Source organism: Loxodonta africana, chromosome 1 (genome assembly GCF_030014295.1).
Source record: "Loxodonta africana isolate mLoxAfr1 chromosome 1, mLoxAfr1.hap2, whole genome shotgun sequence".
Lineage (NCBI taxonomy): Eukaryota > Metazoa > Chordata > Mammalia > Proboscidea > Elephantidae > Loxodonta > Loxodonta africana.
In genome coordinates this window covers 193,182,360-193,304,255 of record NC_087342.1, presented here as the reverse complement: position 1 = coordinate 193,304,255, position 121,896 = coordinate 193,182,360, and the positions used below count along the sequence as shown (strand labels likewise).

General features: G+C 38.4%; 1 protein-coding gene across 1 annotated transcript; it reads right to left on the bottom strand.

Annotated features, from left to right (window-relative positions):
• Window positions 1-1,610: 1,610 nt before the first annotated feature.
• On the bottom strand, window positions 1,611-98,459 carry RSPO3 (R-spondin 3). The gene is made up of 5 exons (XM_023558925.2): window positions 98,094-98,459; window positions 66,211-66,402; window positions 62,870-63,016; window positions 58,751-58,948; window positions 1,611-2,822 (listed from the first exon to the last, which is right to left on the bottom strand). Exons 1-5 carry the CDS (start codon window positions 98,188-98,190, stop codon window positions 2,629-2,631), a joined length of 828 nt encoding a protein of 275 aa, XP_023414693.2. The 5' UTR covers window positions 98,191-98,459; the 3' UTR covers window positions 1,611-2,628.
• Between the last annotated feature and the right edge of the window lie 23,437 nt (window positions 98,460-121,896).

Below are 121,896 nucleotides of genomic sequence, written 5' to 3'. Positions count from 1 at the left end.
TGATTTTGTCTTCATATTAAGCACCTACTAGCCCTGTTACCATAACCACTTACCAGCCCTTAGAGCAGAAAGTTAATGCTTCCTGTGACCAATGCACGAACTTTATCAGAAGTTGATCAAGAGTTTTAGTTCAAAGTCGAGAAGGCAGCTAGTTTGAAGATCATAATGAGTCTGTGTGCTTAAGGCTCTATTACAGGTGAACTGAGAATTGCAGTTAAAATTGATGATACCTTTGTCTTCAAATATATTTCACCTAATGTATGAAGCTTAATGTTAGTTTTCAGTTCATTTTTCTTTGTAGCAATTCTAGTTTTATTTAAATGTCGCTTCAAGGACGTAGTCCGCCATGGCCTGGAGGACAGCAAAACAAAAGCCTTGAATCAAAACACGTGGGAAGACATGATAATCATTTGCTACAATTGTGTCCTGGCTAACTAACCCTTTTTCCAACTCTGCCTAGGGACTCTGCCAGCAAGTGTACCTTGAATGAATGAAAACAAAGATAAAAAGATACACAAAAGTGATTTAGCTACTTATGCTTGACTAGATAGCACTGAAGACAAGGGTGGCATTTGAAACCATCCAAAGTCCTAAACCTTGATAATAAGATTGGCAGTTTGAATCCACCAGCCACTCCTTGGAAACCCTATGGGGCAGGTCAATGAGTATGGTTGTTGTTTTCTTAAATACAGTTCTGTGGAAAAGCTTTGTTTCTCCTTTGTAGCCTAAGTTTTAGTTGAAGATGGAGTCATTTCGTACATCGGGAATAGATTTAGTTAGTGGAAACACTTATCTCTTGGCAGACAAGAAAAGAAAACACCAAAGTAAGAAACAGGAATACATCATTCAAAAATTTTATATCTTGGAAGAAGAAAAGTGAAACAGAAAACCAATTAAGCCAAGCAGTCCACATGAGCAATACAGTTGGTAGAGAAAGGGTGCTCAGAGATAGGCAGCCAGAAGCCAGATCATTGCAAGCTCTTCAGAAAGCAGTGATCTTGAGAGGGCTAGGAAGAGTGGTGGACAGAGAAGCTGGGTGTCCTTTCATTACAACAGGAAGGTGAAGGTGAGGCATGAGATTCTGTGCCACACACTCAGAGATGCTTCCTCCTGGACTGAAAGGGCTGTGTCCTCTGTGAAACACTGGTGAGCTTTCAGCTAGGGTGACTTCAATCCCCCAGAGAGGTTCACAGACTGAGAAAATATGGAGAAGAAAAGGCCAAATGTTGAAGGTACAGGAGGAACCAGACATACAAGAAAAGGTGCTGATTTCTAAGCAATGAAAGAAGCACTGAAATTATTTCCTATCGCCTATCCATATATATATATATATATATATATATATATATATTTATGCAGATATAACTAGCATTTTTCTTGATGAAAATAAGAAAAATGTTGTTTAAATATCTCCTAATACCTTATAAATCAATCTCCGTTGACTCAGATAAGTGTGGATTCAAAAAGCAAACACGGACATGTAACGCATTCTCTGATTTAACAGAATTCTCTTTCCTGATTCATGAATCTCTTAGAGTAAGAATAACAATTTTTCCAATTGAAAAAAACAAAAAAGCACACAATAAAACAAAGTGAACAGAACTTTAAAAACTATCAACAAATATATTTATTGTGGTGGCTTTCCCCCCTACTAGATACACCTTGTTAGAAAGTAGTATCCCTTTTAGTTCCTGGTGGATCTTTAAGCAGGTAATGAAACTTTTTTTTCCTTCATCGAGAGAGAAAGAAAATACATGACTTGGCAAACATGTTCTACTCTCCTTACTCTAGTTTTTTGTTTTCTATGAAATCAGAATTTTCTTCTAGTAAGTATGATTTTGCTTTTGGGCGTATGTTAGAGGTACATGTTTACAGACATATAACCCAAGGAGTAGCAGAGGCTGAACCACATATTGCCAACATAGATTGGAGTCCTGTTCCAGGTAATCACATCCCTTCACAGTTTTGTAAAGCACAAAAATAATCTCCAACTCTATGGTTTCTTCCCTATTTTGCCTTTCTCCAATCCCATACAGTATATTCAACTCTGGTTCACGCTCTCGCAGGCACAGGATGAGGGCGATAGAACAATCTTAAAAGAGCTGTTTCTGTGATGATAAATCTTAGGATTCCAAATGCCAGGCCCTAATTCTGAGCACTCTCTAGACCTCCTGGACAAAACAAGACTGTCCTCTGAAAGATGTTTCTCTCCCCTGATCTCTTATGTGTCTTGAAGGGATACTGCCTCATTGCATTTGTAGAACTATCTTTTCCATCTTAAAACAATAGCTTGAAAATATTTTTATAGGGAAAAGATGTTGCTTCTCCAGTTGTCATCATTATGTTGTTACATCATATAGCCTATTGATAATTATATACAAAATTTCTTGTTTCTTAACAATGTGTAGAAGCATATAAGATAACCATTTGAAAGTATCCCTTCTTTGAACTTTTGGCTCTTTGTTGTTAACTACGCTTGTATGAAGAATATAGCAACTATGTGGAATGTTGTTTAGACTGAGCGGTAACTGATAACATCCACTTATGGTCCTAATGGCTAGAGCACCTGCCCTGGGCATCTGGTTGAGATAGCAGCATCATGAGTCTACAACAATCTCATGGGACCCTCTAGTGTACAGTGCTGACTGATACCGATTTCTGTTGTTTATCTTGGGCTTTTCGCTTCTTCTGCTGCTGTTTGTCCTTGTTTTCTTGTGGTTCTGGGGTTCCTCTGCTGGGTTCCAGACCTTTGTTTTCAGGTATTACTTCCTTACTTTCTTCTTTATTAAGTTTTTTTCTTTTCCTCTCCCTTCCTTTTTTTCCTGAAAAGAAAGCATACTCCTTTAAAAAATACATTCGATTATATTCTATTTGGTTTTTCTAAGTTTAAAAAAAAAGGGTTAAACTTCTCTAAGGTTGCATCCCACACCCATAGAAACCAAATATCTACTATTTAAATCATTTATTCATCTTCTCTTTATTAAGTTTTTACAATACTCCAAACAATTTGAATATGAAACATGTACAAAATATAATGAAGCAATTAATACATGATAGTTCTGAATACTAGAGAGTTCTATTCTTACAAGTTTAGAATTTATTTTATATGGTAGTTATTTATATATATTTAACAGAAAGTTTTGAACAGACTTATCATCTAAGGAATTTATTAATGTGTATATTTGATCTGGCCTCTATTTAAGGCATCATTTTGTATTCAATAATTTTCAACTGGAAGTAACATATTTGCAATCTGCTGCTATATCTGGATGCCATCTACAAGAACAGAATCGATTTGTATAACAAACATGGAAATAAAAGTTCATGCTGAATACCAGAATAAATATACTTTATTTTAGGACAAATGTTTTTATATTGAAATTTATGTACTTTGTATTTTCTTTGTATGCAGTGGTAGTGGTGATTATAACTTAATAATAGTCCTATTCTCATGGATTGGATTGTGTCCCCCCAAAAATATGTGTCAACTTGGTTAGGCCATGATTCCCAGCATTATGTGGTGTCCTCCGTTTTGTGATCGCAATTTTATGTTGAGAGGATTAGGGTCGGACTGTAACACCACCCTCACTCAGGTCACCCCCCCGATCCAAAGTAAAGGGAGTTTCCCCGGGGTGTGGCCTGCACCACCTTTTATCTCTTAAGAGATAAAAGGAAAGAGAAGCAAGCAGAGAGTTGGAGACCTCATACCACCAAGAAAGCAGCACCGGGAACAGAGTGCATCCTTTGGACACAGGGTCCCCTGTGCCTGAGAAGCTCCTCGACCAGGGAAGATTGAGGACAAGGACCTTCCTCCAGAGCCGACAGAAATAGAAAGCCTTCCCCTGGAGCTGGCGTCCTAAATTTGGACTTGTAGCCTACTAGATGTGAGAAAATAAGTTTCTCTTTGTTAAAGCCATCCCCTTGTGGTATTTCTGTTATGGCAGCACTAGATGACTAAGGAACCTATGGTATAAGCTAATACCACCACTCAGTCAGTTTGTTGTACTATGGTTGCTTGCGTGTTGCTATGATGCTGGAAGCTATGCCACAGGTACTTCATATACCAGAAGGGTCCCTCATAGTGGACAGGTTTCAGTGGAGCTTCCAGACTAAGACAGACTAGGGAGAAAGGCCTGGTGATCTACTTCTGAAAATCAGCCAATGAAATCTTATTGATCACAACAGAACACTGTCAGACTCACTTGCTTTGAACACGTCATCAGGAGAGATCAATTGTTAGAGGAGAACACCATGCATGGCAAAGTAGAGGGCCAACAAGGTCAAGGGAGACCCTTGTGAGATTGATTGACACAATAGCCAAAATGAGGGACTTGAACATACTGGTGATCATGAGGATGACTTGTGCTGTTGTCCATAAGGTTGCCATGTGTTGGAGTTGACTTGACAGCTTCTATCTGTCTGTCTGTCTATCTAGCTATCTATCAGGGCAGGGATTTTGTATTTCTATCTACCAAATGAACAGATCCTTACTGGATGTATACTGGATTCTATGGAGGCCCTGAATTTGAACTGGATTTGAAGCATAGATTTAATTCCGATTCACACTATGAGGCATTTTAAAAAGTGGAATGAATATCCTTTTAAAGATTTTTAGGTGGGGATTCATATTGCAAGGAATACTGGGGCCAGGGTGCAGAACTGAATTTCAGTCTGTTGGCAATAGAGAACTACTGAGAGTTTAGAGGAAGAGAACAATTTAATCAAAATGAATGTATCTGGTACTAAATTGGAAGTGCTATTTTTATTTTTTTCTAAATAATACATTAACTAGATATTTAGTCATGTAAACGTTTTACACATGAAATCTACAATGTAATTTTTGAGGGCATGGTTTTAGAAATATCCATCAATGCATATTTCCCTATGAGAAATTACTGATTTCAATCAAAATTATGGGAAATGAAAACTAGGAGCCAACTGTTCCCTGATGTGGGACAAAATTTGATAGCGTGTATTCCCACATACTGAGTCATATAATATTTGAAATTAGTCTCTGTCTACAATAAAGTCACTTTGGACAAAGTCTTTTGCAGAAATTATTTGCATGGGAGAACCAAAATATTTTCATGTCCTGAAACAGGCTGAAAATATTGAATTTAGTGGTTTGGCTTTCCTTTTCTTGATTCTGGTAACGGAATCCTTGGGAGCAGTATTATTAATACTACATAAATATATTAAGCCAATACAGTCTTTTTGGATTGATGATTTTATGCCACAGCTAGCTTTGTCATAAGACTACATTTACAAAACCTCCCAGTTGATTTATGAAAACTTGCCTTGTGCTCAACATAATACAGCTCCAAAATTCTGACCTCTTGAAAAACATTTAACAAAGTAGGGACCCAGACCAGGGACAGGGAAATATCAGTTACGAATACATAGAAGAGAACAAAAAATATTAAAGTTGACTATCATGCCTAGGAGCCCTGGTGGTGCAGTGGTTTAGAGTGGTTAACAACTTGGCTGCTAACCAAAAGGTCGGCAGTTCAAATCCACCAGCCGCTCCTTGGGGCAGCTCTACTCTGTCCTATAGGGTTGCTATGAGTCAGAGTGAACTCGAAGGAAACGAGTTTTGGGTTTATTATGCCTAAGGCTGAAGATTTGTGTACTGATCCACCAATTCCATTATTCTTTTCACATCAAAAAATATTTCTGAGTTGATATAGTTTTCTGCAAAAGGGATCCAGGCCTTTAAAAAAAATTGTTTTTTTCATTCTGGCTTTAGTGACCATGTATTTGAAGTGCTGACTTAAACTTGGAAAGTAAAAGGAGAAAAATGAAGAGTAAATTTACCTTCCTGAATAGATAGCATAATTTAATTTGTATTTAATAAAGCTACACATATTGAGAGAGAGAAATGCTGGTTTTCATGGTATGTGCTTGGTTTTCAGAGGGAGATGACTGCAAAGTTAGGTTACATAATATTTCCATTTTGAAGAGCATTTTGGAGGTATTTGAGTTCAGCTCTGAAAAACTGCCAATGAGAATCACTCCAAGGTTCCATAAAAACTACTGACACCAAACAAAATGTTGTGAATTTTATGGAAATCATCCAGAAGTTTAGTGTTTGACATTGTTCTCTTAATGAGGGTCCAACATCTTACAGCTGTGATCCCAACCATAGTGCTTTGGACACAGAAGAAATATATTGTTTCTTTCTTGGTTGCAGATTGATTTATATGTTTTTTAGCCATTTGTGACAACATACTCAACTTGCAGAGCATTTCTGTTTGTTAGCACCCTGACATGATTATTTCTTAAGACAGGCAGAAATATTTTTGGAGGTAGCTTGAAACTCAGTATTATAGCTTTATTATCCAAGGAATAACTATTTAGTCTGGGCAGTGAGTGAAAGGGGTGGCTCTAGTAAAGTAACAGGAAACTAGCACATTGTACGTTGTTGCTGCCATACAGAGAGCTATTGCACAATAGAGAGATGGGATTATTATTTTTTACGGGCCATGTGTTAGCGGTTAGAAACACTAACTACCCTTTTGCGTAAATAATATATTTTCCTCTTGTCCAAGAAACAAACTAGAAATGTAGAAGAGTGGCTGTAGTCCATTAAAAATCATGTGCAATTTGGGAAATGCTATAAGGTTTTCATTAAAAGGGGTTTCTTTTCTATTCTGGTGACTTTTCATTGATGTGGTCAGTAGTTACTTTTTCAACTTTTTTTCTTTTCAATTTTGCAAACTAAGCATTCTAGTTATCACAGTCTTACACAGAGGACTATGTTTTGTCATTCCTTTTATGTGTACGTTTGGCACAAACATGGAGCCCTGGTGGGGCAGTGGTTAAGAGCTTGATTGCTAACCAAAAAGTCAGCAGTTCAACTCCACCAGTCACTCCTTGGAAACCCTGTGGGGTAGTTCTACTCAGTCCTACAGGGTTGCTGTGAGTCAGAATCAACTCGACAGCAATGATTTTTTTCTTTTTTTTAAAGGATCCCCAGAGCCCTGGTGGCACAGTGGTTAGGAACTCAGCTTTAACCAAAAGGTTGGCAGTTTAAATCCACTAGCTGTTCCTTGGAAACCCTATGGGGCAGTTCTACTCTGTCCTGTAGGGTCTCTATGAATCTGAATCAACTCGACAGCAATGGGTTTGGTTTGGTTTTTGGCACAAGCATATGTGTGCCAGAACTGGGTTGTGGAGTGCTTCAAAGATTAAAAGAATGTTCACCTTCCCTTCATGTTCCAGCTATGAAGATGGTGTTTGGGTAGAAACCATCAAAGAGAAATTGCTATTAGCAATCAAGTATAATCTGAGCCCTTGCAGAGAAGCACTATGGTGAAATGTTTAAGAATATGGTCCTTAGAGTCAGGAGAATGCCATATTTATAATCTTGGTCTGACACAAACAAGTTATGTGACTTTTGGCTAGTTGTTGATATCACTCAGGCTTAATTGCCTGCTATGTAAAATATGGATAATAATTGCTACTTGCTAATTTTTGTGAAGATTAAAGGAAATGCTTGTAGAACATTTTGCACTGTGTCTGGCACATGCTAATCATGGAACAAATGAAAGCAAGTTTTATTAACTCATTATACAAACATGAATTAAGCCATTATTCCTTGCCAAAAAGAGTGCTAAAGCCTAGGGATACCAGTGACATATGGAGACAGACATGATAATTACAGTCACACACTAATGCTAAAATGGAGACATGCACAAGATCTGATTGGGAGCACAGCAGGGAAAGCATCGAACTTTGCTGATGGAGATTGAAAAAGGTTCCCCACAGGGAGTGATATTTGAGCTGAGGCTTAAAGAATGAGTAAGAATTGGCCAGGCTGATGAGGAAAGAAGGTTATGCTGAGCAGTGAACAATATGTCAATGGCATGAAGGCAGGCAGAAGGCATCCTTGGTTGGATCAGAGTTTATACATAGGATATTGCCCAGCAAAGCTGAAAAGGTATACGGGACTCAGTTGCTATGTTGGCACTTTATCCTGAGGACCAGTAGTACTGAAAACTGGAGAAGAGTAAGTATTAGAATCTGATAGCAGGACAGAGTTTGGATGAATAGTTTAGAAAAGGCCAATAGAATATTCTGATATATGACCTTCTTTCCTATTTCATAAACATTGCTGTAAGTAAAAGAATTCCTTAGAGGGAGTGTAGTCAATGGCTGGTATTTATTTTTGAGCCTTAACTTTAAAAAGGGTAGCTAAAATCTCTGTGCAGACCATATTGCCACATATTATTTAAAATTTTGTCGAAAACTAGTACGACATAATTGAACAGATTGACATTATCGAGATTCTGAAATTATTTCCTATTAACACGAATATATATAACCCTTTATATAAGCACTTTCTAGTGCCTTCTGCAGATCAGGCTCCCAAACATGAAACCAATTACTGTTGAGCCAATTCCAACCCGTGATGATCCCATGCATGTCAGAGTGGAGTTGTGCTCCATAGGGTTTTCAACGGATAATTTTTCAGAAGTAGATCACAAGGCCTTTCTTTTTGAGATGCCTCTGGGTGGACGCAACCACCAACCTTTCAGTTAGCAGCTGAGCTCCTTAATACTTTCTACCACCCAGGGACTCCTTCCCAAACATAGATGACTTTAAAAAATAGATTCCTAGGTCTCACCCTGGAGATTATGATTAGAAGATTTTATAAGGAGCCTTAATGGTAAAGTGGTTAAGAGCTTGGCTGCTAACCAAAAAGTGGGCAGTTCAAATCAACCAGCTGCTCCTTGGAAACCCAATGGGGAGTTCTTCTCTGTCCTAAAGGGTTGCTATGAGTTGGTATCAACTCAAGGGCGATGGGTTAGATCTTACAAAGAGCCCAGTAGTTATATAAGTTCAGCTCTAGGTTATTCTCCTGTGCAGCCACATTTATGAACCATTATTATTCAGATAGAACCTAATTTCCTTAAATATATATGAAAATTACTTTACTTCACATGGTTGTATATCTAATTTCTTTTGTTTTTACTAATGGATAGTGAATATGTTTATTTTACTCCAGTTTTCTGATAGGGTACATTTGGATTAGGCACCCAGATAGGAAATGAAAATGAGCTGCAGATTGTCTTTTCAGAATGTGTTCAGATTCAAATATGAACTAAAAAGAATAAACATGTAAAAAGAATTAAGAGAAGAAAATGACTCTGAATTATTGGTCCTCAGTCACATATTGTACAAAAGTTCCAAGTGAAAATATAAACTACTGAGCTTGTTCAATTACCCTTTTAAATGTAATCGGGTTATGATTAAAAGGTTACTTTTACTAGAACCACAAATCTAATTCATTTATTGAGAATTCCTCAAATTATAAATATCAGATCACAATTTCCTTGGAGGTTTAGAAATACAGGTACAGAGATCTTTTTAAAAGATCCACTTCTTAATTTGTGTGCCCCCCCAAAATCTATGTTGTAAATCCTAACCCAACTACTTATGGATGTAATCCCATTTGGGAATAGGGTTTTCTTTCTTATGTCAATGAGACCATATCAGTGTAGGATGTGTTTTAAGTCAATCACTTTTGAACCATAAATGAGCAGATCCGGCACAAAAGTAAGGAAGCACAGATGGAGAAAGAGATGCCAAGCCACATGAAGATCGCTAAGGAACCTAGGAACAGAAGCTAAAAAGACACAAGGACCTTCCCTCAGAGCCAGAAGAGAGAGAGAAAGGTTTCCCTAGAGCCGGTGCCCTGAATTCTGACTTCTAGCTTATTAAACCATAAGGAGACAAATTTCTGTTAAACACCCCCACCCGCCCCGCAAAAGCAACTTCTTTGTGATTTTCTTGCAAAGTTCCACTAGGGGGAGCCATTAAGCTTTAAATGGCTCCACTTCCTAAAACAAGCTGGGTTATAATTTTTCTCAAAAAGCTAAAAATTTATCCCACATTCTAGACTGAGGACTAAATATCACTGAATCTATGACTCAAGCCAACTTAATAAATATTCCATTAAAAAGAAAATTTGTTGGTAAGCCCTTTCTCTTTATTCGGCGTGGAATGAAATTCGATTAGAAGCCCAAGGCTTTATACCTTCAACACACACACACACACACACACACACACACACACACACACACACACACACACACACACACACACACACACACACACACACTATTAAAATGGGATTAATCAGATGATTCCTGAATCTAGAATTGAACCTGCGGACCTGATTTTTATGTATTTTGTTGTTGTCGTTTTGTATACAAAAAAAAAAAAAAAAAGTTGCTGTCCAGTGGTTTCCAGCTTACAGCGACCCTATAGGACAGAGTAGAGCTAACCCCATAGAGTTTCCAAGGAGCACTCGGTGGATTCAAACTGCAGACCTTTTGGTTAGTATCGGTAGCTCTTAACCACTACATCACCAGGGCTTCCTGTTGTTTTGCATAAGCCAAAAAACAAACAAACCCATTGCTGTAGAGTCGACTCGTAGTGACCCTCTAGGACAGAGTAGAACTGCCCCATAGGGTTTCCAAGGAGTGGCTGGTGGATTCCAACTGCAGACCTTTTGGTTAGCAGTCATAGAGCTTAACCACTGAGCCACCAGGGAAGGAAAAGCCCAACTTTTTGTTTTAGATAAGACTTCATTGTAGAAAATTTGCAAGGGAGGAGAAATTGCTACACTGTAACTTATTCAGCAATTATGATCTGTTGTGTAGATTCATATTTAAAGGCCTTTGCACTGTAGGCTATATAATCATTGGACAGCCAGACGAAGCAGTTAGGAACACAGCTGGAAGTCAACAGTGCCAAATTTCCTTCTCAGCTATATTGTTACCAAGCGGAATTGACTTGAAAAATGTATTCAAACCCTTTGTCTTTTCTTGTTTTAATGAAATAGAGATGCATATTCCTTCTGCTATTGTTTTAACCTAGAAATTCATAACACATACAGTGAAAATACGAAAGAATAGAGATGATTGAAGTGTAAAGCTACTTAAATACCTACTCTGCAGTTTCTTGGGGAATAAGCTCTCTTGTTTTTCTATTCAAATATGCTTTTGATTAATTATTCACAGAAAAATAATTTGACTTATATCATTATTTACTAAATGTTAATTTCTGATACCACTTTGTGACGAACTGTTTTTAAAAATATAGTTGTATTCACTAAAAGATACTAAGATTAAAGTAGCATTTTGCCACCAATTGAAAAGGGCTAATTAAAGAGATGCCATCTATGTGCATCATGTTTCATTGGGAATTCAGAAACAAAAGTGTCTTGACTGTAAGAGCCTGAGTGTAAATTTTGAGATGGAAGTGAATAATAAAACCCAAGCTTCTGAACATGGCACTCAGTGTCCTCTGTGACCTGGCCCTGCTTACTTCTCACCCACATCCCTGACCTCCCACTTCTCTTCCTAGTTACGCCTCCATTCTTCGCAGCACAGCACACAATGTTTACTGACCCCATATTGGATACGTCTACTTAGAATGCAGTCTCTGGTATTGCCTGCTCTAACTCAGTATTTAATTCTCTACCCACAAGCCACCCCTCAGGGATACCTTCATGGTTTTTTTTAACTCTTTTCTTGGCTAGATTCTTTATGTTTCTTCTCTCCGTGCCCCTTAGCACCCAAGTAGAAACCTACTGCAATAACCAACATGAAGATGAGTCATGATAATTGTTTTTGAAAATAGTAAGAGTAATGATAACTAAAACTGAGCACTTCTATGTACCATCTATGTACAGGCACCATGTCTATAAAAAGAAACAAAAACAAACCGGTTGCCACTGGGTGGATTCCAACTCTTGGTGACCCCGTGTGTTTCAGAGTAGAACTGCACTCCATAGGATTGTCAATGGCTGACATCTTTGGAAATAGATCACCAGGTCTTTCTTCTGAGGTGCCTCTGGGTGGACTGGAACCACCAACCTTGGGTTAGCAGCTCAGTGTTTAACCATTGGTGCCACCCAGGGACTAGACCATGTCTACAAGTTCTATCATAGCCCCATTTTGACACATGAAGAAAATGAGAGCTCTTAACCACTGCACTTCTCTGCCTCCATATTGTATCTCAACAGAACACAACGTGACATGTGTTCTTGTTTTATTTCACACTTAAGCTACTGATAGAAAAATCAAGGCAAGGAAAGTGTCCAGGTGTGGACTAACTTTTGAAAAAAGAAAGGGTTTATAGAAGTGAAAGCTTAGAATATATTTACTAGGCACCAAATTGCTTATTCAAAACTTGGAATTAACAGCACTTTGGACCAGATATTTTGTGTTAGCACCATTCGGTTACCTCGTTTTCTGTTCTTTTTTATTAATGTAAGTCCATTTATTTCCTAGTATTTCCACTCTGCCCCCCTCCCCCACCCTCATTGTATAACCCATAGCCGTCAAGTCAGTTTCAACTGACAGTGACCAACTGAAGATTCAGGATTTTAAATTTTGAATTTTGGCTTTATGTCCTAACAGAAATTTATATGACCTTTTACCCAAGGCCACTTCATTCAATCTCATTGCTTTTTTTGTCCCAAATTCCAGGCTTGATTCCTTGCATTTAAAAGAGACATTAACAGGAGTCCAGAAAAGACTGTTAATGATATTGAATACTGAACACTGAGGACATCCTCCTGTTGTAAATCATCAGAATTAAAAGACCAGTTATAAGTGCAAATGGAAGAAAGCCCTCAACGATTTAACTATTTGCAGTATTTACAATTTATTACTCATTATAAAAGTAAGGAGTATTCTGTATTTTATTTTATAATATTTTACAAACATAGCAGGATGATAAAATTTACATCAGATGAATATTATACATTTATAATTACTTTAAATGAGCTTATTTTTCTTGAATCAACTATCATTTAATTAAAAGTTAATTTGAAATAATAATTGCAGTGTTTTTCTTTTTTTTGTTCTTTTTTTTGTGAAAAAGCTTTTAACTTGACTTTGAAATCCTACTCACCATATTAAGGTGGATCACAGAACTCTTAGAAACTAAACCAGAATTATTAATTTACACGTTGAAAATTTCTTGATCTAATCATGCTTGCATATTATGTTTTAAACTAAATTTCAAGTCTTAAACAATTTTATCTATTGGATAAAAACCAAAACCAAATCCAGTGCCGTCGAGCCGATTCCGACTCATAGCGACCCTATAGGACAGAGTAGAGCTGGCCCATAGAGTTTCCAAGGAGCGCCTGGTGGATTCGAACTGCTGACCCTTTGGTTAGCAGCCGTAGCACTTAACCACTACGCCACCAGGGTTTCCATCTATTGGGTAGGCATGTAAATTTATTGTGATTTTTCATTTGATGTAAAAGAGTGTGTTGATAGACTTCATGTATTAAATCTAGTAAAACTATGCTCATGGACTTTTACAATGAAATTCCTGACTAGCTTATGAAATGAAGATTATTGCCCCCTTAAGGAAAAAAATTGGTTCTGCATATTTTCATAGTTTTAGATACTATTTATGAACTCGTTGTTGTTGTCAGGTGCTGTCAAGTTCATTCCGACTCATAGCGACCCTATGTACAACAGAACGAAAACACTGCCTGGTCCTGCACCATCCTCACAATTGTTGCTATACTTGAGCCCATTGTTGCAGCCTCTGTGTCAATCCGTCTCATTGAGGGTCTTCCTTTTTTCCCTGACCTTCTACATTACCAAGCATGATGTCCTTCTCCAGGGAATGATCCTTTCTGATAACATGTCCAAAGCATGTGAGACACAGTCTTGCCAACTTTGCTTCTAAGCAGCATTCTGGTTCTATTTCCTCCAAGATAGATTTATTTGTTCTTTTGGTAGTCCATGGTATATTCAATACCCTTCTCCAATACCACAATTCAAATGCATCAATTCTTCTTTGGTCTTCCTTATTCATTGTCCAGCTTTCACATACATATGAAGCAATTGAAAACATCATGGTTTGGGTCAGGCATGCCTTAGTCCTCAAGGTGACATCTTTGCTTTTCAATACTTTAAAGAGGTCTTTTGCAGCAGACTTTCCCAATGCAATGCATCTTTTGGTTTCTTGACTGCTCCTTTCATGGCTGTTGATTGTGGATCCAAATAAAATGAAATCCTTGACAACCTCAATCTTTTCTCCATTTATCATGATGTTGCTTATTGGTCCAGTTGTAAGGATTTTTGTTTCCTTTATGTTCAGGTGTAATCCATACTGAAGGCTGTGGTCTTTGATCTTCATCAGTAAGTGCTTCAAGTCCTGTTCACTTTCAGCAAGTAAGGTTGTGTTGTCTGCATAATGCAGGTTGTTAATGTTCTCCTTCATTTGTGTTGTCTGCATAATGCAGGTTGTTAATGTTCTTAAGATAGGCCAGCTTCTCAGATTATTTGCTCAGTGTACAGATTGAATAGCTATGGTGAAAGGATACAACCCTGACCCACACCTTTCCTGACCACACAGTTGAATGCCTTAACATAGTCAATAAAACACAGGTAAACATTTTTCTGGTATTCTCTGCTTTCAGCCAGGATCCATCTGACGTCAGCAATGATATCCCTAGTTTCACATCCTCTTCTGAATCCGGTCCGAATTTCTGGCAGTTTCTTGTTGATATACTGCTGCAGCCACTTTTGAATGATCTTCAGCAAAATTTTGCTTGCATGTGATATTAATGATATTGTTTAATAATTTTAGCATTTTTTTGGATCACCTTTCTTGGGAACAGGCATAAATATGGATCTCTTCCAGTCGGTTGGCCAGGTAGCTCTCTTCAAAATTTCTTGGCATAGACAAGTGAGCACTTCTGGCATGGTATCTATTTGTTGAAACATCTCAGTTGGTATCCCTTCAATTCTCGGAGACTTGTTTTCCGCCAATGACTTCAGTGCAGCTTGGACTTCTTCCTTCAGTACCATCAGTTCCTGAACATGAACCAATTCTTTTTGGTAGAGTGACTCTGTATTTCTTCCATCTTCTTCTGATGCTTCTTTCTTTGTTTAGTATTTTCCTGGTAGAATCCTTCAGTATTACAACTCGAGGCTTGAATTTTTTACCAGTTCTTTCAGCTTGAGAAGTGCCAAGAGTGTTCTTCCCTTTTGGTTTTCTATCCCCAGGTCTTTGCACATGTCATCATAAAACTTTATGATGTTGTTGTCGTCTCAAACTGCCCTTTGAAATCTTCTGTTCAGCACTTTTACTTCATTTTTTCCTTTTGCTTTAGCTACTCGACGTTCAAGAGCAAGTTTCAGAGTCTCTTCTGACATCCATTTAGGTCTTTTCTTTCCCTTCTGTCTTTTTAATAACCTCTTGCTTTCATCATGTATGATGTCCCTGATGTCATTCTACAACTCATCTGGTCTTTAGTCATTAGTGTTCAATGCGTCAAATCTATTCTTGAGATGGTCTCTAAATTCAGGTGGGTCATACTTTGGCTCTTGTGGACTTGTTCTAATTTTCTTCAGTTTCAATCTGAACTTGCATATGAGTAATTGATAATGTGATCTGCAGTTGGCCCCTGGCCTTGTTCTAACTGATGATATTAAGTTTTTCCATCATCTCTTTCCAAATATGTAGTCATATTGATTCCTGTGTATTCCATCTGGCGAGGTCCATGTGTATAGATGTTGGTGAAAAATGGTATTTTTAATGAAGAAGTCGTTGGTCTTGCAAAATTCAATCATGTGATCTCTGGTATCATTTCTATCACCAAGGCCATATTTTCCAACTACTGATTCTTCTTCTTTGTTTCCAACTTTTGCATTCCAACCACTAGTAATTATTAGTGCATCCTGATTGCATGTTTGATCAATTTCAGACTGTAGAAGTTTGTAAAAATCTTCAATTTCTTCATCTTTGGCCCTAGTGGTTGGTGTGTCAATTTGACTAATACTCATATTAACTTCTCTTCCTTGTAGGTATATGGATATTATCCTATCACTGACAGCGTTGTACTTCAGGATAGATCTTGAAATGTTCTTTTTGATGATGAATTCAACGCCATTCCTCTTCAAGCTGTCATTCCCAGCATAGTAGACCATGTGATTATCTGATTCAAAATGACCAATACCAGTCCATTTCAGCTCACTAATGCCTAGAATATTGATCTTTATGCATTCCTTTTCATTTTTGGCAATTTCCAATTTTCCTAGTTCATACTTCATGTATTTCAGGTTTTGATTATTAATGGATGTTTGGAGCTGTTTCTTCTCATTTTGAGTTGTGCCACATCAGCAAATGAAGGTCCTGAAAGCTTGACTCCATCTACATCATTAAGGTCAACTCTACTTTGAGGAAGCAGCTCTTCCCCAGTCATATTTTAAGTGCCTTCCAAACTGAAGGGCTATCTTCTGGCACTATATTAGACAATGTAGCTATTCATAAGGTTTTCCCTGGCTAATTCTTTTTAGAAGTAGACTGCTAGGTCCTTCTTCCTAGTCTGCCTTAGTCTGGAAGCTCAGCTGATACCTGTCCGCCATGGGTGACCCTGTTGGTATTTGAATACCAGTGGCATAGCTTCGAGCATCGCAGCAACACACAAGTCCCCCCAGTAAGATAAACCAACAGAAGTGTGGGAGTTATGAGCTCATAATAATTCATTTTTATGTTGCTCATCTTCAAATATTTACAGACAGAGGTATGGCTGATTTCAAGGAGCTGTGGTGATGCAATGGTCACGTGACTGGTTGCTAACCAAAAGGCTTGCAGTTCAAACCCACCCAGCAGTTCCACCAAAGAAAAGACCTGGCAATCTGCTCTGCTAAGGATTATGGCCTAGAAAACCCTACAGAGCAGTTCTACTCTATCACATGGGGTGCTATGAGTTGAAATCAACTAGATAGCACCTAACAACAACAACATGGCTGGTCTTCAGTTTCAAGAACCATTGGAGCTTGCCTAGTAGAACATCAAGTGTTAGACCCAAAATTTTCAGTTTAGACCAAAGTATTAACGGCTATCTCAAAAATGAATGGATTTATTCATCTTTCTTTGTAACACTCATACTCCACTCCTGCCACCACCCCACCTACTCCATGCTGCTGCTTTAGACCACCATCTTATATCTCAAGATAGTGAAAATGTGGGATTCTAAAGGAGCCCTGGTGGTGCAGTGGTTAAGAACTCTGCAGCTAATTGAAAGGTAGGCAGTTGGAACTCACCAGCCTCTCTTAGGGTTATAGATGTGGCTGCTTCCATAAAGATTTACAGCCTTGGAAGCCCTACAGGGCAGATCTACTCTGTCCTATAGAGTCACTATAAATAAGAGTCGACTTGACAGCAACAGGTTTTTTTGTTTTTTTTTTTTTTTGTGGTTATGGAATGTTATTTAAGTATTTCTTTCATACCATCCTTAAAAAAAGGCATTTCAGCAATGTAAATATAAAAAGCAGTGCCTCTTAGAAAATTCCTATCATACCCATTATTGCTAGACTTAATGTATATAAATAACACCATATATAAATTTTTCTGTAAAATTCTTTTTAAACCATAATACAAATTACCATTCAGCCCAGTCTATTGAGTGGTTCCTTTAAGAAGCCTGCAAAAATTATTTCTTTACTATTTGATTAAATTAACTCATCTTTTAAACTTTTCACATTCTTTGTGATAGATTAGTTTGCCTGATTTTTTGTCCATATAAATTTTAATGTAACAACAAAAAAAATATTGCTAATAAATAAGTTGAAAACACTGCCTATAGTACAGATTGCTTTGAAAATCTGAATCTTAAAAGGGTATTTTCCTTAGAATTTTTTTCTCTTGTTCTCATTGTTTCTGAGTTGATTATCATGCTTTCCCTGCCCCAATAACACATATTCACATAACACAACAATGAACACTTATATTTGTTGAGTTATCTAATATCTCACGTAGAAACCAGAACTTAATTGCATCAATATTTGATTCCAAAAGTTAATATTTTTTTTAATTCCTTATATATTTTTCTCCATGAGGAAGCACAATGACAGCAACTAATCATGTAGCGTTTAGACTAAAACTGGTATTTGTGTTTTCCCCATTTTCCTTAGTTAGGTGTGTAGGCTCACGGTTCAGTCTTTCATCCTTGAAATACATGTTATGGAATCTGTTTATATGCCAAATGCCTCATTTTTTTTTTTTTTTAAAAGACAATCGCTAAGCCAAGAACACTGTCTTCATCTTTGATGAAATATAGCTTTCCAATTAACAGGAAAATCCTTCATTTCAAAAAGCTGAACAGAACGCTACTTGAAAATTCATTCCAGCTGGTTAAATTGAAGAATTGAAAGAATTCCAAAGAAAGAATATTCTCTGGGCATTTATCATTTGATTTTCATTTGGATAAATTTTCCATTTACTCCAAGAACTTGTCTCAGGATTTTGTTCTTCTGAGACAGAAAAAGAAGTGTTGATAGCCATGTTTGACTGTGTTGTACTTCCTCCCTCACCCAAATTGTCTACTTGGTTCTGTTGACAAGAGTGGATGGCCTCATACTTGCTGACACATTTGCATGATTGATTATACAAGAAATGCTGATATTATTCTACTGTCTTTCATTATTTTATGCACTAGTTGACCCTGCTGTCTAATTCTCATTCTATCACAGCCCAGTATGTCTTTTCTGTGAAGCTATTTATTGTTCTAACCAAAAAAAAACACACCAAACCCATTGCCATCAAGTCAATTCCAACTCAGGACAGAGTAGAACTGCCACGTAGAGTTTCCAAGGAGCACCTGGTGGATTTGAACTGCTGACCTTCTGGTTAGTAGCCATGCCTCTTAACTGCTACGCCACCAGGGTTTTATTGTTCTATAGGGGAGAAAATGTAACTTTAATCTGGAATTACATCACAAGTGGGGAAAACAACTAACAAGTATCTTATTTAGTGTGCACTATTCCATGGTATTTTAGCTAAAGATATCACTCACTTTTATAATTTAATATAGTTATTTCTAGCCATTTCTTGTCTCTATCTGTCAAGCTAATTTTTTCATGTAACTTCACCTATATTCTTAAATGTTTTCACTTTGCTTCAGCATTTTTTTTCTTTCTTTTTTGTTTACTGCAGACCCTGTTTCAAACTGCTGATTTCTTAACTGATTTGGAAAACAGAAAACCACACTTAGTCTCTTCTAAATTAAAATCTGTAATACATTTATTTTATTCATAATGTAAATAAGATCATAGAGGCATATTTCACCTTTGGAAGAAAGTGAATCTTTTTCTTCTTTTTAAATAAGGAAATCTTTTTTCTTAATTTGTTTTTATAATATCTGGTAGGAGGTGAAGAGGTACAAATCTTTTCCACAACCTGTTGTTGTTGTTAGTTTGCTGTCAAGTTGATTCCAACTCATGGCGACTCAATGTGTGCGGAGTAGAGCTGCTCCATAGGGTTTTCAAGGCCGTGACCTTTCAGAAGCAGATCACCAGGCCTGTCTTCTGAGGCACCTCTGGGTGGGTTTGAACTGCCTACCTTTCAGTGAGTAGTCTAGGCTTAACCATTTGTACCACTCTGGTACCCAAATTAATCTGTTTTAAGTATTTTTTCTCCCACTCTATTTGTTGGTGCAAATAGTTGTTATTAATTACAAAGTCTTTCCACTTGCATTTCCACAACCAGCAAGATATTTCCTTATAATTACTTCCTCAAGAGTGACTGCATATACCTGAGTGGAATACAACTATTTCATACTTTAAAATATTTTGGAAGTTGAGTGTTCACTAAACTAGAAATATCCACTCTGTAATCAGCCCAGGCTGTTAAACTTTACTTCATTTCCTTTTAAAGCTTTTTACTTTATTCTATCATTGAACTGATGTGTGTTATGGCGGGGGAGCTGCGTTGGGAAAGTAGAGAGACACATGTGCAACAAATGGTATGTATATAGAGACATATATATCTACATATTTATATACAGGTCCCTCCCTGCACAGATGGAAAAGCTCTCTTTTTCTGGTGGATTTTAAAATGTTAATTCAAAGACAGAAAGTCTGCTTTCGAATTTAATTTTCAATGGTCAGAAATGAGATCTATCCTCTTACAAGAGCTCTTCAGAAATCCAAACCTTCAAATTAAGAGACTTCTCCAAGTAGTATGCCTTTTAACTTTTTCTTACAAAACGTACTTTCCACGTGTTAAATTATCACACCTATGCCCTCTGCTCTTTTTCTTCACAAACGTTCAAAATGTTGTGGAGAAAACTGAATATGGTTGTCTATTAACCACCTATTTATTGCAGAAGAGAGCAAAGAATTAGTTTCATTTCTTTCATACTTATCCTTTTATATGTGGACATCATCTCCCAACACTGATATTAGTAGTCAAATTTGTCTTCTCTTTCTTTGTTACTAACTAGTTCTTTTCCTTTGATCATTTCACTTGGGCCCTGTTAGAGACTGAATTGCATCCCCCTCAAAATATGTGTTGTAAGTCCCAACCCCTATAACGCGCCTTGGTAGCGAAATGGTTAAGTACTTGGCTGCTAGCTGAAAGGTTGGTAGTTCAAACCTACCCAGTGGCTCTGCTGCAGAAAGACCTGGTGATCTGTTCCCATAAAGATTACAGCTTAGAAAACCCTACAGGGCACTTCTTGTGGATGTAATCCTATTTGGGAATAGGACTTTCTTTGTTAGATTAATGAGACCATATCTGTAGGGTGTGTTGTAAACCAATCACCTTTGAGATATAAAAAGAGCAGATAGGTACAGAGAAGGAAGCACAAACTGAGGAAGATTGATGCTACCTGAAGATAGATCTCCTAGGACCTCAGCAACAGAAACTTTTTAGTTGAGACAAGTACCTTCCCTGAGAGGTGACAGAAAGAGAAGCCCTTCCTCTAGAGCCGATGCCCTGAATTTGGACTTCTCGCCTTCTAACCACAGGAAAATACATTTCTGTTTGTTAAAGCTACCCACTTGTGGTATTTCTCATATAATAGCACTAAGAAACTAAGACAGGTCTCAAAGTGCATCACAATATGTATCTACTGAATTTTGAACTATATTTCTAGGCCCTTCCGTAAATTGTCAAGGTGATATTGAATTATGTTCCTATTTTTCAGAATATTAATAGAAGAGCTAACAGTAATGACTAAAAATATGATGAAATTATTGTTTATTGAAACTTGACCTTAATTTAGATCCAGCATATAAAAAAAAAAAAAAATTTTTTTTTTTTTTATAAAAATATTGAAAAAGGATGAATTATTCACAGGACAGTTTATATTGGGGTGTACAGTATAGGATGGATTCTACCAGTGGGCTTCTGATTTGATTGTATAATTTTGTATGCCAGCAATACCTCTGAGGTCCACATATCTGGCATAGTGGTAAGCACTACCACTGCTCCAAAGACTACGGGTGCTTTACCTCCCTCTGTGGGAAGAACTGGCATACATATCTACTCAATAAATATTTGCTGGATAAATTAAAAGATGAATAATGTGCCCTTTTCTTGATTTCATGGCCACTACTCAATACTCAATTTGAGGGAGAGTTGGAGAAGAACAGGCACACAGAGAGATGCTTTTGGTAATACTTTCACATAAGCAAGCAAGCTGTGATTACTGAGTATTCCAAACAACTTGTGTTAATGAGCCCCATTTATTAGTATAGAGTCCTCAGTCAGCCACTTCTGTCCCAATTTTGTCCTCAAGTAGCTACATTATGGTCTTAGGGAAATTATTGTGACGCTCTAGCAGATATCTTTGGGACCAAGCCAGCAATGAACAACTAGAACATTCCCTAAGCCTATTTCAAGAAGCGATCTCAGAAATTCTAGGTTGCAAGAGAGAGGTTACAAAGGATTCCACTTTCTTCTATTTTGAGAAGGAGTTTAAATTCTACAGTTTTAGAGATTTGAAGGCTTTAAATTTTCCCTGAGGTTGGAGGTGTTGATCAAGGTCAATCTCCCAGCCCAAAGCTGGGAAAAGTGGCCTAACAAAATGTTCCGGAGACTGTTTTAGAAGGAAAGAGTTGGTCAGGGAGAGGGACGGAAGGGGGAAAGGGAGTCCTGGATAAGTGTGAAAACTCAAAAGACGTCAAAACGATCTTTACTTAAACTATCTGTTACAGCACGCATGAATGATGCTTTATTTGGTGGAGTTAGTTGCAAATGCAGTCTTCTTTTAAAATCATGAAATATGGCCTGGCCCATCTTGCACCAATCTTGGGGTTTTTGTATGTTCTTTTGAAGTAGTACTACACTATCTCAGAGGCCTGACTTCCCCTTGAATTTTCAATAACTGTGGCTTTTGTCTTAATCCATTGAATTTTGCTTTCAGTGGAATACCACCAAAACTGAAGAATCATTGGCTAGTATGATGAAACTTCCAATTTAAGAGGGTGTAACAAAGGCAGCAGACGGCATGTGTAAGACAATTAATGGTGGAGAGAAAGTGCTAGGAGAGACTTAAGCAAATGAGCTGAAAATTAAAGAAAATGTGACAATTCCTGAGGGAATGGACTGTTTTACTCAATATCCAGGAAAATGAATATTTATTGCTTAACTGTAGTGTTTAGGAATCAAATAAAATGATCCTGAGAATAAGAAGGCCTACTGAAACAGGCAAAAAAAGTTCAAAAGGGAAAAATAGCTTTTGATAACCCACATTTTTGGTTTTTTATTTTCTGAGCAAAGTGAACATTCTCCCTGTGTGCCTGAAGACCCTGGGAAGGTAGACAGGGGGATACGTGGTGCATGATTGTAAATAAGCTCCTCTCTACCTCCAGGGAATTTTTAGGCAAGTGGGTAGTGGTCAGGAGGTGATTAAAAATATTGGAGAGTAAAAATATTTAAAGAAGGCAGAAGTAAGATTGGCAAATCTGTCCTTCTGCTATGTTGGGATTGGGGGGATAGGAGAAAGAATTGTTTCTCTTCCATTATACCTCAGCTACCCTTAATCAAGGGCATTATTGGGCCCTGCAAACTCTGCAGAGACTGTGAGGAATCAAGCATAAAGTGTCTCTAGGGTAGTTTTCCCTGCATTTGGACAGGTCTGGATGTAGGTGTGTGAATCTGCCCCAACAAACAGAAAATGATACCAATAATTTCTAAAAAGCAGCAAATATTTCAGAAATCACTAGAATAAACTAATAGACAATTTTCACTACCACTTATTAGAGCTGATAAGTGGTTGTATTCTGTATCAAGGCATGTTAACATATTTAACATTTCTGATTTACATGGATTTATATATTAACATATTTTACCATACTAATTAAATAGTCTAAGAATCATTCCTTGCCTACATGCCTCCTTCAAGGTACATTTCAAAGGCTGCTTTCTCCATGAAGTCTTCCCTGGTCATTCTCCAGCAGGTGAGGAAAGATACAGAGAAGTGTAGATGCTATGACCCACACAGAAAGTAATGAAAGAATTGGGCAGACCTAGCTGAATCTGTATATACCCACTCCTCACTTACTGACATGGTTAGGTTTGAAATACCAGGTCATTATGTGAAAATTGGCCTTATGTGAAAATGGAAGATGGCCACATCCAATTACAAAACAGAAGATGACTACATCATTACACACTGCCAAATGACATCGTTACATAACTGCCAAACCTCTGAGAATCATGGCTCAGCCAAGTTGACACATAGCCTTAATCATCACAGCCAGCATTACTCTGGCTTCACACCTAGGTGTTTGTTGCTGCCAGACTTATGTTGTTAATATGCAAAATAGTCAGATAGTAGATTTTTTACTATTGTCCTAAATGCAATATATCGGAAAATGAGATAGTCAATAAGTGAGGAGTACAGGTACGATTTCTTATGGAGAAAATCATCACTGTGAGGGTACACGTCACAAAAAAGAACAATGCTAGTTAATGTTTTTCCTCAGAAGTCAGAAAGATCTTAGTCTGATTCTCTGCCAAACCATGTACTCATTTTCTATTTAAACTCTGAAGACTGAGTTTTTAAAAATATGTGCTTAAAAATCACACATAGCATTAAATTGAATTTTAAAAACGTAAAAATGGTATAAGAAAATACACATTTTAGATTTGGCTCTGTTCCTTATCAGCAATGTGACCCTAAGTGAAGCACTTTGTGTGTTTCAGTTGCCTCATTTATAAAATGGGACCAAAAATTCCTGTTATTCTCACTATTGGAGAAGGCGTGAGGAAAACATTTTAAATAAGTACCTAGAAAACGGAATTATGAAATTTTAATGCCTAAAACAATATAATAAAAATATGGTATCTATGAAAATATAAAACAACCATGTGAATCTAGTCCACATTGAAAATAGAACACCCTTAAACTGGTCAGGGTAAAAGTTTCAGGGACACTAAATTCCTTTACGACTTGGTGAAAGTCTTTCACCCGCTCAAGTCTATTTGCCTTAGTAAAATTACAAAACATTTTACCTCTTACATATCTCTCAAATGGGTCAGCCTCCATCATTTTGTATTTTTTTTTAAATTGGCTCATTTTTTTTGTTTTGTTTTGTTTCCAGGCATTTTCCACCTTGATGTCAGGTTACCTTCCTATATCCCAGAGGACTGGTCACTTATTTCTGTTGGTATCTTGTTTTTAAATATCCCAAGTGCTTTGTCAGGGGTTGAATTATGAACCCCGCAAAATGCTTGTATTAACTTGGTTAGGCCATGTGTGATTGTCCTCCATTTTGTGATTTTCCTGTGTGTAATAAATAATCTTTGCCTGTGGTTAAAGGTTTAGGGTGGGATGTAACATGCTTGTTCAGGTCACCTCCCTGATCCAATGTAAAGGGAGTTTGCCTGGGGTGTGGCCTGTACCACCTTTTATCTCTCAAGGAATAAAAGGAAAGGGAAGCTAGCGGAGAGTGGGGACCTCATACCACCAAGAAACCAGTGCCGGGAGCAGAGCGCATCCTTTGGACCTGAGGTTCCCGTGCTGAGATGCTCCGAGGCCAAGGGAAGACTGATGCTTCACAAGCACCTTCCTCCAGAGCTGACAGAGAGAGAACACCTTCCTCTGGATCTGACACCCTCAATTTAGACTTGTAATCTACTAGACCATGAGAGAATAAATTTCTCTTTGTTAAAACCATCCACTTGTGGGTAATTCTGTTGTAGCAGCACTAGATGACTAAGACAGCCTGTACTCTCAAAGTTCTTAGCGTGGCTTAAAGAGCCCTTTAGAATCTGACTCCAACCTATTTGATAGAGCATTATCTCTTCCCCTAATTTGCCTTTGCTTCAGCCATACTACACGTCTCACTATAATTTGATCACATCATGCTCTTCCTTGCTTTTGTGCTTTTCTGGATGCTGCTCTGCAACGGAAAGCTTCTTCTCCCTTCTACAGCTGGAAAAATTCTACTTGGCCTTCAAGAACCAATAACAATTTAACTCCTTTGTTTCCAGAGCACCAGGTGCATCTGTGTGTTTTGCCGGTATTTGTTTATGATCAAGTCTCCCGTGAAATTATGAACTTTAAATGAGTCTCACACATATTTGTATGTTTTCTTTGTTATTTTCACATCTAACATCTAGCAGGGTTCTGGGCTTATAGTAGTTACTTAATACACAAGAGCTGAATGAAAGAGTGAATAGATAGACTCTTCAGCACCAGAATTGTGGGAAGCAAGGTGAGTGGCAATACCACAGTGCTCAAACAATAAAACAGTTTAATGGCAATTTTACTCATAAAAACTAGTATTCTAGCTCTATTTCACTTTACTTGACTTACTTTTCCTTTGTCATGACTATATTGATTTGGAAGTTTCTTTTTGCTGTTCTTAGAAAAGGAATCTTTGCTTTTGGACATGATGTAATTTAGTAAATAAAATTGTTCTATATGATGTACCCACTGCCCGTCTGTTAATTTGTCATACTGTGGTGACTTGTGTGTTGCTATGATGCTGGAAGCTATGCCACTGGTATTTCAAATACCAGCAGGGTCACCTATGATGGACAAGTTTCAGCAGAACTTCCAGACTAAGACAGACTAAGAAGAAAGGCCTGAGATCTACTTCCAAAACATAGCCAATGAACATCCTGTGGATGCCAGAATATTGTCCAAGACTTTGGGTGTGTCATCTGGAGGGACTGATCACTGGAGAAGGACATGATATTTGCTAAAGTGGAGGGCCAGCAAAGGCAAGGAAACCCTCAATGAGACGGATTAATACCATGGCCACAACGATAGACTCAAACATACCAATGATTGTGAAGATGGCACAGGACCCAGTAACATTTTGTTCTGTTATACATGGGGTCACCATGAATCAGAACTAACCCCATGGCAACGAACAACAACAATGAAGTATGTTATTGGGAGCAGTGAGGACATAGGGCTTACTCACAGTACTATTGTATCCAGCTTCCAATTTCTAGGCCTCAGTTTATCCTCTGATTAATATGCACAACACAAACATATATGAGTTAGGGATCATAGATTTAGTCACATTTTTCTACACCATGTTTATGGGGATTAAATTTCCTTTTGAAATCAGTGAAAAATAGAGGGGAAACACACACAGAGTAATGAAAAAACTGGGCAGACCTAGCTGAATTTCTGTATAATTTCTCATAGACAAAATTATCATCCAGAGGGTCCACTTCACAAAAATAAGCAATGCCAGTTAATGTTTGCCCTTGGCTTGGTGACCATTAAACTATTGTTTTGTGTGCTGTTGAGTCGATTCCAACTCATAGCAACTGTATAGGACAGAACAGAATTGCCTCATAGGGTTTCCAAGGCTGTAATTTTTACCCAAGCAGATTGCCACATCTTTCTCCCTTGGGATGGCTGGTGGGCTCCAACTGCCAATCTTTAGGTTAGCAGCCAAACACTTAACCGTGGCACCACCAGGGCTCCCTGACCATTAGCCTAGGGCCCATTAAGTGAATATTATTTTCATGGTGACCCTTCAAATTTTCAAAAGCATGACCCATTTTTCTGGAACAGCTCTGTGGTAGGCAGAATAATAGCCCTTCAAAGATGTCCATGTCCTAATCCCTGGAATTTGTGAATATGTTATTTAGATAGCAAAGGAGAATCAAGGTCGCTAATCAGCTGACCTTGAAATGGAGAGATTTTCCAGGATTATCCAAAGTAGGTCCAATCTAATCACATGAGTCCTTAAAAGTGAAACAAGAAGCAGAAGAGAAGGCCAGAGAGATACTATGTGAAAAGGATTCAACCTGCTGTTTCTGGCTTTGTAGACAGAGAAAGGAGGCCATAAGCCAAGGAATGTGGGTGGCCTCTAGAAGCCAGAAAAGGCAAGGCAACAGACTTTTCCTGAGAGTCTCCAGAAAGGAACACATCCTTGCTGACACCTTGGTTTTAATCTGGTGAGTCCTGTGTTGGGTTTCTGACCTACAGAGCTGTAAGGTAATAAATTGCTGTTGTTTAAGCTAAGTTTTTGATATTTTGTTATGACAAAAATAGAAAATGAATACAGCCCAAACTTTGTAATGATTTTCTCATATTTCAGTTCATGAACATATGCCAAAAACAGTTTTAAGGGCCACTACTCCATTATCCAAATGCTCCAGGGTAATCTGAGATCATCTTTGTCATGAACAGCTCTTAACTGTCTACAGAGACTGTTGGAATTTAAGCACCCTGATTTTCTTCCTGGAAACTTTGTCCCAGGAAATTTGGAGAAGTTGAATTGATTGATGTGTAAACGATAAATCAAAGGCATCTCAGTGTCAGAAAGAAACCACATCGTAATTTTTTATTAAAAGTTCATGTCTCTACCACCACTCCAAAACTTCTGAGAACCAAACATTTGTTTTTCGTAAAAATGATCTGATTATTTATTAGCTGAATTGTGAGACAAGGTATTGTAGAATGCCTGGGTCATCCCCACTTTATTTTTACATATATATGGTGGGTATATTTTCAGTGTCAATTTGTGAACGAGAATTCCTATTAAACAGAAGTTCATCTGGATTATATCATCTGCAAGACCAGCTTTAAGACAAATGAAAGAAGGTGAAAACAGATTCTTTAGGGATGAAATTATGTCTCCCTCCACCAGCTCACACCAACGTAGTTACAGAACTTTGCAGAATTTATTTCAATGTTTTTGCTACTCTCAGTGTTCATTGTTTCAGTTTTTCCTATCAGAACCTCCTGAGGTCAGGAAGTTTTGCCCTTTTCAGAGACTTCGTTCAGCTGCTGGAGGTTTCTGAGCTAACCAGAAATCAAAACGTGATGCTGCCTTATGTCAGAACTGCATGTTTAGTCTGCTTTCCTCGAAATAATCAAGAAAAGTTATATGTGAAAAGACACAGATGCTCCCCTTTCTCAGTGATATTTTCATACTTTTAAAGTGCAATATGAAAAAAACTTATTTGAAATCTACAACCATCTGTGTATTGTATACCTATATATTCGATCAATTTCATTTATAAAGGTTCTCTGGAAAATGCATAAGATAGGTATATTTTTTAACCGTGTAATACAAGGCAATAAAAGTTCTATCATGTTTGCTTTTTCATGTAGCCGAGCATCTTGTTCTTTGAAAATTCACAGGACATTGATATTCTACTACTTTATTCTGACTTACAACTGAGCAGGACGAATATTTCTGTTTCTCAGACTCCTAATCATTTTAGGAAGATCTTTGAAGAGGTACCTGAAAACAAGATGTCCCACATTTCATCTTTTTACTGTTTTTTTATTTTTATGACTATATGAAAATATATGGCCCAGATTAAAACTGTTTTAAACCATATATTCTGTTATGAGTTTACTAACTGAGAAACTTGTGTATATAATTTAAAGAATCTCAGAGGCTTCTGTGATATTATTAGTTGTTATCTAGCCCAAATTATGTACAATGTTTGTCCTTGTCAACTAGAACACATAAACTACTGTTTTAAAAATATGTTGATTTCTGGCAGTGAAATGCAATTGGTCACTATTTCAGTATTTGGATTCAAGATAACTAGTAAAGACTCTCTCATAGGATGCACAGCCCTAGAAAGGGCAGCAAAGGAAGTGCCTATTAATGTTCAATTAATTCCAGGTCATTTTGCACTTAATTTTTATTTCAGAAATGAGCCATAGAAAGACTGTGTCCCAGAGATTATAAGAGACTAATACTAATGTGATAAAAGTTGTTTTGTCATTCTATTTTTAAAACAACAACAATGCCAACAAATAACAAAAACAAAACTTTAAGACCACTATTTGGCTCTCTTTCACTTCCTTTTCTGGACAGCATTACAATTGACTATTGAGGAAAAAACAAACAAAAATTGAAAAAAAGTTTGACTTCTTGTAATTCCTTTCTCCTTTGTCTTTCATCTCTTTTACTCAAGTTATAAAAGCAGAGAAAGCAAATGCAAATCTTTTCAATTTACCTTTTTAAAAGCTTTATTGTTCTTTTTACACCATTTATATTTCATCCTTTTCTTATTGTTCTTTACTATAGTTTCTGACATGCTATGTTCATGCCTTGTCACTAATTCTAACAGAATATAGAATTCAGTTCTTGTGACCAGCACTTATTCCTGGCATGGAACATCTAGTGCCAACCTCGAAATAATTCCAATTATATTTGCATCCACATCCTTACTGATAGGGTACTACCCTCTGCTGTCTCAGGGGCAAACACGCAGCCCCCGCCTGCTGTACGGTCAGCTGGGTTTAGGAAGGAGGTCAAACTTTACAGTCAACAGCTACCAGCTGAATGTACATCTTCCGCAGAACTGAGATATGTATTTGTAATCCATGAGTGTTTGGTACAATTCGGTAGCTTGAAAGGCTGCGACTTCACATTTGTGATTTTTCAGCAGATTTTAGACTCAATGGCGTATTCCCAAGAATTGGGTAACATGTTATAGTTTTTGATGATTTGTTGGTTATTTGTTATTCTTTTAAATTCCCAAGGAATGAGCAAACTATCCAGTGGGAACACTGACGTGAGCAATAGCCATAACAATCGCATTCGTGGGCCATCAGCTGTGCACTTCACATTAAAAACCCTAAGGGCAGGCCAGTCTTGGGTCAGAATTCTCCCCAGTTACAGAAAGGCCTTACCATTGAGGAAGGAGCAAATTCAAAGAAATTCTTGGCTTAAAATATAAGGTTTGAGAATCTCGGTATAGTGGGAGCAGGAAAGACACTGTTTATCAGAAATAACAATTTGCTGCTACAGGGAATCATACGGATCATCAAGGGTATAATAATTCAGCTACAAGAACGATGGCCAAATATTTTCCTCTGTATTTAGCCACAGGTGTTACCTGAGCTAAATGAAGATGAGGTTTTTATTTGAAATTAAATAAATACACAAACCCTGGAGTAGAAGATTCTTCTTTAAAATCTGCTGTAAGCTTTTTCAATGTCCAAATGCTGGATTATCATAACTTCATCCTAAATTACTTTCTGTTGACTCCTAAGACCGAGTGCCTTTTTTTTTTCTTCTTAGACATTAAAACACACTGTGCTCTTTTAAAAGCTTATTCTTTACATTTGTTTGACCATTGCAATAATAGTCATGAAAAACAGCTGAGCTAAACAAGTAGGGTTTTAAGACCCAATAAGCTGATAATTTCAGGCCTATTCACAAAAAAGGAAAGAGCGAGTTTCCCGATGTTGGAGGTTCCAACCCCTTTTGTTACAGGCTTGTACTTCGGCTTACTTTCTCTGATTAGTCATTGCTTGAACTCCCACTCTGAGATTAATTGCATGACCTTTGGAGAAGAATGATCTTCCACTTAATCTTAGGCAATGCAATCTGGACAGCCTCAGGTTTGGTGAGGCTCATCTTGGGTGGTTTTCATTTGTTTTAAGAACATTAAAGTATCTCATAAATCTATATTTATTATATTGGTGAGTAATCCACTATAATTAAGTATGAAATGCTGAAGACAATGTTAAGGTAACGCTGGGCTCACAAACCTCTTTTTATGGTGGTTTCCTGGCTGCAAAAATACTCTGGAATTTGCTTTTGTCTTTATTTATGTCTGGATCTGTTTAACATTATAGAGCATCCAGCAGCATATCATTTTCAGATGGGCACTTTGTAAGCATTTTAAAATAACGATGATGTTTTTTGATGATAGATGCACAATGCTTGTAAGAAAACAACTTCAGATAAATATTTCAGAGAAAATGACGAGTGATACCCTCATTCAATACAATGTATTCCCCCAACAGTATTAGAAAATTGTAATACTAAAATTTAAGTATTTAAAATTAAAGACAAAACTTAATAAAAAGTATTAAGACTGTTTAGCCAGTCTTTAAGAATATCCAGATTTGATACTGGAGCAATTCTCACTAGTTTTCAGGCTGAGACCAGACTGGAAATGCAGAAATCAGCTTAGGTAATAAAGAAATAAGCTTAAATTCATGAATTCTGAATTTATGATTTAGAAGCGATTGTGATAAATGTGCTAAAACTGACCTTTGCAATATTATCAGGGAGAAAAAAGATTTGTTAAACACATTCATATTGAAATAGACCTCTTTTAGATAGATATTTAAATTATCAAAAAGTATAATGTTTTCCAGCACTTTTTACTCATTTAAGAAAAAAAAAAATCTATGTTATCAGGAAATATTATTTGATAACTGAAATAGCCACGCAACCAATTTCCACATAGTAGTGATATATTAACCAAATGCGGCTGAAGAAGGCAACAAAATTGTATGTCTCTCAAACATATCCTGTAATTCAAAAATCTTCCCTAATTCAGACTAGCAAAGTTTTTGCTTCTTTAGATTTTCTGGGTTTTCAATATTGTGCAAGATGTATGACTCCCTCCAATCCCCCAACAAAACAAAAACTAAATAATGTGTTTTGGGATTTTATCTTCAATAAAGGAACTCTATTTTCTCAGGTAAACAAAAGAACAAAGCAAACAAAAATGATCATAATAGAAGATACAACAAAGGGACAAATACTAGGAAAAAAAAAACTCACAGAAATCAATAAATAACTTACTCTGGGAGAATGTACGTGTCTGGGGGTGAATGAATTGTAGAAGGTAAAAAGAACAAGGTGAACATTAAGCGCTTTGGAGAAGCTGGGAGAAATCACTTCTCTTTGCACTGAAATGCACTATAAAATCTAGTCACTAAGAAGTTTTAAAATCAAATAAATGTTAATGCATCTGTGCCTAAAGTTAGAGATATAAACGGAGGAAGTCTAAGAATTCCTCACTCATCGGATTTCCATGACTAGTTCGAAGATTTAAGACAAAGCTGCTTGAGGGTAGAAATCTTCTCCATAAACCTAAACACTGTTTCTGTCAGACAGCCCTGAAAACTGACATAGGAAAACTCTACTGAGTATGTCAAATGGAAATCTACTGGATGGCAGAGAATAAATACAAATAGACCATAATAGAGACTTTGTCTTTTAAAAAATTGGTTGGTGACTATATTTCCAGTTCTCTGACTCCATACATATTATTTTTAATTGCTGTGTAGTACACACAAACTTTGAGGAAAATGGACTAGGTCCATTCTAATGGCTCTAGAGAATGCAGTACTAGTGAGGTGAACCTGAAAAGCTGTGGCTCTTATCTTCCCGTAGGACAGCAACAAAATAAAATCTAGGGTAGAAGCAGTTTCATAATGTATCTGTTACCCTGATTTCTTAATATCTCATGTTTCTGTTGCTCTCTTCATACCGCTTGCCCTTTTGCAGATGGAGGCATAGCCACTATTTCAAAATTATACTAAATGAAGTGTTTATATAAAAAAAAAAAAAATAGGCAATGCCAAAATGGTAACCACAAATTTGTTCTTATTTCCATTAGGCCCATCCTTGAATTTGCAAGTCTTTAATTAATTATGTTGCAAGTGCTTTAGAAGGCTTAATAGGCCTCTAGTAGGTTTTTACCACATCTTGATACTGAAAATCTGTATATAATTTAAAGGAAACATATCCATGTGTTTCTGCCTAACTTGCCATTAAGCTTATTTTGTAAGCTCAATTTCATGTCTAAAAAGTATTTAAAAGCCTCTTTAAAATTTTAAGTCTTTGCCAAGAACAAGGTATCACAAACACACACGCCATTAGAAATGGACTGGTCTTCGACAATCCACACTAAAGGCTGTGAACAGATATTGAATAATACCATTAAAGGGAATAAATGCTTCCATCTTTTTCCAAGCAAATAGCTTGATGCCTTCTGTTTGCCTACAAGTATGAGCATGCTGTACAATTATAATGCCAGAATAAAACCATTATCCTGTTAAGAACCACTCTCCCATATTTCCAAAGTTAAACTTTGATATTCTAGGGGAAATTCTGTGTCATGGCCTTAGCCTCAGTCTCCCGTGCCTTCAGCAGATGTCTACAGCAACCGAGAGCAGCATGTGATTTTTCCATACAGCCGCCATGCTTTCCCAAAGAACAAACCAAGAGTCATGCTGCGTCTGCTTTATTTGCACGCGCACACTGTGTTCTCTCTTGGAACTCCACCCACTTACAGCTTGCTTCAGGCTTGGAAGCCTCCTGGGGTGGAAACTGCTCATGTCTGGCATATCCACTGATTCACACAACACTTAGAAGACCATATATGTTTTGTAAACTGAATTGAAAATCCACAGCTTTCAAATATGTTTCTTAGTGAATTTTATTTTGTCTTCAAAGTTATTTTATAGTAGTTGGATGGGGTATTAATTTCTACAACCTTTATTAGAATTCATATTTAAACGTAAACAGCCCAAAGGTCAGACTCTATTGACTGACATTATGTCTGTTTAGAGAGCTCAATACTTGCTAAGCATAACCATTTACAGCATTTGAATATGACATTGCCAGTTTGTGAAACCATTTGACTTTAAAACATCAGTGTGATTTGAGGTAAAAGGGGAATCATTGGCCAATTTGTTTATTATGTTCAAGTTTGTTCTTTGAACTGAACAGAATGGTTGTAAAACAGAAGCAAAGACTTAGTGGATTTGGGGGTAGAAATAGAAAGTTTCCAATTCTAACAGCAACAAAAAGGACAATAATGATAAAGAAATAATGGCTAATGCCAACCCACATTTGTGGTGGGCATGATTAGAAAAAGGCAGCCAAACAGAAATAAATGGTTATTCTGAAGACATAGCAAAAGTACTGAAACAAACACCATGGGAAGAACATTGGATTAACAGTTAAAAGGTTCAGGTTCTAGTACTGAGTCACTTAACTAGCTAACACCTCAAAATAGTTATATACTCTTCCTTGAATTTGCTTTGACCTTGGAGTCAGCCTGGGTTTGAATTCTGTGTCTGCCACTTTCCATGTGTGATTTTAAGCAAACCACTCACAACCAGAGCCTCAATTTCCTTACTGTTAAAATGGGGTTGATAACAATAACGCATAAATGCCAGGAATATTTATAGGGGTGAATGAGATAATTATGTAAAACTGCAAATATTTAAACAAATTGCACCCCCGTTGGAAAGAATTGATGTCAACAAATATGGCAATTGCATTTGAATAGGACATACAATCTAAGCAAATTATTTCCCTGCCTTTGGCTTTTTGTAGGATGATTTTGAATCTATGTGTAACTCCCCTGGAAAACCATTTTTACTTCCTCTGGAATAACTGGAAACCTCACCTTTAATCATCTTACCAGTTATCAGAATTCTATAACCAGGTAACTGAACTACCCTGTCCTAACACTTTAATGTCCAGAGGTGAATAAATCCCTGTGAGTTGTTATATTCTTCAGTGGGGCTTCATGGAACACTGGAATTTTAAACCAGCTCAGCTTTTGGATATTATTATTTTAATTTCTAGTTTTAAAAGCAGCACATGTTAAGCAGTTTGGTCATAGCCTGTAAGATCAAAAGATAAGAATATATATACATGTATATATATGTATATAAATATATATATATAATGATTCATAAGCCTCTTTTCCAGAGAAACGTAGACTTATAAAACAGACATTGTAGTTTAAAGGTATTCAGTTTTAAGGCAATCCAATTTTTAATATAATGAATTAAAAATATGTCTATATTTCCTATGGAATTTTGGGTGCTGGCAGTTAGAAGATTCAGTAGTTTTATTCCTTTTTTTTTTTTTTTCCTTTTCATTATTCCAATGCATATATTCAAGTCCTTCAGGTCTTAAATGAACTTTGTTTTTTTTGAATTTAGCATCGTGCACACATTTTTAGTTAAGCAATAAACATCTGTCATCTGTCATTCATTAATATTAATTATAAATAGTCAGTGGCTCATGGAATCCAAGTACAACAGCTGAGATTTTTCTAGATTTGACCTTCTTAGAGTTTATATAAAAAGTGTTCAGTGTAGTTCTTCTAAGCTCCTAGCCAATTTAAGGCTGTTCTGCAACCTAGTATTTTAGATTATGCATTTAGCAATCAAAAAGGGAGGGATAAATGGTAGAAATCCTGAAAAGTGCATTTTATCAGATGATTAGATGGAATAAACAACCTGAAGAGGTATTGTTCAAAATGATATGTTAAATATTACAATAAATTAAAGGTTATATGTATAGTATGGAAACCCAGGTGGCATAGTGGTTAAGTGCTATCGCTGCTAACCAAAAGGTTGGCAGTTCGAATCTGCCAGGCGCTCCTTGGAAACTCTATGGGGCAGTTCTACTCTGTCCTATAGGGTCGCTAAGAGTTGGAATTGATTCGACGGCAGTGGGTTATGTATAGTATGTGTTAGGTACGTTACAAAATTTCATTGTGTTCCATACTGCTTTGCTGCTTCAGACAACAAATGTGGAAGGGTCAATTCCATAAATGAATATAAGTACATAGAAATGTGAGAAGAAAACCAAGAAACACACAAGCCCGGCGTCTTAATGTATCCCAAGAGAGCTACTGTTCACAGCTACTCATTTCTCTCCACTCTATAACAACATGCTATCACTGTGGCATAATGCACACTAAGACCTCTGGCACGGCCTCTGCATAATGACTGGCTGCGTGGTAGTGGTGGCGGGGAGATGCACCAATATATTTTTCCCTTCTGAGAGTCATGCAACTTTCCTAAGAAAAAATATGTCCTTTTCTATACCAAAGTGCTCATAGCAATGCCCAGTTCACATTTTAGTGTGAATATTACCAAAAGACATAAAGAGGCCTCAGAAATCATCTTGTTTAATGGTTTTCACATACAGGACTACTGCACAGCCCTTACTTCAATACAACTATTTCTATTTTATATATTTTATTTATTGGTTTCTGTACAAGATTTCAATTAGGCAAAGGGTTCTGTTACTAAAGCTAGTTTTAAAACCACTTTTCCAACCCAATTTTCTCATCTTATCACTATCTGCAGATAACCAAGCAATGTACTACCAGGAACAAAGCAAGTCCCAGGAAAATGCCAATTAAAAGCCACCTATAGGGTTGCTGGAGCCCTGGTGGTGCAGTGGTTAAGAACTCAGCTGCTAACCAAAAGCTCAGCAGTTCGAATCCACCAGCCACTCCTTAGAAACCCTATGAGGCAGTTCTACTCTGTTCTAAAGGGTCACTATGAATTGGAATTGACTGGGCAGCAACAGGTTCAACGGCTTTCCGCCTATAAGATACCTCAAGCCTGTCTCTTCATTACTTTCCTTTTCTGTTTGGTCCCACCTTTTTTGGTACCTGCTTCCCGTGAGCATTGTCTTAGCCTCATGTCCAAATCTGCCTTCCCAAATATCTGCTCCCAACCCATGCCAGGAAATGAAAGCAAAGGGAGACTGCCTGCTTTCACTGTAGCAGCTGCTGGTAGATCACATAGGTGGCTCCTTTTGCTACTTAAAAATATGGCTGATGAAAAGTGACTTCAAAAAGAGAAAGCAGGTTAAGTTAATATAACGATATATTATCAAACGTCTGGATAACTCCACAAACTGGATTAATAACATCGACACAGTTGTTAATAGAAAGCAATAAAACAATATTATAGAGGGTATGCGTCCATAAAGCAGCGTGATAAGCTGGAAATGCTACAGGATTCTCATTCCTCTTTTGACATTAACTAGCCTTGTGATAAGGTCACTTAGGCAAACTCACTCAATTTGTTTAGGTCTTAGTGTCATTCATTACAAAAAAGACTGATTAACCATACATCCACAAGGTCCCTTTTGACTGTCATATTCTGATGTTTCATATGTTGTTGTTACTGTACAAGAAAAGGAAATCTTCTGGAATAAGATTAATTCTAATACGTATGCCCTCTTAATTACATCAGCAGTGGACAAAGTGGGTTCATAGGGGATCTAAGTGAAAGGTTAGCAATTCAAACCCATCCAGAGGTACCTCAAAAGAAAGGCCTAGTGATCTGTTTTGAAAAGGTCACAGTCTTGAAAACCCTGGGGAGCTATGGAGCAGTTCTACTCTGCACACACGGGGTTGCCATGAGTTGGAATTCACTCGATGGCAACTGTTGGCTTTTTTTTTTTTTTTTGTGGTTAGGGCAAGATAGTTTATGTATATATATATATATATACACACACACATATATATCATCATAAAATTTTTTATGTGCACTCAAGTACATTCACACTAGTGTGTCCTGCACTATGTTCAGCACACAACTGTCACCCCTAAATGTTTATAGAATGAACACTTACACATACAAGATTACAGTATTTAACATATTTTTAAATAATCGGCAACCCAGGAGGAAAAGTTTTGATTACTTAAAAGATAGGCAAAACCCACTATAAACATAGTCAAATAAATTACAGAATAAGAAAAATATTTTCTATACACATGACAAAAGTTTAGTATCACTACCATACGAAGTGTTCCTACAAATGATTCAGAAAAGAAAAATTTATAAAAAATTAGTAAAAACTTTGAATAGGCATCTTATGGAAATCCAAATAGCCAATAAACATGAGGTTAGTTTTATTGAGAGTTGTATAAATGCCAATAATAAAAACGATAAGATATCACTTGTTAATTCACCACATTGGCCAAATTTAAAAAGACAAGGATATGAAGAAACATGCATTTCTGGTATACTGCATGTGTGAACTGTTAAAACCTTTTTGAAAAGTAATCTCATAGAATACATTAATGTTTAAAACGTGCACATACTTTGATTTATCCATCCAATGTTTGGGTCTCCATTTTAAATTAAATCTCATAGTTATTAAATGCTTCCTATGTGCCAGGCTCAAGTCTAAGAGTTTTATACATACTCATGGACTCCTCAAGACATAACTCCTCACTGCAGTTCTGTAAGGTAGTTCCTGCTATTATCCTCATTTTTATAGATGAGGAAACTGGGGTATACAAATGCTAAGTAGTTTGCTTAAAGTCATAGAGCTAGGAAAAAGCTCAACTGAAATTTGAAAACAGGTGAAAACACATTAAAAAAAAATAAAAAATGTGTTTTCAGAGCCTGTGTTCTAAATGGAAACCCTGGTGGTGTAGTTGTTAAGTGCAACAGCTGCTAACCAAAGGGTTGGCAGTTCGAATCCACCAGGCACTCCTTGGAAACTCTATGGGGCAGTTCTACTCTGTCCTGTAGGGTCGCTATGAGTCAGAATCGACTCGACAGCACTGGGTTTGGTTTGATTTTTGGTTTGGTGTTCTAAATACTATGATGTATCACCCTTTTTCTACCTCTGATACAAAGTGAGAGCATCAGTTTACTATCATTCAGAGATTTTTTTCTCTTTGCTCTCCTAGTGAAAGCAAAAACTGGAAAACAATTTTACTCTCCATCAATAATGGAATGATTGAATAAATTATATTTTATTCACAGAATGTAACATTTTGCAGCTATTAAAAGACTGACTTGGAAAGATGTCCATAATATGAAAGCTAAAAATGGCACAGAAACACACATAAGCTATTGGGCCATCAAAACCAAAAAAGTCAAATTTACTGCTGTGGAGTCAATTCTGACTCATAGCGACCCAATAGGACAGAGTAGAACTGCCCCATAGGATTTCCTAGGCTGCAGATCCTTATAGAAGCTGACTGCCACATCTTTAACCCATGGAGTGGCTGCCGGGTTCTAACCACCAATCTTGGTTTGCAGTTGAACACTTAATTACTGCACCACCAGGGTTTATTGGGCCACTTAGATGCACAATTTTGTCCAACTTTCTCTACAGACAGAGAAAGAATAGGCGAAATACTTTCTGAAAAGAAAATATTCATTCTATATGTGAATATTTGTTTACATATACGCATATTTCCACAGGCATAAGAAAAAATAAATAAGGGTATTTACCACACTTTTAACATTGTTTTTCTCACTGAACTGAGGGAGAGTGAGAGTATTAGTTTCTTTTATATATCTTTTAAGTTTTTACATGTATACTCTTATTGATATTAAAAAATATACTTTTTGGAAAGTTAAAGGAACAAACAACAAACCCAGAGTTGAACTGAAATGGTTCTGATTTTCAAATTATTTTGTTTGTTAGGCTGATATTGGAAATATAAAAAAATAATATTTTGAAGATTTTGGAAAACTGAAAAGAAACCGATTATATGAGGAGGTAATTATTTCAAAATTAAGGAAACCTGCAGGGGTAGGAGAAAAGGATGATAAAGAAGATACCAAACAGGAGAAGGGGCACTAAGGGTATACATCATTGTAGGAAGCTAAATGGTGGAGGGAGAGAAATTAAAAATAAAAACTCCCTTCTCTTACACATTTCAAAAAAAACTTGACAGACTGGGCAAATGTGAATGTACCGCAGGTCTGCTCGTGAGATACTTTAGTAAACTCTATGGAGTAAACAGATCAAATTTTAATAATAAAATCTCTTTATTAATGGTTGAATTATTGGTTGGTTGAAGGCTAGATAAGCATCATCAAATGCTTACAGTGTGTATCCATTAATCTGAGTAATATTTCACTAATCATATATCCATATTCAAAAAATAATTAGTTATCTAATTGTTGTTGTTGTTGGGTGTCTTCAAGTCAGTTCTAACTTATAGTGACCGTACCTACAACAGAAGGAAACACTGCCCAGTCCTGTGCCGTCCTCACTATCATTGCTATGTTCGAGCCCATCGTTGTAGTCACTGTGTCAATCCATCTCATTGAGGGTCTTCCTCTTTTTTCCTGACCCTGTACTTTACCAAGCATGACGTCCTTCTCTAGGGAGTGGTCCCTTCTGATAACATGTCCAAAGTACATGAGATGAAATCTCGCCATCTTCGCTTCCAAGGAGCATTCTGGCTGTACTTCTTCCAAGACAGATTTGTTCACTCTGGCAGTCCACAGTATATTCAATATTCTTTGCCAGCACCATAATTCAAATGCATCTGTTCTTCTTCGGTTTCTCTTTTTCATTGTTCAGCTTTCACATGCATATGAGGCAACTGAAAATACCATGGCTTGGTTCAGGTGCATTTTAGTCCTCAGAGGGACATCTTTGCTTTTTAACATTTGAAAGAGGTATTTTGCAGCAGATTTGCCAAATGTCACGCATCATTTCAATTCTTGACTGCTGCTTCCATGAGCGTTGATTGTGGATCCAGGTAGGTAAAACGTATTCCTTGGCAACTTCAATATTTTCTCTGTTTATCAAGATGTTGCTTATTGGCCCAGTTGTGAGGATTTTTGTTTTCTTTATGTTAAGGTATAATCCATACTGAAGGCTGTGGTGTTTGATCTTCAGCAGTAAGTGCTCCAAGTCCTCTTCAGCAATCAAGGTTGTGTCATCTGTATATCAAAGGTTGTTAACGAGTCTGTCTCCAATCCTGATGCTCCATTCCTCTTCTTATAGCCCAGCTTCTCGGATTATTTGCTCAACATACAGACTGAATAAGTATGGTGAAAGGATACAACCCTGACGCACACATTTCATGAGTTTAAACTATGCAGTATCCCCTAGTTCTGTTTCAACAACTGCCTCTTGGTCTGTGTAAGTTCTGAATTAGCACAATTAAGTGTTCTGGAAGGCCATTCTCAGAAATGCTATCCATAATTTGTTATGCCCCACACAGTCAAATGCCTTTGCATAGTCAATAAAACACAGGTAAACATGTTTTTGGTATTAACTGCTTTCAGCAAAGATCCATCTGACATCAGCAGTGATATCCCTCGTTTCACATCCTCTTTGAAATCTCGCTTGAATTTCTGGCAGTTCCCCGTCAAGGTACAGCTGCAACCATTTTGAATTATCTTCAGCAAAATTTACTTACATGTGATATTAATGATATTGTTTGATACTTCCCACACTCTGTTGGATCATTTTTCCTTGGAATGGGCACAAGTATGGCTCTCTTCCAATCAGTTGGCCAGGTAGCTGTCTTCCAAATTTTTTGTCATAGACGGAGTGAGTGCTTCCAGCTCTGCATCCGTTTGTTGAAATATCTCAGTAGGTATTCCGTCAATTCCTGGATCCTTGTTTTTAGCCAATGTCTTCAATGCAGCTTGGACTTCTTTCAATACTATCAATTCTTGATCGTACACTACCTCCTGAAATGGTTGAATGTCGACTAATTCTTTTTGGTACAGTGACTGTGTGTATTCCTTCCATCTGCTTTTGATGCTTCCTGCATTGTTCAGTATTTTGCCCATAGATTCCTTCAATATTGGAACTTGAGGCTTGAATTTTTTCTTCAGTTCTTTCAGATTGAGAAATGGCAAACGTGTTCTTCCCTTTTAGTTTTCTAATCCCAGCCCTTTGCATATTTCATCATAATACTTTACTTTGTCTTCTTGAGCTGCCTTTTAAAATTTTCTGGTCAGTTCTTTTACTTTGTCATTTCTTCCTTTGCTTTAGCTACTCTACGTTCAAGAGCAAGTTTCTCAGACTATCTTCTGACATCCATTTTGGTCTTTCACTTCTGTCTTTTTAATGACCTTTTGCTTTTTTCATGTATTCCACAACTTGTCTGGCCTTTGGTCATTAATGTTCAAAGCTTCAGATCTGTTTTCAAGATAGTCTCTAAATTTAGCTCGGATATATACAAAGGTCATGCTTTGGCTCTATGGATTTGTTTTAGTTTTCTTCAGCTTCAACTTGACCTTGCATAGGAGCAATGGTGGTCTGTTCTGCAGTTGCCCCTGGCCTTGTTCTGACTGATGACATTGAGCGTCTCCATCATCTCTTTCTACAGATTTAGTCGATTTGATTCCTGTGTATGCTGTTGTCGTTAGGTGCAGTCGAGTCAGTTCTGATGCACAGTGACCCTATGCACAACAGAACGAAACAGTGCCCGGTCCTGCGCCATCCCTACAATCGTTGTTATGCTTGAGCTCATTGTTGCAGCCACTGTGTCAATTCATCTTGTTGAGGGTCTTCCTCTTTTCCGCTGACCCTCTACTCCGCCAAGCATGATGTCCTTCTCCAGGGACTGATCCCTCCTGACCACATGTCCAAAGTATGTAAGATGCAGTCTCGCCATCCTTGCCTCTAAGGAGCATTCTGGTTGTACTTCTTCTAAGACAGATTTGTTCGTTCTTTTGGCAGTCCATGGTATATTCAATATTCTTCACCAACACCACAATTCAAGGGCATGAATTCTTCTTCTGTTTTCCTTATTCATTGTCCAGCTTTCACATGCATATGATGTGATTGAAAATACCATGACTTGGGTCAGGTGCACCTTAGTCTTCAAGGTGACACCTTTGCTCTTCAACACTTTGAAGAGGTCCTTTGCAGCAGATTTACCCAATGCAATGCATCTTTTGATTTCTTGACATGACTGTTGATTGTGGATCCAAGTAAAACAAAATCTTTGACAACTTCAATCTTTTTTCCGTTTATCGTGACATTGCTTATTGGTCCAGTTGTGAGGATTTTTTTTTTTTTTAATGTTGAGGTGCAATTCATACTGAAGGCTGTGGTCTTTGATCTTCATTAGTAAGTGCTTCAAGTCCTTTTCACTTTCAGCAAGCAAGGTTGTGTCATCTGCATAACAGAGGTTGTTAAGTCTTCCTCCATATAGTCCAGCTTCTTGTATTATTTGCTCAGCATACAGATTGAATAGGTATGGTGAAAGAATACAACCCTGGCGTGTACCTTTCCTGACTTTAAACCATGCAGTATCCTCTTCTTCTGTCTGAACTGCCTCTTGATCTATGTAAAGGTTCCTCATGAGCACAATTAAATGTTCTGGAATTCCCACTCTTCACAGTGTTATCCATAATTTGTTACGATCCACACAGTCAAATGCCTTTGCATAGTCAATAAAACACAGGTAAACATCCTTCTGGTATTCTCTGTTTCCAGCCAGGATCCATCTGACATCAGCAATGATATCCTTGGTTCCACGTCCTCTTCTGAAACCGGCCTGAATTTCTGGCAGTTCCCTGTCAACATACTGCTCCAGCCATTTTGAATGATCATCAGCAGAATTTTGCTTGCGTGTGATATTAATGATATTGTTCTATAATTTCCACATTCAGTTGGATCACCTTTCTTGGGAAGAGGCATAAATATGGATCTCTTCCAGTCAGTTGGCCAGGAAGCTGTCTTCCATATTTCTTGGCATAGACGAGTGAGCTCCAGTGCTGCATCCATTTGTCAAAACATCTAAATTGATATTCCATCAGTTCCTGGAGCCTTGTTTTTTGCCAATGCCTTCAGAGCAGCTTGGACTTCTTCCTTCAGTACCATTGGTTCCTGATCATATGCTATCTCTTGAAATGGTTGAACATCGACTAATTCTTTCTCCTGTGTAAGCTACTGTTTATGTTGTTGAAAAAAGGTATTTCCAATGAATAGGTCATTAGTTTTGGAAAATTCTATCATGCAATTTCTGGGATCATTTCTATCACCAAGGTCATATTTTCCAGCTACCGATCCTTCTTCATTTCCTACTTTCACATTCTAATCATGAGTAATTGTCAATGCATCTTGATTGCATGTTTGATCAATTTCAGATTGCAGTAGTTGATAAAAATCTTCAATTTCTTGATCTTTGGCATTAGCGTTTGGTGTGTAAATTTGAATAATAGTAATATCCTTGTAAGTGTATGGATATTATCCTATCACTGACAATATTGTACTTCAGGATAGATCTTGAAATGCTCTTTTTGACAATGAATGAGACGCCATTCCAGTTCAATTTGTCTTTCCTGGCATTGCAGACCATATGATTATCTGATTCAAAATGGCCAATACCAGTCCATTTCAGCTCACTAATGCCTTAGATATGTACCTTGAAGCATTCCATTTCATATTTACACAACTTCCGGTTTTCCCAGTTTCATACTTTATACATTCTGCTTTCTGATTATTGGATGTTTGCAGCTGTTTCTTCTCATTTTGAGTTGTGCTGCATTAGCAAAAGAAGGTCCAGAAAGCTTTACTTCATCCATGTCATTTAGGTCGTCTCTACTTTGAGGAGGCAGCTGTTCCCCAGTTGTCTTATGAGTGCCTTCCAACCTGAGTGGTTCATCTTCCAGCAGTGTATCAGGCAATGTTCCCTTGCCATTCATAAGGTTTTCGCTGGCCAATATTTTTAGAAGTATATCTCCAGGTTCTTCTTCTTAGTCTGTCTTAGTCCGGAAGCTCTGCTGAAACCTGTTCACCATGGGTGATTCTGCTAGTATTTGAAGTACTGGTGGCATAGCTTCCAGCACTTCTTTAAAGTGTTGAAAAGCAAATGCTCTTTAGAAGCAAGGATGGTGAGACTGTGTCTTACATACTTTGGACATGTTGTTAGGAGGGATCAGTCCTTGGAGAAGGACATCATGCTTGGTAAAGCACAGGGTCAGAGGAGAAGAGGAAGACCCTCAACAAGGTGGACTGACACAGTGGCTGCAACAATGGACTCAAGCCTAACAACAACTGTAAGGATGGCACAGGACTGGGCAGTATTTTGTTCTGTTGTGCATAGGGTCACTATGAGTTGGAACTGACTCGACGGCACCTAACAACAACAACAACAAGATTCCAGCATCACAGCAATATGAAAGCCACCACAGTAGACAAACTGACTACTGAGTAGTGGGTTATCTAATTAGCTGTCTACTAATTACATTATAGGAGTCCCTGAGTGGCACAAAGTTTTAAGCACTTAACTACTAACTGAAAGGTCGGTAGTTCAAACTCACGTATAGGTAGGTGCCTCAGAAGAAAGGCCTGGTGATCTGCATCTGAAACCTCACAGACTTGAAACCCCTATGGACTGCAGTTTTACTCTGCAATACATGGGGCCACCATTAGTTGGAATTGACTCAAGAGCTACTGATTTGTTTTTTACTTCTTTTGGCTTAATTACTTTATGGAAAACTAGTTTTTTTTTTTTTTTTTTCAACTAGGACAATGATTCCCCCTCATAGGTTAATAAGACATTATCTGCTGATTTTATGCATGCATACATTTTCATATCTGTTTTATTTTTAGAATTAGCAATTATTGCTATTTCCCAAATGTGAGTTCAGTATCTTATTTCCTTGCCTAAAATGTGAAACTTTTCAAAAAAAATCAGTGAAAGGTAAGTAGAATTATGCTTCCAGATATTAGAGTTCATGTAATGCAAAAGCAATAGGGATAGCTCAGTTTAAAACGGACATACTTTGCACTGAGATATAAAATGCAGTTGGACTCTACTCAGAAACTCTTCCCTAAATCTGATCCTTTGCAAAAATAGGAAAAGCAGGCTTTTCCAGCAGAAACAACAAATGAACAAAACCACGCTTTATAAGGCAGATTTCTCAATTATGGCAGCCTGGGCTCACAGAAGCTAGAGTTATGACCTGCTGGTGTATACACAGCATAAACACAAGAGTTCAGTAATTGGGTTTAGTTAATTTGAAAGTTTCAGTGGCCTGGTGCATAACCAAGCAAAAGGTCATTACCCACACTGGTGCATTTCACACAGAACACTCAGCAGCCAGAAATGGACGTGGACATGTCTTTACTTAAGACTGCACAAATCAATCCTGGAAACCATTCTTATGAGTAGTGGATTCTTTTTCCATTAATTTCAAAGCCAGTTTACGCACATAAAAACATCTCTAAAAAATCCAGATAAACCAAACAAAAGTTAGGTACGTTAGAATATTGCTAGGATTATGTTATACATGCCTGTCCAGTCTAAACTAGATGGAAAAAAATTTTTTGGTTACTTTCCCTCACTTGGAGTCCCGGTGGCACTGTGGTTAAGTGTTTAGCTGTTAACCAAAAGGTTGACAGTTCGAATCCACCAGCTGTTCCATGGAAACCCTATGGGGCAGTTCTACTCTGTCCTTTAGGGTCACTATGAGTCAGAATCGACAAGCTGGCAATGGGTTTTATTTTCTTTTTCCCTAACTTAATTTTTTTTTTCACAAATATTGTAGAGGAACTATCTTGGAGAACAGATACTTTCAGACTTGGTAAATTCTAAGAACAACTTTTTTTTGAGGGGGGCTATGTACCTCTGTGTTTTTGTCAGCCTAAGCACCCTTATTTCTAAGTAGAACCACCATTCAAAATGGCCCTCTTGTTCCTTGGCTTCAATGGTGGGCACGTGACTTATGCATAGCAGTCATAGTCCCTCAATTCCGCTGCCATGGTGAATGGTTCAAGGGGTGGATATGTGATGCAGGCAGGGCCAGTTTGAGTTCTTTCCTGAGGCTGGATGAATAGATATTGAAAGAGAGAAAGCCTATTCTTGGTACGCTCCCATTCATGATGATAAAAATGATACAGTTTAATGTAAATGGGTTTCGTTTTAATGATGTCACAGAACTTAATTGTAATCTGGTTGTATTTGCTTTGATCTCAACTCTTGAGAGGCCTAAGGACAACATATCTAGTCCTTTCTGTTAGTCTATAACAATCTACAAAATTAGTCTGTAATGCTTCTATGAAAAAGCTGCTGGAGTAGATAAAAAGAGATGATAATGACCTATGGAAAGAATAATACTTTTGTGCCTTCAAATATGGGATGTTTTCTGTGCCAAAGTGGGCTCAGCGACATAAGCAGTTTCAAGAAGTAACGGTATTAGGGTGGTGGGAAGGAGGACAGGAGCATGAAAGCAGAAAGTATTTTTCTGTTGGAGAAATGTTTGCTTTGTAATTAGCAAAGGACAACAAGGCCCTTTTGGAAACTATATTTGGGGGTCCAGAATTTAAATTTATGCTGATGCTCTCAGAGTTTCTCTCTAGGGAACCCTCTTAATTGGCAGGGATCTCAGTTGGCTAGGACAGGTTACAAATGGGGCCAAAGTCGTACAGTCATTTCTCCCAAGGGCCAGTTAACTAAGCTCTGTTCCAGAGCCACAAGCTGTATCTTTAACCCCATTTAGTCATCTTACAAACACATACTAGCACTTCAAAATGGTAGAGAAAAGGAAAAAAAAAAAAAAACCCATTGTTGTTGAGTCGATTTCGACTGGCAGCGACCCTACAGGGCAGAGTAGAACTGTCCCATAGGGATTCCAAGGAGCAGCTCGTGGATTCGAACTACTGACCTTTTGGTTAGCAGCCGAGTTCTTAACTACTGTGCCACCAGGGCTCGATATGTATATATATAGCCTTGAGACCAACAAAAAATAGGCAGAGATATTTTATCTTTGTCAGTGTAAATAAATATCTTTGTAAATGTTGTTAATGAACTCTAATGAAGGCTGCAGACACTGATGGAACAAGTCACAGAGATGAAAACTGTCAAAACAGGTATATGCTACAGTTGAGCTGATCATTGATGGTCATAACCTGTGGACCCACATAAACCATGATGCTGATATCTAGAATATAAGATCCATGGTGGCAGGAACTTTTGTCTCTCTTGTTCACTGATGTAGCCCCAGTACCTAAGAGTGCCTGACACACCAAAACCAAACTGAACCTGTTGCTGTTGAGTCATTCCAACTCATAGCGACCCTATAGGACAGGGTAGAACTGCCCCATAGGGTTTCCAAGGAGCACCCAGTGGATTCAAACTCCCGACCTTTTAGTTAGCAGCCGTGCTCTTAACCACTGTGCCACCAAACTTCACCTGACATACAGTTAGTGCTTATTAAGTATTTGCTAAGTGTATGAATTTATCTTAGTCTGGCCTCTTATTTATTCTTTGTATTCTGCTCTTTATAAATTGGAATGTATAATACAGATGATTTCCTATATGACATAACATCTCCTGTATCAACCATTTGACTGTGTTTTTACAAAGGAAGAGACACTATCTTAGAAAGCAAGAGATTGTTGAATGAATGAGTAATCAGACTCTTCAAATTGCAAACAAAAGAAAGACCTCTGCGGTAGATTACAAAAATGGTTATAATTTTCCACTCCTCACTGTAAATCGATGCTCCCTTGCAAAGTAACTGTGGCTTCTCCCAACAAGAGGTGAAATCTATTTCTTCAACTCTTGAATCAGGTCTGGCCTTGTGACTTGCATAGGTTAAAAGAATGTGGGGAAAGTGAAATTGTGCCAGTTCTGTGCCTAGCCTCAATAGGAATTTCTTCTCCTCTCCCTCTTGGAACACTGTAGACTCTTAGCCAAAGTGATGATAATAGAAAAACAGCAGATTCCCCAGTTCCTCAGCCAGCCAACCACATGAGGAGCCTAGCCAAGGTCAGAATTGCCAGGTGGATCTCAGTCCAAACTGCCCACCCACAGAGTGTTAAACAAATGGTTGTTATCTTAAGCTTTTATGTTTTAGAATTATTTGTTATGCAGCAAAAACTAACTAAAACAATTTCACTTTCATGCACAGGGTCTAAACAATGGCAAAATCACTGTATATTTTGTGTACTACAGCTATCACTCTGTTCAATAACCTGATCACTGTGAATCATGTTACACACACCAATGGGTAAAAGAACATTAAACAAAACAAAAAGCCCTGGCTGTTGAGTCAATTTGACTCATAGCGACCCTTATAGGACAGAGTAGAACTGCCCCATAGGGCTTCCAAGGAGTGGCTGGTGGATTTGAACTGCTGACCTTTTGGTTAGCAGCCAAACACTTAACTACTGTGCCACCAGGCCCTGCTCCCCCAACTAAAAAAAAAAAAAAAAAGCATTAGGTGTTGCTAAACATGACAAAAAAGAAATCTTAGAAATATAGACACTTTCAAGGGTGATATATCGGTTGTCTTATAATGGGGACGCTGAGGTACACAGCAACATAGCAGAGAAGCCATTGCAGAAAGGAAGGGAATGCACAGATCATAGTAACATTTAAGTATTTCTTTGAATATACATGTAACCACCGTGAATGATGTCCCCAAAATCTCAGGGAATATGCAATAATAGAATGATATGAACTCGATCTTAATTTTAAAGAGATAATCACTGTTGGTTGAGTCGTAAAGAATAGTATAGTACCCAGGACTGCAAGTATGAAAGAAAAAGGCTTCACATATTCTGCAGAGATTTTTCTTCAACCTTGAGAAGTTACAAACGTACAACAGAGAAGTAAAATGTGTTAGGGGTAAGAAATTTAATGTCATTTCACTTTTTCTGCATCTATTCAAGTGCTGACTGTGGTCCTCCTTCATTATTATATAGAGGAGTCACCTGTATATATTAACGATCTTGGTGTGTGTGTATGGTCGTCAATCCACAAACCTGGGCAACAGAGAATCCTTGCAAAGGCCCTGTCATTGCCATGTCAACTCCAGAGGAAACAATGAGAAGCTGGGGCCTGTCTCTGAAGTTATATGAATAATAAATTCTGACACATGTCCACTGAGTTTGCAAGCTGATTCGATTGCTTCAAGAATTAAATTGGAGTTGGTGGGAAAGCAACAAAATGAAGGAAGAGTTGAGTAACATAGCCAAGAAGAAAAACACAATCAAGACAAGGAATAGGTCATGAATGAACACGACTAGAAAACATCTGAAGACGAAACATGTTTTTATGAGGCCTTTAGAGATTAGTGATGCCTAAAACCAAGCCCACTGCTGTCAAGTTAATTCCAGCTCGTAGCGATTTTATAGGGCAGAGTAAACTGTCCCATAGGGTTTTCAAGGCTGTAAATCCTTACAGAACCAGACTGCAACATCTTTCTCCCACGTAGTGGCTGGTGGTTTGAACCGCTGACCTTTCAGTTAGCAGCTGAGTGCCTAACCAGGGCTCCAGTAGTGGTACCTACACCCTTTCAAAAGTCCTGGTGGGACAATGTTTAAGTGCTTGGCCGCTAACTGAAAGATTGACAGTTTGAACCAATCCAGTGACTGCGGGAGAAAGACCTGGTGATCTGCTGCTATAAAAATAACAGCCTAGAAAATTCCATGGAGCAGTTCTACCCTGTCACATGGGGTCGCCATAAGTCAAAATCTACTCGATGGCACCTAACAACAACATAAGACCCTTTCAAAGGAAATAGTACACTTGAATCATTATTACAAGTCTAATATTTAAAACAGGAGTGGCATATACAAACTGTAATCTTTCAATCAGTAACAGTTTATACCATAAATTGATTCTATTATTCACAAATTTAGAGAGACAAAATTCTGAAGTATTTGGTTGAACCATACGAAACTGTAAATATTCAACCATTTGCAACCATTTGCATATGAAATGGAAATTTCATATGGTTCACGAGCAATTAAAAAAAAGCAAAACTAGTTGCTGTTGAGTGGATTCCAACTCCTCCATAAACAGATAGTTAAGAGAGTATTAAAAAACAAAACAAAACAAAACATGGCTTCTTATTGTTGTTGGTTGGTGCCATCGAGTGGGTTCTGACTCATAGCAACCCTATGTACAACCAGACCAGACAAAACACTGCCCAGTCCTGCACCATCCTCACAATCATTGCTATGTTTGAGCCCATTGTTGCAGCCATTAAGTCAATCCATCTCACTGACAGTCTTCCTCTTTTCCACTGACCCTCTACTTTACCAAGCATGATGTCCTTCTCCAGGGTCTGTCCCTCCAGATAACATGTCCAAAATATGAGAGAAAATGTCTGGCCATCCTCGCTCCAAGGAACAGTCTGGCTCTGTTCTTTCAAGACAGACTTGTTCATTCTTCTGGCAGTCCGTTCAATATTCTTCACCCACACCATAATTCAAAGACATCAATTCTTCTTTGGTCTTCCCTGTTCATTGTCCAACTTTCAGGTGCACATAAGGCAATTGAAAACACCATGGCTTGGGTCAGGTGCACTTTAGTCCTCAAAGTGTTATCTTTGCTTTTCAACACTTTAACGAGGTCTTTTGCTGCACATTTGCCTAATGCAATCAATGTGCCATTTGATTTTTAGACAGCTGCTCCCATGGATGTTGATTGTGGATCAAAGTAAAATGAAATCCTTGGCAACTTCAATCTTTTCTGTTTATCATGATGTTGCTTATTGGTCCAGTTGTGAGGATTTTTGTTTTATGCTGAGGTGTAATCTATACTGAAGGCTGCAGTCTTTGATCTTCACCAGTAAGTGCTTCAAGTCCTTTTCTCTTTCAGCAAGCAAAGTTGTGTCACCTGCATATTGTAGGTTGCTAATGAGTCTTCCTCCAATCCTGACGCCCCGTTCTTCTTCATATAGTCCAGCTTCTTGGATTATTTGCTCAGCATATGTATTGAATAAGTAAAGTGAAAGGATAGAACCCTGAAGCACACCTTCCCTGATTTTGAACCACACAGTACCCCCTTGTTCTGTTCCAATGACTGCCTCTTGATCTACGTACAGGTTCCGCATGAGCACAATTCAGTGTTCTGGAATTCTCACCCTCTGCAATGCTAGCCATAATTTGTTATGATCCACACAGTCGAATGCCTTTTCATAGTCAATAAAACACAGGTAAACACCTTTCTGGTATTCTCTGCTTTCAAACAAGATCCATCTGACTTACCGATGATATCCCTCATTTCACATGCTTTACTGAATCCAGCTTGAATTTCTGTAAGTTCCCTGTTGATGTACTACTGTAACTATTTTTGAATTATCTTCAGGAAAACTTTACTTATGTGTAATATTAGTAATTTTGTTTAATAATTTCTGCATTCTGTTGTATCACCTTTCTTTGGAATGGGCACAAATATGGATCTCTCTAAGTCAGTTGGCCAGGTAACTGTCTTCCAAATTTCTTGGCATAGATGAGTGAGCACCTCCAACCACAAAATTAATCTTGGTGTAGAGAAAAAAGTCAAATAGTGATTAAACACCTGGCAGGCCTTACCACTGAGGACGTTAAATGAAAAATTGGGCTGTGGTTTTAAAAGAAAGTATGTACATTTATGTCCCTGGTTGTACAAATGGTTTGCACCGGACTACTAAAAGGTGGCAATTCCAACTCACCCAGTAGCATGGTGGAGGAATGGCCCGGTGATCTGCTTCCACAAAGATTACAGCAAAGAAAATCCTATGGAGCAGTTCTACTCTGACATACATTGGGTAGCCATAAATTGGAATCAGCTTGATGCCAATGGGTTTGGGTTTTTTGAATATACATCTATAATAAGAAATGCCTCTCTTAGAGCAAGGGGTGCTGTATACTACAATGGACTACTTTTCTTAGAGGTTTTAAATATGGCTGAATATTTTTGTGTACCACAGGATATTTTAAATTAAAAGAATATTATTTTTTAGTAAAATTGATTGAGTAGCAAAATTTCCACCCTTGTTCCACCATTTGGTCCTTATTACCAAAGTTTCCCACCATAGCCAGGTTATTAGTGGCAGCAACTGATCCTCCCCAGAATCTTAATAAGCATCTCATTTGGGTAGGGATGACTAGGCCACCAAAAGGGATAACTAAGGGAGATTAATGAGTTTATACTAGGGTTTCTTATCCTTAACATTATTAACACATCATTCTTGTTGTCTGGGGCTGTAGTAAGGAGCCCTGGTGATGCAGTGGTTAAGAACTTGGCTGCTAACTGAAAGGTCGGCAGTTTGAACCCATCAGACACTCTGGGGGAGAAAGATGTGGCAATCTGCTTCAGTAAAGATTTACAGGCTTGGAAACCCTATGGAGCAGTTCTACTCTGTCCTACAGGGTTGCTATGAGTTGGAATCAACTTCACAACAATGGGTTTGGTTTGGTTTTGGGTTTGGGAATGTCCTATGCATTACAGGATGTTGAGCAGAATCCCCTGGCTTCTATCCACTAGATTCCAGTAGCACCATGTCTCCCCAAGTCATGATGACAATAAAAAATGTCCCCTGAGGGCTGCAAAATTCTCCCCAAATGAGAACCACAGTCTCTGGCTCCACTCTCATTTCAGTTCTGTACTTTGTTGATTTTTCTCTGACTTATGTTGAAGGGTGTCTGTGTAGGGATAGAGCAGAAAGCTCCCAGCATCCAGTGCTTAAAAAGGTTGAGTGTTTGTAGGCCAGCTGGCCTTCTTCCATGAGGTGAAGGTGAGGAGAGGATATAATGCAAATATTCTAAGCCAGTTGGCATCCTACAATTTTGAGCAAATGGATCCATCTATTTGGATTTTGATGAACTGTTTTGAGAATCCTGGCTAAACGTCTTGCTTTGAAATTGAATGAATATTTAACATAAATGCTTCCTATAAAAAAATTCAACTACATAGCACTGGAGTAGTTATAAAAAATTTTTGAAGTAAACTTTTTTTTTTTTTTAAGGGACAGAGGAGCAAACCTAAGAATAGAGCAGATTTATTGTCATTATTTTTTAGTTTGATTTATTAAAATTGATTGTACTATAATTTTAAATATAGTACTCATGATAAACATAATGCATAAGTATAAAACCGGTATTTGAGGGTACAATTAATAACAATTTATAAGTTAACTTTGCATAAGTTCCTTTATGTAAAGGTTAGTAGACTTTTACTTTAATTTTGGCAAAGCATATAAACTGACCTACAATCTATTCAAATCAATGCAATAATGTAACAATTCACACTTGTTTCTTCCCTGGAAACATTCCTGGACATTTTGGCTTTTTTTATTGTAATGAATTCTTTCTGTCCTTCTTTGCTAGACTGGATGTTAGATCTTCTTTACTTCAGGAAATTAGACCTGCCCCCATTTTTTCTATGACTCAGTTCTCTCTTCTTTCGATCCCAAGAACATATCTGTGAGGAAAAATTTTAACTTTACCCAAAGGATTTGGGCTTTGTCCTTGGTTCCTGAGAGATAAGCTCTAAAACCTTGGAGTTTCCCCCAATGACTGAAGTGTCTTTGATGAGGATTCAAGACCACACCTAAAGGTTTTGGGTCATGTTGAGTGGTTGTTGACTATGCCAGAAAGACCCACAGTGCCATGCAACATTGATCTCGTGATATGGACCTCCTGATATTGACCTTGTGATATCACATGGCCTCAGGGGAATGGGGCTAGAGTTTGATTTATATGAGACCCCCTAGTAAAAGCTCTGGACAATGAATTTCCAAGGGATTCCTGGTTGGTGAAAGAAATCTGTCCTCGGGAAGGTAACGCGGCATGGCTTCTTTGGGACATGGAAGCTCCCTCCCAGACCTCACCCTATGAGTCTCTTCTTTGTGCTAATCCTAATTCGTATTCTTTATAATGAAGCTGTAATTGTAAGTATAGTACTTTTCCATGAGTTCTGTTAGTCGTTCTGGCAAAGTATCAAACCTGTGGAGGAAGTAGGAGCCGGCATGTTAGGAGAGGGTAAAGGGAAGGGAATCCCTGTATTTGTAGACAGCAGATCAGAAGTGAAGGTGTTGTGTGAACTCCCAAAGTTGCAGCTGGCATCAGTCTGGAGGACTGTGTCCTTTAACTTGCGAGGTTGCCCAGCCAGGGTGGTTATTGTCAGACAAAGAAGTGCTACATGTACAGAGGTGTCAGTACAGAAGTGGAACAGTTGGGTGGTGTCTTAAGCTGGGTTCTCTAGAGACACAAAACCAGTAAAGCCTGTAATATCTATATAGAAAGATTTATATCAAGGAAGTGGCTCACACAGTTGTAGAAGCTGGAACATCCCAAATCCATGGGTCAGGCTGAAGACTTTTCCTGATTCACGAAGCTGCATGGGTTGGCGAACCCAAGATCAGCAGGTCAGACAGCAGTGTTCTTGTTCAAAGGCTGCAAAAATCGATGAATCCCAAGATCGGCAGGCAAGATGGCAGATAAGCTGCAAGCTCAAATCCCAAGAATTGCAGATCAGGTGAACTGAAGCCAGCTGCAGGATCCAGAGTAAGCAAAAGCCCGCAAGACTTATCAGAGAGTCCACCTATATTGGATGCAGGCCACATCCCAAGGACGCTCCTTTTCAACTGACTGGCTACTCACAGCAGATCCCAACATGGAGGTGATCACATTATATATATCAAATCTCATCATGGAACTGATCACATCATCATACGACTGACAAACTACATCCTAACTGCCAAACCACTGAGAATCATGGCTCAGCCAAGTTGACACACAACCTTAACGATCACAGGAGTCGAACTGAATTGAATGTATTTGGTTGATCTTTACAATGACCTACCTGTAATTAATGAGTATCTTCTTAATGCATTTAGCCACAGAGTGAAATTCTTCATTCTTTGTGAATTGCCTGAAAACTCACCTATGGGAATTTCTCTTCAGTTAATCAGAGGAATTTACAAATGAATGAGAAACATGTTTGGTGACTTTCTTTCCTCACCAAAAAAATACCCTTTTGCATCAAATCAGAAACACATATATCTCCCTGTCCTGTTTTACTTCCTCTTATTTAAGATGGTTACACTCAGTACATCAAAACAATCAAAAATATATATCGACAATCATTGAAAGTGCACTTTCTCTTTCCTTACTCCTATTTTAATATGCTGTCTTAATGTATAGACTAGTCTAGATGTTAGGCTTTATAATATCTTAAGATATATGTTATTTATCTTGATATTTCAAATTGAGATAGGCTCAAACTAGAAGTAATTGTAATAAGGGGAGGATAACCCAGTAAGCAAGGTAAGCATAGGCTTGCTTGTGCTTACTTACTATTCTGTAGTGAACAATTTCACATTTTTCATCATATCAAAGATTCTGGGTCTAGGTATGGCTGGCATCTGTCTCTCTCCCAACCCCATAGTACCTTCCTGCAGAATCAAAGCCTCTTTTCAAATTTATAGTCCCTGACAGGCGGATGACCCAGTAAGCAAGGTAAGCACAGGTTACTTGTGCTTACTTACTAATTTCATACGTGAAATTGTTCACTACAGATGATCTGGTAAGCAAGGTAAGCGCTGTGCTTACCTTGCCTATTGGATAATTTCCCCCCGGCTTGGGGTAATTTTCGTATTATAATGTGATGTTTGGTTTAGTGAGGTGTCCAGAGGTCATAATTACATTCTATTTGGTTTCTTCATGTTCGAATAGGAGCTTTGATAAGTGACTGTTAGGAGCATTTAAGGAAAATGTTAAGATACAGAAGTGGGGAATGAAGGCAAAAGTAACTTCCTTCCTACCTTACATTTCTGGACTATTTGAGAAAAATTTTTGGCATATAAAAAGATGAATGAAGATTAAATAAAAGTGGAGCTAAATCTGGAATTTAATTAGGCACGTGACCCACATTCTCTTTTCAGTACTCTTTGTATGATCAAATTTGAAAAAGAATGCACACTTGAATTTTTCTAGATGTATAAAGTTTTGTTTGCAAATGTACAATGTCACTGTATTCTACTGAAAGCGGACAGGAAAGACCAGAAAGAAATCTTACACAAAGTCACAGGTTACTATTTTAAACCTGTGGCATTATTTATCTTATCAGTTACTAGTTATACCCACTGCCATCAAGTCAATGCCAACTCATAGTGACCCTATAGGACAGAGTAGAACTGCCCCATAGAGTTTCAAGGAGCACCAGGTGGTTTCAAACTGCCAACCTCTTGGTTAGCAGCCATAGCACTTTAACCACTACGCCACCGGGGTTTCCTTACTAGTTATAAGAACTGACATTTCCAATGTTATTATTTAAGTCAAGTGTTGGCAAAAAAATATTAAAAGACCACATTCTCAAATAAAAGAAGTACAACATAATTAGTATTATAATTTAAGTTTTCTACTGGGTGAGCTTTTTTGCACTTATGTTAAAAGCAAAATGTGCCGAATACTAATTAGTAATTTAGAATATTTGTGGAAAGAATAAAATGAGCAAAGACCACCTGTAAGTCATTAAATTTCAAGAAAATTTAGTAAACATAAGTAAATGTACAACTATGGGACATACCAACAAGCAGAGTGATGAAATATTTGATTTCCAAATCCAACTTTTAAAATCTAAGATGTTTTAAATTAATTGGTAACAAATGCCAGAAAGACCTTTTTCACTAGCCAACTTTCATTCCTTAAACTAAGTTTTAATCAAAACCTCTTACAAATTTACAAAAGCTTGAAGTTCTCTTTAAAATGACCTTTGCCTTCAAGAATTTCATCACATTAACTACTTGGTTATTAATGGCAACAACAGGCTCTATATATTCTGGAGATGGACAATTTTCTTGGTAGAGTGAAAGAACACTTTTCAAAGTACTGGTGAACCAAATTATTTCTTGTACAAGCAGTGTTTGAATTTGCACAGTACCATCTTCTGAGTTCCCATTGAACTTTATTCACATGTCTATAATCTCCATTACTATGTGATATTGTGATTATCTGTTTAAACATCTCAAACCTCCACTGGACTCTGAGTGTACCTTCACGGTAGAAGAGTACAGTACACCCACTCCTCACCGTATCGACTTGGTTAGGTTCCAAAGACCAGGTTATTATACAAAAATTGGCATTATGAGAAAAGGGAGGATGATCATATCAGATCACGAAATGGAGGATGACTACATCATTACATAACTGCAAAATTACATTATTACATAGCTGCCAAACCACTGAGAATCACAGCCCACCCAAGGTGACAAATAACCTTAACCACCACAGCCAGCACTACTCTCGCCTTGCTCCCTGGTGTTCATTACTGCCAGACGTACATCGTAAATTTGCAAAATAGTAGAATAGTAGATTTTATCACTATTGTCATAAATGCGAAATACTGAATAACAAGATAGTCGATAAGTGAGGACTAGCTGTATTCAGTTCTGAATCCCCAAGGTTTAGCACTGTGTGTGGCATAAAATAAGAGCTCATTAAAACTGTGCTAAATGAATGAATAAGTTAAGCAATTTCAACTACTCTTATTTCAAGTTGCAATTAATTGAGAAGATAATTTATAGCCTCACCAGACAACTACCAATAGTTATATAAAGCTGCAAATATATTTGTAGGCAGTGATGCTGAGGACAGTAATGTGAAAGATATAAAAATGATATTTCAATGGTCAACAACCGTGGTTCTTCTAAATGGAAATTTAATAACCCTTGGGCATCATAACCCAACCCAACATAAAAAACCCAACATAGGAAATGGTATATTTCCCCTTGGCGATCTTAAGACTTAAGAACCAGGCTCTGACACAGAATTATTTAATTTTGATCTAAAAGATTCTATAATCTGGTATGCAAATATAAATTGTAATACATTTTTTGTATTTTAAAATATTTTTTATAATTAAAAAATCTGAGTGTAGAATGTCATTAATGGCTGTAGTATATTCACAAAAAATATGCCCTTGTTCATTTATTTCAAACATAAAGCCAGTATTAAAAATATCTGTCCATTTAAGTATTTTAAAAACCCTATATAATCTGTGAAATATATTTAGCTAAGAAGTTTGCAATTTAATTGCCCTGTTTTGGTTTGTAGGTAAGAAGGAAAGGAGTAAATAGATGGCTGATGTCTCTTCACCGTGGACTTGTACCAAATGGCATTGGGTCTTGAGTTTTTGAGGCTTCCCCCAAAGTTTTCTAGGCACTAGGAAGGTGGATGTTGGGAAAGATAATAGTCCAAATGCCTATTATACAGTTCTGATTGTTAGAATTCAATTAACACTCTTTGTAGTAGTCTAAAGTTCTGAGATCAGGTTATATTTTTTAAAACTGCAGTGTCTATAGTCTTTAATTTACAGCTGGCATAGTCTTTGTTCAGTATATATTGTAGGGTTTTAGACATGAATGATAATGTTAAATGTCTCCCAAGAAATAAAGTGAATTTATGCATCAAATTATGAAGATTCATGCAAGCACATTTTGTTAATATGGCTGTACCTCTTTCTCCCTTTTGACACTTCTTTCTCTGCACTGTACACTTTCTTGTCTCACTGGTGGGTGGACACAGGTTACCCTTTGCTGAAGGATGCTGTACTATTTCTCGGGCTCGTGTCTCAGTCCCTCTTTTGAAGCCACATGTTTTTCCTTTCTTCATGCATGGACTCCAAGGACTCCATTCACTGGCCTCACAGTGCACTGAAATGGCAGAAACCACTTTCACTATTGTTAAATAAAGAAAACGTTTGCTTCCATCAATACTTAACCAAATTTGAACAGAAATCCTGCAGACCAAAGTTGGGCAAGATGACTTAAAGATAAAACAAAGAGAAAGAGAAAGGCAAGAATAGAATGTTTTCAGTGTTTTAGTACCACACTATCAGGTAGACTCATCCTTGCATTGGGCTTACTTTTTACTCTAGATTGAGTTAGCCCCGTCACTAAAGTAATTACTCACAATTGGCCAGTGCTTTACCATTTCCAGAGCATTTTGCAGCTACAACTACTGATTGATCCTAACAAGAATTTGTTTGGAAGATGAACTAGCTGTTATTAGGTGCTACAGAACTGATTCTCAAACTTTAACATGCATCGGAATCACCTGGAGGACTTGTGAAAACACAGAGTGCTGGGCTCCACACCCAGAGTTTCAGATTCAGTGGTCTGATGGGGTTTGGAATTTGCACTTCTAACAATCCAGGTGATGCTGATTTGTGGATACTGGGAACACATTGAGGAAACCCTGGTGGCATAGCGGTTAAGTGCTATGGCTGCAAACCAAGAGGTCAGCAGTTTGAACCCACCAGGAGCTCCTTGGAAACTCTATAGTGCAGTTTTACTCTGTCCTACTATGAGTCGGAATCAACTCAACGGCAGTGGGTTTGGTTTTGGTTTGGGAACACATTTTGAGAGCCTCTGTGCTAGAGAACGGTTGAGTAAGAAACCAAATCCAGGTCTTTGCCTTATAATTCACAGCCTTTTCTATTTTCTACTTCGTGTGCTGTTGGACACTTAAATATCGTCATTTGTTACTAGATGTGATTTAGGCATATCAGCATGTATTTTAGGTAAAGTCTGGGTTGATTTTAGCTGATATGCTGCTTTTGGAGTTAACTTGACAGAGTGATTTCTAAGATTAACTTTTCCAGAAGACTTTTTTTTTTTTTTTTGAAGATTAGTTTCCTTCTTCTGTATGTATTAGTCCTTCTTTTCAATAATCGTTTCATAGCAGGTGATTTTTGCCCTTCTACAAAAGAGAAATACTGTAGAATTAACCTACAATGTTAATGTCCAAAAACTATTTCTGGAAATAAATGAAAGCTTTAGAAAAAATGCTGAAGATAACAACAACAACAACAAAAAGGTGATTTATATTATATTCAGGTCATTAAATGAACAATGCAGAGACTGGGACACTAGTTGGTTAAGAGATAGTTAAGAAAAACAGATTTACTCAACTTCTCTATTTCTTTTATCATCTGTATTAAGAACAGTCTTAACAATTCAGCTATTTACTAATGGAACGAGTGTCTCAAAAAAGCGATGGGATCCCTATCCCTGGAAGCAGTCATGCAGTGGTTAATCATTAGTCTGGGATACTGCAAAAGGGATTCCTGAATTGGGAGGAACATTGAACACAATGTTACACCACCATTACTCTTTGCTTTAATCCTTGTTGACGGACTGCATGGCTCCACAGGGAACATAGCCAGGGCATGTCATTTGTGACTCAGTGTTTAGAGCTGTACGTCTTCCCTCTGTCACTACCTGAACAAGGCAAACTTTTCAGGAGGAGCACTGAGATGACAGGACAGTGCAGAAAGGTAGGAAATTTAAAGTACAAAGTGGAAGGGATATGCTCTTCTATAAAATTGGACATTTCTGGTTAAGTTGACCTGTAAACCATGGGGAGTGATATATTGTGGCATACATTGTTCATCCTACCTCTGTATCAGGGGAATATTTTCTCTGTTTATGATCTTTCCTCACAATTTAAAATCTGGGTAGGAAACAACAGATATAGTACAAATTTTAGCAAAGTGAGAAAAAGATTCTTCAGCCTTTTAGATGAGCACTGGGGAGCTGGAGTCAAGGTACTAATTACAGTACTGACAATAACTGTCCTTGTGGTCATCATTTCAGCTCTCTGGGTTCTAATTTCTGCATTTGTTAAGGGAACAGGCATTGCTATTCCTTTGTTATAATGAAGCAGGTCATAATTTTCCCTGAAATACTGTGGCAAGGCCATAGGTATAGCAAGTGTAGGGCCTGTAGTCTAGACACCACATAATAGAAGACATCTACATGAAGAAAGCAATAAGAGCTGGCTCTGAACAAAAATTGCTAATGTGTGGTACTACTGTGGCCTCAGTCATCTTGAGGCAGGTTCTGTAAATGGCATGTAGAGTGCTAACCCCTGTTCTAATATACGTACACTTCCAAAATTTAATTGTGTTAAGAAACAGTCTTTGTCTCGACAATAGTATAAATTACCAGTAAACTTAAAAGGCTAATCTAACAGTTGTTGTTGTTAGCTGCTGTCTAGTTGGCCCCTGACTCATGTCCACACCATGTACAATGGGACTGGACTATTATGATCCATAGGGTTTTTATTGGATAATTTTTCAGAAGTAGATCACCAAGACTTTCCTCTGAAATCTAACAGTACCAAGTGCTAAATGCAATTTCTGATAAAATAAAAAGCATTAATGTATGCCATGGATTGATTTGTGCCCCCCCAAAATATGTGTTGACTTGGTTGGGCCATGATTCCCACTCTCATGTGGTTGTCCTCCATTTTGTGATTGTAATTTTATGTTAAAGAGGATTAGGGTGGGATTGTAACACACTAAGGTCACATCCTTGATCCAGTGGGCAAGGAGTTTCCCTGGGGTGTGACCTGCACCACCTTTTATCTTACGAGAGATAAAAGGAAAAGGAAGCAAGCAGAGAGGCGGACCTCATACCACCAAGAAAGCAGTGCTGGCAGCAGAGTGTGTCCTTTGGACCTGGGGTCCCTGTGTGGAGAAGCTCCTAGTCCAGGGGAAGATTGATGAGAAGGCCAACACAGAGAGAAAGCCTTCCCCTGGAGCTGAAGTCCTGAATTTGGACTTTTAGCCTACTAGGACTGCGAGGAATAAAGTTCTCTTTGCTAAAGCTATCCACTTGTGGTATTTCTGTTATAGCAGCACTAGGTGACCAAGACAAAGCATTTCAGATAAAACACCTTTCAAGGGCTGAATGCTACACCTTAAACAACTAAGAAAATATAAACATGTGTCCTTTTTCCTGGGCAGAGAAATAGCACAAACTTTCTGCAACTCATCCTGAATTTCTGTTTTTGAATATTCCACAGAATTGCTTCCTATTTTTTCCCACTGTTTGGAACTTATTACTGCTAATCATTAAAAAAAAAAAAAAATCATTAGCCCTTAAAAAAAAAAAAAAAAGACAAATTTTTTAAGACCTATTAAAAGACAAACTCAAAGTGCTTTCTCATGTACATTTTCCCTATTTCTAAGTTATTTTTCTTGACTAAAGAAAAAAGACATAACCATGATAAGCCATGTGCTGTTTCAGGATTGTTGTTTTCCAGATGCTTCTGAAATTATTTTTAAAATATCTATTTATTTCATTCTACTGAGCATTAACGGGATGTATCACAGAATATGTTTTTCCCCCTTGGAAAAAAACTTTGGTCACTGGTCAAGATTAAACCTCAGTGTTTGTGATAAAACTCTTGCCCTAAGGTAGAGATTTGGTTATGATCAAGTATAAAAGATAAATATATAAACAGAAAGGAAATAAACTGTCTAAGTAAAACTTCATGAAATAATGATATAAAATAAATCTGTAATGATCTAAATAGTTGAAACAATTATCATAGCCCCCTAGAAATAATGTAGTGTCCACTGGATTTGAATTGCACTGTGATATATGGTGGGTAAGGTGATGGGGACACCATTAAGATGATATCTTCGTAAAGAAGGATGGGGAGGGCCTTTTAGAGAAGGGTCCTCAGGTTCTTGTGAAATAGGACTTGGAGAGGCACCCTCGTGGAGACTGAATTACTATCTGAGGTGTTTATCATCCATCCTAAATCTCAGAGTTCTTCCTCACCAATACTGACGCACTCCATGGTGTGGTTGTTGGCTTCCAACCCTTCCGGGCAATTGTCAAGGCACTTTCCAAGGTGTAAGTAAAATCCACTTTTACACTTTGTGCAGAAATTTTTGTTGAAACAGGTATCACAGTCAGCTTTGCATTCTAAAAGAGAAGGAACAAAGGGAACTATGTTTCCATTACCTTCATTTAACTATTGCTGGTCTACTTTTGCAGGTTTCCAACACTGACATTTGCAACTTCTGTGTTAAACAATTTGGGTTAAAAATTATTTTACTAAACTGAATTAAGGATTCCTCCACAGTTATTCAGTTGATATACATCAGTCAATGATTCCAAAAGCACTGGACTGGTTGTGTTCTTTTTTGGTTTTGTTCTTTTTGGTAATAAGTTTGGTAATTAGTCTACTGTCAAGAAGGTTTATAGGACCAAGTATCTATTTACACTAGTGGATAATGAAAATGTTTTATAATTTTAATAACAGGTACTGGGATATTGCCATTGTGCTGTTCTTAAGATTTATTTGTTCATTCAACAAATATTTGGTGGCCCACTATGTGCTAGGCGCTATTTTAGGCATTGGGTTGACAGCAATATAAAAGAGGATATGGTCTAGACTTCACAAAGCTTACATTGTAGGACGAGAGACACAATAAATAATAACTATAGTTGACCCTTATACGGTGTTTACTATAAGTTAGGCACTGCTACAAGTGTTTTACTTTGTAATTTAAACCTTACAATAGTTCAATGAGGTAGTCTCTATTATTATTCTCATTTTATAGATAAGGTAACTGAGGCTCAGAAAGGTTATGCAAACTAGCCTAAGATCATATACCAGATTATATTTGAAACCAGGAGGTCTAGTTCAGGGTGATAAGTACTGTACTCTGGGGAAGAGGAGGTCAGGGTAGGTAGGAAAGAGACATGGAGAATGACTGATAAGGTGAAGAGGTTGACTGTTTTGGATAAGATGGTCAGGGAATGTCTCTCTGAGGAGGTGGCATATGAGCAGAATACTGAATGAAATGAGAGATCCAGTTATGGAAAGGTGTGGAGAGAAATCTTTCCAAACAACCAGAACAGCAAGTGTGAAACAATAAGTGTGGAACAGTAACTGCAAAGTCTTGAGATTGAAAAAAATCTTTTAAGAAGACTAGTGCAGCTGTTGCAAAGCAGATGATGACAAGTTACAGGAGATGAGTTTGGACAGGTAGGCAGGGTCATATACAGTGTTTGGATAGAGGAGCGATGTTTTAATTTACAGCTTTGAAAGGTGAGTGCAGTGTGGAGAAAAGGCTTTCAGGGTCCAGGTGAGAGGTGATATGAGGGTGCTTAGACTAGGGTGGAAACCCTGGTAGTGTAGTGGTTAAGTACTACAGCTGCTACCCAGTAGATGGGCAGTTTGAATCTACCAGGTGCTCCTTGGAAACTCTGGGGCAGTTCTACTCTGTCCTATCAGATTGCTATGAGTTGGTGTCAACACAACCGCAATGGGTTTGGTTTTTTTGGATAGACTAGGGTGGAAACTGGGGACTTGTTAAAATTGGTTGTCAAACAACAAAACTGATGGATTGAATACGGGGTGTGAGAACAAGAAAAGGATAGGTTACTTTTAGGTTTTTCACTTGAAAACTGAGAAAATATTGGTGTCATCTCCTGAGATAGGGAAAACAGTTGAATGTACAACCTGATTTAAAAATACAAGGTAACATGAAGCCTTTGGTGCTTATATGACTAAACAACATGCTGTATACTTTGTAATCAATATATCTCATTCATAAAAATAATTTATAATTAAATGTTATATGAGAATAAAATATATTTCCTTTTTATCTTATTTGGCTGATGATTCTATTTTTCTGTGCCAAATAAACATACTTGCATTTTATCTTCTATGAGGACAAAATCCAAATCAGAATGGGGCATATTTTAGAAAGTGGGCTAATAAAATTTAATAAAAATAAAAATCTTCTCCTTGTTTCAGTGTGCTTATTCCAATCTCTGTTTCTGTGTCATATTATGAACAAATATGGCCTTATTTTATCTTTAAAACACTAAAATTTAGACTCCATAATGCACCGGTCTAGATGAATTTGTAGGAAATAAAGGAAAAATGATTGCACACTAGATTTCTCTAGGTGCTTAATATCTTTTTCCAAAAGAAGAGTTGGAAATACTCAACAAGAAATGCTGTCACTCTACAAACTCTTATTTTGTGAGATATTTTAGACTGTAATCAGAGAAATTAAACTAGAAAAATTGAAGTAAAAACATTTTACTTTACTTCATTTGATTACTTTAAACTTTGAAATGCAATTATTAAGAATAAAATTTATTTTCTATTTGTGATAATCATATTCATTTACATATTAATATTGTCTCTTATAATTGAATGTTTTTTCCTCCAAAGATCTGGAATCAAGGCATGAAAATGCTAATACTTTTATTTGTAAACATGCTCCAAAAACCATTTACCTGAAAAATCGCAAAAGAATGGACTCTAAAATCTGGCTGTCAGTTTAAGATCAAACGAAAAATGTATCTCAAATATATAAATTTTTGGTCTGGGGAAATTTTAAAATTTCAATAAAGTCTGAAAGTTAATGGACAGTATTTTATTTAAGATTGAAAATTTAGGAATTTCAGAAATGTGGAGATAATTCTCTTTCTATCTCATTATTTTTATCATTTAAATTTTTAATAGGGCAGCTAATGGGGCACTTCTTACTCTCCATTCCTGTTGTAAGTGGTGATATTCAGTGTCGCATGAGAGAACTCTCATTCTGGAGATGACGAAATGAAGAGCATAGTTTATCTACTCTGTGAGAATAAGAGACTCACTGGGAAGTGTCATAGGCTCTCTATACATAAGTTATCTCTGGTCTATATATTACCAAACTAAGAAGAAAATATCTGTCACTTATTTGAATTAAGGACTGTTGTTAAGGAGAAACAAATGGAGTCATTTATTTATTGATAAATAAACACTTCAGTTGCTATACCGAAATCCTTCTTAAAGCCAAAATGGCTGAAATTATTCTTCAAGTCTTCAAGTACTTGGGTTGTTGAGATGGTAACGAGAACGAAGATGAGATTGCCACTTGCAGTACTTTTCTGTAGATTAGCTGAGTAATAAAATCATGTTCTTAGCTTTTGATTTTACAATAAAAAAAAAAGTTAGGTTTTTTTTTTTTTTTTAATGGCACAATATTCCTGCCCTGAGAGCTTTCTAAGGATCATTTAACAAAAATATCAGATAAACAATATGTTAGGGCCCTTCTAACATGGAAAAGTTCACAAGGATGAGATAAAACCAGTTTTGTGTAGGCACTTACTTGTACACTTATTTATATCTGGATATCGAGTTCCATAATATCCACTTGGGCATGAAGAGAGACACACTCCAATCTGCTTCATGCCAATTCTTTCCAGAACAAAAAATAGTCTGGGCTTACATGACAAACATCCATTGTAATCTGAACATGTTGCACAGCCTCCTTGGCAGCCTTGACTGACGTTAGGATGCACTGGGGAGACAAATGTAAAAAGACACGAACAAAGTGAAATCATAGATATAGACATGAAATAGCATTCTTTGGGCAGGATACATTTTTCTTTCATTAGCTTTCAATTTAGTGGTAATGGGCAGAAGAGGTGGGATTTTTTCCACCTCTCTATTCTCTGATGCGGTATTTCTTTTTAATACATGTATTGTTTTTAATTTTGAAACTCTTAAAATTTGAGCTTTTGAAAAAGAATAAATTCCTCAAACTACTTATAGATTATATCACACATACACACATATATATATTATCACTAACTCTATGGGGCAGTTCTAGCCTGTCCTATAGTGTTGTTATGAGTTGGCATCATCATTGAACCAGCACCCTGGGAGATTGTGGACTGGGTAATTTTGTGCTCATTTAATTAATACACATTAGTTTATTAGTTTTGTTCTTTATTTATATGGTGGGTGATAAGCACATGTCTCTACTTTCTTAAGCAAAGATGACAATGCGCATCAGGATTTAACTTGAACAAGGAAACTAAATTCTGGGATAAATTTTTTTCAATTATGGTCTATTAGAAAACACAATTTTATTCTGATTCAGTGCAAACTGATCCTTGGTGTAGGTGTTCTGTCCCAACTAATACTTTCCTGAAATATTCCTTTTCACATAAGTTTAATATTTATCAATTAAAATCTTATGTAGTAGTGAAAATTTGATATTTATCTTATCAGTATTTCCATGTGGGTCATATGTGAATGCTTATAATGACTTATGTTCAATATCTATCTTATACTTTTTGTACCGTCATCTTTCACTTGCTTGGCTGAAAGGTGTACTTCAGCTCACCCTGAGGACTACTGCTACTCCTATTCCCAAGAATTTCAAGTTTCCAAGAGTCACTGATATATTACGTGTGACTGTTCACTAGTAAGTCTGGACAAATAAACACAAACATTTGGGAGACTTATGTTTAATTGGTATCTTCACAACATTAAACCTGCTTAAGACCATTAAAAACATTAGCTAGTCATTATTGTCCTGTGTGTGAGCTGGTGGAGAATTTCCGATAAGCTGCATCTCTCATGCAGCTGGTGTTCGGGATGATTTCTTCCCCTAATGCACTCTCTATACAAACACGGTATTAATAGCTTCATTGTTCTTTCAGGAATCCATAAGGGAAGCATCATGACCCTTTGAGAAACAAAGGTTGAGGCACAGGAGTCTGAAAGCATCCTAGAGTATTTCTGTTTTATTAGCAGCGGAATGGATAGCCTCTCAAGGACTTCATCATTATTAAACCTGTCTACACAGGGATATTTGGTTATTACCAAGTTCTTCACCACAAAAATAAATCCCACCAAGTTTAGTTAGAAGGGGCATCCACAACCTTACCACAGGGGTGCGCGGGTTAGCTAGAAAGAGGTCATTCGGTTGACCAGCGTCCTCTGCCTGGAGGAAACCATCCCTGAATCAGCCACAGGAACCACAAGCAGCTCATTCTCATTCCAAGACATTTTGTAAATAAACTGAGGAAATATGTGAGGGAAGGGAAGCCTGTTTTTCCTGTACATGCTCCTCTGTGGGGCGGGGTGGTCACATAAAGTGGCACAGGAGGTTTAGACATTATAGGACCTGGGGGACTTGCAAGTAAAAACTGCTTTCCAAGTAACAAGGTCATTTTTCATGCCAGTAAGTCAGTATTGGTGACTTACAGAAAATGTATGCATATTTTAAGTGGGAAAATATCCTAAAAATGAAAGGGAAAAGACAGCACATATGTTTAGAAACTAACCCATTTCAAGAAGTCAGAGGTGTAGGTAACAACCCATAAGAAAAATTTTTGTAAGAATTGTCTATTGAAAAGTAGACCTCGATTTGAAAGCAAATCGCTCTAAACTCAGGGTACTACTAAGTGAGTCTGAGTTTAAGGAAGATGAATCAGGCTGGTCCATATCCAATCTACCCCTATTTCTAAAATGTGGCTGCCAAAAGGAAACACAATTTTAATTTTAACCACCCTAAAAGTTTTGTCAAATATGATATGACTTCAAATCGAGCAGTTATGAAAATAAACATGATTCATGTTCAGAGCCTCAAGACCTGGCATATCTTAAACTAAATTTCATTTAAAAACTGGGTTTTGGATATTTGGAAACTTCTCTAGGAGAGAGTTCTGTATGGCTCCCACAATCAGTAATTGCTTTTGCTGAATTTATGAGATGTAACAATGTTTTTTTTTTAACAATGTGCCTTGCTCAATTCCCTCTTCCTCTAAAATTTTTACGAATAAAACGTAGCAAGTCAACTCACACATTTTGCTATGTTCATTCTTTTTTGCTTATTTATTTTTTCTCATTTTGTCTTATTATGAAAAGTTTTTGTAAAAAAATTTGATTTTTGAAAAAACTAGGAAGCCATTATTGTCTTAACTTGTAATGAATATTTATTTGGTATTTTTTCCTTTAATTAAGGAATTTTGAATTTGGATTTTTGAATTTGGACAAGTAGTGAGTTTTGATCAAGAGTTAGACCTTAGATCTTCAGTATCTGGTACAGGTCGTGTTTTATATAAGCAAACTTTAGATGTGTAACAGGGATAGGTATGAGAAGAAAAATGGATAGAATTCATGGTAACTTTAAATTGGGAACTTCTGATTACAAATGTATCACGTGAACACAAAAAAATAGTGTGTTTTCCCCTAAAATTGATAGAGAAGGACCTTTTCTTGTTTATGAAGGTTAAGTATATAAAAAGAATATATATTAATGCATACCTTAAACCAATTTGCTATGTCTGACTGTCGACACTACCTGAATGTCTTCTACCTCTCTAGCTATTAAACAAGCCTTCCTACTCTCTCTCTGTTTGATAACTTTTAACTTACAATACATAACTGATACAACAGTTTTTAAGGTATTATTGTTGTGAGAGCTAATTCAACTTCATTGGGTACAAATGACAACAAACTTTGCTTTTATAAGATTAATGCTATGCTGTGGAAATTAAGGGAAATTGGAACTGTGAGGGTCAGATTATATGATTTTAGACTTGTTTTATGTTTGAGTAGTGTAAAGACTGCTTTCTCGAATGCTGTATCAGGATCAGTCAAATTACACAGTCAGTATTACACAACTAGATACAAATTTCCCACACTTCATCTTAAGGCAAGAGCTTTTACTTTTTATGTGGAAACCGCAGAAAACTTTGGTCTGGATTGACTGTCACAACTCTTTCAGCTCTAAAATCTTATGCTTCTACGACAGAAAATAGAATGTTAGTTTGTCATGATTCTTTCTTCCATTCTAATATTCACACTTCATTTTGCATTTCTGAATCATTTTTTCTAAACAATTCTTTTCTACTATCATTTTATAGGAGTCATGGAAATAGGGATGGTGGCGGGGAGATAGAGGAGGCTTCATAGAGTAGCTAACATTTGAATTGAATCTTAGAAAATGAGCTGCAGTTTATTAATACATAGTGGTCATGGTAGGACTAGTGGAGCGAACACCACCAAGTACCCAAATTAAGAAAGAGATTTTCATGAATTCTATGTAACTGGTGCATAAACCCATTGCTCTCGAGTTGATTCCAGCTAATAGCGATCCTATAAACCAAAAACAAACTCGATGCCATCGAGTCAATTCCAACTCATAGTGACCCTATAGGACAGAGCAGATCTGCCCCATAGGGTTTCCAAGGTTGTATCTTTATGAAAGTAGACTGCCACATCTTTCTCCCTCAGAGGTGCTGGTGAGTTTGAACTGCCAACCTTTTGGTTTGCTGCTGAGCACTTAACCACTGCACTACCAGGGCTCTGACTGGTGCATAAGTAGTGGTTAATGGAGGTATGAAGAATGCCAAGAAGATTGGGAGCATAAGGATAGTCTAGGTTACAGAACTTTTTGTGTGCTGTGCCAAGGAAATTGTTCTGTAGAAATGGGGGGAGCAGATTCAATCTGGGAAGTAACATGGTCAGATCTGTATTAGAAAGGTAATTTCCATGGCAGCAGTGCAGATATGGAAAATAGAAGAGGCTAATGCAGTTGTCAAGGAAAGAGACTGATGATGGGTTAATTTATGGCAGAGGCAGTATGATGTGGTGAGGAAGGGATGCATGCTCAAGGGCTATTTAGGACATGGCATTAATCAAATGTGATGAACAACGCAATGTGGAGTGAGCAAGAAAGATGATTTCGGGGGTTATTTCTAGTTCCAGCACTCAATATAGAGGGTAGGAGTTCCAGGGGAAGGAAAAGATGATAGTTGAAGAGCAGGGCAAGGTGTCTAGAATAAAGAGATCTTTAATTTGGCAAAATATCTAGGAAGTGATGTTTAGTTTCTAGAACTGAAGACTGGCACAGGGGCTGGAGATGTACAGGTAAGTCTCTGGTGACGGCTACTTAATTACAGAAGATAACTTGAAGGGAGAAGGTGTTGAGGAATGCCAGAAAAGAGAAACGTAGTTCAAAATAAGGTATATTTGGCAAGAGACAAGATGTTTATCAGGTGAGTTTAATAATAATTTGTATTTCTACACCATTTTGATTTCCAATGTATGTATTTAATATAATGCTAAATTAACTGTGGTAACTGCCCTATGAAAAAAGGGTAAAGGCTACCATAATTATTTATTTTGAAGCCCCAAACTAAGACTCGATGAAATACTGTAACCTACTGTACAAGTAGTGAGTTTTGATCAAGAGTTAGACCTTAGATCTTCAGTATCTGGTACAGGTCGTGTTTTATATAAGCAAACTTTAGATGTGTAACAGGGATAGGTATGAGAAGAAAAATGGATAGAATTCATGGTAACTTTAAATTGGGAACTTCTGATTACAAATGTATCACGTGAACACAAAAAAATAGTGTGTTTTCCCCTAAAATTGATAGAGAAGGACCTTTTCTTGTTTATGAAGGTTAAGTATATAAAAAGAATATATATTAATGCATACCTTAAACCAATTTGCTATGTCTGACTGTCGACACTACCTGAATGTCTTCTACCTCTCTAGCTATTAAACAAGCCTTCCTACTCTCTCTCTGTTTGATAACTTTTAACTTACAATACATAACTGATACAACAGTTTTTAAGGTATTATTGTTGTGAGAGCTAATTCAACTTCTTTGATAAACCAGCCAGAACACAGTTTTGAAAAATAACCCGTTTCTGTCTATTTGATTCCAACTCATGGTGACCCCATGGGCTGTAGAGTAGAACTGAGCTCCATAGGTTTTTCGAGACTTTTACCTTTCGGAAGCAGATCGCCAAGTAAGATAGCATTTGGCAAATACAAAACCTTCGGCCATTCATGTTTACGGCATACCAAATTGATTGCAGTATTGGAACCCAAGTTCTGTTTCTGTAACAACTTAACTGCAAGGTTCAAAGATTTGCTTTAATTTAATCTTCTTTTAAAACTCAACTGCAAATGTACTATATCTATTGTAAGTTGCTATGTGGAAGGAATCCATTATTGCATGCTTCCAATTACCTCTGAGGATCATTTATTTGTGGTTAAAGGGTTTCCAGAAATATAAGATGTAACAGACCGTAGGTTTAGAAAATAGGTTTGACTAAGTTAAAAGTTAAGTATCAAATATATACAGCTACTTCATAATTATATAATTTAGATAATTAAAAATCAATGAATTCACATATTCAATAAAAATTATTTTCAACTAAAGAAATATATACAGATTCTCCCTAAGGTATTATTGTCTTCACAACATTTACTTCCTAATCTATGCAGTGGCCTTAAGAGACAGGGTAGAGAGAAGAATGGAATTCCAAAATCAAAGTTATTTTTAAATCTGTCTTTTCCCCCCACACCCTCTGCTTTTATAAGGATATTTACACTGATTATAAACATCTTGAGGGCAGGGATCTAATTGGGTTTGAACATTTCTTCATCCCACCCCCCACACAGGGCAGGTATTATGGGTTGAACTGTATCCCCAAAAAGATTTATTCAAGACTTATCCTGTACCTATGCATGCAAGCTTATTTGCAAACAGTCTTTGTAGATGTAATCAAGATAAAATGAGGTCATACTGGATTGGGGTGAGCCCTACTACAAAGCCTGGGGAAATCTAGACACAGAGAGATATACAGGGGAGAAGGTCATGTGAAGATGGAGGCAGAGGTTGGAGTTATGTAGCCCCAAGCCAAGGGACATCAAGGATTGCTGGCAACCACCAGAAACTAGGAAGAGGAAAGGCCGGTTTCTTTCCTAGAGGTTTCAGAGGAAGTATGGCCCTGCTGAAACTTCGATTACAGACTTCTAGCCGCCAGAACTGCCCTAGGAACTAATCTATCCAGCTACTTATTGAATAGTTGCTCAATAAAGAGTTAATTTCGGATGAATGAACCAGTACCAGTTACCATTCAGTTGATGCCGACTCAAGGCAACCCTCTGTATGTTAAAGTAGAACTGTGCTCCATAGGGAAACCCTGGTGGTATAGTGGTTAAGTGCTACAGCTGTTAACCAAAAGGTCAGCAGTTTGAAACCACCAGGTGCTCCTTGGAAACTCTATGGGACAATTCTACTCTGTCCTATAGGGTCACTATGAATTGGAATCGACTCGACGGCAGTGGGTTTTTTTGGTTTGGGGTGCTTCATAGGGTTTTTCAATGCCTGATTTTTCAGAAGTTGTTTATCAAGCCTTTCTTCAGAGGTGACTTTGGGTGGACTCAAACCTCCAACCTTTCAGTTAGCAGCTGAGAATGCTAACCGTTTGCACCACCCAGGAACTCCACTGAATGAATAAAGACAGTAAATATAAAAGAAATTCTATTTATTTGTGTTTTTTAAAGATAATATAGGTATTAAAGTAGTAAACATTTAACATAAAGTGGCTATAATAATTGCTTTTAATTGGGCTGTGCCTGTATCTGGTAAAGAAATCAAGTTCCAAATCACATACACTTTGAGGATGCTTAAATTATGAAAAATTAATCATTCGAAATAAAATTATGAAAGCTGTTTACTTCAGTAATCTATTCATCTGTAGAAAACAGGCTGGTTTCTTGCCTAAGACAATTTTCTACTGTACCTTGGGATTTCATTGTTACAGAATCACATTTGGAGTAATGTTACGGTCACTGAATATTAAGAGATTTTATGGTTTCTCTGGAATATGTGGCATGCTCACTTTAAGAAAAAAAAATTTGTGTTAAAATTTGAATTAGGTGGTAGTCTCCCTCAAATTCTGTTGAGTTGACCCAAGAAAATATTGAGTCAATATTTCTTATTTGTTCGTAAGTTAAAACTTCCAAGTTATAAAAGCAGAACTGACACTGGCTAGGTTGCCACAGCTATTTGGGTAATTTTGGGGAGTCAGGTATAGAAAGAAAAATATGTACAAAAGCTTTTTTGAATGAACAGGATTACTTTTTTTTTAATTGTAGTTTAATGAAGGTTTACAGAACAAATTAGTTTCACATTAAACAACTAGTACACATATTGTTTTATGACATTGGTTAACAACCCCACGACATATCAACACTCTCCCTTCTCAACCTTGGATTCCCTATTGCCAGCTTTCCTGTTCCCTCCTGCCTTCTAGTCCTTGCCCCTAGGCTGGTGTGCCCCTTCAGTCTTGTTTTGTTTTATAGGCCTACTCAATCTTTGGCTGAAGGGTGAACCTCAGAAGTGACTTCATTACTGAGCTGAAAGGGTATCCAAGGGCCATACTCCCAGGGTTTCTCCATTCTCCATCAAGCCAGCAAGTCTGGTCTTTCTTTTTGAGTTAGGATTTTGTTCTACATTTTTCTCCAACTCTGTCCGGGACCCTCTATTGTGATTGCTGTCAGAGCAGTCAGTGGTGGCAGCCGGGTACCATCTAGTTTTACTGGACTCAGTCTGGAGGAAGCCATGGAAGATGTGGTCCATTAGTCCTTAGGACTAATTTTCCCTCATATTTTTAGTTTTCTTCACTTTTCCTTGCTCTCCAAGGGGTGAGACCAGTGGGGAATCCCAGATGCCCACTCACAGGCTTTCAAAACCCCAGACGCTACTCATCAAAGTAGAATGTAGAACATTTTCTTTATAAACTATGTTATGCCAACTGAGCTAGATTGAACATTACCAACTGAGATATAACACCTATTTACATTCTCAAAAAATGATAATCCAGGTGAATGAGGTCTATTCATAGTAGTACTCCATTATTATTCTTGATTAATAATAATTTGTTGAAAGAGCCAAATGTTTCCATATACAAATACATATAGATCTGGCGTTTGTTGAAATACTGGTTATTATCTGATGGTTTTAATGTTTTGATAGGCCAGTGTTTTACTCATGAAATAGATTAAATTTTACCTATGCTTTTTAAATATGTGTGTGCACACATATGTGTCGTATTTTTTTTTTATCAGAGTCAATGGCACAGACATTAATTGACCTGTAGGGGTTAGGATAATAAATAGAGTCTTTTGTGTCTTTTGTCCCATTGAATCAACTTCGAATGCTCTGAAAGTTGGTGCCCACACCAACGGGTTCACAAAATTCCTGAGAGAGGAATGCAGTTACCAGCTGCTGAATGCAGCCCAGTTAGTAATCCACCATTATTATGTGGGGAAACATACTGTTTTTAATGGAAACTATTTCCTTGAGAACTTGGAAAATCTTTCTTTTTCTCCTACTGAATAATAATTTCCTGAAGGGAGTCTAATATTTATATTCTATAAATACTTTAAAATAAAACCACAGCAATAAAACAGGCCTAACATTCAGTAGCAATTAGCTAGACTTTCCACTAAAATCAAGCCAGCTCAAAATATTAAGAAAAAGGCTAGCAAATGATGGCAGCCGTAAAATTCCTGAAATCTAAGATATAATGAATATTTGGTAGATAGTTAGTTTTTTTTTTTTTAGTTAGTGGTTAAAATGATCTACTGCTAACTGAAAGGTCAGTGGTTCAAAACCACTAGTGGCTCTGCAGGAGAAAGATGTGGCAGTCTGTTTCCATAGAGATTTATAGCCTCGAAAACCCTATGGGATCGCTATGAGTTGGAATCAACTCCAGGGCAGTGGATTAGATGTCAGCCTGCTTTGTCTATCCACATGCTGCGGAATCAGAAATGAAAGAAACAAAAGTTGGTTGCATCATATTTGGATACATTGTGGATACAATGATTAGTTATTTCAACAAAAACTCCTGAGAGCCTACTATGTGTCCAGCACCACACAGGGTGCAGAGAATGCAGGCGCTAGCAAGATATCTGGTTCCAGGTCTCAGGACATTAACCAGTTAATAAGCAAGTAAACAAATAATTAAATGATTAAGGATTGTGATGAGTGTTATGAAGGTAATAAAATGGTGGATTAGGTGGAGAATAACTCTGGAAAGCTACATTAAATAAGGTGGTCAGGGAAGGCCCCTTTAAGGAGGCTACCTTTTTGCTGAGATGCAGAGAACGAGGAGTCAGCCAAGCAAACCTAAGGAAGAATATTCCAGGCAGAGTGTCAGCAGCTGCAAGGATTTCAAAACTGTGTGGAAGAACCGGGTATGAGGAGTAGTACCAGGGGAACCAATGAGGCAGCAGCACTCTGAGTGATGCCATAAGGTTACGGAAGGAAGCTAGAGCCAGGTTCTATAGGCCCTTATGGACCAAGGTAAATCACCTGGATTTTATACTAAGTGTATTTAGATTCTGCATTACTAAGTAGCTATCAGAAGGACAGGAAAGAAAAAATTCTGCCTGATACTGTTATTCACTTTAATTTTGGTTAATTTTAAGAATGTTGCAACAGAACTGGTATCTCACGAAAACATGTTCTCTTATTAATTTTTATATTAGAGGAGAATGTTGTAACTAGGCCCTAACTTGGGAATTTATATTCAGATTCCATTCTTTGAAGAGACTGTGTATTGATCTGCATGTTCTTTGCTCTTGGGAACATTTCCTGTCTCATTTCTTCCTCCCCATCTCCCTCTAGCAGTAACTCTAGTTTGCTTTGAGGTTTTCAATTTTCATTCTCTTTTTATTGGAGTATAGGGGCGAGTGGGGAGCACGAGGAAAAAACAAGAAAGTTATGAAATATATTAGAGGTCATAAGAACAAAGACAGAGAATAAAAAGTACAAATTTTTGTAATCATGCATAAAATCTTTTCTTGTAGTTCTCCAAATTGTTGCCATTAGCAGTACATATTTTTATTGACACAGCCTAAATAATTCAGAGCAACACTATGGCTTTCACTTCTAACATAACCTTCCTTTCTGAATCTCAATACTATGTTGTTTACCAAATGAATTAACAACCTATAGGCTAATTCCGAAGTCGAGTCTTCAAAAGTAGTGAAAACCATATTAGTTTTCTTATGATCTGCCAGACAGCTATAGCTGATTGCACTGCTGGAACTGTAACAAAAAACATTTGTAGAACCAAAACTACAGAAGAGTTTTTTTTCCCTAACCACAGTAGAAAATCTATCATAAAGTTAATGCACTCTGCTGCGGGTGTAAAATGTAAGGTACTGAATCAGCATGTCCAGCTGTTGCAAAGGGAGGGAAAGCTTCCCCTTCTCCAAGTGGCCATGCTCCCAAGTGGAGGTGAATAGAGGACAAGAAGGGGTGGATAGGGGTAACAGAGACCCGGATTCTGTAGAGAGCCAGAACCTGTTGATGAGTTAGTGGGTGGTAATAACAGCGTTTTTCATGAGACAGATCCAACAGTGTTCATCTAACAGTGGGAATCATTATGTGCTCTGGCCTGGCTCGGAGAGCCATTCCTCTTTTTTTTTTTTTAAAGGAGAGAACTAATTGGAAATCAACATAAACAGAAAATGTGATAGTTTAATGGTAAGGAATCTGCACGGGTGTGATCCCACAGTTACTAGCTCTGCATTCTTGAGTGAGACAAACTTCAGTTTGTGCTGAAAACAAACTCCACTTTGTTATATAATGAATAAACTTGGATCTTCTCACCACATAGCATGCTAAAGTAGCATATCTGATGGCTGAAGCCTTAGCATAAGCAAACAGCAGGCGAGGGACTTGTGGTATTTTAACAGGCACAAGAAAATGTGCAAATAGGGGGTATATTATTAAAAAAAAATCCAACTTTATGTGTCACAGCCAAAATCCCGAGCTGAGAGAATAAGAGGACTTTTCTTTCAAGTTAACAAGAATGTTGATGGAACAGAAGAGGAACACGCATGCACCTTTGTGAGTATGACACATTTTTTTAAAATTATGTGCGTGGCTCACTGCATCACCACCTAGTTTAGGAATGGGCCCTGCACACTCCCAGAGGGGCACTGGGACTGGGGGGTGGAGCACCGGCTCTGGACCCATATAGAATCTGATTTTGAATCCCACTTCTGCCATTTACTAACTGAATAATCAACATCTATCTCTTCATCCAGCTGTTCATTAAAGAAAAAATTAAATTATTCAGCATCCAGACACTGTGCTAGTTAGTGAGTGTACAAAGATGAATAAAACCAATTATCTGTGACAAGGAGTTCACAGTCTGATTATTTATTTAGACAAAAGTTGTTTAACCTCTTTGAGCCTAGGCTTCCTCTCTACTTGAGAGAGACTGAGAGGATTAAGTGAGATGATGATAAAGCACCTATTAGCCTAATAACAGTACAAGCTGCTGAGGAGTCGATTCCAACTCATGGTGACCCCATGTGTGCAAGAGTAGAGCTGTGCTTCATAGAGTTTTCAGTGTCTGTGAACTTTCAGAAAGGCATTCCCGGGACTTTCTTCCCAGGCACCTCTGGGTGGATTCGAACCACTAACCTTTTGGTTAGCAGCTGAGTGCTTAATTGATTGTGCCACCCAGAGATGTCTTATACCTACTGATTTCATTAAAAATCAGTAGGTGTAAGACATTCTGTTTTACTGAAGAAGCACGAACTACAGTCTTGTGTTATTTCTTCCTTATTTGAGGCAGCTGGCAGTTTTATCCAATAAAATTCTCTTGAAAACTTCCACGCAAGGAGGCTGGAGAAGGGGTAGATGCTGATGCTTCTCTGTCATACAGGCAATGTGGTAGACTTGGGGGAGTCAGGGACTCATTAACAGTCACAGGGAGTGGCTACTTTTTTTAATGGCTGCAGACACAGGCTTTGATGGTGGCCTCACACATCATTCTGGGTAAGAATGCCTCTGGAACCTGAAGAGAAGAACCTGCTTAAAAAGACTGGAAGACAAAAGGAAAGACTGGAAGAGGGGGCGGGCTGACTCATTAGGGGGAGAGTAAGTGGGAGTGTGTAGTAAGGTGTATATAAGTATATATGTGAGAGGCTGACTTGATTTGAAAACTTTCACTTAAAGAACAATAAAAATTATTAAAAAAAAAAAAAAAAAAGACTGGAAGAAGAAAGCTGTGTCATAGGAATGATGTTGGTATGCTACCAAGACCCTAGCGTTTATAAAACTTTCCTGCGTGTAAAACTTACCTGAGGTACATGTTTACAACACAGGAGCACAGGTTCCACTCCCAATGATTTCAATTCAGGAATTCAGAGCGGGGTCCTAGGGAGCTGTATGTATCAGAAGCACCCCAGGTGAGTCTGAGGCAGGTGATACAAATGTCACAATTTCAGTATTACACCATCTTTACAAGTAGGTATTTATTCAGTGATTACTGGTAGCGCTATTCATACTGAGATAAAACCTGGTCTCTGACTCAAGAAGCCTACAATACAGTTAGTATAATAAGTATTTTTATATTCTAAAGGTCACAAATAGATGAACTGGAAAGTTAGTTCAAGAGACATCGAATGGCATTAATGGCTGAGGTATTTGAAGACTAAAGAGAGCAGTTAAAAACAGTTACGGAATTTGAAAGAAAAGAAAAATTTTGACAGATGGAAAGGGAGATTGTTGTGAAAAGTGTTTATGTAGGAATACATAAAGAATATTTGAGAAACAGTGAAAATAACCATGTAGTTTAAGAGGCTCTTAGTGCCGTGGTGGCACAACGGTTAAGTGCAGACCTGCTAACAGAAAGGTTGGGGGTTGGAATCCACCCAGCAGCTCCCGCTGCATAGGAGAAAAGACCTGGTGATCTGCTCCCATGAAGATTACACCCTAGAAAACACTATGAGTTACTCCATGGGGTAACTGTGAGTCAAAACCAACTTGACAGCACCTAACAACAACACAGTTAATTAGCTTTCAGCTGATAGACTCATAAAATCTTTGGAACTTCAGAGGGATCTAGTTTAAATTACTTCCCAGAACAGTCTACTTGATCATATGTGGTAAAATAATCCTCATGATATTTGGGAACACTCCATATAATGATTTTACAGCCATACTTATTAAAAACACATCCTTATATAGAATCTAATCCTAACTCCCAGGAAGTTCTACATACCATAGAGCACACCCAACAAGTTTTTTCCTCTTCCTTTAAGACCGTTTGTCTAACAACTGCTTTGACAAATATCTGCTTTGGATGGAAAGATGAATAAGATCTGGGAGTTCCAGTATGGTGACAGAGATGTAAAAAGTAGGGTAAATATTATCTAAAGGCCTTGTTACAAAGGAAGCAACTACCCACCTGGAAGCACCTTCTAGGAAAACCTGACATTCAAATTGGATTTTGAAAAGTAAGGGGAGGAGGGTGAGGGTTTGGATTGAATTTTACATATAATCTGGGGAAAATGTTTATAGGCAAGTGAATGACATGATTTAATTTGGTTTTAAGTAGATATCCTCTGGGGGTAGAGAGGAGGCTCCTTTTGGAGGAGAGACTAAAAGTTGAGAGATTCAATTTGATGTTGCACAATATTCCTGGCATTGCTGCTAGGTGAATTAGGATAATGTTAACGGGATGGGAAAGAGGGGGTGGGTGGGATTCTGTAGTTATTTACAAAGAAGAGCTGACAGAGTTAACAGGCTCTGATTAAAAAAAAAAAATTTTAATGGGCAAATGAAAAAGTATTGTATGTTGATTCTGGGCTTTCTAACTAGGGAGACTGGAGCAAAAACAAAAAACAAAAAAACAGTGATGTAATTAACTGAGATAAGGACATTCAGATTCCAGACTAGAAGCATAGATAACTGAGGGAGGGAGAAAAGCAGTTAAAAATGCTTACTTCATTTTGAGGACCTGAGGGCTTGGACTTGTCTTCATTCTTCCTTGTATTCCAAATCATAGCACAGTAGCTGGCACATTAACAGGTTCACAATAAATGGTAAAGATTAAACCCCTCCAATAATCAGGCCTTATGAAGCTTAGTCCCTTGCCTAGGAGCACACTAGTTTTTTTTTTTTTTTCTTCTTTTTTTAAAACATATTCCAGTGTTTGAATCATTCTCTGATGTTCACTTTTGGGTGAACGGTCATTATAAAGTCAGGACCTGGAAGGTTAGTCATGAAAATTATCCTGGAGTAGGAGCAGAAACACCTGACAAGCTTACTCATGGGCTTTTCCATCTTCCTCTGTAGTCCATAATAAATGATCACTGTATACTGTTGTTGTTAGGTGCCACTGAGTTGGTTCTGGTTCATAGAGACCCTATGTTCAACAGAACGAAATGCTGCCTGGTCCCGTGCCATCCTCAATTCTTGCTGTGTTTGAGCCTATTGTTGCAGCCACTGTGTCAATACACCTCATTGAAGTCTTCCTCCTTTTGCTGACACTCTGTTTTACCAAGCATGATGTCCTTCTCCAGGGACTGGTCTTTCCTGATAACATATCCAAAGTAAGTGAGACGGAATCTCCCTATCCTCACTTCTAAGATCGGTTTGTGTATTCCATGTAGTGGTCAAGGGGTTACCATAAAAGGTTTGAAAAACATCTCGGAGAGATGGACAAAAATGGGCTATTTTTAATCATACAATATTTTAGTGTTTGTTTGGTAAAAGTAATTCCAGTTAATGAACTAGTGTGGAAGTTCAACTACAGAAATCAGTCAGCTTGCTGAAAATGGAAATCCACTCAGCCAAAATATGCTACTCCATTACAAGCTTTACCTAACAATGCCAACTACGTTAACAGTGCGGACAGCATCCTTCCTATGATTGTCACAGACGTCATGATAAGTGATCACTCCTATTCACTGGTCATAAATTTTAAGACCAGAAAATACTGGAAGGCCTAATAAATTCCAGTGTTTTCAGTCGATCTTCCACCCATCTTCCTGCTTCATCCTCACATGCTGTTTAGTACCCGTTTTCCAGAGAAACATCTGCATGTGCATTAGGCTCATTTGTAAACGCTCACTAATTTCCAAGTCTATTTAAACATGTCTAGAAAAGAAAAATGATACAGCTTAAAAAGGATATCTAAGAGTTCTAAACGATTTTTAGCTGAATATTGTTTTTCAATTTTGGCTCTGTGTTTTCTCTCTTTAACCACTGTGAAATGCTACCAGGGCAGGTTTCATGTGTGTGTTTTACTCACTCTTGTAATCCCAGCACATAATAAATATTCAATAAGTAGCTGCTGAATGAATGAATGAATGAATTAATGCTGTTTTAATTCAGGCTAAGTTCAATTTTAGTTTTTTTTTCCAGATTTTTTCCCCTAGAAAGACTTCCTTTTCATTTGTCAGCTTTTTAAAAGTACGGTCTAACAAGTTCCATGAAAATACAAAGGGAAATTTAAGCTTTTGAATTCAAGCTCTAGCTCTTGAAGTTGACAGAAAACTATGTAAGGTTAGAGCATGCTGCAAGAAGGAAAAAGGAAAACTCATTGATCTTACTGTTGAAGGGACTTTAAGATCAGTCCCCTGCTTTAGGATAAATGAAAGATTATGAGTCCCATTTTATAGGTGATGCAACCTAATCTCCGACCAAATGATCTAAGATTATACAACGAATATGAATTAGAAATCAGTCTACCTGTCTCTTAATGTGGGACTTTTCTCATTATAGTCCAAATCCAAGAAGATCTAGATTCTGAGAAGGCAATTAGAAAGACATGATTCTGTTGTAATGAAGTTTCCATTTTATCTCCCTTATGGTCCCTTTTTATTATTTTCTTTGCTAAGCCATGAACAAAGGCAGGATTCAAGTGAGATTCAGTTGCAGACTCAGCAGTGAATGACTGTCATTATAGCACTGCAGCAGAACAAGGAGGAGTAAAATCTCATTGCAGATGCTTCAATATTATTGATGTAGCATTTTTTTTTCCCTAAAACGGCTTTTCACAGAAAATAATGTCCTAAGATACTCCTGTAAAGCTAAAACTGTGGATAATAGCAGGAAGCTTAGATTATGACTTAACAACAAAGAAACTGAATTAAAAATCATTGCTTTTTATAACTTAATGTAAGCCTTAAATCATCAAGGGCAGGTGGAAATAATTAATTGCTAGTCTAAAGGATAAGGGAACCTGGTGGCGCAGTGGTTAAAGCACTCAACTGCTAACCAAAAGGTTGACCCTTTGAACCCATCAGTTGCTTCTCGGGAGAAAGATATGGCCTCCTGCTTCTGCAGAGATTACAGCCTTGGAAACCCTATGGGGCAGCTCTACTCCGTTCTATAGGGTCACTTTGAGTTGGAATCGACGGTAATGGGTATGGGTGGTCTAAAGGGTGCACATCTTTTCAAGTCAAGTGGCACAGGAATAATTAAGACTATTATTACAAATATAGGATTAATTAATACAGTATAATTAATAATGAATATGAAATGCAGTCAGTGAAAGCTTTAATGCTTTCAATTACTTAACTGCAATTTACTTAACTGATAACACTTGAAAATGCTGTGCAAACAGGAAAGTGCAGAGAGGAATACCAGTGAGCTCCCACCTTTTGAGGCTTGTTTGTCTAGGGTACCACCCATATAAGCATTACAGCCCAGCCATTATCCCTTTTAATATTCCTTGAATAATAATAAAGAAACCAGAGCTTCCATCAGATAAGTCCTCAGATAAGGTAAGTCATTTTGGTGTCAGCTCAAAGAAATAACTAAGAATTGCATTTGAAAGGGCATGGTGATAAGAAGATCAGTAATCCTCAACCCCTTTTAACCTGAAAAAATCTGTTGCTGTTGAGTCAATTCGGACTCATAGCACCCCCCTACAGGATAGAGTAGAACTGCCCCAGAGGGTTTCCAAGGAGCCCCCTGGTGGATTCGAACTGCCAACCTTTTGGTTAGCAGCTGTAGCTCTCAGCTACTACACTTCCAGGGGTTCCAACCCCTTTGAAACCATTAAACACCAGTAGCAATTTTTTACTTTTTAATTTAAATTAACTCATTTCCCCTAAATTTTCTGCACATTAAAGATGTCATCTCTGTAATGATAATTTAGAATAATATTTTGCAGTTCAGGTTACAGTTCATTCTAATTCCTCTCTTGATTCTTTCTCCCTTAGTCCTCTCTCCAGTGTGACCGACCATATCATCGTCTATGCACCGTATAGCATAAGGCTTGCTGTTGCAAACATTAATAAGATCTATCATTTAGGAACAGTTACTTACACTTTGTTTAATCTCTAATGGAAAGGAGTTCTCTAAATATTTACACCAGAACAGTTGTCAGAATGAATCCTGCAAAATTGCTGGCATACTCCCAGGAGCAGGGGGCTGGCCTGTGGGGGGAGGGGAGATCCTTGGCTGTGTAGTTTAAGCAGTCCTAGAATTTCAGGGAGCTGCCTGCTAGAATATGAAGGGTTTGTATTAACAAAAAGGTACTTCAGTGTGCAGAGCGATTCAAGTAGAGTATTTGAACAGCCACTTTAGTTTATTGCTCTTGTAAAAATAACTCTCCATTTGCTTCAGGTTTTCAACTAAAGAAATTATTTAGGTTTCAAAGACCCAGCAAATAAATTGCATATGACAAAAGAAACTTGTACAAAAGATGTTAAGAAACACCAAACTTATTCTTTGCAATATCCCTCAAGGTGCTAATGTATAGAAACGACTTGTTCTTTCCCTGAGTCGCTGAGTGACAGTCAACATGGAAGAGTTAGTAGGGGAAGAGCTGAAATCTGCCAATACAAATGCCAAGATAAATGTGTCAGTGTTTTATAAATTAACTCGGCTGTCTGCGTGTTTGTTTTTTCTTTGGAAGATTCTAAAATTAAGACTGTTCAACTCATCTTACTATTGGTTCAGAATTTGGGGAGTGGATGAAGATGTGAGTGTGGGCTAAGAAGGATAGAGAAAATACCCAGCACTGGAAAATCTTGGTAATTTTCAATTGAAACATATTCTTACCCAATGAACTAGAGAACTTCTGCCCTTGAGCCTATGAATTAAATAGTTAGGCTAAAACCATTACATACTCATTTCCGGGACTGCAAATTCTTCATTTTATAGCATGAGTAATATACCAAGTCAGAGGCAGTTTATAGTGCATTCCTGGACAGTCAGGTGGGTGCTGAAGATGGTAGCCATGGCCTGAAATGGTCTAGAGTTCCCCTGACTGGAAATCTCCCTTATTCTATTAGAAATTAAACTTTAAGGCAGGGGCACATAATGCCCATAGAACTGAAAACATACATGAATCAGGGGCGGGGCTTCAGGCTCAGTGCTGGGTATAATGGCAAATACTATTGATTGTACCAGGGCCAAGAATGCATCTACATGATCCTGCAAGCCTAATTACCTCCAAGGGAATCCCGCTGATCTATGTTAAAAGCTTGGCTCTACATCAAACTCTGGACAGAACTGGAAAGTTGCCTAGATGTCATAGAAATGTGCTATAGCAAAGAGAGCCTTCCTCTTTAAAATTATATTCAGTCTTTGTGGAGGGAGCCAAGAGTTACCACCTTGAGAATGGCATGAAATGAGTGGGTTGTCAAGGCAGAGGGGCTAAGGATGGTATCTTTGGGCCTTGTTGCTTGTTATCAAACAAACAATGAGGGTCCTTTTGGACTCTAGGTCAACAGATTAGTCATGATTTGAAAAAAAAAAAAAAAAGACTGAATTCTGTAAGAAACACATATTCATCTACTCAGTTTGTGCTCTTTTAGAGTGTGGCCAAGCAGTATTTGTCTATATCTTTTATATTTCATGGCAGAAACTACTTGCCATCAAAACGTAGTGGTATAATTAAACACAGGCCACAGTTTTGCTGATAAATTTAAAAAAATTAGGGTTACTCTATTCTTTGATTACCTGATTGTCAAACTGAAGACCACAGGAAAGCAAGGGTGTGGGTGGCCGAGTTTGCACTGGACTATTAATCTAAAGGTAGGCAGTTAGGACCCACCCAGTGGTGCCATGGAAAAAAGGCCTGGCAATCTGCTTCCATAAAGATTACAGCCAAGATAACTCTATGGAGCAGTTGTACTCTGTAACACATGGGGTCGCCATTAGTTGGAATCAACTCCAAGGCAACAGGTTAATGAGGCCAAATAAAGTAAAATAAAATAAAACATTAACTATTCAAACATGCAAAACTAAGACCAAAGAAAACCAAATACACTGTTCTATTAAACTGGCCATATATTATATTATCAACAGCAGGTCATTCAAACTCTCAGTTGTGTACGGCATACAGGTCAAGGTTTATTTTCTAAATGATGCCTACAAATTGCCAGTCACCAGAGAAGGCTGGCCAGAAAAAAAATCTGACTGCCTCTCCGTGGATTTAAAATAAACAACATCACCCATCCAAATATTTAAGCAAAAGAATCTAGTAGACAAAGCTTTTGTTGGAGTATTGACATGTATTGAAGTCATTATGAATCACAAAGGAATTTGAAATTGACCACTTTAAGGACAGTGACCAGTGGGTGCTCTGTGTTTTTGTTCAATTACAGATCCAACACATGAGGTGATGGAATATCAATACACTTTCTAGGTATTTCATCAATGCCAACAGCTTCAAAGGAAAACGTGCACTTCGGTTATTAAGCACAGATACATTTGTGCTACTTGAATATTTTCCTATAGAAAAGGTTCAACAATCTTCTGATCTCTAATATACTGAATGTTTAAAATTAGAGCAACACTTAGTTGCTGATAGTTTCTACTTAGCTACTAATAACACCATATTTCTAAATGGTATTGTTTGTGGTACAAGAAACCCTAAATTTTCTCTTGGCAAATAGAAAGACTGTCTCTCTACCTCTAGAGGTTTTAGGATTCCTCTCCTGGTGGAATGTGTTACCATTTTCTTATTTTTAAGTGTTACTTCAACTATATTATGTCTAAATTTGCCTAAGGATGTTTACAAGGAACCAATCCCTTCCCTTCCCATTCTAGGCAGGCATCTCCTTTACAAAGACTCAGATTAAATTCCTTGAGTTCTTTTTATCTACTCAGGAAGGAAGGAGGGAAACTTGTGATGAAGGCAGCGGGAGTTCTGTGTGTGTGCATTTGCACTCACGCAGTCAGAAAAGGTGTCTTGTAAGATGCTAGTGCAGAGATGCATTGTGCACACACTGACAGCCTATTTCCATCTCTTGCATGCTTAGTGTGATTAGCCTATTGAGGAAAAAAATTGGTGGAAAAGCATTGTTTTCTGGTGGATTTCCTTCTCTCTGTAACTCATGATTGCTCCCAATCCTCAGGGACAAGTAAATAGGTCTGACCATGGGGCAATGGCTCAAGTATGCTGTGATGACCCTGCTCCCAAGGAGCCTGGCTTTCCTCAGTCTAATTGCTTTTGGCAATTGCGGTTATTGGGATTTGGCCTAGTGACTCACTGGAACCCAAATTCTCCCAAGGAGCCCCCTTAACAAGCAGAATTAAGTCTGACAGGAAGCCCAGACTTCCACCTCACTTTTAAATGGAGCTTTCCCTGCTTTATAGCAAGGCTTGAAAATCCTTCATGGAGTAGAAAAGAATAATAAACAAGATTTAATGAAGATAACTACCCAAAGAAGAGCATATTAGGGGTGAAGTAAAAACAGCTCATGAATAAACAACCAACCACAAAACTTAACCCATTAAGATTGAGTTAAAACTATGCTGTTTACAGTAGTTTTACTAATTACCAGTGTCAATCTAGAGTTGGCCAGGAATTGTAGAAGCTATAAAAGATAAAGGGAACATTTCTCCTTAAGTCAGTTTCCAAGCCATCAGATTTTTCCTAGAAGACAAAAGGATTCCAGGGCATATTACCATCATCTGGTAAGAGATGAAAAACAGTTTATCTTTAAGTAACAGAGGCATCGGTGGTTCAATGGTAGAATTTTTACCTTCCATGTCAGAAATCTGGGTTCAATTCTTAGCCAACATACCTTATGAACAGCCACCACCTATTTATACGTGGAAGCTTGCATGTTGCTATATTGTTCAACAGGTTTCAGAGGAACTTCTAGACTAACACGGACTAGGAAGAAAGGCCTGGTGATATAATTCTGAGAATCAGCCAATGAAAACCCTGTGGGTTGCAATGGTTGATCTCCAACCGATCATGGGGATGGCGTAGAACCTAGCAGTGTTTTGTTTCCTTGTGCTTGACGGCAGCTAACAACAACAATCTTTAAGTAGCTTCAAAAAATATTTTTGGGTATACTCTATTTTCTACAGTTGTCCTATTTACTCACCCACCCATAGCATAATTCAGCAGCAGGCACATTCAGTCATGATTTACTCCTCTCCAGCAGTAACGCTCTTATTCAGTGAAGGCAGTATCTGTTAAACTCACTATCATGTCCTACCGTGTGCACTTCGCCCTCTTTTCTTGACCTCTTGATTGAGACAATTCTTTATCAGACAGTCTTATCTGTACTTGTCAGTGCCACACATTTAACAGCACTCTATTGGTAAGCAATTCTATGCTATCAAATTGCTTTATATTTGAAACTACTCTTTGTTCAAATGACATATATCTTGTCTCTTATCATCACACTCTACACAAGGCTATTCTGTCTAATCCTCATGAAACCAGCATTGTTTTCAACAGTTGCTCAGCTACAATAGTTATTCTTGAATTAGGAATCTGACAATAGTTCTCAATCTTGGTTGCACATGAGAATCACCAGTACTACTTCCAGAAATACCGATGTCCAGGCCCCATCCCAGGGATTCTGTTTCATTGGGTAGGGTCATTGGTATTTTTTTAAGAAGATCCCCAAGTGATTCTAATGGGAACTCAAGGTAAGAACCACTGTACCAAGGCCTGTAAAGCAAGAATTCAAAGTGGAGGTTACTGTTAATGCACATGGTAAAAAAAAATAGCAGATTTTATGAAGCACAGTAAAGATAACTTTTCTGGATAACAAAAACTCGCCAGCGAAATATCTATTGTGGTTGTAAATTATATAAATGGATTTTGATATTTAACTACAAAATTATAGGCTCTGCCCACATCCTCATGCCTAAGTTAATCTTCTCTTGGATATGCACACCATAGATAAAAAAGAATAAGCTTACCTTATTTCATATAAACTATGCACTTTTTTTTTTATGCACTAGTTTTTTTTTTTTTTTATGCGATGCTATAGCTTCTAACAACAACAACAAAAAAAATCAGAAAGTTTTATGTTTAAAAACCGTGACAGGACAAAGAGTTGAGAAAAGAAAGATGTGGGGGAGAATATTAAAATACAGAAATAACTTCTGTAGTAAATATTTGTAGAAGGCATGTGGTTTGTTAAAGGAGAAGAAAAAAAGAATGAGCAAAGAAGGGAGAGTAGGGGAGAGAAAAAGTAAGGCGAGGTTAAAGAAAATGCCTGAAGTACCAGACCCAGTAGTTGAGGTGGTGTGAAGAAATTAAGGGAGGGCCCAGGCTTTGGAGTTAGGCTTGGGCTGGAATCCAAGTCCTACCACATCTTCCTTGAGTGATCTTAGGCAACCAAAGTAGAACTATTTCTACTTTCCTTCCAGGGTAGTTGTGAGGATTAAATGAGGATAATATTTGGAAAAACATCAAGTACAGACTCTGGCACTTACAGGTGACTAAAAAATGGCAGCTATTTAAATAATAACCATTATTATAATACTCTAACAACAAATATAAGTGTATCCTAAGATAAAATGCACAAGGGTATAACAGTGGCTCTGCGGATTACTATAGTTTGACATGACGCATGTACACACGCTTTGATGTATCACCTTATCTCTTTCTTATCAGCAAAATGTGACTGATACCTCCCCTGCTTATCAACAGTCTTTGTCAAGATGACTGTGTTCATACCTGTGAGGCCCCTTTGTATGAGAGGGGAGTAAAACAATGAGAAACTAGCTGCTCTTTTTCTTACCAACATATCAAGCATATGTTAAGAAAACAGTGTTCTAAAATAAGCAGCTCACAAATTCTGTTATTTTATATTGTGTGGTGGTGGTTTGCATTATGTGGTTGTAAAATGCGGGCCGATTTACCACTCACTCTCAGGAATGTGCTTTGTATTGGAGTATAATTATAAATATGCTTACCAGCTAGTTTTCTGAGGACAATTTTGGGGAGTGAATACAGTACACTGCATTATTGTGTATCTGTTTTAGAAAGATGTTTTAAGGTAACTAAAACTAATCTCATGTCCATGTCAAGCTCTCAGAAAAGGACGAGAATAGACACGCTGGAAAATATAACCTGCTTCTAATGCAGAAGCCCCATATTGAGTGGTAGGAGAAAGAGAGCTTAGGCCCGGCTGTTACCGTGGCTGAACAATTACTCGGTAGGATTGTTGCCGAGGTGACCCACGCACTATGTAGACTGCCTGGACTGGATTCCCTCTCCGAGATGCTTTCATTTTAAGAGAGCGCATTTTGTAGAGAAATCTGTTTGAAAGTAGAATGCCACTACTATGAATAGATGCTACACTCAAATGGAATGATAGAAAATATTTTCATCTTTACAACTTAAGAATGCTTATCTTTCCTTAGTGTAGAGTTTTCTAAGTCTCCTTATTATCTGTGGCAAAGTGACATAGTTCTACAGGTGATGAGACTACAAGTATGATCTTCAACTGGAAGGTTTGTCAATATACAACTGCAGCTCACAATACTAGTAAACATTCTTTTAGGGATACTACAGAGAGTATCACAAAAATGAGAAACCACAGTTGAGAATCTACATTAAACTGTTTAAAATAGGTGAAGTACCTTAATGTACTTCATCTTGTTTTGATATGATATCAGCAGCAAGAGTAATTCTCAATGTAAGCAATGCAAACACTTCTGATAATAACAGCTGAGGCACCACTAGATTTCATCTTATGTGTTCGACTATCCTCTTTATGTGGGTGACTCTAAAGTGCTTCTCTTCAGCCCCTGATATTCTACCACCCCCTCAAAGTAAAGATAGCTCAAAAGAAAAGTAAGTTTCCTACCAAAACCTGCATCACCAACTTTCCTGTCTTTTTGTCTCCATCCTTATATTCACTAATACCTGAGTCCTTATATTACAAAGGTTTGTGCCAAATATGACCTCCTTCTTCTTTCCCTTTATATCCAATTAGTTGTCATGATCTACTGAATTGATCAACATAAATCATCTTCTGTATGCACCCTCTTGCTCAGTCACTACCCATAACCTAGATTATTGTAATTGCTACTCCATACCCGCAGAGGACAGCTCTGACGCCCTGCCATGGTAGGGGAGCTCTGAAGCAACTCTCCAGTTGGTATTCCAAACCAGCTCCCTGTGACTCCACACTCAAGCACAAGCTGCTATTGACTAGATATGCTGATAGATTCTGTGGTTATGATTTTTGGGCACTAACTGTGGTAGCATAGTGGTTAAGAGCTCAGCTGCTAACCAAATGGTCAGCAGTTTGAATCCACCAGCTGCTCCTTGGAAACTGTATGGGGCAGTTCTACTTTGTTCCATAGGGTCGCTATGAGTTGGAATCAACTCAACAGCAATGGGGTTGATTTTTTTGGTTCAGAGACTGTGAAGGATGAGGGATATCATATTTAATTCATTCTCTATTTTGATAAATTACTTATAATCTTTATATGATGAGTTTAGGTATAATAAGTGAATGCTTATATTTATTTCAATTTTTTCCTTCTAGTATTCAATTGTGACTGTGGTAAATACATACATATATATATATAACAAAACACTTGCCCTTTCAACATTTTTATATGTATAATTCAGTGACATTTATTATATTTATTTATTATACATATTATATTTATTATATTCATCATGTGAAAAACTCTGGAAACAGTGGTGATGGTTATTTGCATTCTTAATTTTCATCTGCTAATCTTAGTTGCATAAAACAACTAAGTTAGAAGGGCTCCTTAGCAAGATTTATGTTCTCCTATCAACAGATTAAAAGTTGAAGAGACTATAGGGATCTCTCAGATCTAAATTTTAGATAACCCTCCTAATTTCACAGATAAGAAACTGTATCTAGTATGGTAAAAGGACTTGCCTGGGTTATACAGAAATTAGTAGTAGCACTGAATGGAGAACTCAGGTCTTCTACTTCTCAGGCTACTTTTCCCAATATATACTAAGGATTCTTCCTGGTTGTCTTTTCAGTTCTCAGTGTCTACCATGAACTTATGATGCTTGCTATTCATTAAATTCTTAAAGGTCAGGTGGTACACTAATAGGACAGTGTTTTGAAGATTAGAAGAGATTCTTGCATAAGACATAAAGGCAGTTAAAAGCTATCAAGTTATATTCAATTAGGCAATCGTATTCTGTACTACCGTTGAATTTTCCCTAACAATTTTCAGAAGAATTGTAGTAACAGCAAATGGCAGCTAGGTCCATTGCTAAGACTATGAATAAGGCAAAAGTGCTTTTATCAGATACGAGGCACCTGTGACTATATTTTTAAAGATAAGTTTTTGGAATTATTCAGACTTTTCACATGCAAAAAGAATTTTGTGATTTTGATTAAAAGTTTCATGTTATTGGAACCTTTGGAGCAGAAAATGGGATTTCTTAGCATTCAATGGCATTCAGATGTTAAGCTTTCTCAACATCCCCACATCCTCGAGATGGAACATTCCATTCTTTTCAGTATTGTGGGATGACTCTTTCAATCAGAATGCTGGTAATATTCTTGAATGGAAAGATCTTATGGGCTGAATTAAATAAACAGAAAAAATGGATAGCACCATTTTCAGATGTATATTTTATATGTTCTATATTTTATTAAAGTACAATTGCAAAGCATCTCAAACTTACTAGCTTGTCCAACAGATGGTAAACTTTAAGATAATCCAATTATTTTAAACCTTGAGAAATAAATCCACAAACAAGAAATCCAAATTTTCCTCAAAATAAGAAACAAGGCAAAAAAATCTACATAATTTATGATGCAAAACTTTTTCAAACTATCACTCTCAAAGGAATGCCAGTGTGCAATGCACTGTTAGGAGGAGAAAGAGTCCTAACCAAGTGAAACACATAATTTCAACACACTGTCTTGCATGATCCTTACCATACTCTCAAAATTGAATGATGTTTTCCTAATGGTAACCAAAGTTGATTCTCACATTTCTTGAAACACAATACCCACTCTGATGGCATTTCAAGAATTCACTACTTGGAAAAAGATTTTTTTTGGGGGGGGGGTGTGAAATCATGAGGAAGTGGGAAGAGAGAGGTCAGGACAATGTCCAAAATGAAGCATCTGGAGAAAGATAAAGGGGAAAAGATGATTTAGTAAATCACTATAGCTAGAATAATTTTATATTTTGATAGTTCATTTTTATAATTACAAAGGAATCTTTTGGTCTTAACCCTACGTAAGTATCTGAAAACTCTACATAATATTATAACGATATCACATTGGATTTTTTAAACTGCTGTATTAAAAAAAAAAAAAAGATTAACCATTTAACTAAGTTTCCTAGAAAAATCTTTAGGCATTTTGTAGCAACCTGGAGATCTCTTTCTAGATTCAAATACTCTAAAATAATCAGGTGACCAATAAATTCACTTTATAGTAGTATAGCATGGATTTTCCCATAATAACTTGAAAACCAAATTTTACTGTATGTTGTAATTTCCATTCATTGTTTTCTGGGGACCTAATTTGTAGAATATTAAATGCCAGGGAAAAGTTTAATAGGGAAATAATTTTGCAAAGCCTACTTACCTATAAGCTGAAACACTGTTCATATTTCATGCTTAAAGGAATACCGAAATGATGATATTAAATATGTTTCATGTTCATTCTAGTATTTCTAATTACTTAGAGGAATTTGGGACTAAAAGACATTTTTTATACAATTTTTAATATTCTTAGTGAAATCCTTACACTGAAGTAAGAAACAAAGAATAAAAATAACAGAACAAAGAGGGTATTTTAAGAAATGATCCTGAGAGTGTAATGATGATTAGAGTTCACAAAAAAATAAATGTCTTTTGCTTGCATTTAGATGTTGCCAGTACTGCTTTGGGATTGGAATTCTGACTTTGGTTAATAAAGATATCAAATAATATGTGGCTGAGGATATTTTCTCTAGTATTTTTTTTCCATGTTTCCACCTGTAAAATAATGTTTCTCTAAAAAAGAAGGTACAATGATGACAAAAGCAGATAGGTGAGAAAAAAAAAATAGCATTGTAACCAATATCCAAACCATGCTTTCATTCAAATAACTCAAATAATATTACAAATTGTAAGGTAAAATTAGATTATACTATTTTATTAACTTGTTATTTTCCAGGATTAACAATATAATTATGAAGAGTATATCAGAACCTCAAAGACTGTCTCAAAACCTGAAACTATGTAATGAGCAATGACCATTATATTCCAAGAAACCTTTGTTTTTATTTTTTTTTTACCATTAAAAATGCTTTCCTTTGTGTTCCTATTCCTTTTACCAGATGCCTTTATGAACAACTTTTAAATGTTTTATAGGTTGTGCAGTGGGGTGCTTTTTAAGGTTATGCATATAATAGTTTTTCAAAAACTTGTATTTATCTGGAATCCAACAATTAAAACTCAAATAACGGATGCCATCAAATAAAAAGGATTTTACAATGGCATCTGATATTCCTAATGATAGCCTTATAGCACAATAAGATCCTACAATGTCTTCTAAATAATAGAATAATACTGTATTCTATATAGGATGCTTCACTATTATTATTTAATTCTTTTATATTGGTGACTAATGCATAATACATATAAACCTCAGTTCAAAAATTTTCAGTCAAAAAAATTTTTTTTTCAGTCAGCCAGAACAGTTTATTCTCCAAACATACTGGATAAATGGTCTGGAGACCATCAAATGTATTATTTAATTAGCCTGACATTTTCTCTGTGACATAGATCAGCATATAGTTTAAATAACTGTGAGGTTCATAGCAAGAGACAAGTTCCATTTATGAGCTGTATGGCTTTGTGTAGATTACTTAGCTTTTATTTTCTTGGGGTTCTTTCTCAGCAAAATGGGAATATTAATACCTGCCTCTATGCTTCAAAAAAAATTTTTTTTCTATACTTCAACTGGCTTTTTAGGGGCACAAATGAGATAACCCAAGTGAAAACGTCATGCAGCTGTAAGGTACTGTGGTTATTTTATTATGGCGAATACGATATCTAACTTTATTAGCAGATAAATGGGATTCAGAGGCAGACTCTACCAAGCTGCAAAGGCAAATGGAATTTAGGGTTCTTCCTTTAGCATCTTGTCCTCCAACCTAAGGCTTACCTCTGTAAACATTGCTGGTTGGTGACTTTTGAATAAGGACCACATTTAATTTTCTACCTTGAATTAATTCAATTTTATCACTTCTAGGAGCTGCTTTATAGGGTTTTTTGGGTTTAGGAGCTGCTTACCCATCCAAATAGATTTAAAAAAGTTATTGTGCATTTATTCACCCATAAATCAATAGACATTTTCTTAAAGTAGAAGAGTCTGATTTAAAATGTTGTTGCTTTTATAGGAGGAACCAAGGTCACTAATTCTTAACAAAGTAGGGGCACATGGAAGAGCTGTTGCTTTAGGGAAGCAGGATACTGGTGTGGTTGTTATTTCTGAAGATAAGCCGTAGTTATTTTCTCTTAACAATATTCAACGCTGAAAATAAATCTTTTTTATTTTTAAAGAAAATTTTCAATTAAAACGTTCAGAGACCATTAAAGAAACCTTGAAAACATAATTCTCAGACCTTAATTTTCTACCTCTCATCTCCTATCTTTAGTGACAAATTTAAAAGTTTTCAAAAGTGAAGCTATTTATCTACAGGTCAGCAGAAATACTCTTGAATGTTCGCCTTAGTTTCCTTTTGAAGAAAAAAAAAATAGAAAAGACGGTCTCTTTTTAAAATCTCTTTAGCCACTATCTTATTTCTCGTTTTTAAAAGGTTTTCCAAGTCTTTGTTTGAGAAGAAGTTTTCTACTCATTTCTTTCAGAGATTTTCAAAGAATCTTTTTTTATTATTAAGCAATACGTATGAGTTTGTGCACATGCAGTTTGACCTTGAGTTTCTGGATATTTAGTAAGGATCTCTCCTCACCCTCCACCCCTTCCCCATTCTCCCAAAAATCCGGCTGCACCTGCCAAGAGAAAGTCTAGTCTGTCTCCTCAGAGGACGCAAGGGGTCGCCACTCTCCCAGTATTGAACCAGCCAACCCCGCCGCAAAAGCAGACTCAAACGCAAAAGAGCAAGGCGCATCCTCTGCTGGAACTTTCTCCCAGCCCCAACCCCACGGAATAATTGGAATTTCAACCCAATTACGCCTATTCCCTCTTCCACCCTCGCGACATAACTAGAGATCGCCTTTGACAGGATTTTGTGACCACCAAAACAGACCACCAAAGCAGGCTGAAAAGCAATTTGCTTTTTGAGTCAGTGACAGTGCCAAAGTCCAAGTTTAGGGTTGCATCAGTCCGCCGCTCCCCGCAGCCCTGGGGTAGCGTCACGGGGCAGCTTCCTGCACCTTGGGCCTAGCTGGGGACGTGGGAAGAACTGAACAGCAAGCTTTCTTTCCGGTGTCTGCCTTCAGAAACAAGGGCCCTAAAGCTGCAAACGCAGACGCTTCTGACACTCGGGACCTCGCGCCTACCCCGCAAATGTGTGGCTCCCGACCCGGAGGTCCTCGATGGGGTGAAGGGGCAGTGGGACGCGGGTGGGCGCGAGCAGGAAGAGCGGATGGAAAGTAGGAGGTTGTGCTTTGTCTGGCCTCCCTTTTCCCCAAAGACCTGCAACTCAAGAACCCTGGCTGTGCCCTGCGAGGAGGGGAGGCGGGGACCTCCAGCTGTGAGGGCACCGCTCGAGCCCTGGGCTGCTCCTCCCGTTAGCCAGCCGCACCGCTGGAATGAAAGAGTGGGTGGGGGGTTAAAAGAATCCAAGCTATTCAGAGGCCAAGAATAATAAATCGGATGCCCTGACATGTTGCGTTTAGTCCCTCCTGCCCCCTGCTACGCGAGCCTGGAGGTGGCGAGGCCGGGCCGGAGCCCCTGGCGCTCCAGCCGAGTCACGGTTTTAAAGACAAATTTCAGGTGAATTAGACCTTGTCTGCCCAAGGCGAGAGGTACAAAGGGAGCTTTCAGGGGATCCTCACGCCCAGGGCAGGGCAGAGAAGCGATTACTCAATCTACATTTCACACAAGCTGGTGTTGTGTCCTCCGCGCTGCACCCACGCCTGCCCCGGGAGGCTTCGCTGGCCGGAAGCTAAGAGGGCTCCGCGCGGATGACAAGGCACCACGGCTTGTCGTTGGCCCCCCGCCGTGGAGGTCTGAGGGTCCAAGGCAAAAGCATCGCTCTGTGCGCCCCGCGAGCGCCTGGAAATACTTTTTCCTTCCCTCTCCCCACCAGCACCCTCAACGTTGGAGCCAGGGCCGCCCCTGGTTCTGTGATGTGTGACGGAGCACCCCACGCGGGAACAAACATCAGAGAGGCGAGCGCGCGGGGGCTTTCCCGGATCAGGAAGAGGTGTCACCCTTGCATCCGACCCTTCATCCCGGGAAGGCGCCACCTTTCACATGCCAACCTGGGTTTGAGGCTGCCATGGGGGTGCCCACTTAAGCCCAACTAGACCACTGTAGAAGTCTTCGTAAACAAACCTCACAAGTAACAGGGGTCAGGAGAAGAGGCAGCAAGGAGGCGAGCTTCATTCAGTCTTTAGGGTAAATTCTCCCGTCAGTATGTGTCTGCCCCAGGGGACCTACTCGAAAAGGCCTGAGATGGTAAAAGCGCTCACACGTGACAGACATGGGAATTACTGAAAAACTGGCACCTCCGGCTCCCAGCAGCCTGAGGTCAGCGGTCTGTACATTCGGGCGTGGGACACCCGGCCGCAGTGCAAACGCGCAGACAAGCGAACCCTGGGCGCCCTGTGCGCCCTGCGCGCCCTGCTGCTCAACTGCTGCTTGTGGAGGCAAGCAGCTGCGCAGGCGCTCGCTCGCCCGCTTTCTCGATCCTCGGCGGGCCAGTGGGCGCTTCGGCGTCTGAGCGCAGCGTCCTGGCCAAGCCGAGGGTCCCCTTGCGCGAGGCAGCTACAGGAGGTGAGCGGGCGCCATAGCCGCGTCTCCCCCTGGCGTTTACTCAGCCTTCAGGGCATGCCGCAGTACGGGCGTCCGGGCGGTCTAGGATTGAGGCCCCCTGTCCGGGACTCAGAAGGAAAGACCAAATCCCTAGAGAGAGTTTAAGGAAGGTCGGGACTTCTCCGCGAACCTGAAGTTACGAGAAGGAGGGAGCCACATAGCTCCTGGTTCGTCGGACTCTGGCACCCAGGGAGATGCCGGAGAACAGAGGGGCGCAGAGAGGAAGGCGTGAAAGACGCCTTCAACACCCCCCAAAGCCCAAACTGTTACATCCTCTGGGGGACTTGGGGTGCAGAGCGGGAGGACGGCTCCTGGGAGCAGACGCAGAAGAAGCAAAGCGACCCGACAGGTGAACGCGGCGGGAGGGAGCAAAGGCAAAAAAAAAAAAAAAAAAAAAACCCTGCACTTACTTCTTCGCTGGCGCCTTCCCCGGGAGGCGTTTTGGCTGCCGATGTATTCCATAAAGTTCAAAATGATAAAAAACCAAGGAACCAGTCGCAAGTGCATAGTAACCCAGTAATGTTTCCCTTCTTTTTCTCCTTTTTCTTTTGTTAATTATATTTAATGTTTTAAAATTATATGTAGGTGTTAGGCGTATATATAGGTAGAGAGAGAACCCAAGCAGCGGGACAATTCTCCACTCAGATCCGACAGGCGTGATGTGATGGCAAACGAAGCGGGGCGGGTGGGCAGGGAAACCAACTATTGTACTTTCAAATTGTCCAAGCACTGAACTGCGGGGGCTCCTCGAGGGTGGCTGTCATCGCCGCAAGCCAGGGGTCCGGGAGCAGCGAGCGGCCACGCAGGGGCGGCCGCAGGTAGCATGGTGCGCGGCGGCGGCAGCCGCGGGCGGGATCCGGGCGGGAGGCAGCGACGGCGGCCCCTGGGGCTCAGAGGCTGCGGCTGCTGCTGCGGCAGCGGCGGGGGCCCCGGGAGCGCAGGGGAGCGGGCGCCGCGGGCACTGCGGCCATGGCCAAGGGGCGGCGGAGAGACCCCGAGCTGCTTCTGCTGTTCGCGAGCAGGAGCCGCTCCAGTGTTGGGCTGGGCTCCCGGGAGCATCCCATAGGAGAGGAGGGAGGGGACGAAGGAAGGGGGAGAGGAGGGGGATGGCTGCGGGGGGCGGGGGGAGCTCGGGGGCGGGGAAGGAAACTGCTGGAGCAACAACCCTGAGCGACCTCAATAACTTTCAATTTCAAGAGGGAAAGAGAGAGCTGGAAAAGTACAGGCGTTGAGATTTGGCAGAGAGACGGGAAGAGGCGCCTAAGGGGTCCCAGGTCTGCGGCGGAGCATCTCCGGACACTGCAAAGACGGCGGGAGAACACGAGCTTGGAGGAGTGGGGGAGGCACTGCGTAGCGACACGAGCCCCTCAGCCAGGCAGCTCTCGCGGGGAGAGGTGGGCGCGCTCGTGCTGGATGTATGGAGGCCGAAGGTCCCGTGGGCGGGAGCTCCCCTCCCGGAATCCGTCTTGTCTCCGCCACCTCCGGCTGGGCGCGCCCTGCTCTACTGGGCCGTGCACCCTTGGGCCCCCACCCCACTCCCAGCTCCGGCACGCGGCAGCTGGCCCTGGGGCAGCTCGCTTCTCGCGCCTGGACAGATCGGTGGAAGCTTTCTGGCTGCCCACTCCTTCCCAACCCTCTTTAGCGCCTCTTCTGTTGCTTTGCTCTTTTTCTTTCTTTCAATAAAAGTAGCTGCAGTTGGGTGTTGGGCGGGTGAGTGGTCCAGAGGAAGCTTACTGGGAGCTACTGGTCGCCTGAGCCAGGAGTTACCTGTTTGGAGGGAAGAGGACCTAGAAGTGTATGCGCTTAGGAGTGTCCCTTTGGAAATGTAGTTGTGCTGCGGCTTTCTTCCAGAGCCTTTGCTGCAGCTCTGGAGGGTTCCTCCTCCCCTCAGGCAGTTCGCTCCGTAGTTAACTCGTCCCCGATCGGCTCGCTCTCTCCCGTTCTCTCCATCTCCCAGCCTTCCTGAGGGGATCTGATATGCATTTTGGTGTCTCCCCTGGGGAACTGGGCGTAATAATTTGAGAAGATTTTCCCAGCTTTGAGAGGGGTGGTGGTGGTGGTCCACTACTTCTCTCTGTTCCGGGAGAAGTTGGGGACCCCTGGCAGCAGAGAATAAGGTTTCTTGGCCCACTCAGGGATGGGAGAACCGAGGGCCAGTACTATAGAGGGGTGTACACCCTGGTTGTTGTTAGTGATAAGCTTCTCCGGTAGCACAAGGTAATGAGCTTTTAGAAGTAATTATTTGGTCACAAGCCACCAAAGTTATTTTAATGTAACTATACGACTCAATGGCACTGGGTTGGTTTATGTGTTGTATTTAACAGACTGTCTGAAAGCACTTCATTACACAGCAACACACTTATAGAAGGCCACTTCAAAAAACGCTCCTAATTCATAGAGACCTTGTCAATTCCTATGCCCAAATAATTTAGGTTTAGAAAATGGCTAAAGCCTTGCAGAAGAGTGGGTGAAATTTGTATGTCTCTTTTTCTCCCATTTGTAATCCCTTTGGCTGTTTCAGCTTCTTGGATTGTCTTCCATTTATGTGTTGATAAATTAGAGGAGGAAAAAAGAAAGGATCTCACCCAATGCATTCCATTTTGCTAGCTTGCAGTATTATGAGTTGTCCTGTATTTCTGGAGTCTTTAGTGGTATAGTTGTCAAACAGCCCAAAAGTGAGGTTTGAGGAGATGAAATGGCCTGGATACAAAAGGACTTGAACATAAAATGCACATTCTTGTCAAGTTGCTAAAAATTAAAATCTGAAAGACTGGCTTTTCCGTGATGATTCCTTAATTAATTAAATATCATTTATTACATGACATTTTTAGAACTTTGAAGGTAGGCATCAAGTTTGCTTTCAGTTTGATATTATGAGGAAGACAACCCTTTCAAGATTATGATTTGGGGCTTATTTTTAAGAATTTATGACATTTTGATTTCTATAATGGAACTCTTTTTTTCCTATACAGGACACACACACACAGAGCTCCCCCCCCCCCATTGCATAATGTCCAGTTGCAAATGTTGTTAGTTAATCCCTTTGAACCAGAAGAGTTACAGATAACAGGGCAATTCCAATAACAGTTATTCAAAAAAGAAGTTATTCTCGTTTCCTGTACCTCTGCTCCTCCTCCTTAGGTTTGCTTTCTTTCTCATTTAATACCTCAGATCCTGAATATCTGCACCATAAAACACGGGAGATTCAAAGACTGTGGGAGGCTCCCTTTGAAAAGGACTCCAGAGACGGTCTTTCTAATCCGGGATACTTGAGCCGGATGGGATGAGATTGCAAGAGGGATGTAAAAAAGCAATTTGGTGGACAACTTCAGGGAAATAAACACGGAGAAAGACATTTACTTTTCACCGTGTGTTGGGCAGACATGTGTTAGTTTGGATGAGAACAGGAATGGCAGTGTAAGTAAATAAACAAACTCAGTGAGAAACTGCAGTTATTGAACCATCCCAGGAAAGGAGAGCTAGATGCAGTGGACAGGAGAAGCTTGTCAAGGAATAAACGCTGTTCAGAGGAAACATAAGGAAAACATTAAATAAACTGCGAGCGTATTTTCTTTCTTGACACTGTGCTTTAGAATAACTTTTTCCTGATCCATGTTACTGTACTATTAAATGTGTTTACTTGCCTGGCTGAGTCTTGGATTCCCTGAACAGTTTTAGCAGTTTACGGAAAGTATGCTATACCCTACTTTGTGCAACATAGTACCATTTCTTTATCAAGAAAACAAAGCTCACACAAGCCCTGTAGCTGGCAGCAGATTCCAGGGCCCAAGCCTAAAACAAGTTAGAAACCATTGGCTCAGCATGGAGGTCATTATTTATTAGTTTTCTCCAGAAAACATTAAAGTCCCAGAGAGTTTGGATAACTAGGAGGAGTTTAAGTGACTCAGGCCAGGAAATAGAATAGTTTTTGGACAGAGATAGAGAGTTAAAAACATCCAGACTAGTTACTGCAACTTCTCGTCTCTCCTCTACCACCTCCCCCAGTCAGGCAGTGACAGCAGTAACAAGTTATTTTTATCCACTGCAGCAGTGGCACTTTAAGGAAAGAAAATGATTGTCATATTGTTGAATCCATACTGCAAATATGTGGAAGGGGGCGTGCTCCAGAAAGAGTGAGCGAGCCCAATAGTTTGGAATGGGATGTAACTAGTAGTGATGAGAAATGTTTGGCAAAGTTTGGCTGACATCAGTCATTATACCACAGAGCTAACATGCAGATTCTAAAACTGCTCAGTTGCTCAGATCTGGAGGCATCTGAGTGAATAAGTTCAGCAGGGTATTGCTGATGGGGTCTGTGTAACTGAGGCAGCTAGAAGTCATTTCTGAAATACAAAGCAGACAGAGATATTTAAAAGCCACTGAAATTAGCTGATGGACAGCTTCTATTTTTAGAGAGAGGAAGGAGACAGAATTATTATAGCTATTTAAAATGTGATTAAATGGTTATATAGCATTAGGAAAATGAGAGAATCAACACCCAGGATGGATTATTTTCTGTCAACAAGAAAGAATGTCCCAGATGAAGATATGAACTTATAAATTGTATAGTATGATGTGTCTATTTTTAAAAACTTCTCATTTTCACAAACCAGTTAATAACTGGGTTTATTTTAAAAAGTGAATATCCAATAGTATTTAATATAAAAAATTTAACACCTCAGGAAATTTTGTTTGCTTATAGAGCTTTGGAAACCCTGGTGACGTAGTGGTTAAGAGCCACAGCTGCTAACCAAAAGGTTGGCAGTTCGAATCCACTAGGTGCTACTTCGAAACTCTGTGGGGCAGTTCTATTCTGTCTTATAGGGTCGCCATGAGTGAGAAAGAAACCCTGGTGGAGTAGTGGTTAACAGCCGCAGCTGCTAACCAAGCAGTTGGCAGTTCAAATCCACCAGGTGCTTCTTGGAAACTCTATGGGGGCAGTTCTCCTCTGTCCTATAGGGTCGCTATGAGTTGGAATCAACTTGAGGGCAGTGGGTTATGAGTCAGAATCGACCGGACAGCAATGGGATTGGTTTTGTTTTTTATAGAGCTTTCATATAAAGAGACTGTGTGTTACAGTAGGAAGGGCACCAGACTAGGAATCAGGGGATTGAGGTGAGTCCCCTCTCTATATTTGAATTGTTATGTCTCCAATGAGGGATTCAGCTAAATGATCTCGAATGTCTTTTGTAGCTCTGAAAATAATGGCAATATCTCCAAAAAGAAAGACAAGCTTGTAATTGCAAATGTCAAAGCTATTTGTAGTTATGTGACATCACAGCTTTCACTTACGGAATTGTGTTTAATTGAATAGGTCCAGATTTAGAAATCTGCTTTCAAAATCCTTGAGTTTCTGGAAATGCCTAACCCATTACAAGAATCTTAGATGACACTGGTCCAGCAAAGAGAGATTTAAGACTAGTTTAATTTGTTTAGATGTCTTTAGACTGCAAGACAATAGGGAAGCCCAGATTTTAAACTCAGACTCTGGGCAGATTCCTAGAGAAAGTAGGGAAAAGGACTTCCGACCCTCATGTAGGTACCACTCAATCTTGGTTTGCTTTCAGGAATTCTAGGTGAATAAGAAACATGGCTTTCACTGAAGACCTTCCTTTTAATTTAGTGTTCTTCCTTTCTTTTTCTGATTTATATCTTTTGTTGAGGATTTATATCTCTGACTCTTTTGTCCCAGAAAACTCTTCAGAAGGTCAGCAGTGAAGCTTAGGTAACTGTGGTCATAGCTTTAGGTTGAGGCATTACTATCAGAAACATGAGAGGATAATAAGATGTAGAGTGCAAGGCCAGATGAGGGCTAATATGAATCAACATTATTTTTTAAGTGCTTTTGATTTTATTATCTCAAAATGGCCTCACAAAACATTTTTTATATGTGAAGATGAAGCCAGAGAAGTTAAAATTTCTTGCCCAAGCTTATGAAGAAAGAAAATCTCCTGGTTATTTTCTAGTCCCCCAAGCTCTGTTTTCCCTTCCTGATTCCCAGGATGTTGACCTCTATGGACTACATTACCAAACCTCCTTTGCTCTTTGGTGTCTGGTTGAGTTTAGCCAGTGGGGCACACCAGCAGGGGATGAGATGGTGGGAGGCAAGAGGAGTCCCGCCACCTCCCTGATTTGGCATTGTTCTGGAAGTGACTATCTTCTACAGCTCTGTCAAGTGGCCCCTATTTCATGGGTCCAGCTGTCAACATAGCTTCAATATCATCATTTATAACACCATTTATTCCCCTTGACTCTTCAGGGTGAGAAATGGAAATGACTTCCCACTATTCCTAGTCCCTGGGTGGCTCAACAGCTCCTGTTGACTTCCTTAAGCCTGTCCATGCTTTTATAAGTAGTCCCTTCATAAAATACCTTCCCCAAATTCTTCCTGGGTCCCTAAGTGACACAGAAGTGTCAGAACTGGAATTTGAAACCAGGTTGTCTGATTTAAAGCCAGTGCTTTTTCTACTACATCATCTTGCCGTTCCACAGGAATGAGCTCTGATTATGGCTGAGTTGGGTGAAGGGGAGAGGGCCAGTGTAGAGGAGAGAGTTACAAGCCTAGTAAGAAAGGTTTAAAAAAGTAAGTAGGCACACAACAAAGATCAGAACAAGGTCATGAGTAAAACCAGAGTGAATAACTACCATCAGAATGGCAAGAAGCAAAGTACAGTTCATGTTCAAAATCGTAGCCAGGCAATCAGAAAAAAGGAAATAAACAGGAAAGAGAGAGTGAGGCAGTCAGGAAGCATCAGCAACAGACAGTGACACTGATTTTAAGGCATGTTTTGCTAAGTAAATTTATTATTTTTTTTCCCCTGCTAGGTCTAAAACCAGTCTTGTACAATTCACAGGTAAGTAAGGGAAATCTACCGGAAACGGCAGTGAAGGGTCCAGTTAAGAAAAATCAGTCGTTCATTCATCTCACAATTATTTGTTCAAGGTGCCTGCTATGAGCGACTCCAGGTTAGACACAGAAACAGAGTTTAATGCATGCTTTTAAAGCAAGAAGATTAAAGGTATGTCCTTTATGGGTTCTGTTGGTGCTCTGGTTAAAAACACTAGTTTAATCACTAAGCTCTGACTTAAAAATCTGTGAAGATTCAGGTCCCATCTTCAAGCAGAATATCCTCAGTTAGGAAGGCACTGAAGTTCCCCTGTAATTAAGTGCTGTGTGATAAGGGCTTATGGTGTGTTGTAAGAAGAGAAAAGAGGAACCATGCTGGAGGCGGGGTGGAGAGAGAGAGAGATCCAACTGTGTCTAAGATGTACAGTGTGTAAAGGACTGACAGTGAGTCTTAATACAGACATGGATTGATTCTTTGTTTTAGATTGGCCTTGATTCAGAGGTGAAGGGGCAAGCTCTTCTGGCTTGTTTTGTGCAGCTCAGTAGTCAAGGTTGGCTGCCTGCTTGCTAGGGAGGCAGCCACACTCGCAGGGTGGTATCAGCCTCCTCCTTCAACAATTCACTGTGGCTCAGTGTTAACCATGTGGGAGTGTTGTTAATGGCTGATATCTCTGTGGGGGTCTATATAGGTTAATGATTTGACCAGTTTACTGTAGCTACAATGGGAGCATATTTCTCTCATGTGGGAAAAATGGTGTTTCATTTCTCCTATTTCTTAGAAATGTTTGCTTGTATTTACTGTAACAGACGAAGGAATGAGGGTCACCTGTCCTAGGACTCTGGCTGCTCCCATTTTCCTGTCCAACCCCCATGCCCCATAACTCCCCACACACTCTGGTATTCTTCTGGAACGTGCTCTCCCCATATGGTATTTTATTCACCCAATCTTACCAAAGTTCCCTGCTGACTGTCATTCACTCAACTTTCCAACCCTCCCCAAGTTAGAAATTCCCTGCTTGGAAGCCTAAGACTTGTTCACATGTTAGTGACAAAGGGCTAGCTTAGTTCTGCCATTCCCCCCTTCTTTTCTCACATATAAACCTTTCCTTCTAAAAATACACTGTTTTCCCATTGGCATATGGGATATGCCACAGATGTGGCCATTTTAGGAATAAGGAATAGGGAAGGCTCTGGTTGAGTAGTGGGCCTGACATTTGGATGTTAGCCTGCTTGCCACTTTTTCCAATTAGACAGATAATCTCCTATATATTTGTACATAAGATTATCTCAATGAGAAGTATTCTTCCAGAAGATGGAGGAAAACAAAGGAGTTTTTTCCCAAGGAGCTTGTCTCAGTTATGTATTGCTGGATAACAAGCCATCCTTAAACTTAGTGGCTTTAACTATTTATGGCTTCTTACAATTTTCTAAGTTGGCTGTTTCTCCCTCTGGTCTCCTCTTGGCTCACTCATGTGCTACATTCAGCTGTCACAACACCTGGGGCTTGGGCTCAGATGAAATTGTACAGATTTCTCCCGGTGGTTTTTCATCCTCAGAGCATGGGGTCTCTGGTTTTAAACATGTAAGAAATGAAGCTGCTAGGCATCTTGACGTCAGTGCTTGGAAGTCCTACATTGTCACTTCTGCAGTATTCTGTTGGTCAAAGCAAGTTATAGAGCCAACCTAAATTCCAGGGTTTCCTCAATGGAAGCCACCTTTTGCTATGAGCAGCTGTTTTTAATCCACCGCAAAGTTAATGAACAAGTCATTGACCTCTATGTAAAGTCAAGCTTTTGAACTCATGGCCAGTCAAAAAACTGACACCGAATTGAAATAAGAAAGCAAAACTGGGGTTTACCATATGCCTTACTTTACCACCTTTAGAAAGTGTTCTGGTTCTAGATTAGTTCTCTGGATTGAGCCTTTATTCTTGTCTTGAGGCCTCAGAATATCAAAGCCATACATACAGTTCCAAAATAATTCTGGGGCAAATTTTTGGCCCTCAGTCCTTAACTAAAAAGTCTTTTGTGTTTGGAACTCATAGAGAAAAGTTATTTGGGACTTTCTGACTTTGGGGGAGATCCTAAGGGCTTCACTCATGTAGCGGTAACTTAAACCATTGAATTGCCATTGAATCGATTCTGACTCATAGTGACAGTATGGTACAGAGTAGAACTGCCCCATAGGGTTTCCTAGGCTGTAATATTTATGAACACAAACTGCCACATCCTTCTCTGGGAAAGCCAACTTTTCCACTGTGCCACAAGGGCTCCAAGATGTAACTTAAAACCAAAAAACCAAACCTGTTGTCATCAAGTAATTCTGACCCAATAGGACAGGATAGAACTGCACCATAGGATTTCCAAAGAGCAGCTGGTGGAGTTGAACTGCAGACCTTTTGGTTAGCAGCTGAGCTCTTAACCACCAGGGCTCCGGAGCTAACTCACAACCTGCTAATTTCCTTTGTTTCTCTCTAGTCGCAAGAGCTAGGATAGCATTACTTGTGCTTCCTCAGTGCAACACAGAAGGCTCCTCATTAAAAGGAGCCTCTGTGTAAATACCTTCTTGTAGGCAGGCCTTCCTTTTGATGCTAAAATTGATGGGAGTATTTACTGTTTTAATTGCAGGAAGATGAAGTTATTATCTAATTAAATTCCCTAATTCTAAGATTTAATGTAAATGATATACTCATTTTGCCTAACAAAATAAATTTACTTTAAGGGTCTAGAAAAGGAGGCAAGTAAATGAATTGCTCTCAGTGTCATTTGATTCTCTGACATACTTAAAAGTGATACATTGGTTTTGTGTGACTTTATGGTTAATTTTTATTATTTGTGGTCATAAGTGTCAACAATTTTAAGTAACATTGTAAATTTTATAAAATATGAGATGTTTCATGTTTTTATGAAGGATAATGATATAATAGAAATTCAAGGCCAGCCTGCCATCTAGTAGACAAGCAATAGCTTGAGGATGTCTCTCCAAATTAATTATATGTGTAGTTTGATTTTCTGCTCTCTCTCTCTGTCTGTGTATTCATAATTTTCTTTACCAATCTATTTGCATTCATTGCTTAAATTATTTATATCATATATGCTACTTAAAATCATCACAATTAGAAATTTATTTTAAAGGCAAATACTGCCAAGACAGAAATGAGTGATTTATTTTAATTAGATTTTTTTTCTTAACAACTCTCTGATGTATTACAGAGGGAGAAGGTCAGGCCATGCAGGGCATTATGAAATGTGAGTATGTAGGAGACCTGTGTCTAACGAGAAGCTGAGTGACTGTGGGCTGTGGAGAAGTAAGGGCAGAAACAGAAGATGCAAGAAAATGCAGCAGCAGAAGTGGAAGTATGAGAATTTCAGGGGTGAACTTTCTTTGTCTAGGGCTGGCCCTATGTAGCAGTAATGGAATTTTAAATTAGATATCTTCTTGCAATCTCCTCAACATAGGAGGAGAATGTGTAAAACATTACATAATAGATTGCTTTAAAAAAATTTAAAAATCCTTTGATATAGATTCACCTGAGAGTTAACATGTCTTGTGAGCTATGAAAAAGAAAAATGATCTAGAAAGTTCACTGAAGATTGAAAGTGGGTAAGAGTACTCTTGAACACAAAAGAAGCAAGGCAAAACATATGGTATCATTTTTTACTTTTCACCCATTTTCTTTCTAAAATTGTTACCAAAATTGCTTCTATTACTGATACTTATGAGTGAGGATTGTATGAAACAATTTCCTCTGACATGAAACCAAAAAAGAAAAGAAAAAACAAACCCGTTGCTGGTGAGTTCATTAGGCTGTAAAACTTTAAAGCAACAGACTGCCACGTCTTTCTCCCGCAGAGCAGCTGGAGACCTTTCAGCTAGCAGCCAAGCGCTTAACCACTGCACCACTAGGGCTCCTCTCCCTGACATGACCAACTTCTAAGTACTTCTCTCAGGGAACCCTCAGTAGCAACATAACACATTTTGCATTAGATGTGAATGTCTACGATACCTTCTAATTTAAACACTGTATCAGCTAATTGAGCCTTCCTTGGAGGCCTGGTGGCACAGTGGTTAAGTGACACGGCTGCTAACCAAAAGGTCAGCAGTTCAAATGCACCAACCACTCTTTGGAAACCCTATGGGGGCAGTTCTGCCCTGTTCTCTAGGGTCACTATGGGTTAGAATTGACTCCATGGCAATGGGTTTTTAACCCTTCTTTGTGCTCTAGCTTTGTTTGGAAACCCTGTGGTATAGTGGTTAAGAGCTACGGCTGCTAACCAAAAGGCTGACAGTTCGAATCCACCAGGTGCTCCTTGGAAAGTCTATGGGTTAGTTCTACTCTGTCCTGTAGGGGTGCTATGAGTCGGAATCTACTTGAAGGCAATGGGTGGTGGGGTTTTATCAGCTAATTAGAAGTAGTTTGTTTAATTAATAGCTATGAAATTTATTATCCCATACTCCTTAATTTGAAGATAGTAATTTTGAAAATGTTAACACATGTATTTTCCATTCCCAGAATATTATGTTGCCCTACAGCTATCTTACCCATTCAATCAAGGCCACTCTTTGGAGGAAAGGACAGTTACTATCTAGTCCAAAATTTTATTGCCTTAATTTGGGTCTCAAAGCTGCCTTTTATGAATCCCTAGTAATAATAATTTTGCCATGGATTTGTAGAGAGAGAAAAGAGACTTCTAATAGAGTTGAACTATAAGCCATAATGTAGTGAGGAATCAGGATCTGACCTAAGAGAAATCCCTGTCAGAGGGAAAAGTAGAGAATTCTTTTGGAAATGGGAATAAGATAGAGGGAGGGTAGGACAAAGAAGTTAGACTCCAGTCTCCTCTTGATAGTTGATCATGCATGTCCCCTTTCATATAGAAGAGGCAGAGTTATTATGGATATCTGGGGACTTCTGTAAAATGCCCATAAGAAACTTGTAATCAAAGATCAGAGGATGAACTACAATTTACTCCTGAGCTGGTGTGACTCAGTAAAATTGTTCAAGGGCAAGTCTGCTTGGAGGACAAAAAAACCCCCCAAAAAACCAGAAAACAAAATCTGCTGCCGTCGATTCCATTCTGACTTATGGAATGAGTCTATCCGTTATAGAGTAGACCCTGTTTGTTACAGAGTAGAATTGAGCTCTGCAGGGTTTTCTTGGCTGTTATCTTTAATGAGTACCACCACAATGCCACTGAGTGAGTCTGAACCTCCAACCTTTCCATTAGTAGTCAAGCACAAACCTGCTTGGGGGCCAGGACAACTTATACAACCCTCACATATGGGTGAGAAGTCACAAAAGGAGATTTCCCTGTGCTGTCTCTGGCATGGCATTGTGTGGTAGCCATGGGGCTGCTCAGCAAGTAGTTCTGTCCCTCTGCTTTCTGGACTCATGTAGACAATATATTTCCCTGCCGCCTTTTAGGCACAGTCATGTCTAACTTGAAAGAAATGAGAGCAGAAATGACAGGAGTCACTGAGGTAAAAGCTTTAAGAGCCAGTTCTCTGTCTAGTTCTGTGATGATCATGGAAGCACATGACAAGATGAAGCCTTCATTGGACTAGGTGCTTGAGCGACCATGGTGAACAGCTGCCTCACTCTCACCGCCTGCTGATCTATATTGGACATACAGCATGAGCGAGGAACACAACTTTGTAGTTTTTGGGTTATTGGGATTTCTCTTAGGTCAGATTCCTGATTCCTTCAATCAGAATAGGTGCTAACATATTAGGACTATATCAAGGTATGTGTGCAGCAAGTAAATAAATAAGGGAATGATAATAGATAATTTCCATCAAAATAATAGAGAGAAGTAATGAGCAATGTACTGAGTGCATCTATAAAAGCTTTACTGATAACAGGCAAAACACTCAAAGATTAAGTATCTGAGTCCATTGGAATAAGATGTATTTACTGCTGCTGAATTAATAGAGATTCGAAAGCTAAATACAAGAATAGATTCTTTTATTTTATGTCCATCATTTTTAAAAAAGAATTACCTTAACACCAAGTTGAAATACATATATTTTTAAGAACTTGAAGGATCCTAGAGAGATCAGTTAGTCTAATCTTTCGTGCTTGGCATGTGTTTCAGTGCTGTGTCAAGACTTCCCCTTCTGAAGTGCAGCAGACTTTGTCATTGTGATTATGGCACTCTGGAGCACCAAGTCCGAAGGGGCTTCAGGACCCTTTACACACAATGCTTTATGCAGTCCCTCAATGCCAAGTGATGGGACATGGCAAAAAATAGAGAAACCTGTTTACCTCCCGAACCTGAGGTAGAAGAGCAGTTAAAGCATCCTTGGCAGACAAAAGTGTGTACTGTTTTTAAAGACCTTTGGGGGAGTGTATTTCCAGTCTCCTTTGGAAGCTCCTTGAAAAACAGAACAAATTTCATTTCATTCTAATTGCAAGTTATGTTGGCATAGGATTTCAGTCTTGAACTGAAATTTCAAAAGCAAACTGAATCTTTGCCTAGAGGCTTTTATAGGCTGGTAAAACTTTATTAATATCACACACAAGCAAAATTTTGCTGAAGATCATTCAAAAATGGCTGCAGCAGTATATTGACAAGGAACTGCCAGAAATTTAGGCCGGTTTCAGAAGAGGATGTGGAACTAGGGATATCATTGCTGATGTCAGATGGATCCTGGCTGAAAGCAGAGAATACCAGAAGGATGTTTACCTGTGTTTTATTGACTATGCAAGGGCATTCGACTGTGTAGATCATAACAAACTATGGATAACATTGGGAAGAATGAGAATTCCAGAACACTTAATTGTGCTCATGAGGAACCTTTACATAGATCAAGAGGCAGTTGTTTGGACAGAACAAGGGGATACTGATTGGTTTAACGTCAGGAAAGGTGTGTGTTGGAGGAAGATGCATTAAAAACCTGCGTTATGCAGATGACACAACCTTCCTTGCTGAAAATAAAGAGGACTTGAAGCACTTACTAATGAAGATCAAAGACCACAGCCTTCAGTATGGATTGCACCTCAATATAAAGAAAACAAAAATCCTCACAACTGGACCAATGAACAACATCATGATAAATGCAGAAAAGATCGAAGTTGTCAAGGATTTCATTTTACTTGGATCCACAATCAACAGCCATGGAAGCAGCAGTCAAGAAATCAAAAGACACATTGCATTGGGCAAATCTGCTGCAAAGGACCTCTTCAAAGTGTTGAAGAGCAAAGGTGTCACTCTGAAGACTAAGGTGCACTTGACCCAAGCTATGGTATTTTCAATCACATCATATGCATGTGAAAGCTGGACAATGAATAAGGAAGACCGAAGAAAAGTTGACGCCTTTGAATTGTGGTGTTGGCGAAGAATATTGAATATACCATGGACTGCCAAAAGAACGAACAAATCTGTCTTAGAAGAAGTACAACCAGAATGCTCCTTAGAAGCAAGGATGGCAAGACTGTGTCTTACATACTTTGGACATGTTGTCAGGAGGGATCAGTCCCTGGAGAAGGACATCATGCTTGGTAGAGTACAGGGTCAGCGGAAAAGAGGAAGACCCTCAACAAGTTGAATTGACACAGTGGCTGCAACGATGAGCTCAAGCATAACAACAATTGTAAGGATGGTCAGGACCGGGCAGTGTTTCGTTCTGTTGTGCATAGAGTTGCTATGAGTCGGAACTGACTCGACGGCACCTAACAACAACAACAACAAAACTTCTGATTCTTACTGAAAGTTCTAGTTTAATTTGACATGCAAAATTTGTAAATTTCTAAAACTGGAAGGAGTCTTAGAGATCATCTAGTATATATTATTATTATTTTTTTATTTGAGGAAACTGAGACCTAAAGGGTTAAATGACTTGCCCAAGGCAATGTTGGCAAAGTTAAGACTAAAACCCACTCCTCCTCAATTTCTAGGATATTTTTGACCACATTAGGACTCTGAACTTTTGCATTCCAATCGCCAGTAATTATCAATGTATCTTGATTGCACGTTCGATTAATTTCAGACTGCAACAGCTGATAAAAATCTTCTATTTCTTCATCTTTGGCCCTAGTGGTTGGTGCATAAATTTGAATAATAGTCGTATTAACTGGTCTTCCTTGTAGGTGTATGGATATTATCCTATCACTGACAGTGTTGTACTTCAGGATAGATCTTGAAACGTTCTTTTTGACGATGAATGCAATGCCATTCCTCTTCGAGTTGTCATTCCCAGCATAGTAGACTATATGACTGTCCGACTCAAAATGGCTAACACCAGTCCATTTCAGCTCACTAATACCTAGGATATCAACGTTTATGCGTTCCATTTCATTTTTGACGATTTCCAATTTTCCTAGATTCATACTTCGTACATTCCAGGTTCTGATTATTGACAGATGTTTGCAGCTGTTTCTTCTCATTTTGAGTCGTGTCACATCTGCAAATGAAGGTCCTGAAAGCTTTACTCCATCCACGTCATTAAGGTCGACTCTACTATGAGGGGGCAGCTCTTCCCCAGTCATCTTTTGAGTGCCTTCCAACCTGGAGGGCTCATCTTCCAGTACTATATCAGACAATGTTTTGCTCCTATTCATAAGGTTTTCACTGGCTAATGCTTTTCAGAAGTAGACTGCTGGGTCCTTCTTCCTAGTCTGTCCTAGTCTGGAAGCTCAGCTGAAACCTGTCCTCCATGGGTGACCCTGCTGGTACCTGAATACCGGTGGCATAGCTTCCAGCATCACAGCAACACACAAGGCCCCACAGTATGACAAACTGGTGACTGGAATGAGAAAGTTGGAAACCAAGAAGAAGGACCAGTAGTTGGAAAATATGGCCTTGGTGATAGAAACAATGCCGGAGATCGAATGATAGAATTTTGCAAGACCAACGACTTCATTGCAAATACCTTCTTTCACCAACATAAATGGTGACTATACACATGGACCTCGCCAGATGGAACACACAGAAATCAAACTGACTACATCTGTGGAAAGAGACGATGGAAAAGCTCAATATCATTGGTCAGAACAAGGCCAGGGGCCAACCGTGGAACAGACCATCAATTGCTCATATGCAAGTTCAAAGTGAAATTGAAAAAAATCAGAGCAAGTCCACGAAAGCCAAAATATGGCCTTGAGTATATCCCACCTGAATTTAGAGACCATCTGAAGAATAGATTTGATGCATTGAATACTAGTGACCGCAGCCCAGACGAGTTGTGGAATGACATCAAGGACATCATCCATGAAGAAAGCAAGAGGTCACTGAAAAGATAGGAAAGAAAGAAAAGACCAAGATGGATGTCAGATGAGACTCTGAAACTTGCTCTTGAGTGTCGAGCAGCTAAAGCAAAAGGAAGAATTCATGAAGTAAAAGAACTTAACAGAAGATTTCAAAGGACCTCTCGAGATGACAAAATAAAGTATTTTAGTGACGTGCAAAGAGCTGGAGATGGAAAAGCAAAAGGGAAGAACATGCTCGGCGTTTCTCAAGCTGAAAGAACTGAAGAAAAAATTCAAGCCTCAAGTTGCAATAGTAAAGGATTCCATGGGGAAAATATTAAATGATGCAGGAAGCATCAAAAGAAGATGGAAGGAACACACAGAGTCATTATACCAAAAAGAATTAGTTGATATGCAACCATTTCAAGAGGTGGTATATGTTCAGGAACCGATGGTACTGAAGGAAGAAGTCCAAGCTGCTCTGAAGGCATTGGTGAAAAACAAGGCTCCAGGAATTGATGGAATATCAACTGAAATGTTTCAACAAACAGATGCAGCGCTGGAGGTGCTCACTCGTCTATGCCAAGAAATATGGAAGACAGCTTCCTGGCCAACTGATTGGAAGAGATGCATATTTATGCCTATTCCCAAGGAAGGTGATCCAACCGAATGTGGAAATTATAGAACAATATCATTAATATCACAAGCAAGCAAAATTCTGCTGAAGATCATTGAAAAACAGCTGCAGCAGTATATCGACAGGGAACTGCCAGAAATTCAGGCCGGTTTCAGAAGAGGCTGTGGAACCAGGGATATCATTGCTGATGTCAGATGGATCCTGGCTGAAAGCAGAGAATACCAGAAGGATGTTTACCTGTGTTTTATTGATTATGCAAAGGCATTTGACTGTGTGGATCATAACAAACTATGGATAACATTGGGAAGAATGAGAATTCCAGAACACTTAATTGTGCTCATGAGGAACCTTTACATAGATCAAGAGGCAGTTGTTTGGACAGAACAAGGGGATACTGATTGGTTTAATGTCAGGAAAAGTGTGTTTCAGGGTTATATTCTTTCACCATACCTATTTAATCTGTATGCTGAGCAAATAGTCTGAGAAGCTGGACTATATGAAGAAGAATGGGGCATCAAGATTGGAGGAAGACTCATTAACAACCTGCGTTATGCAGATGACACAACCGTGCTTGTTGAAAGTGAAGAGGACTTGAAGCACTTACTAATGAAGATCAAAGACCGCAGCCTTCCATATACATTACACCTCAACATACAGAAAACAAAAATCCTCACAACTGGACCAATGAGCAACATCACGATAAACGGAGAAAAGACTGAAGTTGTCAAGGGTTTCAATTTACTTGGATCCACAATCAAAAGCCATGGAAGCAGCAGTCAAGAAATCAAAAGACACATTGCATTGGGCAAATCTGCTGCAAAGGACCTCTTCAAAGTGTTGAAGAGCAAAGGTGTCACCTTGAAGACTAAGGTGCACCTGACCCAAGCCATGGTATTTTCAATCGCATCATATGCATGCGAAAGCTGGACAATGAATAAGGAAGACCGAAGAGACGTTGATGCCTTTGAATTGTGGTGTTGGCGAAGAATATTGAATATACCATGGACTGCCAAAAGAACGAACAAATCTGTCTTAGAAGAAGTACAACCAGAATGCTCCTTAGAAGCAAGGATGGCAAGACTGTGTCTTACATACTTTTGACATGTTGTCAGGAGGGATCAGTCCCTGGAGAAGGACATCATGCTTGGTAGAGTACAGGGTCAGCGGAAAAGAGGAAGACCCTCAACGAGGTGGATTGACACAGTGGCTGCAACAATGAGCTCAAGCATAATGATTGTAAGGATTGCTCAGGACAGGGCAGTGTTTCGTTCTGTTGTGCATAGGGTCGCTATGAGTCGGAACCGACTCGATGGCACCTAACAATAACAACAACAAAGGACTCTGAATGCTGTTGTAGTGTTTCATCACTCTATTCTAACAAATCTATTTCCTTTTGTTTCATATAAGTGGAATCTCATTCATTCACTCATGTGCTCACATTTATTCAATATTCCTTTAGTATCTTGTATGGTCTTTGCTCTTCGTCTTCATCGCCATTTTCAAGCTAAGAACTCTTAATAAAGTTTAAAACAGTTATGTAGTTACCCATTTCCTTGGGTGAAATAGCTTTAATTCCAGTTCTTTTAGCAATTCTTCACAGACTTCCACATACCTCATGTTTTCAAAGTCCAGTGTCAAGTGAGTTCTTATATAATAAAAGAAAATCCTAATATATCTGCATTTTATTTTATAAGTTAAGTATGTGTTTGTTTTTATTCCTAGAGAACTACATTATGAATTTGCTTTATAAGTTGGCCTTGATTTTTTTTTCTGTCATACTTAAGGAAAATATAATAAGCGGCTTAAATAAATAAGGAAGTGCATTTACTCTATGCCTTACTTATATTTGTACTGCTGAAATGTATTAAATTATTTTCAAATTACTGAAATATACAAAAAATCATTTGGATTCTGCTTCCGTATTGCCAGTCAATGAGAGTGCTGAGTGCCTAGTATGTTGGCAAATAAGCAAAAATTTATTAAATGTTAATAGATGGACACAAACTTTATTCTCTAAGAACTTACAATTTAGTCTTGAAGAAGACAAAGAACTATGTCTACAATGATAATGTTATGGTATATATACTGTTCATATCATGAGAAAAGAGTTACCCTTTAGACTATAGAGGAATGAGCATAGCTAGGTCAATTCAGTCAAGGAAACAGTCTTTGAAGACTTGAGTATTAAGCCAGTGGTTGAAGCAAGTAAAGTATATATCTAAAGGAGATATAGGGACAGTTCAAGTGTTGAAGATATTATTGTTCAAGGGAAAGTCTTAGGCAGGAATTCTTCCTCTCCCCTTTGAGACAAATTAAATGACCAACTGTCATCATGTGACCCTTTGGAATGTTTAGATTCACATTCAGCAGCAGTTCCTGAGAGTTCACGTTCCAGGCACCATGCAAGGCACTATGGCATGTCATCCCATTCCTTCACCTATTTTTCTTCCATGTTGGTAGGATGGCAGATTATTCTCAACCTTCTCCACCATGCTGTGCATCTTCCTTGCCACTGGACTCTAAAATGTGTGAATAATGAGAAAAAGAGTGAAAGAGAGCAAGCCCTGCCTCTATTTCCAAAGATATTCAGTTTAATATGCCTTGCTATTCATATGTTGTGCATACCAGGTGCTTGTTAGAAAGGTAGAATCTTAGACCCCACCCCAGATCTGCTGAATCACAATTTTCTGAATTATTTTAACATTTTTCCATGTAATTTATATGCACATTCAATGTGAGAAGCTGTTTCACAATGTAATCATCTGAGGGAGCTTTTAAAATTACTGATGAACGGGCTCTATTTCAACACAAATCAAAATATCTGGTGATTGGGGCATCTGTAGGATTTAAGCACTCCCCAGATGGTTCTAGTGTGACGCCAGGATGGAGACTCACTACTGTACTCTTTCCTAAACATACCTAAAGATAAGAATCGCATGGGACTCTTGTTAACCAAATAGATTCCAGAGTTAAGTTCAGGACCTAAGGAATCAAGAATCAGCATTTCCAGGGGAAAGATTTGTTAATCTGTATATTTAACAAGCACCCTAGATTACATTTATCAACAGGACAGTCAGGGGAAATACTGATAATCCTATAGTGTTCCTTTCCTTTCTTCTGGTGACCTTGTGGGAGCTCATTTTTGCCTCAGCGTCCTTATATCCTTCTACTAGGTGACAATAGGCAGTGAACTCACAAAGCTTGGAGCCAAACATAGAAAGGAGAAGGAGGAATGAAATACAGGTTCCAAACATCAGATAAGGTGGGGCAGATGTGGAGGCAGGACTCAAATCAGCCTACATCCCTTTATCTTTTGCTCACCTAGAGCAGTGAATGATTCTCAACAATACTAAATCTTTTTGTTTGAGGAAGGACTGGTTCTGGAAGAGTGCATTTCAGAGAAGATCATCACAGTTTTTAGGGGAGGAGAGAAAGAGCAAATGAAAATGGTTACTTTGAGAATCTTATGGTACTGTATGATGGGAACGAGGAGGTATTCTTCAGCAATGTGGGAAGCTATCCTGATTCCTTTCACTTTTAGGTGACCCCGGATTGAGCAATACTGATCTTAAGAATGTGCAGCCTTTTTATTGGTGAATGGGTCACAAGGGCAGCACTACATTTCTAATGCTAGTGTGAATTACAATGATTGCATCTTTTCAATCTATCTGCTGACTTGACATAGAATACCAGATTGATTTGACAAATTAATTCTTCATAAAAAAGTTAGTCGTCTTTCAAGGCTGTTCTTTTCAAGAATTGAATTGATTTATAGAGTTATTTATGCTTTTATTTGTTATGTTTTATAGTAGGAGAGATACCCTTTATTTTAAGCATCTACATGTGTGGAATACTCTGCTAGGTGCTACAGAAATAAAATAATAGAGGATCCAACCCCTGAAAGGCTTAAAGTTTATTTGAGAGGTCAGAACTCGAATGCACAAAGAAATAAACAACAATGGAGTGGAGCGTATACTGAGAACTAAATGAGAGAGTCTGACGGTTAAGTGCCAACAAGCTTAGAGTACTGGCCGTGTCTATGCGTATTGTGCTTTAGGGTCTTCCCCAAAAGGGTGCCTGAGTGAACTAAAAGTCTAAATTATTTTCTATTTCATCACCAACTCTCACAGTTAGAACTTTAGTACTCGTTTAACTCATCTTGATAGTAGTTAAATAACTCTTTTTTTTTTTTTAACATTAGTTAAATGCAAATGCAATAGAAAAAAAAGTGATTCCTTGGTTTCACCTGGCAGTAAACCTAAAGATATTCCAGAGACACAATGTATTACCTAGTTTGACTATCTAGAAAAATTACAAGATCCTAAGATAATTAGCCTTTGTAATATGCATCCAAACTGGACATTTGGTAGATAGCTTTTGTCCTGCCTTCTCATTCTAGCAAGAGGTTGTGATTTCCCAACAAAGGCAGGGGAGTTGCAAAACAGCAGGACTTTGCTACAGTTGGTAATTAATGAGGTGCTAAAAGTGCCAGAGCAGGGGCTCCCAGACACAGTGTGTGACTCAAAGGGCTAAGAAGCACCCAGCATTTCAAACAAGAGTGTCACTTAAATAAACAGAAAGTCAAGCGAGTCTAGTCTGTGGAATGGGAACTGGTCTATTGACATCAGGAGCCATCACACAACTGTGTAATACAATATCATCAGGATTAGTCACTACATTTTGTAACTTGTGAAAAATGGGAGTTTTTTTTCCCTCAGTCCGGCGGAAGAGGAGCCATTATCTGCTTTGCAGTATTCAAGGAAGTCAAAACAAACTCTTAAAGCACCATAGTGTTCAAGTAAATAACCAATCTGTTACAGGTTCCCACCAGCATGACTTTCCTCTGCCCTTTTAATGTATATTAATCAATCAAGTTAATTATTGATATTACTTTGACAAGCCAAAGTACTTTACTAATCACTAATAGCTGGGGATCCAAAGCCTAGAGGGAGTCTATTTTCAGGAGGATTACTAAGAGTGAAGGATATAATAGGTCATTTTGGACAATTAAAGCTGCCTAAAATGGAATGTGTATTCCTGTGGAGCAGACTTCCTGTATAAATTCGAATAAATGTTCATGTATTTCTCAAATTAAAATTTTAGCCTTTCTTTTTAGCTAAATAACATATTGGCTCATATAATAAAAAATATTACCCATGAGTACTGTACACCTTTAAAAAATCTTCTACATGAGACCAAATGGTCAACAATTGCCCAGCCCACAGTGCCATCATCGAGTCGATTCTGACTCATAGCGACCCTATAGGATAGAGTAGAACTGCCCCACAGAGTTTCCAAGGAGCGCCTGGCAGATTCAAACTGCCAACCCTTTGCTTAGCAGCCATAGCACTTAACCACTACACCACCAGGATTTCCTGGTCAACAATTATTCTAAAGCAAAGATGAAAGGGTAAGGGAATAGGGAAACCAGATTACTGGAAATGAAACATCCAGTTGGAATTAATGAGAATGTTGACACATTGTGAAAAATGTAAGAAATGTCATTTGAACAATTTTTGTAGTAATTGTTAAATGGGAATCTCATTTGCTGTTTAAACTTTCACTGAAAACACAGTAAAATATTATTTAAAAAAAGATTTTAGGCTTTCTTCTCCAAAGCATTTTCTTTTTGTAATCTGTTTAAATTTTGGGGTGGAAGCTACAAAAACGTGTCACTGTAATATAGGTTTATCTACATAGAGCAGCAGAAGCTCATCAAACAGAGCTCACTGAAGTATATACACATATATTATGATAGATTTTATGTAGGTTTCCTGCAAGAAATATTTCCGCTCTATCCATTAAAAGAAAGACTGATTTGTTTTTTCATTTTTTGTAAGGAAACTTGTAGATGTTTTTGGCATGGGGAGGTAATTTTGTAGCATGAACTTTACATGCCTTAAAGTGTGTATGGAAAAGAATTCACTGGATTAAGTCTTTTCCTCCAACATACTCTAGAGGGAGTCAAATCTAAGAAAGTTATGTTTAATGCATTTCAACTGCTTTTTTTTTTTTTTTTTGTATGAATGTGTTTTCTTGGTGACAATCTGTTTTGACCCTCTTAGATAATAAGGACCCAGACCAGGAATTGGTTAGATCCTGGGGCTAATGAGGCCAAGATGGAGACTGACTCCTTTTGTGAACCAATTAATATCTTACAGAGAAAATACCCACTCTCTTGGTCATGGGCTGCTTGGGTTACTGTGAACCAATGCCTATTTTGGCATGAATGGGGAGAGAGTGAGTGGTAGAGTGTGGATTAAGAGAGTATTTATGTACTAGGGAAAATCCTTCCTCTCAGACTGGAATAATAAACTTAAATACAGGTCCCAGTGCTGCCATTAATTAGCTGTGTCAGCTTGGAAACACCACCACTTAACCTCTTTGAAGTTCAATTTTTCAATTTTGTTAAAATAGAGGGTTGAGCTAGAAAGTCCCAGGTCTAAATTTTATGATATTATTCTTACAGAAGATATCTTATGGGTTGTATAAAAGTATGCCTTGGAAAATCTGAGTATGACCCAGTTTTTTTTTTTTTTTTTTTTTTTAAAATAGCTCCTAGGAAAATCCTGGAAGTTTAGCATTTTGTTCTTAATATATATATTAAGAACGGCACTGGGGACGTATGTACACACAAATTGGATTATGTGGCCTTCCTCAAACACCTCCTGTGTCTTTTCACTTCTGTTCTTTTTTCTTTTCACATGGAACTCCCGCAGCTTCCATCTCCAATGGTAGGAATTCTACATATTCTTCAAGGCCCAACTCAGCTGGTGTGTTCTCCATGAAAAAAAAATCCTTACTCCCTCAACATAATTGGAATAATCTCTGTTCCCTCTTAACTCTCCTAAGATTTTGCTTTTATTTTTCTTTTGGCACGATCACTTTCTGCCTTGCATTACTATTGTAGTTTTTAACTTTGAATAAACTTGAACTTTCTCTGAAAATGGGAAATGCCATATCTGGGGGCAATGCAGAGTTCCCTTATGGGACTCCTGCTCAATATATAGACAAACACTATGGCTCTGCAACTTGCTTGTACCTATCTGCTTGGCATAATCCCATTAATGACCGCCGGGTAAAAAAAAAAAGTGGCCACTCTGGAGTTCTTTCGAACTCTCTGAATTAAGAAGTTTTGAAGAAACATCAAGAAAGCAGAATTGCTGTAGTCCTAATATTCCCAGGACTTAATAGAAGTGATTTCATTCCAACAAAGGTTTTTATGTTTTGTACTATGCTAACATTAAAAACAGCTTTTTAAAAAAATCTTCCATAGTAACTTAGGGTAGATATTACATTAAATGTGTTTTATTTAGGGAAAAAATAATAATTTTGTCTTGAAAAGAAATTGGTTCCTGAAAAATTACAGTGCTTTTGTCTTTCAAATTACTTAGGCCAACCCAAACGTATGTAAATGAACTGAGATTGTACAAATTTTCTTGGCTATGAGGCAGAAAGGGGTTGGGGCAGAATCTGGCCCCTATGGCCCCACCCTCAAGGCTGCAGGTTGCCTGTGTAGCCTCAGGAGAACTACTTTGAAAA

Bases quoted from the DNA above. Each gene is read 5' to 3' on its own strand.
- RSPO3 (XM_023558925.2), bottom strand. From the start codon at position 98,190: ATGCACTTGCGACTGGTTCCTTGGTTTTTTATCATTTTGAACTTTATG. The intron at 66,403-98,093 runs GTAAGTGCAGGG...TTGTCTCCCCAG, and splicing joins GGGAAGGCGCCAGCGAAGAA to TGCATCCTAACGTCAGTCAA. The intron at 2,823-58,750 runs GTACAGCCATAT...CTTTCTTTTCAG, and splicing joins GTGTCAAAAGGGAGAAAGAG to GAAAAAAAGGAAGGGAGAGG.